This window comes from Myxine glutinosa, chromosome 6 (assembly GCF_964187855.1).
Source record: "Myxine glutinosa chromosome 6, kmMyxGlut1.1, whole genome shotgun sequence".
NCBI classification, from domain to species: Eukaryota; Metazoa; Chordata; class Myxini; order Myxiniformes; family Myxinidae; genus Myxine; species Myxine glutinosa.
The window spans coordinates 154,716,892-154,861,070 of NC_136266.1; the positions used below are offsets into that span (position 1 = coordinate 154,716,892).

Consider the following 144,179-nt stretch of genomic DNA (forward strand, 5'->3'; position numbering starts at 1 on the left):
TACCCTTCCTCCCGTCCATGGTACACGGAATCTTGTGGTGAGGCTGTTGCCCTGAAACAACTTGCTTTCGTCTCCTGGAAAGCAAATCCAATGGAAGGAAATCTCATTTCCTTTCACAAAGCCCGAAACAAGTGTGTGTCCACCCTCAGGAGAGCCAGGAAACAATATCTCACCATTCTCAAGACCGAACTCTCTTATCTGTCTCCCTCTTCCAAATCCTGGTGGCGTCTGGTCAAATCTATTTCTGGTGTTTGTTCCCCCTCCATCCCCTCCCTCACCTCAAACGGCTTAACGGCTGACTCCGCACGTGAAAAAGCTGAATGCCTCAACTCTGTGTTTGCCTCTAAATCTTGTGTCCCAAACCCATCCCTCTCTGTACCCACCGTACCCAGTCGTACCCAGCTGCTCCTGGACTCTGTGTCCTTTCCTCCTGACAAGGTGGAAAAGTTTCTGTCAACCCTCGACTCTGATTCTGCAACTGGTCCTGACGGCATCAGCCCACGGGTCCTAAAATCATGTTCTTCTGCTCTTTCACTCCCTCTTTCTGTTCTCTTCACCCTCTCTTTTGCTCAAGGTCATCTGCCATCTGCTTGGAAATCAGCCAACATCACCGCTTTGCACAAAAAAGGTGCAAAAACAGATCCCAGCAACTACAGACCAATCAGCCTTCTCCCAATTATCAGCAAAGTCATGGAATCCATCATTGCTTCAGATATTAAATCTTTCCTCTTCTCCAATGGCTTGATCTCTGATCATCAATTTGGTTTCAGACCTGGTCACTCTACTCTGGACATGCTGCTTCTGCTTTCTCAACAATGGATGGAGGTCCTCAACGCCAAACAGGAAATTAGAGCTGTCTCCCTTGACATTTCACGTGCCTTCGATACGGTCTGGCACCCTGCTCTGCTCTCCAAACTCTCCTCCTTTGGTATCCATGGAAATCTCCACGCATGGCTGGCGGACTTCCTCTCTGGTCGTAGTCAACGTGTGGCCCTGAATGGGTTTCTCTCATCTCCTCTTCCTGTTCAGGCTGGAGTTCCCCAAGGTAGTGTTCTGGGCCCTGTGCTTTTTCTGGTCTTCATCAATGATCTCTCTGACTCTCTTGAAAATCCTCTCTATCTCTTTGCTGACGACTCTACTCTCTGTCGCTCCATTCCTCATCCCTCAGATCGGCAGTCTGCAGCCTCCTCACTCTCTGCAGACCTGGACAAAATCACAGACTGGTCAAACAAGTGGAACATGTCTTTCAATCCTGACAAATCTCACACTCTTACAATGTCTCTCCGAAAGGACCGACTGGACAACCCTCCCATCTACTTTCTCAACAATCCTCTCCAAGAAGTTCTGTCGTTCAAGCTTTTGGGTCTCACTATCTGCCATGATCTTTCTTGGGAAAACCACATTTCCAAGCTGGCCTCCAAAGCCAGTCGCCGACTGGGCATCCTCCGTCATGCGAAGTCCTTCCTTGGCACACCTGAGCTCCTCACCACATACAAGGCTTTCATCCGCAGCTCAATGGAATACTGTTCCCCCCTCTGGGCTGGTGCTCCTGCCTCACACCTTGCTCGGCTTCACGCTGTTGAGGCCAAAGCTTTCAGAATCATTGGAATCTCCTGCGATGTAGTCAACGCCGAGGGCCTTTCACTCACTCACCGCAGGCAGGTTGGTGGTCTTTCTGTCTTCTACCGACTCCTCTCCGGCCTTGCTCCCCCAGCTCTCTCTGTGCTCTGTCCCCCCAATATTCCTTCAGGTCGCACAAGATCTGCCTGGAACCCTCTTATGGTTAAACTGCCAAAGTCTAGGCTCTCTGCTCACCTTCACTCTTTCATTCCCCTTTTCTCCCGCCTCTGGAACAAACTCCCCCACTCCCTTCAATCCCACTCCTCCCTCCAGGTCTTTAAAACAGCTGTTCACCACCATCACTTATCGTCCCCCATCAAAAACCTTGATCTTTTCTACCCCCGGTAATTCACCCCAGAGTCCTTGCAGTGTTCATATGTTTTAATCCTCTCCCACCTCCCCCCAAGTCCTCCCGATGTCCCTGCTCTCAAATGTTGTGTTTGTGTCCTTCCCCCTCTTCCCCCTCTCTTTTGTGTCCTTCCCCCTCTCTCCCCATCTTGTCTGCCGCTCCCCTTGTTTTTTGTGTTTTGTGTGTCGGTTTGTCTTTTTGTGTGATTAATGTTTGCTCTTTCACGAGCCTCGATCTTGTATACAAAAAAAATATATATATATGTCCACAAGAAAACATGAACAACGAGACAACAACGTCTCTTCGTACACTTTTTTTTTCTTTTTTTTTTTCGAAGACTGACACGTCTTCTGGAAGATTACTACGTTGTGTCAAAGCTGTATTTTATCCCCCTATCATTGTTTATCAATCGGTGAGAAGACACGAAACATTTTTTTTTTTTTCCCCGCAAAAAAAACATCGTTCAATACTCCATCATGGCTGCCAAACACCGACTACATTCGTATATCGACACCTTCACGACCAACAACGATTTTCACTATATTTATCACTCTAGCCAAACATGGCAAACAAAACTCGAGTAGGTGCGTGCACAAATATCCCATCTCGTGGTAATTACCCTGCACGTACGTGCGACCATGCTTCGCATCAAGACGAACGTGTCAGTCACCTGATCCTACGCTTCGATATTGTAACGAACACGTCCTTTACCGGGTTTTTCTAAAACAACCACAAGGTCGAAAGAGTTGCGAGTGGTTTCGTTATTTAGGCCTGGATCATATCTCATTCGTCTAGAATTTGTACGTGTCTGTAATAATCTCAAAACGCAAAATATTACGCAATACAAGGCACGAAATAAACAGATATGTGATAGACATAGACTGCACGGATTAGTCGATGTTGAGCGCTTGTGTTCATTGGCTGTCTATCACAGCGTGTATGTAATCGGTCGGCGACGGCGTTCGCTCGCTCGCTCGTTAAATGGACCGTGGAGCTCACGGCTCCGCCAATGAAATCCAGGTGTCTCTCTCACCACAATTTACGCGCCAAAGCGCACATTTACAGTGCGATTTAACTCCATTCTCGATCGCTGAAATGCAAAATCATGTTAGCATACAAACACACTATGTACGTATAAGTGTGTCGATCATGCATCAGGTGCAAGTGCAATTGGGTGTGCGTTGCATGCTCTCGGGTGAGCGAACATCAGAATCTATGAGCCCTGCCCTGCGTCACGCGATCGGCCGTGCGCACTATACACCGCCTAGACAGAATCATTGTTTCGCCTCGCTTTTCCAGCGGCTCGTAGTCGTGCCTCGTCATAATCTGCCTGCACGTCCGCACTGCGCGTTACCACGCTGTTGGCTCCCAAAACAATCGTTCTGATTAGAAAGGGAAGCCTCTCACCAAACTGTTTCGTTCACAAATTATGTACGCAAAGCGCTGCGAGATGACATTTCGCTAAAAGAAATCGCAAAAAAAAAAGAAATCGCAAATTAATCGCTCTAGATGTGTGTTCCTTGCGTCCAAATTCAGTCACATCAGGTTCGGTTTTGCAGACACTTTCTGAGGTTGGCAAGATAATACACAGGAAAACTCTCCATACCTTGAAAAATCACTTGGACGTATTCGAAGCGAATACGATGGGCCAACCTCCTCCAGCGTTGCAATCCCAGCGGTACTTCCACACTACAGAATGCCAGACGGAAAGAGGTTCCAATGATGATGCCACTTCGTTCCCCACCAGACTTACAGCACACTGTTGGATCCTGTGAAGGAGAGAAAGATGGCAAGCATGTGCACTAACCCAGACATGGGAATAATATTCCATAAGAGGTGTATTGTGGCCTTGTATAGAAACAACAACAACAACATGCATTTTAAGGCCATGTTCCCTGCTAGAGCGGGGGTTAGCCTTGCGGTCCCCATGACAATCTTCTCCATTTTGCCCTATTTTCTGCATCTCTCCTTGTTAACCCCCTTGCCCGCATTTCTTCTTCCACCATCTTTAGCCAAGTCTTTCTCGGTCTTCCCCGTCCTCTACTTCCTTCTACATTCATTTCCATCACTCTTCTCAACCAGTCACTTTCATCCTTCCTCAACACATGACCAAACCATCTCAACCTGTTCCTCTTCACAGCATCAATCACAGGCTCTATTCCCATCATCTTTCGCAATTCATCATTTGTCTTCCTCTCTCTCAACGACACGCTTTGTCCGACTCTGTCTTCTGTATAGATGTCAGAAAATTATTGGAGGGAGGTATCATCATGCACGGTATAGACAGCCAATGTGTTTGGAAGCACTTTTTGCCCAACCGGAAGTATACAACTGAGGTTTGGGCAGATATAAAGTCCAAGCAGATGTAACTCGTGAAGTCCCTGCAACGGAGAAAAACCCATTGACAAAATTGGAAAACATGGAAATCTTTTTTGCGACATGGACATCACCTGACTCTTCTTTAAGTTGGAGGATACAAGACAACCCATCCCCCAGTTTACCTCATCTATCTATAATTCCAGCAATCTCTGTGTGTATGTTTGTATGTTTGTATGTTTGTATGTTTGTATGTTTGTATGTATGTTTGTCTGTGACCGCTGTTTCTCGACAACTACCGGTCCGATATACTTGAAACTTGCCAGGTATATTGCTGGGGACCCGAGGATGTGCCTTTTCAAGGTTTGAAATTAATCGGACAAGCAGTTACCGAGCTATGTCCAAAAAACGATTCAACCAATCAGAGAGCAGCGAGCTATCACGTGTGCCGAACGTGGCGAACAGACTCTGCCTCGGACGGCACATTTGAGAGCGTATTCATTTATTTCACGTTTGCAAACTATGTTGGCGCTATGTTGGCGTTAAACTATGTTTTAAAACTAATAAAAACTAATTTGCGATTCATCGTAACTGCGATATACGACCTTCCGGAGCTCCCGTGAGAGCGTGCGCCATTACGGATAGTAATTCAATTAAAAACATAAAAACATTGTCCCAATTCAGTCAGAGCGAAGGGCGTTGTTTTAAGCGAAGAGCGTTTTATTTTTCCCCTTAAATTCAGTCGCCGGACGGTGAAAGCTTTTTTTGGGGGGCAGCTACTGGCAGCGACGTACGGCCAATCACAGGACACGTTGTTGTGTCGACGTGCCGTGTTGTTTTCCCTCGCGGTTTGGAATGTTTTTCCTTTTCATTTCTTTTCTCTTCCTTACGGAAGTACGGGCATTTCCTTAAATTTGCGATTCTTTCGCTTTCCTGCGCGTTTGGGGTTGGGCACGCTATGGCGATTTCTTTACCAAACTCCGCAAGCCGTTCGCTTTGGACCAAACCATTTCATGTAAATAGAGGGGGGGGGGATTGTCACCGTACTCGCAAGCCGTTCGCTTTGGACCAAACCATTTCATGTAAATAGAGGGGGGGGATATAATTTTAGATATAGATATAGTACGGGCATGCCCTCTAAATTATGACTAAGAGTGGTACTGGCTTGTACACAAGATGAAGCACATGGGGTTCCTGGATATAGTGGAGGAGCATTTGGAATCCCGTGGGCATTTAATGGTTAAAGTAAACCACCTATCTAATTATCTTTATTTGACCCCAACCAACCACAAAATACTTGGTGGCCATCTCAAATATGTGTAGAACGCCATTTGATGACGTCATCAAGATGGCCGCCATGAAAACGATGCTTGAAATCAGATTTTCAGTCATAACTTTGAAACTACTCAACCAAATTTAATGATGTTGGGCTCAAAATGCTCAGAATGATGCTGCAGAGATATCTATACTGTTTTCACATTATATTCTACCAACAAAAAATGAAATTTGTGTCAAAAAAGAGTATTTTTTGTATTTATTAAAATATAGTACTATACTGGAAAGATAACTTGAAATGATTTTGTTTTTATAACATTGAAATTTATTGCCAAAATTTATTTTAAATGCAACTACATAAGAACAGCTCTTGGCACAAGTACTATACAAGAAAATACAGTCGGTAATGTGTACCCAGTATTCCACATTGGAGGTGGGAGAAAGGGGTTCATAAACGTCGGGAGATGGAGCTTGACGTCCCACTCCCTCCATGCATTATACTAATATATTTGTCCAATCAATTGAGACATATACATATAGATGTATGAACATTTAATACACTGATATACTCTAAGACATTGCATTTCCCAAGTCAAGCCGAGCCTTCAGTCTAGACTGATAAGCACAACAGAATGTGGGCGGTGAACTAATAACTCAGAAACATGTCAGATCAGTTCATGCTCGGTGTCTTCATCATCCTCACTGGCTGCATCCACTTCCATATTTTCACAATCATCAACACAATTACAAAGTTCAGTGCATTTTAGTCTTGCATTTCTGCACTTGCAATGCCTTGTAGCACCACACTTCGTAGTAGCACAGCCACACTTTATCAAGTGAATTACTGACTCAGGTGCTGGGAGTTGTGTGGATGTTGTTTCCACCCAGTGCCCATTGACCATATCCCAACCGTAATCCTGAGGTGATGCAGTGTTGGCATGGACATTTTTGTCATTGCTCCAGATCATTGCTTGGTAATGTGCTCTCGGGATTGAATGTTTCAGTGCATCTTTTGTTGGTGGCAGTTTTTCAGACTGGGCTTGTTTCTTCTTGAATAACCACCACCTCAGGTCTTTCACCTCATCTATCTGTGTTTGAGGAAGAAACAACTGGCACACATACTGCTCCAGTGCCTTCATCGTGTCCTCTGTTGGTTTGAGAGTCTTGCCTAAATTGCTAAAGGCTGAAATGCTTTCTTCACTGGAGTTCTGAAATACCTTCCAGCATGTTCGCCTTCCCTTGCCTGCAAAGCCACCAGTAATGTCCGCTCCTGTGAAGGAGTGGAATCCAGGAAGGGCAGCAACTTTGTTACTGCCTGGAGCATCACATATTGGTCCTGGAGGAATTGATCTGTGCTTGTCATTAGCTCCTGTTATGAATGATGAATCTTTACATAATTCTGGGTAACGTCTGAGAGCAAGGATAAGAACATCAGTGTCCGGTGAATGAATGTCTATCCTAGTAGCTCCATGAGCTGTTGCATCGAGGGCGTGCAGCAGTAACTTTGTGTCAGCCTCTTCCTGTTCACTTGCCAGGTAGCTCATGTCCCTGTGCGTTGCTTCACATTTGTCTCCCCAGGCCACAACAAGCTTCATTCCATTTTTGGTGCCTTGCTGAAGAGATTTTTGTGCCAGGTATTTTGAGAGCTCCATCTTTGTGTTTGTATGAGAGAGTAGTTTCTTTAGGGGCGCTTGTGCAATGTTTGTATTGTCCATTATGTGGTAAGCAACTGGTTGAGTGCCACCTTGCCTTCTTTCTCGCTCAGTTGTTTTCAATGACCGGCAGACATCATATCTGTCAAATACCAGATGCGCTTCATCGTATTTCTGTTGGTTGAACTTGTTAAAGACAAATGTTGTGAAGTAAAGTCCAAGATCTGAACACAGCTTTATCCTTTCCGGCTTCGGCATCGATTGAACTTCTGCCATGGCATCTATAAGGGCAACCTTCATTTCTGTGATTGGGTGCTCAGCTACTTAAGCATTTACCTCTGGTAAGGCTTTGGGGGCATCTTCAACGATTTTCATTAGGTTGCTCTTCGCTGAACAGTGTAGCATTGTGACATTTGCAGCAAACAGAGGTAAGGTAAGTAAACAGACGTAAGGTAAGTAAACAGACGTAAGGTAAGTAAACAGACGTAAGGTAAGTAAACAGAGGTAAGCAATTTAGCAAAGACTCTCAAACCAACAGAGGACACGATGAAGGCACTGGAGCAGTATGTATGCCAGTTGTTTCTTCCTCAAACACAGATAGATGAGGTGAAAGACCTGAGGTGGTGGTTATTCAAGAAGAAACAAGCCCAGTCTGAAAAACTGCCACCAACAGAAGATGCACTGAAACATTCAATCCCGAGAGCACATTACCAAGCAATGATCTGGAGCAATGACAAAAATGTCCATGCCAACACTGCATCACCTCAGGATTACGGTTGGGATATGGTCAATGGGCACTGGGTGGAAACAACATCCACACAACTCCCAGCACCTGAGTCAGTAATTCACTTGATAAAGTGTGGCTGTGCAACTACGAAGTGTGGTGCTACGAGGCATTGCAAGTGCAGAAATGCAGGACTAAAATGCACTGAACTTTGTAATTGTGTTGATGATTGTGAAAATATGGAAGTGGATGCAGCCAGTGAGGATGATGAAGACACCGAGCATGAACTGATCTAACATGTTTCTGAGTTATTAGTTCACCCCCCACATTCTGTTGTGCTTATCAGTCTAGACTGAAGACTCGGCTTGACTTGGGAAATGCAATGTTTTAGAGTATATCAGTGTATTAAATGTTCATACATCTATATGTATATGTCTCAATTGATTGGACAAATATATTAGTATAATGCAGGAAGGGAGTGGGACGTCAAGCTCCATCTCCCGACGTTTATGAACCCCTTCCTCCCACCTCCAATGTGGAATACTGGGTACACATTACCTACTGTATTTTCTTGTATAGTACTTGTGCCAAGAGCTGTTCTTATGTAGTTGCATTTAAAATATATTTTGTCAATAAATTTCAATGTTATAAAAACAAAATCATTTCAAGTTATCTTTCCAGTATAGTACTGTTTAATACGTACAAAAAAATACAAAAATACTCATTTTTGACGTAAATTTTATTTTTTGTTGGTCGAATATAATGTGAAAACAGTATAGATATCTCTGCAGCATCATTCTGAGCATTTTGAGCCCAACATCATTAAATTTGGTTGAGTAGTTTCAAAGTTATGACTGAAAATCTGATTTCAAGCATCGTATTCATGGCGGCCATCTTGATGACGTCATCAAATGGTGTTCTACACATATTTGAGATGGCCACCATATATTTTGTGGTTGGTTGGGGTCTAATAAAGATAATTAGATAGGTGGTTTACTTTAACCGTTAAATGCCCACCGGACCTTTTTAACTCCCATATACAACCTGACTAATAAGTGTCGTGTAGAATCGTCAGCATGAATGTCGAGCTGTGAAAGCATGTGGTCTGGCAGGTCATTTATGTACAAGAACGAAGTAGAATCCAAAACAGAACTTTGAGGAACACCTGCAATGACGATGAACATCACCTGTCAAGTGAAAATAATGAGCAGTGGTTGAGGGTGAGGAAGAGGTGATACCAACAGCAACGGTGATGTGATGTGAGTGACCTGGTGGGACAACAACTTCAGCAGCACGATCTCTTGTTGTTGGTGGTGGTTTGTATGCAGCCTGTGGCTGCTGGTTAAATCATTGCTAAAAGCGTGGCTGTGCGGCTGATGCAATGTTGTGGTGCTGTGCACACACGACTCGATTGCCAAAAAGGTAGGCCACAACGCGTGGATACAAACGAAAGCACTTTATTACAAGCTCGCACATCAGCACTTGGCGGGCTCGACCTTAGAGCCCGCATGTATGTCCCGAGGCCACGCCTTGCCCCCGGGCGTGGCCGATCGGCCGAAAGGCGGGGCATGTATCTCAGTTCCACGCTCGCGCCACCCACTGTTGCGTGGAATTATTGACCATTGTGCCCACCACATGCGCCCCCCCAGAATTCCCGTGCACCTGAAGGGTGAGCTTGCGGGGAAGCCGGATGACCCGGCCGAAACGCCCCCTGGCGATGCGTGCATGGCTGGGGGGTGCCGGGGGCCTGACCGCCGGGGGGCGGCTTCGATGCAGAGGCAGAGCTGCTTGCGGGGGGTGGTCCAGATCGAGGTGGGCCGGCTTGAGGCGGTCCACGGAGATACGATCCGGGGCACCGCCGATGTCCACAGTGAAATGTTTGTCCCCAGTCTCCAGCACGCGGAAGGGCCCGTCGTACGGGGGCCGCAGCGGTGCCCGGTGGGTGTCGTGCCGGACGAAAACGTACTCCGCCATGCGAAGCTCCGGGGCGACGTGGGAGGACGGGCAACCGTGGTGCGCCGTCGGCACCGGGGCGGACCTCCTGGCGGTCTCCTGCAGGGTGGAGTGCTGTTGCGCCGCGGACCAAGGAGCCGTGGAGTCGGGGATAAATTCGCCCGGCACCCGCAGCGGTCGACCGAAGACCAGCTCCGCCGAGGACGCGCGCAGGTCGTCCTTGGGCACCGTCCTGAGGCCCAGCAGGACCCAAGGGAGCCTGTCAGCCCAGCTGCCGTCGCGGAGGCTGGCCTGGAGCGCGGCCTTCATCGAGCGATGAAAGCGCTCGCACAGGCCGTTGGCCTGGGGGTGGTAGGCCGTGGTGCGGTGCAGTTTGACGCCGAGCCCTTGCGCCACCGCTCCCCAGAGCTCCGAGGTGAACTGGGGGCCGCGGTCGGACGAGATGTCCGAGGGGGCACCGAACCGGGCAACCCACGTGGCGATGAAGGCTTGCGTGACGTCAGCCACAGTCGTCGCCGCCAATGGCACGGCCTCCGGCCACCGGGTGGTGCGATCCACCATGGTGAGGAGGTGGGTGAACCCCCACGAGGGGGGCAGAGGTCCCACCAAGTCAACGTGGACGTGGTCGAACCGACGCTCGGGCACCGTAAACGGGGCCAACGGGGCCTGGGTGTGGCGGTGGACCTTTGCGCTCTGGCACGCGAGGCACGTCCTTGCCCAGTCGCGGATGTTCTTCCTGAGGCCATGCCAGACGAACTTCGCCGCGACGAGCTTCTGGGAGGCCTTCGTGCCTGGGTGGGACAGGCCATGGATGGCGTCGAAAACCGGGCGCTGCCAGCCAGCGGGCACGATGGGGCGAGGCCAGCCGAGGGAGGCGGCGCACAAGAGAGCCGTGCCTGCGACGTCGAACGACACCTCGGTGACGCGGGGGCCCGTGACGGCGGTCCGCAAGGCCTGGACGTCGTGGTCGGCGGTCTGGTCCTCCACCATCCGGGCATAGTCGATCCCGAGGTGGACCGCATGTGCGACGGACCGGGAAAGGCAATCCGCCACCGGGTTGTCTTTACCCGCGACGTGACGGATGTCCGTCGTATATTCGGACACGGCAGAGAGGTGACGCTGCTGCCGGGCCGACCATGGCTCGACCACCTTGGCCATCGCGAACACAAGGGGCTTGTGATTGACGAAAGCCGTGAATGGGCGGCCCTCGAGCAGATGGCGGAAGTGCCGGACCGCCAGGTGGAGTCCGAGCAGTTCGCGGTCGAAGGTGCTGTAGCGGCGTTCGTGCGGGCGAAGCTGCCGGCTAAAAAATGCCAGCGGCTGCCAAGCACCACGCACCCACTGCTCGTGCACCACGCCCACCACGTAGTCCGACGCGTCGGTGGTGAGGGCGATCGGTGCATCGGGCGCCGGGTGCGCCAGCATGGTGGCGTTGGCCAAGGCCAGCTTTGCACCCGCAAACGCCACGTCCATCGGCTCCATCCAGGCGATGTCACCTTTGCCCGGCTTCCCCCGGAGGGCCTCGTGCAGGGGGCGCAGGAGCTGGGCGACGCTGGGCATGAAGAGGTGGTAAAAATTGACCATGCCCAGGAATTCCTGGAAACCCTTGATCGTGCGGGGGCGTGGGAAACTCTTGACGGCCTCCACCTTGGCTGGTAAAGGGATGGCCCCGTGCCTGGTGATGCGGTGCCCCCAAGAAATCGATGGCGGTGACGCCGAAACGGCACTTCGCGGGGTTGATGATCAGGCCATGCTGGCCCAGGCGTTCGAAGAGCGTGCGGAGGTGGAGCAGGTGCTCCTCCCAGGACGCGCTCACGACTAGGATGTCGTCCAGGTAGACGTAGATGAAAGGTAAGTCGCGCAAGACGCTGTCCATGAGCCGCTGGAACGCCTGGGCCGCATTCTTCAACCCAAAAGGCATCCGCAGGAACTCAAAGAGGCCGAAAGGGGTGATGACGGCCGTCTTTGGGACATCGTCGGGTTGTACGGGGACCTGGTGGTAGCCCCGGATGAGGTCCACCTTAGAGAAAACGGTCGTGTTTGCCAACCGGGCGGAAAAGTCTTGAATATGCGGGACCGGGTAGCGGTCGGGGGTGGTGGCATCGTTGAGCCGGCAGTAGTCACCGCATGGCCGCCATCCGCCGCCGGGCTTGGGCACAATGTGCAGAGGAGAGGCCCAAGCGCTGTCAGAGCGCCGTACGATGCCCAGCCGTTCCAGCGTGGCGAACTCTGCTTTCGCCACGGCGAGCTTCGTGGGGTCGAAGCAGCGCGCCCGGGCGTAGACCGGTGGGCCGACGGTGGGGATATGGTGCTCCACCCCGTGTTTGACGTCCACCGCTGAGAAGATGGGCCGCGTGAGTTCCGGGAAACTGGCGAGGAGGCCGGTAAACTCGTACGCTGCCGGAAGCGTACAAACTAATCTCGCCAGGACGGAACCACTCAGCAAGCCGCTTGGCAAGCCGCTCGGTGAGCCGCTCAGCGAGCTGTTCAACGAGCCGCTCAGCGAACAAGCGAGCGAGCTGAAGGTTTCGGCCTGGATGAGACGTCGACGCTTAATGTCCACCAACAGCCCATTCGCACAAAGGACGTCCGCACCGAGCAGGGCTATTGGCATGCTGGCGGTGACGAACGACCATTGGAAACGCTGCCCTCCGAACCGCAGTGAGAGGCAACGCTTCCCGAATGTGCGGATGGGTGTTCCGTTGGCGGCAAGCAAAGCGGGGCCCCGGCCCGCAGCTTGCTTGTCGGACGCGGAGGCAGGGAGGACGCTTACCTGCGCTCCCATGTCGCACAGAAAACGACGACCAGACGAGGTGTCCGTGATGAACAGGAGGCTGCCGGAATGGCCGACGCTTTTGGCCGCAAGTGAGCGCCGGCCCGGTCGTTTCCCGACCCGTCAAAAGAACATGGCGGGGGCGGCACGTTCTAGCCTTGCGGCCGAACCTGGCATGGTAGTAGCACCAGGTTTGCGGCGGCGTCGGCCGTGCCGGCGGTGGTGGTGGTGGTGGCGGCGGTAGTGGGCGGGGCGTAGCAGCGGCCACAAGGGAAGCAGGGGGCGCTGGAGCCTCCGCACCGGGATCCACTACGGCAGCACCGTACACCGACCGCGTGTCGCAGGCCGCGAAAAATTTGTCGGCCTCTCCGGCCAGGGCGTGGGGTTCCGTTATTTTGGAACCGGCCAGCGTGAGGCGCACCTGTACAGGTAGCTGGCGGAGGAAAAGTGCTCGGAACAAGAAATCCGGGCGCTGGTCTCCAAGCAGGGACAGCATAAAATCTATCCGGACGGATGGTCGTGTGTCGCCGAGGGCGGGAAGGTCCAGGAGACGGTCGGCGCGTTCGATCTCCGTGAGCCCGAACGTGGCAAGGAGGAGATGTTTGAGCGCCTCGTACTTGTGGTCGCCCGGCGGGCGCCGAAGGATGGACACGACGCGGGTGGCAGTGCCGGGCCCGAGGGCGGTGACCACGTGGTAGTACCTGGTCTCGTCCGCCGTGATGCCCCGGAGTTGAGATTGAGCTTCGGCCTGCACAAACCAAACGTCGGCTTGCGCTTCCCAGAACTCCGGGAGTTTGATGGCGACGGCGTTGATAGCCATGGCGCGTTCGGGGGTCAGCGACGGCTGAACCAGTCGGGGTCACCAGTGTGGTGCTGTGCACACACGACTCGATTGCCAAAAAGGTAGGCCACAACGCGTGGATACAAACGAAAGCACTTTATTACAAGCTCGCGCATCAGCACTGGGCGGGCTCGACCTTAGAGCCCGCATATATGTCTCGAGGCCACGCCTTGCCCCCGGGCGTGGCCGATCGGCCGAAAGGCGGGGCATGTATCTCAGTTCCACGCCCGGACGCTCGCGCCACCCACTGGTGCGCGGAATTATTGACCATTGTGCCTACCACAATGTCCCTGTTATTAGTAAGCTGGTACTCCTTTTGCCGACCTCGGAAGGATGGCAGGCTGAGTGAACGCACCTGGTGTTATTGAAATGGCACGACGGGGGCTCACAATCAAGGGCCTAAAACCTCAAGCTTGGCACCTTAACCGTTAAGCCAACACCAGGCTTGGTACGATCACTCAAGATAGATCACAAAAAAATAGATGAAGAACGTTCCTAGTATCAGCAACACGATTTGGAATACAGGTTGGAGATGAAATAATCTGGGAGGCCATGAGACAGGAAAGTAATACGCATTCACACCCAGGGCATCAAGGCGAAGAGAATGGCCCACCCAATCAAAGACCGCAATCATTACTATTAGATGCGGAATCGAGAACACTGCAGTTTGGTGAAAATGAAGGTCTGCAAAGGAAATGCAGGTTCAGGTTATGGAATGCAAACAAAAACAGGAATTTATGCAATTGATCTTCGCGAGCAAGTTTCTGGGCAAGTGGAAGGTGATTCACACAAGATACATACACACACACGCACGCACGCACACACACACACACACGCGCGCACACACACGCACACACACACACACACGCGCGCGCACACACACACACACACACACACGCACACACACGCGCACACACACACACACACACACACACACACACACACACACACACACACACACACACACGCGCGCACACACACACACACACACACACACGCGCGCGCACACACACACACACTGTTCTGGACGGCTCTGCCCGATGGGCTACGCCGTAAAAAATAAGTGTGTAGCCCTAAAACATGTTTTTTCCTTGGCTTGTTCCTGACATAACCGAAACACCCCTCCCGAAGGTGCTTCGCGAACGCGCTACCCAATGTTTCCACTCGGGTTTTTCGAATTTCATCAATCGGTGCCTAAATTTCAAAAAATTGAAGATTTCACCAAATGCCAAGTTTTCATTGGATATCGACTGCTAAATGATAACAAACTTGTAAATATTGTTTACGATACAAACTTTATTGACAAATGAACTGTCGAACAATCTTTTTTTTAACGAAAAGAGTTGCGTAAAGTTCGCAAAACGGCCTCATCATTTGCCGTGATGTGACGTCACCGGCCCTTCCCTCCAATCAGTGCGCAGCTTGTTGGTAGCCTTTTTCGTCCTCCGCACCGATTGGCCAAATGTTTGCGCCTCCCTCACTGATTGGCCAAGGTGTCATTGGTCGCACTTCGATTGTCGGTGGCCAATCAGTGTGGCCCGCTTCGTGTACGCCCCTCCCCCTTGTCAATCAAAGGTCCTCCTGGGCGTGGCTATTGCTTGCCTTGCACGATGTTTGCCTGTCATGGTGTTGTACTGGTGATGTGGCTGACTGCGGCCCCATCGGCGGTGCCCCGAACTGGCTTCCTGTTGGTTCTTAACTACTTAACATGCCCCGCCTTCTCGTATTGTTGATATTTCCCCAGATTTCGACCAATTTCGATTTCTTCCACCAGATCACCAGACTCGGACCGATTTCACCCAATTGGGTGAAATTTCACGAAGAGTAGCAACGAAGCGCGCTACGAGAAACTTCAGTGCTGAATACACCCCGGAACCGAGCAGCTGATTTAAAAGTACAGAGAGGACATTCAAAACTTTCCCACCTTTTAATTAGCACTTTCAATATTTTTTATGTAACTTTAAGTTTCCCTTTTAGTTTTAGCTCTGCAGGGGCGAGTCTGCGAACCCAGCCCTCCCCTAATCCTCCTCTTCTTCCTCCTCCATATCACGATGGCCCGATTCCATTATATGACATACCAGTATTAAATCTATGAATAATTTTTTTCCCTTTCGGTCAATATGGTCTTTTAATCTCGTTGGACACATATAGCGCACGTGTAATGTATTAAACAGCGGTTAAAATTAGCAAATACTGATACTCGATGAGTGAAACCGGAACTCATTAAACAATTGCGTTTTTACGTCACCTTTATGGTTTTACTCGCTCGCCGTTACTGGAACGTGCTCTGGACTCTGGTGTGTCCTTTCTTCAATCTCGCTCTTAACGGCTGTCTCCCATCTCGCCATTTTCTTGTGCCGGCATGCCGGAGCACGCAGTAGAGAGAGTCGTTGTGCATCCACTCGTCCTCCTCAGCGTTGTGGATCATTTTAACCGGTGAGGCCTTAACTATAGCCTGTAGTGCAGGCATGACTGGCATGGCGAAATCTCGGCCTCCACACTACTGTATGCATGACTGGCATGGTGAGATACATACAATATACCTCTATGGTACGCATAACAGGCCTGGTGAGGTATACTGGTGAGGTATAGTATATGCTTCTATTGCATGCATAACTGTCCTGGTGAGATATATGCCTCCACTGTACGCAAGACTGTTCTGGTGAGATTATATGCCTCGATTGTATACTATTACTATACATGACTGGTCTGGTTAGATATATGCCTCTACTGTACACACTGGTCTGGTTAGATATATGCCTCTACTGTACACATTACTGGTCTGGTTAGATATATGCCTACTGTACACATTACTGGTCTGGTTAGATATATGCCTCTACTGTACACATGACTGGTCTGGTTAGATATATGCCTCTACTGTACACATGACTGGTCTGGTGAGATTATATGCCTCGATTGTATACTATTACTATACATGACTGGTCTGGTTAGATATATGCCTCTACTGTACGCAAGACTGTTCTGGTGAGATTATATGCCTCGATTGTATACTATTACTATACATGACTGGTCTGGTTAGATATATGCCTCTACTGTATACATTACTGGTCTGGTTAGATATATGCCTCTACTGTACACATGACTGGTCTGGTTAGATATATGCCTCTACTGTATACATGACTGGTCTGGTTAGATATATGCCTCTACTGTACACATTACTGGTCTGGTTAGATATATGCCTCTACTGTACACATGACTGGTCTGGTTAGATCTATGCCTCTACTGTATGCATGACTGCTCTGGTGATATATGCCTCTACTGTATACATTACTGGTCTGGTTAGATATATGCCTCTACTGTATACATGACTGGTCTGGTTAGATATATGCCTCTACTGTACACATGACTGGTCTGGTTAGATATATGCCTCTACTGTACACATTACTGGTCTGGTTAGATATATGCCTCTACTGTACACATTACTGGTCTGGTTAGATATATGCCTCTACTGTACACATTACTGGTCTGGTTAGATATATGCCTCTACTGTACACATGACTGGTCTGGTTAGATATATGCCTCTACTGTACACATGACTGGTCTGGTTAGATATATGCCTCTACTGTACACATGACTGGTCTCGTTAGATATATGCCTCTACTGTATACATTACTGGTCTGGTTAGATATATGCCTCTACTGTATACATTACTGGTCTGGTTAGATATATGCCTCTACTGTACACATGACTGGTCTGGTTAGATATATGCCTCTACTGTATACATTACTGGTCTGGTGATATCTATGCCTCCACTGTACGCATGACTGGTCTGGTTAGATATATGCCTCTACTGTATGCAAGAATGGTCTGGTGATATCTATGCCTCCACTGTATGCATGACTGGTCTGGTGATATATATGCCTCTACTGTATGCATGACTGCTCTGGTGATATATGCCTCTACTGTACGCATTACTTCTCCTGCGAGATCTCGACCACTACTGTATGCATTATAAGATTAGTGATTATGGGGGATTTTAATTTACCAGCGAGAGGATTGGGTCCATGACCTGGGAATGGACAGAGCCGATGAAGGTTTTCTATATCTAGACCTGGATTGCTTTTTAAGCCAGTTTGTAGAAAAGTCCACAAGGGGGGAATGCATTGTTGGAATCATAACATTGTGTGTGTGAGTATTTGGAGTTCAGGATTTTGGAGTAAATCTATTAGATTTTAGGAAGGCAAACCGTGAGGATATGGGGAGAGATTTGGGTGATCTGCAGAGTGGCCACAAAGTCCCGATGCACGCAGTTAGAATTTAGTTAGAATTTATCTGTATGCTCTCCTCCATTCTCCGCACAAATTAGAATTTTTCTCCACGTTCTTCTGGACATCTTCCATGTTGAGGGTTGGAAGTCTTAAAAGCAGCCCCTGACACTGTTGTTAGGCAGAGATGAGAAATTTTCTCTTTCACAATGCCCCAAAGCGAGTTTTCACATGTTAAGTCCGGACTTCGAGGAGGCCACACTATCTCAGATTCACGTCCAATCCATCATCCACTGAATTTGTCGTCGAGATATTCTCTAACTGTGAGAGCATATCCCGGTCGATCGCTGAATTAACGCCAGGGGGGTTGACTCAGCCTGTCATCCTTCCGAGGTCGGCAAATTGAGTACCAGTTCACTGGTAATTCCCTGTTTGTCGTAAAAGGCGACAAACAGGGTTGGCGGCAGGAAGGGCATCCGGCCGTAAAACATTGCTTCAAAAAGGGGACCAACAAAAACGACAACAACCACGGTGCCCGAAAAAGGCCAACACCCGCTTTGCGGGGAAAAATGGCCTCTAAACGTGTTTTTGTTTTGTTTTGTTTTTTGTGAGAGCATAAATGTGCTGGTGCACCATCTTGTTGCAGGATAGCTGTTACCTTGAGAACTCTCTCACACAGTTGTGGAACAAACCATGTCTGAAGCATGTTCAAATAAGCAGTGTGATTGACGCTTGTATCGAAAAAATATGGCCCTAAGGAGTGATCGTCTGAAATTGCTGCCCACATCATGACATGAAGAGGATGCTGTTCAATTTCCTCTTAAAAATGAGGATTTTCTTTGCACTAAAAATAAACATACCTGGATCGATTGCTGAGGTAAATAGCACACTCATCTGAAAAAAAAAAATACACCGTCCTCATTTAATGGTGGGAAATCGCTGCAGAAGAGCCTTGCTCTAAATCAAGTCAAGTCAAGGACACTCCCTGTTGAAAAAGCCTTCTTTTCCCATGCCTGCATCGTGCCGCGCGTAGGAGCTGGCTTATCTAACCTCTGTGAAAATCTTGTCCTTGTGTCTTCAAAACTTGCTCCTCGCACGTGGTCGTGAACCCTTACCTGGAAAAACAATGAAATTGAAACAAATAAGTAACAGAGGACACACTATTGTGCATAGGGTCTTTGTGGCCACTCTGTAGGTTGGGACATAGTAACATTAATCAGCATCAGAGGAAAATTCATCGTTCAATGAGCAAATTGGTCTGGTCTGGGCGATCGGTGCGAGCGGACACATTTTCTTTCCCTGGCGCATTGGTGCTGACTGTGTGGCGGCTGGGTGTGCCTGAGAGACAGTTTGTGCTGTGTGGAGCAAACGACGAGGATGAGCTTGGTCTGCTCGCTTCGCGCTCGGCAGCTGGAGTGAACCAACTGTGCGCGAAGGCCTGTTTTCCCAAGCACAGACTCGGGGGCCCGTGCTGCGGCTGGCGGGTGAACTGACTGCGTGCCAAAGTATGTTTTCCCACGCGGGGACGGGGGCCTGTGACGATCCCGGACGGTCAAGGGGACGAGAGCCGAGTTCACACATTTATTACTTTCAGTTATTTTTCCCCTTGTGTTGTATACGGGTCCGTGATACGAGAGCGCTCCATTTAGGATTTTGCTTACCGTGCATTTCTTTGCTTCCTGGCATTATTTTTATTGAACCCTTTTGTTGTTACATTTTCATTCCGTGTCGGTTTGATTTGATCATCGTCGTTTGAGGACGTCCAGTAAAATCCGTGCAGGTAAGTTCGTCACTCTCCTTTCCCTCGCGTGTAAAGAAGATCCGCCATTGTTGGATTGAACGCCTTGGAGTGTAAAGCTCGATCGGCTATTTGTCCCCAGGGGTGTTCACCCCCGGGAACGCGACAATATATATATACTTTGAAATTTTACTTTGGTGAAGGAAAAGCGGAGTGGGTGGGGGAGGGAAGCCGAGTATTGAGATCGGCCTTAGATTTTTCGTGTTTATATCAGGGGGCCTCCAAGGGGGGTCCTCCCAAATCGGCAGAGGTCTGAACTACAACCTCCAGAGGTGACCGTCGGCACACCTGGTGCTATGTTTTAGTCTGTCTGGCAGTCAGATAAAAATGAAAATCATTCCAGGCAGGAAACTTACTGTTTTTGGGACGTTGTAAAGGACGCGCACAACAAACATGAGAACTAATCTACTGTGTTAAATAAGGTGGTGTAATAGACGGTGCATCAACGGTAAACTTCTGAAAAGTTTTTTAAAATATATTATATACGGTATATATATATTTTTTTCTACAGCCTTTAAAACTTTATTTTATTTCAAAAAGGATACTGATTATAATATACTTGATCATTGTAGCATACAAATCGCATTGTTGGCACTTTTTATTTATTTGTTTTCTTTGTATACAAAGTCGAGGCTCATGTGAGAGCTAACACTTCCAAAAACCTCCAGTTTAGCAATACCTGGACAATATATTTCGCCATTTTATGCCATCTCGACCAAACAAATTTGCCGCTCACGCTCTCAGCATTGGGGAATATTGAGTTTCAGATAAAATCGTGGCTTGTAGGAAATATAGATCGTGCTCGGAAACACAAAGCAAGAGTTTAAAAGACCCTTCCTATGTCCTTTTTCTCCAGACCATGTGGGGTGAGGTGTTCCTTTGGAGCATTTTGTAGTTTTAGCTGATATTTAAAAGTCTTTGATTTTTGTTTATGTCATGTATAGTAACCATTGTATTTAGCATACACTGGTTCTATTTTAATGAGTGGAAATGTGCATTTTTTTTTGGTCGTAGGATCGGCAAGGTGGGAAACCAGAAGCGTGTGGTGGGAGTTCTGCTTGGAGCGTGGCACAAGGGTGTTCTTGATGTATCGAACTGCTTTGCAGGTGACCATTGTGATTCATGTAGCCAAGTCCGAGTCATAAGAACTTCATTCACAGTCTGAGTTTGGCCAAGTCTGCATGCCCTCATTTTAAGTAATTACCCTGTGCTCGCAAAGTGAAAAGTGGGGTTAAGCAATCTGTTGCATCTGCACGTGCGTATGTCGAGATCAGGCATTTAGTTATGCCTTTTGACTTATCTAATTAATGTTTGCTTCACAATTAAATGTAGAATTAAGCTTTTTTACTAAAACTATGTTTCCTTACATGATTCGTACAGCCAAACAGTTAAGGCTTTGGAATGTGCCAATGGATACACTTAGAGTTTGTGCCTCGATAAAACTGCGCTTGGTGGAAAACAAATTTCGCAATCCCTGTGTCCTTGTAAAAAAAAACTTGGCTTCTGCAAAGGTCTGGTTGACATCTAATATCCTCAAGGAAGATAAGAACTAACTCAGAGAACTCGGGAATGCTCTCCTACACTTTCACTTGGCTCAGTGTGCCAAACAAGATAGGACTCGGGTGGAGGCTTTTAGTCCACTCTTTACTGTACTGCAGTTTTTTTTTTTAATTCATTTTTCGGCAACTGTTGGTCCGATTGAGAAATTTTCACCATAGGAGTGCCTTCACCTGTAGAATGTTTCAGTCATAATTATGCCGTCATAAGTCACATGGTACGGGCACCATCTTGGAAAGATTTTGCACCTCCATATCTCCGAAGCTGCTCCATGGGATAAATTGAAGCATGGCTCATTGTCAAGTACTCCCCATGGGGAATAAGGTATGTTAATGATTGTCATCAGTGCCTTCATTATGACGTCATAATTAGACTAGTGCAATGCTTGATTTGATTAATATAAAAAAAATTCTCTCTGCAACTGTTTGTCCGATGGACGAAAACTTTTCCCCATGAGAGCGCCTCCTCCTGTATAATTTTTAATGAAACTTGTGATATCATCGGTCACGTTGTACAGGTGCCATCTTGGAAAATCAAAAAACGTACCTCTATAGCTCCAAAACCACTCCTTGGAAAAGAAAAATTTTTTTGAAAGGTGGCAAAGTCATTCCCGAACCAGCTAGCCAGGCCTGATGTTTGGCTGGCAAGTATTTGTAACTAGCAGGGGCTACCCAAGGGGAAGGAGGGGTGCTCCTGGTGCTGCCTGGCTGGGTGAGCTTTCCCTGGTGTTGGTTTAGGCTGTGAAAGAGTAACAAAAAATAACCCACAAACGAAATTATTTAAAAGATTTCAACGTTTTCAATGCACAACATGTACAGTCACGTGAAAAACTAAGTACACCCCATGTAAAGTTTTGACTTTTTCAACATATTTCAACATACAGCTATTTGATCTTCATTTCAACAATATTGATAGATAAAGGTGATACAATATAACAAATATCATGAAACATTTACATTTTGAAGTCCATTGTATAATTTAAATAAACATAAATGCAAATTTTGCATGTGGAAAAAGTAAGTACACCCCTACATTTATCACGACTTCAAATACCTAAAATTAGAATCAGGTGCACCAGCTCAGGTGCAAATGATTAGAACATCGTTAGAGAGGATCTTGGAGGAACCTGTCTTATTTAAACCTCAGACATTTAGTTTGGTTTGCTCTTTGTTGTTGAAGTGTGCGGCATCACCATGCCTAGATCAAAAGAGCTCTCTGAGGCCTTCAGAAAGAAGGTTATAGATGCCTACGAATCTGGGAAGGGATTTAAAAAGATCTCCAAACAATTTCAAATCAATCATTCGACTGTCCGGAAGATCATCTACAAGTGGAGAAGATTCCAAACAACTGCCAACTTGTTCAGGCCAGGCCGCCCCAGCAAGTTCAGCCCGAGAGCAGACCGCAAGATGCTGAAAGAAGTCCCCAGTATGTCATCACAGGACCTACAGGTAGCTCTTGCCACTGTTGATGTCAAAGTGCACGAGTCTACCATTAGAAAGAGGCTGCACAAATTTGATCCACATGGGAGGTGTGCCAGGAGGAAACCTTTGCTGTCCAGAAAGAACCTCAGGGCAAGACTAAAGTTTGCCAATGAACACCGAGGCAAAGATCAGCACTTCTGGAACAATGTGCTCTGGGCAGATGAGTCAGAGGTAGAGTTATTTGACCACAGTACCAGAAGACATGTTTGGCGAAAACCAAAGACAGCATTTGACCACAAGAACCCGATACCAACTGTAAAGCATGGTGGTGGAAATATTATGGTTTGGGACAGCTTTGCTGCATCAGGGCCTGGGCAGCTCACCATCATATAATCCACTATGAATTCTTCATTGTACCAGAGGGTGCTTGAGGATAATGTGAGGCCATCTGTCGGAAAGTTGAAGCTCAACCGAAGGTGGACCTTGCAACATGACGATGACCCTAAACATACCAGTAAATCCACCAAGGAATGGCTGAAAAGAAAGAAATGGAGGGTTCTGGAATGGCCAAGTCAAAGCCCCGATCTAAACGATTGATCAGAAGCAACTCCGTTTGGAGATCGCACAGGACATGCTGGAGACTGTGAACAGCGATCCCAGCTTCCTCAACACAGTGATCACTGGCGATGAGTCCTGGGTTTATGGGTACGACCCAGAAACCAAGTTGCAGTCATCACAATGGAAGCATCGAACATCCCCGAGGCCAAAAAACACAAAATTTGATGCAGTAGCGTTGTTCAAGTTTTTCCGTCATTTTGTCAAAAACGAAACTCCGACGGCGCTCGCTTACATGTCCTCACTCATCGGCGGTCTGCCGTCGAATGACAGCTTCTGCAGGTGGGAAACAATTCACGCATGCGCATTAGGATCGCCTACATACGTGCACCAATCAACGCCTCCCTAGCTTCTTTTTTTTTACGCACGAAAAATAAAGGTCGGATACTTTTTGAACACACTACGTATACCTGGGTCAACATTCGCACCCAGGTTAGACAGCTCAAAGGTGAGTGCACATACCTCGAAGGTATCAATCCATGCACCAATCTTACGATATTGTGTTGGGGTGGTCCGTTGGCGGGGAAAGAAAAGGGTTGTTGAATTGTTTTGTGAATTTCGTTTTTTGGTTTCACAGTTCCATTTGATGAGGATGACAAAGATCTCGCAGTTTGGTTTCTGGATCACGACTACCTCGAGAACATGTACGGGATGTTTAAGAAGGTTAATGGTGAGAAACCTGGATCTACTTCTCTCATTTGTCTTTTTTTGTGCCTTCACTTTGGATCGCAATTTGTCGAAATGTAAACCCTTGTAAGACATCGGCCAAATGTGACCTTTTGACCTTGGGATTCCAGAGCAGGATAACTTGCAGGGAAGTTTTAATACAGTACAATATCCATTGGTTTTTATTTATTTACAATCTCCCTCTTTCTCCGACCCCAATTATCCCTGCTGTTGTCTGCACCATGGTGCAAAGCGAGGGAGCGCATTGTCGGATGGTACCACACTGGGCCGAAACTGCACAAGAATGACATTGCGGTGAATGAGCTCATGAAACGGTACTGCTCGAATTCTGTTCTCGTCATAATTGATGCAAAGCCCAGAGCACTGGGTCTGCCAACCGAGGCCTACATTTCCATTGAGGAGGTGCATGACGTGAGTGTTTCTCCTTCCGTTCTTCACCACGTTCCACGATTTGTGCCGAGAGCAAATCATGCTGAAAATTATGGTGATGGAGATGTCTGGAACATGACATTACCTGTGAGCTTTTGGTGATCATGGAACCGTTTCTGCCCTTTAAGGATGGCACACCCACTTCCAAAACCTTTGAGCATGTTCCCAGCGAGATTGGTGCAGAGGAGGCGGAAGAAGTTGGTGTGGAGCATCTGTTAAGGTGCTTTTGGCCTTTACTTTCAAGTATCAATGTTGAATGAACTTAATTGTTTGGGATTATATGGCAAACATATTGACCTAATACAGTACTATAAGATAGGCCGTAATAACTTGAGAAACCAGAACGGCACTCGGTAGAGAGCATACCTCCGCCAGGCTGAACAGCTTATGTGTTGTATCCCACTGAGAGGCTGGGTCTGGATTCGGACCTGAACCAAAATGTAATAGATTTGTTCTTGTCACCTAACCAACTCATCCACCAAGTTTATTCAGAACTCGTCCACAACTTTTTTAAATATCATGTTATATATCACTTTTCACCCAATCTCACAATGGTGAAGAATCACTTAATAATTAAATAATTATCGTATCTGAATCTATATTCAGATCTTCACCAAAATCTAATCGATTCTTCCTTGTCACACACACAACCGGTCCACCAAGTTTCATACAAATCCGTCCACATATTTTTGTGATATCTTGCTGTGCATCGTTTTTGGCCCGATCTCCCAATGGTGAAGAATCACTTAGAAACTTCTAGTAGCCGGATCCGAATCCGGATCTTCACCGACATCTAATCATTTCGGCCTTGTCACTGACGCGACCTCTCTGCCAGGTTTCGTCCAAATCCGTCCACAACTTTTTGAGATATCTTGTTCACAGATGGACAAACAAACAGACAGACACGGGTGAAAACATAACCTCCATCCACCTTTGGTGGCGAAGGTAATCGAGCTTGATGTCAAATAATAATCAAAATGCAGAGTCGCCGACGGTTTGTTTCCTTGCTCTCATGTACCAGGCCTACAACAAATACATGTTATAAGGTTACTGCAGTTTGTTGTGTACTTTTTACATGATCGGATTTTTTTTAAACTTGTTACATTTCAATTACAGTGCAGTACTATGGCTAACACCGTGTTTTTTCTCTCTTCCTACCCCCTCACCCTCCCGCCACATGTACAGGGACATAAAAGACACAACAGTGGGAACATTGTCCCAAAGAATTACCAACCAAGTTCAAGGATTGAAAGGCCTGCAAGCTCGTCTTGTGGATGTACGACGTTACCTAAAATGTGTCTCTGCTGAAGATCTTCCGATCAACCACCAAATTGTCTATCAACTGCAGGTATTAACATCCCCGAATAAGCGTTGTTTAGGACTCTGTAGTTTGCAATTTGAAATAATCCAAAGTCCCTTTCCTCATTTCATATAATGTGACGTCACAGCACCTTTACTTCCCTTTGACTTCACCACATTACAAGGGATTTCCTACAAATGATGATCAAAGGCGAGCGGCAAATTGTATGAGTGAGACATGAGATCATTTATTTTCGTTTAATTACTTACATTACATGCAAAGTACTTTTTATGCACAAACATTTAACTTTGCATTACTTTATTTAGGCCGGAATAAAATATTAACACCCCTGATTGAAAACAAACTTTATTTTAACTTTCTATAACATCAACATAATATTAGTATCTGGTAGTTTGCATTGCAGACGATATTCTGTGCGATGGCCTGATCCAGATTTTGTGAAATGTGGACCAGATTAATTTTCTTCTTTTTCAGTATCTAAGGCTCGTAGTGGAGCTGCCACGCACACACCACGCATTCGTGGACATACAGCCGAATATACGAGACAAACGCACTCGCCAAGCTTGGCGGAAGTACAGTAGGAAGTACAGTAAAACTCCGACATTCGTGGGGGATATGTTCTTGAAAACTACCGTGAATCTCGAATCCGCAAATGTCAGGGCATTGTTTCAATGGGAAAGAGAGGGTGAGGTCATGTGGGTGTTGGGGGTCTTGCACTGACCTAAGGTGAAGTCCTTCCAACTCTTTCACCGTGAACTATGTGGAAGATAAATTATTGTCAGATGTGAAACGAGGCGCTTCAAACCTGGGTTACACGAATGTCAGGGTTTTACGGTACCATCAATTATCTAGCTACCAGCGACGTCACAACAATGGCTCCATCTTTCTCGCCATACTGAGTGGGGCATTTCGTCCTCCCCTTGGATGCCAACCTATGGGGAGTGTCCATGTTCCTATCCTTTTAGAATGCTGAACGTCAAGCAAGGAAGTGGCACGTACCATATTTAAAGTCTTCGGGATGACTTGGACGGGATTTGAACCACCGACCTCCCAGACGCTCCAAACTCCCGATCCATGGTCCCAGACACGTTTGATGGTGTTCATCTCATTTTATGTTCAAATGTGTCGATTGAACCATGTCTGCTTTGGAAATTCTTGAGAACTATTTTTTTAAAAACACACACAAAAAGTTAGATTGGGGAAGGAAGAACACAATGTGGAGTTGTTGTAATATGGAACATATTTTCAGCTTCGTTGACGATCTTTTAATTTATTCACCATGATTCCCTGTTCCCTTAACGCTTCTCCATCCAGGACGTGTTTAACTTGCTTCCCGACGTTGACCTCGGCACTTTTATCAAGTCCTTCTACTTGAAGACCAACGATCAACTGTTGGTGGTGTACCTGGCAGCACTGGTACGCTCTGTCGTTGCTCTGCACAATCTCATTAACAACAAGCTGGCCAATCGTGAAGCCGAACGCAAAGAGGGTCAGGAGAACGACGGCAGCGCAAGCGGAGCACGAAAGGCTGAGCGGCGGGATGATAAGGGGGAGGGCAAGAAGGACGATAAAAAAGATAAAAAATGAACTTCCTTTTTGCCTTTATTTTGACAAAGCTCTTGTGCATGTAAATGTCTTAAACCCCCTTTCTTCTTCTTCTTCTGCGTCTTCTTCTTCTTCTTTTTAATGCGTTTATTTTGTTGAGCTGACCAGTTGTACAGAGCGAATTTGAAAAACAATCTTTGAAATTTGTTGATGATGAGAATGTCATCAATCGGCAAACTTTCCAATAAATTTTCAGCTTCTACAAATTTGGAGCTTCATCTCTCCCTATACCGCCATTGAACCATTTATCACATTATTCAGATTTGTTCTACATTACAGTAATATACTAGATTTTTAGAACTATAGGTGTTTATAAAACTGTAGTCTCGTGTCCTGAAGCTTTGAATTGTTTTGGTGTGGGACGATGGAGGTTTAATGTGGATATTAACATTATCTGTACAAGTTTATTTAATTTCAGAACGCATCCAAGACAGGTGATTAATGTCTATCTGCTTCAGTAATCACAAGAATGCAATGGCATTTCATAATGGAGTGCTTTGGAGGGGTATATAGATTACAGTAGATCTATGGATGAACGATCTATATTATAGTAGATCTGCATGTGGACTCGACACTCACCGACTGCCATATGCAGACAATTAACCATGAGTGAGGTTCATGAAATAATGGAAAGCTAGTCTTGATCATGAAGGTTAGTGCAGTTCGTTGTGCGTCTGCAGACAGGTAGAACAGTATTGTGGTCTGAGGAAAAGGAGGACAATGGGTTAACACCTCTTTTGTTTTGATGGAGGATGAACACTGGAAATATTGGCCAATCTTTGCTTCCCACGGCATTCTTTTTAAATTTTTCGTTTCCCAACTGAAGGAAAGGTTTCTTTTTGTTGTTTTTATTTTTATTTTCTTCCTTATGATCCACACTTGTAAACAGTGATGCATTTTCTGGTTTGGAATAAAGACACTCGCTTCCACATTGATTATAGCCGAGGTGGTAATTGAGAATCTCACTTTCATGAATGAGAGATCCAAATCATCTGGATCACGGATTCCAAACAGCGCAATTACAAACAAATGTGCTGGAAGGGAATGATGAAACAGCATTCGAAAGGATTATATTTAATACCTGCTGAAATAGGAACCATGACAATAAGAACTGCAGAGTTCATAGAACACCTTACCCCGTGCTGTCGTGAGGGTCTACGAGCAGCAAATTTGATTGGTCATGCTGTAATATTTTGTCCAAGTACTGCTAAACTCGTGCTTTTTGAAAGTGTTGAAAAGGCGATCCGTGTTCTGCAGTGTTCACGTATATAATTCAATTGAAATAAAATAAAGATTTTAACGGTTGTGGAAAAACAAATTCCGGAAGTTTGCCGCCGTTGATGCAGCGTCTTTTACACCAGCCAATTTAACATGTTACATTAGTTATTCGTGCCTGGTGTTTGTGTCCTTTATGACGTACTTTAAACAGTAAGTTTCCTGTTTGGAATGATTTTCAATTTTATTTGACAGACACAAAATATTACCTCACTCCTCTCTGCACATGCACAATCAGGACCAATTCAGAGACAAAGTACTAATAAACTACAGGTTCGTTTTCCAATTCGTGTTCAAAATATAACATTTAATTTAAATCAAGTTGTTCCTCGATCATAAACTGAAGGCTGTAGACAGACGGACAGAAGCGCACCACTTGCTTAGCCCGCTTTTTGCTTCACACAGTGGGATAAAGATTCTGTGGTGATTCATAGAGTTCAGAAAAATAAATTATAATCAAGGAACCATGTGGACAATCTTCAATGTTCATAAGGTGCTTTTTCAGGTGTGTTATGAATAGTTTGTGGAAAGTAATCATTTCCATCTGCTTGGAAAGCCACATCACCATTACATAATAACAAAAATAGCCCACCCTGAATGAGGTGACGGTCATCTCTTGAGGATGTATTGAAGACCTCTGTGGGTTTCGTGGGACTCTCTTGTGAGGCTCCCTGATCCCCTGGTATGATAAAAACAAACAACAACATGCATTTTAAGGCCATTTTCCCTGCTAGAGCGGGGGTTAGCCTTGCGGTCCCCATGGCATCCCCTGGTGTGATACGAAATTGAAAAATCTAAGATTAAGAATCTCATCGAAATGCGATGACCTTAAAAAAAAAAAGTGCAAAAACGGATGCCCCTCAACTACAGACCTATCAACTTGCTTCCAATCATCAGCAAGGTCATGGAATCCATCATCACAGTTAATATGAAATCCTTCCTTTTCTCCAACAACCTCATCTCAGATCACCAATTTGGTTTCAGACCTGGTCACTCCACCTTGGACATGCTGCTTCTACTCACCCAGCAGTGGATGGAGGCCCTCTACATCAGACATGACATCAGAACCATCTCTCTGGATATATCTCGTGCTTTTCATACAGTCTGGCATCCGGTCCTGCTCTCTCCGCCTATGGCATCCAAGGCCAACTCCACAAATGGTTTCCTATAGTTATAAAGTACTAGCAAGGATACCCGTCTACTACGGGTGCAAATTGGAAGGATTCTTAAAATTCATTAATTAAAGGTGAACCCTCTGACTATATCCGACAATGCCTAAGATTGGGGGTATTGATATCAGAAATTTTTCAGCTAAACAGACCTAAAACATTTAAAAAAACTGTTGTACATACATTTTCTATAAAATATATTCTATAATTTATATAAAATATAAACTAAACAGCATTATTCTCTTTCGACTGGATGGGAAGATAGTCGGCCTAGAAGCACCGATTCTGGAGATTCGCCTGTTTTGATTAAAAAGTTTTTCCAAAATAACGTTTTTTACCAACTATGAAAGAGCATCTAGTCCAATATGTGCCTTATACAAAAAATATAGTCACAACTTACAGCGTTCGTCATCTGTGCCCGAGAGTGCCTCGGGGTAAACCACATTGCGTGTCTGATTGTTGGGTGCCAGGATGGTGAGTTTTACTGCACTGCCGGTCCGAGAGGCAGCCACATACAGCTGACCGTGTGAGAAGCAGGGGACAGAGAGGTCGACCCCTATTGTCTTGTACGTCTGACCTTGAGCCTTATTGATGGTCATCGCAAAGCATGGCTTGCAGGGAAACTGGAGTCTCCGAAACTGGAACGGCAGCTCAGAGTCTGACGGAATGAGCGGGATCCTCGGCAGAAGGACGCCCTCTCCTTTGTATGGTCTACAGGAGATGGTGGCCTCGATGACATTGGCATGTAGGCGAGTTATGATGCAGCGTGTACCATTGGTGGTCTTGGGTGTTTCCATGTTTCGCAGGATCATGATGGGCACACCGAGTTTCAACTTGAGGTGTGGTGGCATTCCTGACAGCTCGAGAGAATTGAGAAGCTCAACAGGGTAAGTGACTGCCTCCTCATCACAGATGGCACTATCCGCAGACTTGTCGATCCTCTCATCGCCGGGAAACTCTCCCATGAGCCAGTTGTTGAGCTGGTTGACATTGGTGTTCAGCGGAGAAAGATTTGCACGCTCAGCCAGCCATTCGGACCGGACTCCATTTGTGGTAAAGCAAGGGTAGACTTCAGCCTTCAGCTCCTCCATTGTGGAGACGACCTTGCCTATTTCAGGAGGAATCTCGATCGTGTCTGGTTCGGCCAAAAATGGTATCAGTCCATTGCCTATTTCCAGGAGCAGCTTAGAAAAGTCAGTGGCCCCTTCATCGCCAGACAGGTGAGCTCGCATGTTGGTGGTCAGGTGCTTGACAGTCACATGGTGCCACAGGTGGGACGTCCTCAGGCTGGCGTTGACAATGTTGGATCTGGTACCACTCTTGACCACTGGGAGGATCTGTCGAAAGTCTCTGCAGAGCAGTGTGGGAATTCCTCCCATAGGTTTCTTTACTCCTGTGATGTCCTGTCGTGTGCGGTCTACAGCTTCATAGGCTGACTTGTGAGTCATCAGGGCCTCATCCACAATGATGACAACAGCATCCTTAATGACCTTGGCCAATGCTGTTCCACGCTTGATGCTGCATGTTGGCTGCTCTTTGAGGTGCGTGTCGAGTGGGATCTTGAAGGTGCTGTGCAGCGTTCGTCCTCCCTGGAGCAGTGTTGCGGCAATTCCACTGGACGCAGTAGCAAGAGCAATCTTGCCTCGTGAGCGAATTTTCTTCAGAATCGTGTTGATGACGAAGCTCTTTCCTGTGCCTCCTGGTGCATCTAGAAAGATGAGGTTGCTGCTCTTGTTGCCATTGTTGATGTTACCTTGCTGCACAAGTTCAAGGACTGCATTGTAGACCTGACGCTGTTCATCTGTCATTTGCTGTTGGAGATCATCAGTTTGGACAGCCAACTGCTCTTGGTTGTAGTCGACTTCCCTGAAGTATTCTCTCTCAAGCCTATCTTCTGTGCCCCTCTCTGGGGTAGGTAGGTCATACGAACTGAGATGACGACCGCCCATTATGATCACCTTGTCTTCGAGAGAGCAAAGCGCAAGGTTGTAGATGTGCTCGTTGTAGTCAGCAGCGGGATTATCAACATTGCGACGGTGCTGAAATAGGTAGTCTTCAGAAAGGATTTCACGGAACTTATCCCATAGCGTGCGTGGATTGCTAGGAAAACATGCGGTAAGGATGACTGCCATGAGACTCCGGAGGTTTGGTGCAGACTGGCTGTTGCTTGCCTCATCCATAGCAAGGTGGAGGTGCTGGTCGTTTTCCAGGAGTTCCAATGCGAGACAGGCTTCACGGAAGGACAACTCTTGACAATCCACTGTCCTTAGAGCAGCGAAAGAGGATGGGCCACATACTTCAGTCAGAAGAAGTCGAACGTAGTAACAGTCTCCCTGTCTCGGACTGATGCTGTAGATGCGGCCAATTGCCGGAGTCTTCCGTATTGCATGTGGTCCTTCGACCACCACTTCTCCCCACTTGCGGCGGGTCCACTTCTTGTGCGTCTTGTCCCATGTGTCGTACTCGGGCACCTCGTGGTATTTGAGCGTCTTGGCAAAATCGTCATGATTGCAGAGGTCGAAGAAGGCAGTCAGCGTAGTGGCTGGTGGTGGTCGCTCTGCCCTCTGTATGGCATTATCCATATTGAAGTAGACTCGCTGGCCATTCTCGAGGTGGACAGCTAGGCCAATGACTGGAGGGAAATGCTCGGAAATTGGGTGCTCTAGGATCCTCCAGACTGCCTCGCTGCTCCCAACGTAACGTGCATTCTGGAACTTAGCTACCTCATCCATTTGACGATTTCCAGCCTACTCATTGGCTCGCTGCAGTTCAAACACTGCCTGATCGGTCCCCTTGGTGACATACTTTGTGATATACCTGATGCTCTTGATGCTGGAGCATATCTCAATGTTGATGTGGCAGTTGAATTGGCAGAGGAGGAACGGGTTGTAGGGTACCACCCACTGATTGGTGACTACCTGCACCACCCGTTTTCTCTGCTGGTGCATCTTGATCATCCCAGTGTAACCACCATCTTCTGGCTTCAGACGTCGGTATTTGGGGTAGCTGTCATTTCCTTGCTCAGTGCTCTGGAGAAATGGCTTTGGGAAATCTTTTGAACACTTCCAGTCCTTCATGCAAGGGCTGTTCTGGTTGAGATTTCCGCATGGACCATGGATCATATGTGCCATAACCATCATGTGCAGCTCAGGATCTTGTTCCTTGGCGGGAATCTCAGCACTGATGACCATATCAATTTTTTCGGGCTTGACTTTGTCCTCTGGAGTGACCCATATGAGGATGTGGGCATGAGGAAGACCACGCTTCTGGTACTCAATGGTGTACAGGAAGGCTCTCATCGTCCCAAAAGCTCTCTTCTTTAGTAGCTCCATGAGCTTCTTGTGCTTTTGTCGAAAGACACGGGCAATTATGTCTGGCCGATCATGAGCTGCTTGTCCTGGCAAGAGGTTTTGCTGGACCTCGACCCATTTGGGATTTGTTGTCATTGTTATAAAGAAGTCCGGCCTCCTCATGCAACGCACATAGGCCAAGGCATCACTCTGCCTCTCGTGCATCCACCTCGGCCCACCTGTGTACGTCGCTGGAAGGACCACCCTTTGCCCAACATTGCGAGGGTCGCCATCGCTGGCCATGAGACTGTCATGGAGGTTGCCGTAGTTATCAGCGAGTAAGGTCTTTTGCTCCCGGCGGATAAAACCCAGTCGCTCTGCCTCGATTTTAGAATTATACATCTACCTTTTAGAATATACATCTACATCTACCAGAAACTGCTGAAAGAGTCGTCGCATCTGCAGTATGTGATTTCCCTCTTTCACCATGATGTGGTAGCTGTAGTCTGCAGCTGTGTGAGTTTTTGTCCATCTTTTCCAGTAGCAGTTCTGGCCACGAGGTGGATAGTGTAGCCATCCGTTCCATATGGGAACACAATGGGGTACTGTAGTGCATCATAAGATGCATGCAGCTCACTTATCCTTTTGAGTGCCCCATCGCGAAGTTCAAGGACAATATTTCTGGGTTCTGTTGGCTCATTGTCCATTAAGATGGCGACTTCTGGTGCAGACTGGGCGTTGTACTTGTAGCGCGTGCATGCTCACCACGTGGTCGCTTGTTTTCGCGGATGATTATCTGGCTCTCTTCCGAGTTATCTCCTTCTGCAAGCATATCTCTTGCAGTCTTCAGCTCACGGACCAGATGGTTATTCTCGTGGAACCACTTTGTGAGCATTTCAATGATGTGTGGTTTGAGGCCGCTGTGGTTCCTGGCAGTCAGCAATTTGGCATGCGAGTCCAGGAAGTAGACCTGCAAGAACTTTGGCTGACCTTCTTCAGGCGGGAGCAAGCTGCCAATGCGGTGGAACACTTGACCTTGGATACGGAGGCTCGGGTTCCAGCCCTGTACTTCAGCTTCCATATGCCCGAAGCTCGTCATCACAAAACTGCCATTATAAGTTCGAATGTTGTCAAGGAAGTGCTTGCTGAGGAGACCACGAGACCTTCGCCAGAGAGACGTTCCTTCAGGAAGGGAGGAAGGGCAGGGAAAGGCTCAAGGACGACTTTCCCATTGTTGCAGCACACACCTTTGGTCTCTCCTTCGAACTTGTAAGCAGAGCAGTGAGTGCAGACTTGGTCCATTCGGCCGATGTCTGCGTGAGTTGTTGGCTCAGCCGGGTCATACGTGAATCCCTCCCTTTAGTCCTTGAGCCAACCGGCCATTTTTTGAAGTGAATGCTCCGGGGGGGGGGGGGGGGGGGGAGTAATTCTCATTATGATTTTCCATTAGACCAATGTCTCAATTGTGAGAAACGGTGTGATGGACATCTGAGAACGGTAGCTTAGTGCCCGGATGGACGCCATCTTTGAAACCACCCAGCTCGAAAATGCCCATTTGGTGGGGTACATTGTTGCACGTGTATCTGGACTTCTATACTAGCTATCGATGTGCGGTTGACGACTAAATATACGTCCGATGTGTACCGTCTAAATAAAAAATAATATGAAGCATTTTGTTTTAGATTAATTATTATAAAAATCAATTATCGAAAAAAAATCATATATTTTTCAATATTTTATTATTAGACTTGTACTTTTTTTAGTGAAACAACACTGGTATGATTTTCCAAATTATGCATTGTGCTACACCGTTTATCTGTCTATAAAAATAACTCAAAAACTAAAACATATCATCCACCACGAGTGTACACAAAAAATATATGAAAAGGCATGCACTTTCCACAAACCGAAACTATGTCAGTTGGAATTTCCCGCCGATAATCAACCCACAGAACCCAGTGCCGAAAGTGACGTCAGTCTATTCTATATCTATATTCTATATTCTATATCTCAGTCTGAGATTTGTTGCGGTGACCTGATTAATTTCTGAGGGGGGGGGGGGGGGGGGGGTGGCTTAAGAACTAAAAGTGAACATGTTAGATGGCGCCACATACAACTCTATTATAGAGTTGTATTGTGGCGCCATCTAACATGTTCACTGACTTGGATGAGTATGTCTATGTAAGCTGGCGAGCTTTTCGGATATCGGAGTAATCTAACGTCAGTCTTTTTGTTCTTTCAGCTGAGATGGCCGGTGTCGAGGCGAAACGGGCGAAGATTGAACCTGAGTCCGGAACGTGCATCCTGTGCAGCAAGAAGTCGCCACTCTCTGAACTAAGCAAGGCAGCGGGCAACAGTTCTTGGAAGACATTGTGTGACGCAGCCGCAGTTAGAAACTTTTATCCAATTCTAAAGCTAGTCCAAGAAGGCGCAGTTGAACTTCCTAATATTCCAATATTATACCATAGGGCTTGTAGATCAGACTTCACTTACAAAAACCACCTAGCTACTTTGACCAATGCAGCTAGAAGTTCTTCAGTTGATACTGGCGATGCGGTGCGACGGCGATCATCACGGGAAGAGACAGGATCAACTTCAACGGTCTACGATGATAAATGCATTTTTTGCCAGCGTGCTTCAAAATTCATAAAAGGCAGTCGTACCCATGAAACAGTTGTCTTGGCTGTTGAACTTCGAGCAGATAAGACAATAAGAGATGCTGCGACAGCTCGCAATGATGAGAGAGTTTTGGCATTGACTACACGAGATATGGTTGCAGCTGAGGCTCACTACCACTTCTCCTGCTATAGAAACTACACACGGCCCCAAAAACCTCAAGTAGAAACTGACATTGAAGATAATATCGAGAAAAAAGAAATGATACGATGTATATTCAATTTCATTCGCACTGACTTGTTCTTGAACCCGAGGATTGTTCCAATAGTTGATGTTGCAACAGATATCCTGTCTTCAGATACATTTTCAGTTGATGTTCGTGACTCCATCAAGAAGAATCTGCAGCGCACATTACAAAGAGAGTTTGGAGAATCGCTCATCTTCTTCAATGTGAAACACCGTGTATACTTGATGCCCGATAATCTGACAAAGCGAGAGATTGCTGCAGAGTGCGTAAACCTGAAAGCAGAAGTGAAAGCATTTGAACGAACGGACGGTGAAAGTAACATTGTGCGTGCAGCTACTTCACTGCGACACCAGATCAAAGATGCTCATTACAATGAACGTTGGCCGCCTCAGCCAGCAGAACTCACTTCAGATTACGTGAAGATACCAGATTCTCTTCGTGTATTTCTGCATACTTTGATTTGCGGGAGTGGGGGTAGCTCTGCGCGTGCCGACACACTGGTATGGTCGATGGCTCAAGATATCATCAATGCTGTACCATCAGAACATCGAAGCATGTCCTACTTCCGTGGGTCATGAAAACGCTCACCGGTAATACAGAGGTCATCAGAATATTGAATCGACTCGGGCACGGATGTTCGTACACAGTTCTGGAAGAAATCGAGACAGCGCTATGCATAGACAAATTAGCAAGTGTGGAGAAAGATACAGTACCACTTCCGTCACATGTGCACCCTTCGGTCCCGACTGTATTAGCATTCGATAACATCGACAGGCTAGAGGAATCGCTGAGTGGTGGCGGAACATCGCATCGCGTCAACGGTATCATCGTCCAACCGAAGTCGCAGTCGTGTTTGCCGCCCCAACCTCCATCGGCAGTATCCAAAGCAGATAAGAAGCGATCTATCCCGTCATCCAGCGATTTAGTTCCAATATACAGCGGTGGGAAACGAGAGGGCCCACCTGCAATCAAGCCTGCAGATCTTTCTGACACTCTTGCAGGCGCAACATCCCTTGCGCAGCGCCGAAATCACGTATGGATTATGACTCGCATGCTGGAACCATGCGACCAGACAATCAGTTCGTGGACTGGTTTCAACATCATGACTAGAGATCGTGTTCAGGTGACGGAAGATGTAGTTGGCTACCTGCCGACTATAAACGCGCCTGCCACAGATATGGCAACAGTGCAAGAAATCCTCAGAGAAGCTCTGAACATCATGTCATCACTTCAGCTTGAGCGTATACCGGTGGTGCTAGACCAGGCACTATTTGCTAAGGCGACCGAAATAGCATGGAAAGATGTCGATCGATATGGAAGAATCGTGCTCATGATGGGGAACTTCCATACCATCTGTAACTTCATGTCGAGCATTGGGAAAATGTTTGGAGATGCAGGCCTTCGGGATGTAGCTGTTGAGTCAGGAGTAATCGCTGAAGGTTCCATCAACAGGGTTCTGGAAGGCAAGCAATACAACCGTGCTGTGCGACTCCACAAGTTGATGTACGAGGCACTAATGCGCATCATTTGGAAGGGCTTTCAGGTGTGGATAGAAAGCAATCATCCTGACAAGGAACCCCAGATTCGAAGCACTGACCTCAAAATTCGCAGCATCAAGGAGGATGTTTGCCACGAGACTCTCGCTGCTGCTCTCGATGATGATTCATGTGTACAGAGCTTTGACATGTTCGCGAAATACCTACATTTTCTGCGAACCAAACATGGAGACCTGGCTCGCTTCTGGATGATGTATATTGATATGGTAGAGACCCTGCTGGGGTTGATTCGTGCGGATAGAGAAGGCGACTGGATGCTTCACTTGGCTTGTGTCAGAAGAGTGATCCCTTGGTGTTTCGCAATGAACAAGGTGAACTATGCTAGATATCTACCAGTGTACTATGCACAGATGACGCAACTCCACGAAACATGCCCCGAGTTGTACAGGCATTTCAATCAAGGCTACTTCTCCGTACAGCTTAGACCAGGGAATCCATTTGCCAGAATCGCTGTTGATCAGACAACAGAAGAAACAGTAAACAAAGATACGCAAACAGCTGGAGGAACACGAGGTTTTAGTCTTCGACAAGGGGCTGTGTCACGATACTATCTAACTGCAGAAAATCGGGCTACTGCACTGAGGCAACTACGAGAAACTATCCTTGTGAATGGCAGCGACACATCTCACGCCAAGCACCCTGACTTGTCTACTTCTCGCATCAAACGTGATGAGTCTGGCGTCACAGCTATCTGTGATCTACTGGAAAATGACTGGACCAATCCATTCGCCGATGATCCGTCATGTCTTCTCAGTATATCTACCGGAGCGGCTGCGAGGGAGGACGTTTCTAATGACCTACTCAATGTCAAGTTGTAGATTTGTTATTACCTAAAGTTCAGTTATAGACGTTGGTTGCTAATGTGTTATGATTTAAATGTTGTTTAAAAATGCTATTTTCAAAAAGTTAATAAAGGGTTTTTGCTTCGTTTTAGTTTTGGATGAGGAAAGGCTCGCTTCGGTCGTGCTGGACAAATTGTATACGTGTGCTTTTTCAAGGCTAGATAAGGCCGGTCGTAAAATCACGCTCACGCGCGTGATTTTGTGTAACGCTAGTAGAATGTTTAGATTGCAGACATAAACATATATATTTTGTATTAATCACAGCGACGCATGACTCTGTATAAACATGCTTTGAATTACTCATGTAAACAAACCCATAAAATATATGGGTTTGTTTGGCCAAGCATGCACTCTTCTCTCTGTGAGTTACATTTCTGTTTTCTCGGAGCCCAGAGAAACATTTGGTCCGAATGATAAGGAAGGGCTGACTCCCCCGAATGACAGCGGATGACGGTGGGGGCTAGGGATAACGGTGGAAGGGACTCTCGCCAGTCGCTTTGTCCTCTCGGAGATTTTCTGATAATCGTATTCATATATAAGTGAATGAGAATCAATGTGTTTCCAGGAAGGCTTGACTTGGCATGAAGCTGGCTCTTGCTGTAGATGTCTTGTCTCCTCCGGATCTGTATAAGTTGGTTTTAATAAAAAGCTGCGTCATTTTTCAGGCTATTTGTGGACTTCTTTTCCAAACGAAGAGCTGCTTCTTCACAGATGGTACCAGGAGTGGGGTCAGCACCGGACGACGGGAAACGGAGCCCGAGGGACAGGAGGAAGGCTGCCTGAGGCCGGCGCCGGCACGCGGATTTGATTAAAGGTGGGAGTTGTTTTATATCAGAGGGCTATTATTCCAAATTCGTACCTTCCTCCCTCGAGCGGGTTCAGTCTCCTTGTCTTCCGCGCTGCCTGCACTCGAACAGAAATTGTAAGTAAAGGCTCATTTTAGGCCTCAGAATGACGTGGCTTTGTTAAAGCCAGGATAAACAAGTAAGGATACCAGTAAGGACTTAACAGTAAGCTTAAAGTTACAGTTAGCACCAGGAGGGGAAAATGAGGTCGGACAGCCATATAGGCTGGAGCCAGGTGGCCAAGATTTTTCCAGGAAGGAACAGCCCAGAGACAAGATGGGGTATGCCATTGCATGCCAGGGAACGAAGGGCTGTGGCTAACTTAAGAGGGCCATAGGAACATGGCCAGTAAAAGGATTTGCGCAGGATATCGGTGAAGATAACGTTCGGTACAAGGGAAGGGGGAAAAGTGAGGTCGGACAGCCGTAAAGGTTGAGCCAGGCCGAGAACTTTCCAGGAAGGATCAGCCCAGAGCAATAAGATGGGAAGCAAGCTAATGAAAGAAAGGGAACCCCTTAAGGGAACCCCGGCATCTTTCATGTTTAAGAGGCATCATTTTGCCGCGGTAAGACCATTAAAGGACTGGGCTGTGTTAACTAAAGATTTAAATAATCCCTGGCCAGAGGACAAGTAAGTAAGCAGTTAAACAAGTAAAACAGCGAGTGATGCCGCTGGACCAGATACCAGACCAAGACCCCCCAACCCCCCAAGACCTGAGCTCAGTCCCGGGGCTCTAGGCAACACCCCCCACCCCCCCAAGACCTGAGCTCAGTCCCGGGGCTCTAGGCAACACCCCAACACCCCGCCCTGCCTTCCCTTTTTTCACCTCAACCCACCCCCGTCCAACCCGTCCCAAAAATCCTTTTCCTTGAATGAGAGACGTAACATGAATGAGCAAAGATTGTTTGGGAGTGGCTGGAGAAAGGCATGATTTGAGTCGATCTGAGTTTCGCGCGAAGTCTGGGAGACTTCTATGAGTATATGAATGAGGAATGAATGTATATTGGGATGTTAATTGACGTGTGTATCTAGCCAATGTATTTGTCTGTATGACATATGCAAAGCAGAGGGTTTCGGTGTGAAGCTTTGTAAGTGATCTGCTCGACGTGCGGGAAATTCAGGCCGGGAATGTCCATTTTAGCGTCTATCCGAGAGAACAGGCGAGGTCCTGAACTGAGTCCGGATTTTCATCTGTTTGGGAGTTGTTTGGGAAGCGAATTGATATAAATCGGGTCAGGAAAGCACTCGGAGTGCCCTTGTCGACCTACTGTTGATATGAAGCGGTTTCTTGGAGATGGTTGCAGGATGGGCTGTTTTTTTTCTTTCGAGCGGCAGTCGGACGGAGATTTGGAATTTGTTGAACTAAATTCAGAATTCGAATCAATATGTGTGTTTTACTTGAATCGAAGAGTTCATTCAATGGCAGATATTGTGGATTGTATGTGTGGGATGTATCGCTGAGGCAGCTCACCTTTGGAGTTGGTGTCATATAGTGCATTTTGGGTCAGGGAGGTGGAGCGTCGGAGATCCTGTTTTTTTGCGATGTTTACGAGCTAGGGATGAGTTCTGACAGCTCAATGTTCTGACAGCTCACTACATGTCAGGTCGTAGATTTGTTATGACAGCTCTATGTTATGACAGCCGACTGCATGTCCCAACGTGAGGTAAACCCCGCCGTGAACGCGAATAGAGCGGCGTGCAGGGAGTGTTGGGATTCGTGTGGAGGCACGAGGGTGCGCGCCAAGACGGGGGGCGGCGTGGCGTCGTCGCATTGAGATGGTTGTGCCAGGTCGATCGGCGATCTCTGAATTTAAATCGGATTTTTGTCATGTGTGTTGTGAAAATTAACGTCTATCCGAGAATCCTGGCGATGTTCGTTTAATTAAAGTGTGGTACAAACCTGTGTTTCCGCCGTGCGGCTCCGTGGAAGTTTGGGTAGAGGGATATTGTGCGTTCGGGCAGGAGCCGAGCGAGCCGCGAGTCACGGGTGTGCTGTATGAGGTTGCTCGGAGGATGTGTGCCCAAATGCATTGTGGGTCATTGCGACTTTGCTGAATGTCGGACGCTGGATGTCGGACGTTCATGTCAGACGAGCCATGTCGGAATAGTGAGAACCTGCGACATACATGCCATGCAATGTCACAGAAGGAATACGTTATTTAATATGGATTTATATAAGGGGAAGAAACGATTTCTAAACTAAATTCGATTTCTAGAATGATTTTCTAAACGCTAAAATAAACGATTTCAAGACAGAGTAATTAATTTCCGGTGACAAGTTCCAACAGGAAGTCTTGTCCATACAGTAAGTAAGGTACAGTGCGGAGTGGCGGCTGGAAGATGCATCGATGCATTTGTGTTGGTCGATGCGCCGGACAAAGGGTTTGCTGGCGAGCGATGCTGGTAAGGTTAAGTTATTAAAATTCAATAATTTGAGCAGAAATGTCACGTTTTCAACAAAACGCTTATCCGAGGAAGGAGGACGATCGAGGTTTCAACTGTCGGTATGTGGTGTGCCTTGTGCCAAGGTGTGCGGTAGTCAGGTGTGTAACGAAGCCATTTGTCCAGTGTCAGGAGTGGGATGGGAGCGGAATGAGTGTACTTGGGAGGATATTGTTCCAGGTACAAGACAAGATGCTCTTGCAATGACGGGGGGCAAGGAGACACCTAGATGTGCGAATAAGGTACGTCGAATGGTTGTCGGAGGTTGTGGTTTCATTGCTGTCTGTTCTGTGGAGTTATATTTCTGAGGCATGGATTTCAAGGAGGAAGTGTGTGCCCCGAGAAGATTGTGGGTCGCAGATTGGGCACTCTGGGTGGACACGGGGGTTGCAGTTGTGTGGGCGCGAGGAGGTGTTGATGAAGCGTTGTGCGAACGAGGAGGGATGTGCGAAAGGTGTGCACCAGGTAGAGAGGTGCTGCATTGTAGAGCACGCCTGGAAGTTCCTGGGCGGATTGTGACGGTTGTTGGATTCGTAGAAGTTAGCATTATGCTATGTAGAGCCACATTAATGGTCATTTGTCCATTGTCGCCGGACTTGCATTACTTGTGGGATAATAAAGCGCTGGTTACCCCAATTTGAAGTTTGACCTTTCGAAGTTTATTTGACCTTTGTTCGAGATATGTAAGGGTAAGAGGTCAGAGGCAATTCACTAACCTTGGAAGAACGACAGGCGGAGTCAGTCTACAGGGTGTTGCTTTAACGACAGGATATAGAACTTAAATCTGGAGAGAATATCGGGACATATATTGTTGGATAAAACTGAAATCATGTACGTAATTAATGAACAGAGAATATCGAGTTCTGTTTGTCGTTGTAATTGTCGTTGAGGTCCCGATTCAGGGGTCTCAAGAAATAAACAGACTTCCGGTGCCGACCGGAAGCGTCAGGTACAGTACGCTTGAGTTTAATTTAACCGGGCCGAGCACAGTGACGTGCGTGATCGAGCAATGGGGATAGTCAGGGTCAGTGAAATGGAGGTTGAAATGCAGTGAACATGTCCGATTTTGGCTTCGCGAGGCTCCGGATAGAAATTGGCATTTCGATACTGTGGATTATATTGTGCCTGCCCGGAAAGGTGATGTCCTGTGCTGGGGCTGGCGACATGCCTCTGTTATTTGTCTGTCTGTCGGTCTGATTGTAAGTCTTTGGTACTGGGAGGGCTAATTGAGTGCTTAGGCGTCATTGTTCCATGGAGGCAGGTCCAGGGGTTTTGGTCCAGCCTGCAAGGAGTCCAGGGGCTTGTTTCAGGGCTGGGTCGCCAAAAATGGGATGCTGTGCCCATCTGGATGTAAAATTATCCATCAAGGACGGGGAATGATGTGCAGTGTGACTGATTGGAGGTAATAAGGATTTGTGTCGATTTCTTGATTCGAGTTGATCTGGAAACAAAGACAGATGGGATTAATGTGTATATCAGGAACATTTTGGAAAAGAAATATGGATATATGACATTACTAAAATATAACCAAGCAATTGAGAGTTCTTGGGTTAATGGGATATAAATAAATGCATCTACAAGTTGATGGTTTATAAAAATTTAGTTCTGGATGATACTTAAACGATGAACAATGTTGGCAATATACAAAGAATGTGACTTGTTTTTTGGGGGGAAAACATGTGGTTTAAAATTGGTTGGCTAAGTTTTAAAGATGGAGATGTTTCGCAGAACTCTTATGATTATTTATATGAGTGGTGGACTATTCCATGGCGAAGCATTTTTCAGTTTATTGAAAGTTGGATTTTGTAAAATAATGGCTTAATATAACCACAGTAGAAAATAATATACAGATTTGGGACATTTTGTAAACTTTCGAATAATGAGAAGATTCATAAAATTCATTTTATTTATTTCATGGAAAATATTTGGGTTGCAAGTGGAGAAGCATGGTATGGTATAAAAATAAAGAGGGAGTATCCAGGAAAAGGATGTTCAAGTGAACTTTGTGCTGTGAAAAGAATGTCGAGTTAATGGAAGTGTTTTGTTCGATTAATTTTGTTCAATTTGTGTTCAAATGACCATCGATGTTGGGGGCAAAGTTATGGGTGAATTTGGTGAGTGGTTTTAGGCAAACGAAGATTAATTTAGATTTATCATAGTTAAGTTCGAGGAAGTTGATTTGAAGCCAGAATTTTATTTGGATGCCAGAAAGGAGAAAGGAGATGCTGAAAGCCAGAAAGGAGATGCTGTTGTCTACTCTGAATGACAGGTGGTGGTATCCAGGGCGCTGAGGAGTTTGTTCACGTTGTAAAGTTTGTTTATTTAGTTTGTTTATTGTAGAGAAGAGTGCTTTTGGGATTCCGGAGCCAGAGTGGATAATTTGAGAGTAGTAGGTGGTCCTTGTGGGCTTGGGAGTGAACTGATTTGGGTTTAATAGGCACAAGCTGGTCTAAACAGGGTGAGGAGGATGGTGTGATTGATGATGTCAAAGGAGGCGTTGAGGTGAGGAGGATGAAAATGTTGAGGTTGCCGGCATCAGAGGAGAGAAAAGGTCGCTGGTGATTTTGAGGAGAACAGTTTCAGTACTGTGGCTGGAGCAGAATCCGGATTGGGATGTTTCATACAGGTTATTGGCAGAGTGGTGATGTTTGAGTTGAGTGGCCACAGCACGTTCCAAAACTTTTGACAGAAAGGGTAGGTTGGAGATGAGTCTGAAGTTATTTAGGGTGTCAGGGTTTAGTCCAGGGTTTTTTCCAGAATGGGGGTGAAGTTTCACGAGTTTTTGGGGAAATCGGTATGTGAAGCTGGATTAAGTTGGAACTGCTTGATGAGCCATGGAGATGGATTGGGTTTTGTTGTTGGTTGTCTGGGAGTTCGGTTGTTGCATTGCCAAAGGTTTCTGTGTGGTGGACACACTCGTTGGCTGTTGTCTTGTGTGACGTGGAGGGAGATGTATGTGGCTGCGTGTGGCTGCCTGGAATCGGGAAGGCGGCTACAGTGGTTGATATTGGTTGTGGATCGTCCGGGGTGCTTCGATTTGCATAGGGGGTGAAGATTGGGATATTACATTATTTTAAGTAAGTATTGGTATGAGTAATTACATAAGTAATTATGAGTTATTATGAGTATTAGTTATGAGTAAGTGATTATTTTAGTAAAGTTACATGTTTCGCTGTGTTGTGGATCTGCGGACAAGCTAGTTTGATGGGTACCCTAGGGTCTTCGGCGTGTCTATGTGTTTGGCTGTCCGTTACACCGGACTCTTGAATGGGTTTTCATGAGACGAATTTCAGACATAACAGTGAGAATCTATTTTGAGCGAATCACAGTGGGTGAGGAAAACATTGTGTGTGACCAGACACCAGAACTGACCAGAATTGAAATTGGAAGTAGACCAGGTTATTTCTATTATTTGTTTATTCGTGAAAATAAATAAATAATAGGGGGAGGTTAATGGAGGTTAATGGAGGTTAATGGTGGTTTGTTTGTGTTAATGGAGGTTAATGGTGGTTTGCTTGTGTTAATGGAGGTTAATGGTGGTTTGTTTGTGTTAATTCTAGTTGAAACTCTCGCTGAGGTAATTTTCGTTTATTTTATTATTTTATTGATTTTTTTATGATTTTGATTGATTTTTTGATTTGATTTGAGAGTTGAGATGATTGATTTTTTATTAATTTTATAATTTTATTTTTATTGATGTTGGAAACAGGTAATGGGATGCTGAGAGAAGGATTGAATTTAATTTGAATTGGACTGGATTAAATGGGATTGAATTTAAAAATTGAATATTGGATAAAATTGGATCCACTTGAAAAAAAGTGGATTAGGAAATTGGAGAAAAGGTGTTCTATGAAACTATGAATTGAATGAATTGAATCTATGAATTGGAGACCTGTAGACCAGGCGTTCCCAGGAGACTTGTGGACCAGGTGTTCCACCAGAGGAAAAGACCAGGTGTTCGTGGAGCACTTCACCTGCAAGAACGCCTTGGAACCAAGGTGGAAGGGACCAGTCCAGGTGTTGCTGAATACACCAACGGCAGTCTTTTGCGAGGGCAAGACCTCGTGGATCCACGCCACGCACTGTAAGTTGGCCATACAAGCACCAGACACTACACCACAGCAACCACAGTAAGGATGGGCCTAATCATAGGTACAATACTATTGATAGCGACAGCAGCTAGGGGAAACTCCGATTCCAATAGATGCGAAAACGAAACCCGACACCTCACCGTAACATGGGGACAAAGAGTATCACTACCATGTTTCGAACAGAAAGCCCTGCACACAAATTGGGTGAACATAAATTGGCTAGCACTGTCGGCAGGGCCTGGACGCGTTGGCATGGTACTACAAAAGCAACGAGAGTTCCGGGAAGACGGGCAAGCTAGCATTAAGACCTTGGCCCAACCAGGATACCAATGGGGAACCCCTGATTTTAAGCTACAAACACGCACACGCCTAGGGAAAGACATGACCATGCAGGTCCGGTGCAGCGTCTGGACCCCTGGCGCGGCCGGTGGCGAAAAGAACTACATACCATGCATCGAATACATACTCACGCCACAACCCCAGAATAAGGCCCCAAAGAAGGGTGAAAACACATATTGGAAAGTGGCCAGGGAGGTGGCAACAATTCAAAATAGGACACACTGCTGGTCGTGCATGCACTTCCCCCAAGCAGGCACCACAGGAATACACATGATAGTGCTACCTCTGTCCCTCAATGACCTCTGCTCACAACCTATCGATTCCCCATGTTTAGTCACCACGCTGGAAAGAGAAGGGGTTGACAACGGCAAGAGTTGCAATCGACAATTTAATTATCGCCCGTCAATGATTGCCCATGTGGCCGAGAGGCCTGCCCCCGTCTGGGTCAAACCACAGAAAGGGAGGGTCTGCCTCCAGGGTTCCGGCCACTTGCGTATGGGAGAATCAGAATGCGCCTACACTCTCCCCGGGAAGCTGGGACAAGGGAGCTCGGGGATTACATTACGAATAGTACTGCAAGATAAACGCAACCACAACATAACGGCTATAACATTCTCTAGGGGGGTTAGTAGGATTAATGGGGTGGTAAAGGGACTCCAGTGCTTATCCACCCACCTGGTCCCACCCCATGGGACAATGTTTATATGCGGCGACAAGGCTTACCCCTATTTACCAAATAATTGGGGGGGCACATGTTATCTGGGTTCAGTCCTTCCTGACGTTGAGATACTGGATGAGCTAGACCCAAAGTCCTTGGACAGGCGTTATAAGAGGTCAGTCATGAACGAAGATGGAACCACTAAACTACACGGGAGTCTATGGGAAAAGGTGTTTGGTTTCTTCTTCCCAGGAGCGGGCACAGTCATGGATAGTTTCCGGATAGACAAATTGGCTTTGACCCTAGAAAAGGTGGCAAACGACACCGCTACGGCTCATGACATACTATTGGACACGGTAATTCACATGCGTACAATGGTGATGCAGAATCGGGTGGCTTTGGACATGCTCCTGGCAGAGAAAGGAGGGGTATGCGGAATTATAGAGGGAAAATGTTGCACTTACATACCCGATCCATCTGAAGGAGTGTCAGCCGCAATAGTGAGACTAAGGGAAACTAGCCACGCCCTGACGATCGATCGGATCGCGCGCGAAAATTCTTATACATTTAGCTGGCTCACTGACTGGTTCCAGGGATGGACGGGCACCATAGTGAAGTGGTTATTGACCGCACTGGCTGTGATAATCGGGGTAGTAATTTGGGGGGCACTAATGAAATCTCTAGTCCTCCTCTGTATGAGAAAGTATTTTACAGGATGGAAAGTGAAGAAGCCGCCGACAACGACTATGGCTCTGACCACAGAGGCCGTCGACCTGAACGGGTCCTTCAACAAGGCAGTTGCGACCAACGCTCCAGAAAATTGCATTGAATTTTGTAATGACTGTGATACTTGTGCGGATCCCATGTGGGAACTGGCTGCTGCCTGTAACGGTGTATGTGATGACTGTGATACTTGTGCTATAAACCCCTTGCGTGTACTGGCTAACGCTGCTTATGTATTACAAGCTGACAGCTGCACGCCCCCTTTCAACCCAACTATGGATCTGATTGCGACGCTGGGTCTGGCGGTCGAGGGACCCGACGTGGATATCCTAGACCCGCAAGCCGACCAGGCGCCCAAGGGAGACTTTGACATAAAGGAAGTCCCTCTCTTTGCTCCATATGTATTAAGTTCAAATGCTTCAAGTGAATCGGATTTTTACGCTCTGTACCCTGACCAGGAAATTGAGACACAAGATACTGACAATATTATGTATTCCCCAGAACAGCAGCACGTGAGGGACCTCATGGGCATGATCGTTGATTAACTTCGAAGATCTGCAAGGACTGGGTCTGCAAAGGGTGGGGGGAGCAAGTTCCGCAGGGGAGGTGGTGGCCCTCTGGCGGAGCAGAACCTCATCTGGACCAGACACCTTCGTTGTGGATCCGAAACGTTAATGGACTTTCATGTTCTGAGCCCTCAGGCTCCGAGCACGCACCACACGACACGTTCGCCAAATGCACGGGCGAGGCGCTTTGGGCGCACGATATGCCCTTGGGAGATACCCGCATTACACAATTATTTTTTCAATACCCGCATTACACAATTATTTTTCAATAAAGCCCGATGTGGCACGTTGTCTCTTAAGATACTTTGTCTCGACGAGACAAGAGGAAGGAATGTCAAGTTGTAGATTTGTTATTACCTAAAGTTCAGTTATAGACGTTGGTTGCTAATGTGTTATGATTTAAATGTTGTTTAAAAATGCTATTTTCAAAAAGTTAATAAAGGGTTTTTGCTTCGTTTTAGTTTTGGATGAGGAAAGGCTCGCTTCGGTCGTGCTGGACAAATTGTATACGTGTGCTTTTTCAAGGCTAGATAAGGCCGGTCGTAAAATCACGCTCACGCGCGTGATTTTGTGTAACGCTAGTAGAATGTTTAGATTGCAGACATAAACATATATATTTTGTATTAATCACAGCGACGCATGACTCTGTATAAACATGCTTTGAATTACTCATGTAAACAAACCCATAAAATATATGGGTTTGTTTGGCCAAGCATGCACTCTTCTCTCTGTGAGTTACATTTCTGTTTTCTCGGAGCCCAGAGAAACATTTGGTCCGAATGATAAGGAAGGGCTGACTCCCCCGAATGACAGCGGATGACGGTGGGGGCTAGGGATAACGGTGGAAGGGACTCTCGCCAGTCGCTTTGTCCTCTCGGAGATTTTCTGATAATCGTATTCATATATAAGTGAATGAGAATCAATGTGTTTCCAGGAAGGCTTGACTTGGCATGAAGCTGGCTCTTGCTGTAGATGTCTTGTCTCCTCCGGATCTGTATAAGTTGGTTTTAATAAAAAGCTGCGTCATTTTTCAGGCTATTTGTGGACTTCTTTTCCAAACGAAGAGCTGCTTCTTCACACTCAACACCCTGCAAAAGGGGGAAGCGGCGTATCAAAGCTTCCAGAAACGTCTTGAAGAGGGAACAGGCTTTCATGACACATTGAACAAGCTAAACTTGAAGACCTTTGGTAAGATCAAGCAGAAAGTTGTGAAGGGCACAAACAAGGAGATCGTCCTGAGAGCTGACAGACAACTGTTTGCCACCATGATACTCATCGCCAAGACAAGGAACCTCGACATGCAACTTGTCCTTTGTCACCCACTAGGGCCGTTACCATGGTCTTTGGCAAACGTTGATGGGTCAATGAAAAAAACGAACAAAGCTGCACTTGCGAAACACATGGAAGGTCTTGTGGAACCAGCCGAGAGCGTTGACAAGCGAAGTGCAACAATAATTGATGCGATGGCTCTCATACAAAAGATGCATGGCGAGAACGACACGTTCGAAGAACTATCTGACCGCATCCTTGCTGCAGCGCTTCACGCTGGTCAAGGCAGTGAGCGCATCGATGTTGTCTTTGACACATACACAGAAGAATCCATCAAAGCAGCTGAGCGTGTGAACCGCGGTTCAAATGAAGGCATCAGTTTCAGCGAGATCAGACCCGCACACAAAATCATGAACTGGCGGCGTCTCCTTGCTTGCAGCCAGACAAAGGAGAAACTGGTTGTGTTTCTGGCGGAGTCGTGGAAACATGAAACAAATCGCGAAAAGCTAGGCAACAGAACACTGTATGTCACCTGTGGTGAAAAATGTGTGGTACTGACCCGCGATAGGTGGAAGTTGGTGCAAGCACTCAAATGTAGCCACGAGGAAGCAGACACGCATATGTTTCTCCACGCAAAGCACGCCGCTACCCACTACAAGACGATCATCTTAGTGGCAGATGACACCGACGTTCTGATCATCAGTCTTCATCTCAGCAGAACCATCGATAGTCAGCTCTTCATCAGACGAGGAACAAAGGTTCGAGTCAGAATGATCGACGTTGGAAAGTTGGCTGCGGTATTGGGGTCTGGAGTTTGCAGTGCATTGCCAGGGCTTCATGCATGGAGCGGGTGTGACACTGTGAGTGCTCTGGCTAGCCAAGGAAAGATAAAGGCTTTGAAGCTTGTGCAAGCGAATGAGCTGTATCTTCAAGCATTCACAGATCTGGGATCTTCGTGGAATGTACCAACAGACGTCTTCAATAGCATTCAGGCCTTCACGTGTCAGCTGTACGCCAAGAACACGAAGATCGTCGGTGTTAATTCGCTCCGTTATCACATGTTCTGTGCAAAGAAGGGCCAGATCGAATCTGGACAATTGCCGCCTTGTGAAGACTCCTTGATGCAGCATACGCTTAGGGCCAACTATCAGGCGGCTATCTGGCGACGCAGCCTTGAAAACCTACCAGACGTCCCAACACCATCAGCAGGACATGGTTGGGAACTCGATGATGGCGGTTCGCTCACAATCCGATGGATGGCGGGTCTACCAGCTCCAGATGTCGTCTTGAATCTCATCTCATGCACATGCAGAAGGACGTGTCGACCGTCAGATTGCTCCTGCATACTGAATGGGTTGAAGTGCACTGTTGTGTGTAAGCTGCAGGGATGCTCCAACATGGTGCAGGATGATGCTATCGTGGCTCAGGATGCCAATGACTCTGATGGCGACTCTGATGATTAACTTTGTGTGCACTGTATATTGTATAGCATATGTTGTTCTCTATTATAATGCAGGCCAAATTGCCTGAAAATCTTTATAGACAGATAAACGGTTTAGCAAAATGTATAATTTGGAAGATCATACCGGTGTTATTTGACTAAAACATGACATGTTCAATGATACCTCCGCTTGCTTATTAGGAATATACATCGTATGGTGTTAAAATCAGCTCCATACGTCTTTCCAAACTCTAGTAATGAATAATTAATATAATTGGCGGCCATTTTGAAATCCAAGATGGCCACCAAAGTGCAGATTTCCTATGTAACAATTTCCGCCTGCTTATTAGATATCGTATGGTGTTAAAATCCTCTCCGTACGACATTCCTAACTTGCGTTATCGTCAGAATAGATAATGCCAGCGGCGGCCTAAGTCATTTTATGCCTCTTTACATTTATTTGTTGTAAACTCGTGGTGGATGATATGTTTTAGTTTTTGAGTTATTTTTATAGACAGATAAACGGTGTAGCACAATGCATAATTTGGAAAACCATACCAGTGTTGTTTCACTAAAAAAAGTACAAGTCTAATAATAAAATATTGAAAAATATATGATTTTTTTTCGATAATTGATTTTTATAATAATTAATCTAAAACAAAATGCTTCATATTATTTTTTATTTAGACGGTACACATCGGACGTATATTTAGTCGTCAACCGCACATCGATAGCTAGTATAGAAGTCCAGATACACGTGCAACAATGTACCCCACCAAATGGGCATTTTCGAGCTGGGTGGTTTCAAAGATGGCGTCCATCCGGGCACTAAGCTACCGTTCTCAGATGTCCATCACACCTTTTCTGACACTTGAGACATTGGTCTAATGGAAAATCATAATGAGAATTACTCCCCCCCCCCCCCCCCCCGGAGCATTACTTTTGGTCTGGCTCAAGGACTACTTTTGTTACTTGGTGTCCGGGCCTGAGCTCGTGCTTCTGCAGTGCGGTGACGGTTTGCCTCGTGTCTTGCATCACACTCTTCCTCAGTCGCGTTTACTCGCAGTTGTTGTTGCCGATGAGCCTGTTCATTAAACCTGGTCGATCGCTCATCTTGTGTCTCATTTACTCGCTGTTGTTGTTGCCGATGAGCCTGTTCATTAAGCCTGGTTGATCGCTCATCTTGCGTCTCATTTACTCGCTGTTGTTGTTGCCGATGAGCCTGTTCATTAAGCCTGGTTGATCGCTCATCTTGTGTCTCATTTACTCGCTGTTGTTGTTTCCGATGAGCCTGTTCATTAAGCCTGGTTGATCGCTCATCTTGCGTCTCATTTACTCGCTGTTGTTGTTGCCGATGAGCCTGTTCATTAAGCCTGGTTGATCGCTCATCTTGTGTCTCATTTACTCACTGTTGTTGTTGCCGATGAGCCTGTTCATTAAGCCTGGTCGATCGCTCATCTTGTGTCTCATTTACTCGCTGTTGTTGTTGCCGATGAGCCTGTTCATTAAGCCTGGTCGATCGCTCATCTTGTGTCTCATTTACTCGCTGTTGTTGTTTCCGATGAGCCTGTTCATTAAGCCTAGTTGATCGCTCATCTTGTGTCTCATTTACTCGCTGTTGTTGTTGCCGATGAGCCTGTTCATTAAGCCTGGTTGATCGCTCATCTTGTGTCTCATTTACTCGCTGTTGTTGTTGCCGATGAGCCTGTTCATTGAGCCTGGTCGATCGCTCATCTTGTGTCTCATTTGCTCGCTGATGTTGTTGCCGATGAGCCTGTTCATTGAGCCTGGTTGATCGCTCATCTTGTGTCTCATTTACTCGCTGTTGTTGTTTCCGATGAGCCTGTTCATTGAGCCTGGTTGATCGCTCATCTTGTGTCTCATTTACTCGCTGTTGTTGCCGATGAGCCTGTTCATTAAACCTGGTTGATCGCTCATCTTGTCTCATTTACTCGCTGTTGTTGTTGCCGATGAGCCTGTTCATTAAGCCTGGTCGATCGCTCATCTTGTGTCATTTACTCGCTGTTGTTGCCGATGAGCCTGTTCATTGAGCCTGGTTGATCGCTCATCTTGTGTCTCATTTACTCGCTGTTGTTGTTACCGATGAGCCTGTTCATGGAACCTGGTTGATCGCTCATCTTGTGTCTCATTTACTCGCTGTTGTTTCCGATGAGCCTGTTCATTAAACCTGGTCGATCGCCTATCTTGTGTCTCATTTACTCGCTGTTGTTGTTGCCGATGAGCCTGTTCATTGAGCCTGGTTGATCGCTCATCTTGTGTCTCATTTACTCGCTGTTGTTGTTGCCGATGAGCCTGTTCATTAAGCCTGGTCGATCGCTCATCTTGTCTCGTTTACTCGGTTGTTTCCGATGAGCCTGTTCATTAAGCCTGGTCGATCGCTCATCTTGTGTCTCATTTACTCGCTGTTGTTGTTGCCGATAAGCCTGTTCATTGAGCCTGGTTGATCGCTCATCTTGTGTCTCATTTACTCGCTGTTGTTGTTACCGATGAGCCTGTTCATTAAACCTGGTTGATCGCTCATCTTGTCTCATTTACTCGCTGTTGTTTCCGATGAGCCTGTTCATTAAACCTGGTTGATCGCCTATCTTGTGTCTCATTTGCTCGCTGTTGTTGTTGCCGATGAGCCTGTTCATTGAGCCTGGTTGATCGCTCATCTTGTCTCATTTACTCGCTGTTGTTGTTGCCGATGAGCCTGTTCATTAAGCCTGGTTGATCGCTCATCTTGTGTCTCATTTACTCGCTGTTGTTGTTACCGATGAGCCTGTTCATTAAGCCTGGTCGATCGCTCATCTTGTGTCTCGTTTACTCGCTGTTGTTGTTGCCGATGAGCCTGTTCCTTAAGCCTGGTTGATCGCTCATCTTGTGTCTCGTTTACTCGCTGTTGTTGTTTCCGATGAGCCTGTTCATTGAGCCTGGTTGATCGCTCATCTTGTGTCTCATTTACTCACTGTTGTTGTTGCCGATGAGCCTGTTCATTAAGCCTGGGTGATCGCTCATCTTGTGTCTCATTTACTCGCTGTTGCCGATGAGCCTGTTCATTGAGCCTGGTGGATCGCCTATCTTGTGTCTCGTTTACTCGCTGTTGTTGTTGCCGATGAGCCTGTTCATTAAGCCTGGTTGATCGCTCATCTTGTGTCTCGTTTACTCGCTGTTGTTTTTTCCGATGAGCCTGTTCATTGAGCCTGGTTGATCGCTCATCTTGTGTCTCATTTACTCACTGTTGTTGTTGCCGATGAGCCTGTTCATTAAGCCTGGTTGATCGCTCATCTTGTGTCTCATTTACTCGCTGTTGTTGTTGCCGATGAGCCTGGTTGCTGATGAGCCTGTTGCCGATGAGCCATCGGCAACTCGCTGTTGCCGATGAGCCGAACAGCCGATGAGCTGTTTATAACACTAAGTGAAGAAATTTGGAGGAATCCCGACATGCATGAGGTAGGTTTTACTTACAGAACTGAGCCAAGATCTACTGTACTCTAGGTACCCCATAAGTGTTGGGTTAATAACATGACCCTTCCTGGCGCTAACGTGGCGTTTTCCGTAGTGAACTTTTAAAACTCGCTCCTTCTGTTTAACATGAAACTGAAAGGGAGGAAGCCCGGGGTGTGCTCATTTACCAAGCAGCTAGCTTGCGCTTGCCAAGCCAGCCGTTCCTTAACGGTTTTGAATGGAATGCTTGCTCAAATGCTTAAACCACTTGGCGACCTCTCCACAAGAAGCTTGGTAAATGAACACACACCCAATGTTCTTGAGACCGGACCATAGATCAACTGTAATCTATGTACCCCAAAGAGGAATGACCCTTTCTGCCCCTCCCGTAGTTAGCGGGTGTACTAGTTGTAAAAACATAGGGAAAAACAACCGAGGTCAATCACATACTGGGGGATAACTAATCTTAACCCCTATCTAATTACCATAGCTTCACCCCTCGTGTGAAGACACGTAAACAACTTAAGCTCCAGTTTCCCTGCTTAAACACATCGAGATGTCTCATAAGCGTCAACGGTCCATGCTATCCCTATACAATCCTGCTTCCACTATGGTATTCCATCCTCTACCCCCACAAACGTAACAGGTCCTCCAATTCTGCTACGTTTTCATTGAGGTTCCTAACTTAGGGAATAGTTATGCACTTCAAATAACGCCTTTAAATGAATTAATAATAAATACACCATTCCTTTCATGCTGTGAGACGCATATAAGAAGTGCCGAAGGAGTTCCATTGTCTACAAGGAGTACAGTCCTGGATAGATCGCCATGTCGACGCAGGATACTCAAATGGCTTATTACCCCAGTAAGCTAGTATAGTACTCATTTTTCCAACCTCAGAAGGATGACAGGCTGAGTCAACCCATCTGGTGTTATTTCAACAGAATGATAGGTGCTCAAACTCAAGTCCCTAAGATCTTAAACAGCCACCTTAACCCACAAGCTAACCCCATGCTAATTTGCATGGTTTAATTGTTTATTTTTAGTTTTCATCCTTGCATAATTTTCCAGACATGGTACATACCATATTACGTTAAGGACACCATTCTTCCTCCTTTTCTTCAAATAATTTAGTTCTGTACTTTGTGTTTTCCTCCTTTGGGGCACTTATGTTGGGTGGAAGTACCGGCATTCCTCTATTTACACACATTCATTTTACGCATTTTCGGTTTAACACCATGGAAAAATGAAGGAACACTTTTTGATTGATGCCTGCGATATTCGGTTTAACGCCTTTTAACACCTTTAATATTTACATTTAAATTAATGGGAAAAACCACATTCGGCTTATGCCTTTTCAATTTACACCCTGCTTTCCAGGAACGCATCCTGGACTTAAATAGAGGAATACCTACCTGCACCATGTTAGCCACAGCTTGAAGAACAGTCACAGGCTTCATTCTGCTTTAAAAAACATTTAAAATTTATTATTTAAAAAAAACAAAAAACACGCACAATTCAATGTCGTAGACAAAACAAGCTTTGGAGGGTGAGTGGGTATTTTCCAGTGCATCACAGAACGTGGCAGGGCCGAGGGAGTGAAGTGGGTGGCGGTGTCAAAAAGAGTCAATTATTTTGTGTACGACCCCTAGATGACCATGATCTGCCTATAATGTATTTGCATTAGTCTTGAACTAAAATAAGTTAGGATTGGAGGGGAAACAGGATGCTGGCAAAGAGTTCCAAAGTGAGGCAGTGTGAGGAAAGAAACGAGAAGAGTACCTCATTGTCATGGTTTTAATCACCAAAGCTATCTGAAACAAACACGACCGACCGCCATGTTGTTGATCTCGGAATTAACTTGCATTCTCGGCTCTCGCTTTCACGATGATAAATATGCACACCAGGTGTCAGACTATTTGATCAGCTGATGTGGATTAGAATAACGACAATAACCCAGAGTAACGAGCTTTATTCAGATTTATGAAAATATATTACATTTTAATATGAGAATTGAAAAAAAGGACATTCAAAGAGAGAGAAAAAACAAAACAATCATTCAAAGAAAAAATGAACTCTGCATTAAATTTAAAAGTCTGAGTCCTCAGAAAAAACATCTTTAGGGAAGGCACGAAGGGCTAAATCGATAATTTCAGCATCATTGAAGGCATCAACGATACTTTCATTATTGATGGCATCAGCGACAATTTCAACATCGATAATTTCAGCCTCGGCACCTGTAATGGTATGATAAGCGGAAAAAAAATATTTAAAAAATTCTTTTTTTGTATACATAATCGAGGCTCGTGAAAGAGCTAACATTTATCACACAAACAAATCAAACAGACAAACAAACAAAGTGTATAAAAAGGGGAGGGGTAGACAAGATGGGGAGAGAAGGGGAAGCACATAAACACAACATTTGTGAGGGACATCGGGAATGTGTGGGAGGGAGAGGGCTTGGGGGGAGGCGGCGTGGGAAGGGGGGGGGGGGGTGGAAGAAGTATAAACACAAGGACACCAAGGACTTTCAGGAAAGAAGTTGGTATTTCAAAAAAGAGGATTTGGGGTGACATTAGCGGGGGTAGAAGAGATCAAGGTTTTGGATGGGGGAAGATAAGAGATGGTGGTGAACAGCTGTTTTAAAGACCTGGAGGGAGGGGTGGGATTGAATGGAGTGGGGGAGTTTGTTCCAGAGGTGGGAGAAAAGAGGAATGAAAGAGTGAAGGTGAGCAGAGAGTCTTGATTTTGGCAGTTTAACCATAAGAGGGTTGCAGGCAGATCTTGTGCGACCTTTAGGAATATTTGGGGGACAGAGCCCAGAGAGAGCTGGAGGAGCAAGGCCGGAGAGGAGTCGGTAGAAGACAGAAAGACCACCAACCTGCCTGCGGTGAGTAAGTGAAAGGCCCTCGGAGGTAGCTTCATCACGGGAGATTCCAATGATTCTGAACGCTTTGGTTTCAACAGCGTGAAGATGAGCTAGGTGTGAGGCAGGAGCACCAGCCCAGAGGGGAGAGCAGTATTCCATTGAGCTGCCGATGAAAGCCTTGTATGTGGTGAAAGTGAAATTAATAACTTTTAATGAAAAATTGTGTATTTCTCTCTCCATATATTGCACAATTTCTGGTGAAATTAATACCATATATTGCACAATTCCCCCTTCCTCACCACTCCTCTCTCCCATTGTGTATGCAGGTGTCATGTCAAGTGTGGTGTCACCACACCGGGCACCAAAGGTGCTCAGTGATGTCACGTGCCGAAGGATACAATTTAAGAAAAGGGGGTACACGTTACTCAGTTTTTACTGCGTTTGCTTTCTTGTTCGTTAATAAGTCTGGGTGACATCTCAGGCACTTTTTGAGCTGTGAAGCTGATATTTGGATACAATGGTGACCAAGTGCTTTGGCAAGTTCACACAAACTTCAGGCACATCCATTATTAAGATTGGCAGAGACAAAATTATCAACTTTTGTAATTACCTTTCATGCATGCGTCCCTACTCTTGCGCCCGCCATCTCTGTCAGCACTGTATTTCAGCCACGATTTGATTATGTCCTCACACTGAGCTTCAGTAACTGAAGCTTTGCTTGCTGCAACTGAGGAAAAAATTGAAATACTTAAGTTTACACACATAAACTTGTACAGGAGAATAAACCTGTATTTTAGAATAATTATAAAATAGATGAAAAACAAACGGTTTGAAGCGTACCAGTGCCTTTTCAGTTGCATTGTCTGCCAGCATTTCCTCTGCCATTCGAACGTCCTCCATCGTTTTCAAGGGAAAATCGAACTTGTCCATGATGGACCATTTGACCTCCTGTGTCTGCGGTCGCTCAAGTACGGTTTTGAGCATTGCCGTTTGTCGTTTCATGTGTTGTTTTATTTCTTCAAGTATTGTGAATATTCTCTTGTGCTCGTCTATAAAAAAAGAAAATAATTTTGTGTCAAAAAGGAAAAGCAATGACTTATTGCACCTTAAATACTTACATGCATGAAGTTGCGTGTCAACCTTGTGTAGGAAATATAACCTTTACTATGCATTTATGCACAATAGGGTGGTCCTTATTTGGGGTAAAAAAAAAATTCACAAAAGTTTAAGGTCTGATCAAGCCAAGAGGCCCCATTTGCCACAAAAACACTGTGTAAAATCTTCAATGAAAAATATCAATATTTAGAGGTCGCCCAAGGCCCTTGAAGTTTTACCATGTACGTGTATAGGGGAAGCTGCACAGAACAACAGTTTATCGTTCATATTGGTTCACAAGTTATCAAGTGACCACTATATTCGTCATGTGTGTGTGTCTGTCTGTGTGTGTCTGTCTGTCTGTCTGCAGCATAACTACCCGGTGATATCATCCGATCTTGATGAAACTTGGGTGGGAGGTTGATATCATGATCTAGTTGTGTCCTGCCTAGAGTGGGAGTATTGCGTCCATTGTGGGCGGAGCCACGCCCGAAAAAGATGTCTTTTTGGGGGGTAATCGATTTCAAGCTACATCTTCTCCGAGGGAGTTGGCGGAGTCTGACAGGGGTTTCGGTATTTGGTTAGGCCAATGTCATGTGTCTAGCCCCACTGAGCTCGATTTTTCATTTTCGCCCCAAGGTCAAGGTCACATGGTCACGAAATTTATAGAAAAGTCGATTTTTGATGGTTTTATTACATTGTTCGCTTCCTGATAGGGTGAAATGTCGTACATGATCTTATATTATCACATACATAATGAAATACAAGTTTTCCAACAAATTTCAGAATCCTCGACCTTTGACCTTTGAAGGTCACAAAGGTCAAAGTTTCAAAGTTGTCGGAATCGAACCAAATTTTCGGTATTGTGTAGCTAACTAACCTCATAACTGATTATACATTATTTTCTATCTCATTTCAAGGTCAGTAACCTTCGTTTTGACATTTCAAGGTCACAAAAGTCAAATTTGCAAAGTTATCGGAATCGAACCAAATTTTCGGTATTGTGTAGCTAACTAGTCTCATAACAGATAATACATTCCTATTTATATATTTTCAGTCGGTTTTGACCTTTGTCATTGAATACCGCTCGCTCATGAACCATCGTCGTCTCCTGACTTGTCTTTCCTATTTTTAATGAAGATAAGCCATACTAATACCAAGTGAAAGCATTAAGTGTTGCAAATTAAATTCTGTACATTTTTGATACACTCAATTCTAGATTAACTGTATCCAAAGATATGCGTTGCATGTTCAAGAATCCTCTGCACACTCATCCTGGGTCCCCGGTGGATGTTATCTGTTTAAAACAGGACAAACTGTTTTTTGCTTTTGCAACAGGACCCTATCAACTTTATCCATACATCCATGGCGTCCCTTTTCCCGCTGCACCATGAGTAACTGCTCATCTTCTTCAATCGTCATCACGCTCGGGGCTTGTGCATGCGTAATGTCAAACAAGTCATCAAAACAGTCTTTGAAATCTTCCTCATTCTTTTCCTGAGTGGCTCCCTCGAAGCATGCTTCTTCAGACCCTGCCATCGGAGAAACAGGGATTCCAGCTTCTTGATCGAGTCTTGCTTGTGTCGAACTGGAATATTCGCCTTTTGCCAAAATGTGAGGATTTTCTCAATTGTTAGTGTTGCTGCCCTTCTGACAGGATGCTTGTTTTCACAGTGGAAAAACAGGGAGTATCCCAGAGCTTGTCTGTTGGATGGAAGTTTAGACCCTCTGATGTCCTTAATGTACAAATCTAGAAGGTACACTTTCACGTGATTTATAGTAGCAACTGCCATCATTTGATGTCACAAAATAATCTGTGGAAAAAGAAGTATTTGAACAAGACAAATAAGAAAGATGGGAACGAAAAACTGTTGCAATGGGTAATGTTGCACTATCTGTGTATGTCATATACTCATCAAAACTTGGTATAGTAAAAGCATAATTCAACAAAAAAAAACCCTAATACATCAAATAATCTGTCAAACATATGTTATGTTACTTGACATACACAAATAGTGCAACATTACCGTTGCACTGTACAGCTTCCCCCTATACATGTATTATACACGTAGTCGTACATGGTAAAGCTTTCAAGGCCTTGGGCAACCTCTAAATATTGATTTTTTGCAAAAATATTTTAGTGTTTTTGTGGCAAATGGGTCAGACCTTAAACTTTTAAAAGTAAAAAAAAAAAAAGGATCACCCTAATGCACAAGTAATCTTTTTCTACAGGTAAACACTCAAACATACAAAATCAATCACATTAAAGCCATTTTGTTTAGATCCCAACTGGTAAAAATCACCAAAAACAACATTATTTTAATGTAATTATCCGAGCTACAAGAAAAGTAAAATGTACATGAACACACAGACTCCTCAAGCAAACACAAACCAGACATATTTGAAAGGCTGCCCTGCACTGGATCACAGGTTGTCACGCTTGCTGGACTTGACAAATTGATTCCATCCGCAGTGAAGCTTGTGTTCCGGCCACGCAACTTCTCTCAGCTGTGTTAAAATGACACGATACGTGAAGAGCCTAACACGGACGTTGCGTTGCTGCAAAAAGAGATTATTTTCTTTCACACAAATATGAACTGTTACCAGTAACAAATGACAATTGTCCTGATCCAAATTATTCCATAAAATAATTTCGGTCACATTTTTATGTTCATAATTTGTTTTCAGCATTTTAATTGCTTACCCTTTCCAGATGCGACTGACATTCCATCATTGGTTGAGAACAGTGATGGAAAGGCAGGTAATGATTTTTGTGGAGGAGTTCTAACAGCCTTTTGAGGTTTCATTGATTTCATAGGCCGCCTGTAATCATCAGCGTCCGACACATACCCTGCTGGAAACCAATTCAAACGTTGGACAATTAAATAACATAACATCTTATCATAAATGTATACATTATAGAAAATATTATCATGCATGACAATAAAGCCTACAAAGATCTGCAACAGTGTAGTATGTACGTACGTGTAAAAAAAATCACACACAGACACACATTTTTAAATTGTAATTTAGATTTTTAGTATCCATAAAACATATTGATTTGTTAGTGTATTAACTTACTTCCTTTTTCGGTCGTTGTCTGTATATTTCATCTCTGTATACAGTACAGCCTTTTAGAATTTCAATCTTCCTCTTCTGTAAGTTTCTGAAATTAAACAAATGGAAAGTTTGCACAAGCAACAAAAACAAAAAAAAACAAAAAAACAAGGCATTACAGAAACAAGAAAGTAATCAAGTGTTTGACAAGTTGTTAGAAAACCATCTGACCAAATGAAATGATATAACCAAACAAAATTAAACAATACCCAAAAGATGCAGTCCAACTGAAAAAAATAGTCCTCTAGTATATTATTGTCATGTCCCCAGGGTCAAGACCCCAAGAGGATGAATGACCGAAACGAGCTTAACTCCGAGGCGTATACCCAACTTGGCGGTAATGACACATTCAGGAAGGTTCTTACCTGATCGGGATCACACGCAGGGGTTAATCAGGGAGGCTCCCAGGGGGTCTGCAGTGGTCTGAACTACAACGTCAACCGTCCACTCACTCACAACCGTCATAATGACCCACTCAGGGCCATTTTATTGGTTCATGAGTTATCAAGTGACCACTACATTCGTCATGTGTGTGCGTCTGTCTGTGTGTCTGTCTGTCCGCAGCATAACTACCCGATGATATCATCCGATCTTGATGAAACTTGGGTGGGAGGATGAAATCATGATCTAGTTGTGTCCTGCCTAGAGTGGACGTATTGCGCCCATTGTGGGCGGAGCCACGCCCAAAAAAGATGTATTTTTAGGCGGTAATCGATTTCAAGCTACATCTTCTCCGAGGGGTTTGGTGGAATCTGACAGGGGTTTCGATATTTGGTTAGGCCAATGTCATGTGTCTAGCCCCACGGAGTTCGATTTTTCATTTATTTATTTTTCATTTTTTTCCTCTTTTTTTTTTCATTTCATTTTTCACCGAATTTTCGGTATTGTGTAGCTAACTAACCCCACAACTGATTATACATTATTTTCTATCTCATTTCAAGGTCAGTAACCTTCTTTTTGACATTTCCAAGGCCTGGCCTGTCCGGGCCTGTTTCGGTTATAGTCTGTCCTTTGTCATTGAATACCGCTCACTCGTGAACCATCGTCGTCTCCTGACTTGTTTTTATTATGTTTACACTAGGGAGCACTTATTTTTAAATGAGCACAGGGTGGACTAGAACAGTACGCAGTATAGAGCATACCTACACCTGGTTGACCATATCACTCAATGGTGAAGAATCACTTAAAAAATTCTACTAGCTGCATCCGGATCCGGATCTTCAACAAAATCGAATCTATTTGTCCTTGTCAGACACCAAACCGGTCCATGAAGTTTCGTCCAATTCCGTCCACAACTTTTTGAGTTATCCTGCTATGTATCGTTTTTGGCCCTATCTATGTTTGGCCCTAATAGTGAAGAATCACTTAAAAAATTAAATAATTTTCATATCTCCCGCGATGAAGCTAACTCCGAGGGCCTTTCACTCACTCACCGCAGGCAGGTTGGTGGTCTTTCTGTCTTCGACTGGCTCCTCTCCGGCCTTGCTCCCCCAGGTCTGTCCCCCAAATATTCCTACGGGTCGCACAAGATCTGCCAGCAACCCTCTTCTGGTGAAATTGCCAAAATCAAGACTGTCGATTCACCTCCACTCTTTCAATTCCTCTTTTCTGCCGCCTCTGGAACAAAGTCCTTCACTCGCTTCCATCCCTCGCCTCCTTCCAGGTCTTTAAAACAGTTGTTCACCACCATCTCTTATCTTCTCCCATCCAAAACCTTGATTTTTTTTCTACCCCCGTTAATTCACCCCAGATCCACTTTTTTGAAATACCGACTTCTTTCCTGGAAGTCCTAGCAGTGTCCATGTGATGTGTTTTATACCTCTCCCACTACCCACTTCCCTTCCTATGCCTCCTCCCCCCAAGCCCTCTCCCTCCCACAGATCTGCCGATGTCCCTGCTCTCAAATGTTGTACTTGTGTACAACTGATATTTTGTTTACAAACGGACAAACAGACAGACAAACAGATAGGGGTGAAAACAACCTCCATCCACATTTGGTGGTGGAGGTAACAAATTTTTTAATCATAAGGACGGACAGACAGACAAGACCCAATCCTTGGCCCCCTCTCCTCCCCCACCACCCCTGTTTCGGACCAAGTCCGACGGGGGTTAATAAAGTCAATAATAATAGAGATTTTAGTATCAGGAAGATAAGTCCCACGGATGTGGGGTCAGAGGTCATACGATCATGCACGGCGACTCGGTAACAAGTTACCACGTGTTGCTTTTGAACAAAATGTGTTGCCACAAAATGTTCCAGTCTCGCTCGGACACACGTTACAAAGTGTGATTATTAAATGGATGATCAAATGTCTAGTTGTAGTTACAACATTAATGTTTAGGGAGCAGCAAGAACTCGTGTATATTAACCAGGCCTAACGAAAGTCAAAGGCCTCATTGTCATTTGTTTCCCGAGCAAACGCGTGTACCTGCATAGTAATTGTACTATACCCGTGAAGCAGGTGATAATAAAGGATTATCAGACAGACTTTAACAATCTTGCAGAAGAAAATGAAAATAACTCCGCCGGATAATGTTGTGGATTTTCGGATAACGCGAGTGGACTTTACCTTCGTGTAACGGAGCAAACAATCCAAAACAAACGATTGTTGTCTTCTTCGTCTCTTTTCTTCTTCTTCTTCTTCTTCTTCATATTTTGGGTTAATGTCGTTTTCAGAGCCGCGAGGCTCTATATACGCCATGCATAAACACCTCGGCTAAGGGGAAAAAGATATACTGGGGATTTTACATTGTTAAAATTTTATATTGTGAAAACCCCGTTTGTTTTGTAAATTTTAAAACCGATTTACAGAGTTCAGGGTGTTTCTGGATCAGTCTGCAAAGTGTTTCCGGTACGCCTGACCACTACACTACACTACACGTGATGAACCCGATTTCTCGGGTGGAGCGTAAAAGGCGCGATCTGGGTTCTCCGTACCGAGAGCATTGTGTGAAGATGTGTAGGACACAACGTCAGCCGAACGTCGGAAAATAGACGTCGCATTTGCAACCAATATACAACGTCGTTCACTGGTAATTCCTGTCTGTTGCTGATAAGACTGGCAATGGTTGCAAAGTTCACTGGTAATTCCCTGTTTGTCGTTGAAGGCGGCAAAAAGGGTTGGCGTCAGGAAGGGCATCCGGCCGTAAAACATTGCTTCAAAAAGGGGACCAAAAAACAACAACTACCACGGTCCCCAAAAAGGCCAACCCCCGCTTTGCGGGGAAAAATGGCCTCTAAACGGTGGTTTTATACAACGTCGGACCGACGTCACCAATTCGATTGCAACCAATCAACCAAATGCCGACGTCGGCACAACGTTGTTGTGTTACCTGGGGCGCTAGGTCACCATATCATATATATAGACCGGGAGCCCAGGGGGGTCAGCCTAGCTGGAAAGTTAACTAATTTTCATGTATATAGCAATGGTCCATGTGCATGTCCATATAAGGAAATGGACGTCTGCCGGACACATTATGGTGGGTGTGGTCAAAAGGGCCATTAGAAAGGGACCCCAAAATTGACCTAGATCAGCTCTGTGAGTTAACCTGGTGAAACCTACTGGAAAATGTTCGGCATAGTCCCAGATATCATGAATGACCACTGCCAGACAGTTTCAGTGGTGGGTTGTGCCTAACAGACTTACATAACCGGTACTCCAAAATTGAGCTAGATCAGCTCGTGAGTTAACCCGGTGAAACGTACTGGAAAATGTTCGGCATCGTCCCAGATATCATGAATGGCCACTGCCAGACAGTTTCAGTGGTGGGTTGTGCCTAACAGACTTACTTACATAACCGGTACTCCAAAATTGAGCTAGATCAGCTCGTGAGTTAACCCGGTGAAACCTACTGGAAAATGTTCGGCATAGTCCCAGATATCATGAATGACCAATGCCAGACATTTTCAGTGGTGGGTTGTGCCCGCCAGACCCCCCCGAATGCCTCCACCCCCAAAATTGAGCTCGATCAGCTAGTAAGTTAACCCGGTGAAACCTACATGAAATAGTTCGGCATAGTCCCAGATATCATGAATGGCCACTGCCAGACATTTTCAATGGTGGGGTGCGCCCGCCAGACTTACATAACCGGTACTCCAAAATTGAGCTAGATCAGCTAGTAAGTTAACCCGGTGAAACCTACATGAAATAGTTCGGCATAGTCCCAGATATCATGAATGGCCACTGCCAGACATTTTCAATGGTGGGGTGCGCCCGCCAGACTTACATAACCGGTACTCCAAAATTGAGCTAGATCAGCTCGTGAGTCAACCTGGTGAAACTTACTGGAAAATGTTCGGCATAGTCCCAGATATCATGAATGACCACTGCCAGACAGTTTCAGTGGTGGGTTATGCCCGCCAGACACCCAAGAATGCCACCACCTCAAAATTAAGCTAGACGGCTAGATTGAGCTGAGAAAAAGCCCAATTTATCTCTTGATTCTGTGGCTTTGTAATTTACTCACAATTATCAATACTAGGGCATGCCCGTACTATATCTATATCTAAAATTATATCCCCCCCCTCTATTTACATGAAATGGTTTGGTCCAAAGCGAACGGCTTGCGAGTGGTGACAATCCCCCCCCTCTATTTACATGCAATGGTTTGGTCCAAAGCGAACGGCTTCCGGAGTTTGGTAAAGAAATCGCCATCGCGTGCACAAACGCGCAGGAAAGCGAATGAATCGCAAATTCGTTTTTATTAGTTGTAAAACATAGTTTAACGCCAACATAGTTTGCAAACGTGAAATAAATGAATACGCTGTCAAATGTGCCATCCGAGGCAGAGTGTGCCCGCCACGTTCGGCACACGCGATCGTTCGCTGCTCTCTGATTGGTTGAATCGTTTTTTGGACATAGCTCGGTAAGTAATTGTCCGATTAATATGAAACCTTGAAAAGGCACATCCTCGGGTCCCCAGCAATATACCTGGCAAGTTTCAAGTATATCGGACCGGTAGTTGTCGAGAAACAGCGGTCACAGACAAACAAACAAACGTACAGACAGACAGACAGAGATTACTGGAATTATAGATAGATAGCATGTATTTGACGAAGCCTGAACCTGGACAACAAGGTGCCAGGCGTGTTACTTTGCATGTATTACTTTTTGTGACACCTTTACCGGTATATGTGTGGGAAATAGTCAGTTTAAAATAGGAATCAAGTAGTCAAGTTCTCTTTTCACTGCAACCCAACTCATTTTATTAATGATCAGTCATCAACACATCCAAGAAGATATTAGAAGCAGTACGAGAGGTAAGTTTTGTTACTTAAATTGCTCCCCATAGATAGCATGCTGCCACCTATTATCTCATTAATCAAGCTTTAAAACTTAAAGATTTAAGAGAAGTCTCTCCTTTGTAACTATACTCAAAATCAGTGTGTTTATGATGATGCAAAACATGTACATCTACATCCCTTTGAATCCATCAGGTACGTGTATGTTACCAGAATAGCGCTGAGGCCTAATCACAAAATGCATAGAATTCACCTAACCTTCACCCTCCTGCTGATGCTGTCCATCCATCATATGGAGGGCCACTTATCCATTAATTAGGCCTACCTTATCCACTGACATAGACATGTCAATGAACCTTATGCAGCCAAGGTTACTCACACTATATACTACAAGTGGAGCCTATATGCTTAGCTGTACGGTCATTAACTTTAAAGCGAAACAATGTGAATTTATGCTCTTTTCTTGATTGAGGGAACAACAACAACAACATGCATTTTAAAGGCCATTTTCCCGACTAGAGCGGGGGTTAGCCTTGCGGTCCCCATGACAATCTTCTCCATTTTGCCCTATTTTCTGCATCTCTCCTTGTTAACCCCCTTGCCCGCATTTCTTCTTCCACCATCTTTAGCCAAGTCTTTCTCGGTCTTCCCCATCCTCTACTTCCTTCTACATTCATTTCCATCACTCTTCTCAACCAGTCACTTTCATCCTTCCTCAACAGATGACCAAACCATCTCAACCTGTTCCTCTTCAAAGCATCCATCACAGGCTCTATTCCCATCATCTTTCGCAATTCATCATTTGTCTTCTTCTCTCTCAACGATACTCCGCACATCCGTCGAACCATTCGCATTTCCACCCTTTCCAACCTTCGTTGCTGCTCTATGTTCATTACCCATGTCTCACTCCCATAAATCATAACACTTCTCACACATGCAGCATACACCTTTCCCTTCAGCTTCAATGACACTCCCCTCATCATCAGCACACCACTCAGTTGCCGCAACTTCTTCCATGCACATCTCACTCTAGCAACCGTTGCCGAGTCTGATCCACCCTCTCCATTCAGCATATCTCCGAGGTAGCAAAATGTTTTCACACCTTCCAGCTTCACGCCGTCTCCAAGATCCAACTCAACATTTCCTCCATCTGCAGCTCCCTCTGTGCACACCTTACATTTGAATGTAGCTGCCACACTGGTTAATGACCCTCTCAGACCACTACATTTTTGATGAACCCACTCAGCGCACATTGTACATTGAATGGAATTCACTCCGACACCCTTCCGGCACACAGCACATGGCCACTTCCCAGTTCTTCCACCTCACCACATGCTTTACCACTTGCAATCACCTTCGTCTTTCCGATATTCACCTTCAGACCTTTTGTCTCCATACATTCCTTCCACTTGTTCATCTTTTCCTTCAGTCCATTCATACTTTCTGCAATCAACACCAGATCATCTGCACACAACAACTCCCACAGTAAACCCTCCTTTACGTTCCGAGCCAGCACCTCCATCACAGCTACAAATAGTAGTGGACTTGGTACCGACCCCTGATGCACTCCCACCTTCACCTCAAACTCACCACTGTTCCCATCCTTCGTCCTTACAGCTGTGCGTGCTCTTTTGTACATTGCCATCACTACTCTGATCAACCATTCCTCCACTCCTAACTTCCTCAATGCCCATGTCACTACTTCACGTGGAACCCTATCAAATGCTTTCTCCAGATCAACAAACCCAAGAAACAACTTCTTCCTCTTCTCCATATACTTTTCTTTTTTTTTGTATACAGAGTCGAGGCTCGTGAAAGAGCTAACATTTATCAAACAAACAAATCAAACAAACAAGCAAACAAAGTACATAAAAAGGGGAGCGGTCGACAAGATGGGGAGAGAAGGGGAGGAAGCACACAAACACAACATTTGAGAGCAGGGACATCGGGAGATGTGTGGGAGGGAGAGGGCCTGAGGGGAGGCAGGATAGGTATAAAACGCAAGGACACCAAGGACTTCCAGGAAAGAAGTCAGCACCTCAAAAAGTGGATTTGGGGTGAAATTAGCGGGGGTATAAAAGATCAAGGTTTTGGATTGGGGAAGATAAGAGATGGTGGTGAACAGCCGTTTTAAAGACCTGGAGGGAGGAGTGGGATTGAAGAGAGTGAGGGAGTTTGTTCCAGAGGCGGGAGAAAAGAGGAGTGAAGGTGAGCAGAGAGTCTTGATTTTGGCAGTTTAACCATAAGAGGGTTGCAGGCAGATCTTGTGCGACCTGTAGGAATATTTGGGGGACAGAGCCCAGAGAGAGCTGGGGGGGGGGGGGGGGGGCAAGGCCGGAGAGGAGTCGGTAGAAGACAAAAAGACCACCAACCTGCCTGCGGTGAGTAAGTGAAAGGCCCTCGGAGATAGCGTCATCGCGGGAGATTCCAATGATTCTGAATGCTTTGGTTTCAACAGCGTGAAGACGAGCTAGGTGTGAGGCAGGAGCACCAGCCCAGAGGGGAGAGCAGTACTCCATTGAGCTGCGGATGAAAGCCTTGTATGTGGTGAGGAGCTCAGGTGTGCCAAGGAAGGACTTCGCACGACGGAGGATGACCAGTCGGCGACTGGCTTTGGAGGCCAGCTTGGAAATGTGGTTTTCCCAGGAAAGATCATGGCAGATAGTGAGACCCAAAAGCTTGAGTGACAGAACTTCTTGGAGAGGATTATTCAGAAAGTGGATGGGAGGGTTGTCCATTCGGTCTTTTCGGAGAGACATCGCAAGAGTGTGAGATTTGTCAGGATTGAAAGACATGTTCCACTTGTTTGACCAGTCTGTGATTTTGTCCAGGTCTTCAGAGAGTGAGGAGGCTGCAGACTGCTGATCTGAGGGATGAGGAATGGAGCGGCAGAGAGTAGAGTCATCAGCAAAGAGATAGAGAGGATTTTCAAGAGAGTCAGAGAGATCATTGATGAAGACCAGAAAAAGCACAGGGCCCAGAACACTGCCTTGGGGAACTCCAGCCTGAACAGGAAGAGGAGATGAGAGAAACCCATTCAGGGCCACACGTTGACTACGACTAGAGAGGAAGTCCGCCAGCCATGCGTGGCTGGTTGCGTCGATTCAGCGTATTTTACACCACCTATTTAACACGGTTTTCATGCCGGTTGTTTGTGTCCTTTATGACATCCCTAAAAACAGTAAGCTCCCTGTTTGGAATGATTTTCAATTTTGTTTGACTGGCAGGTCATAAAAATTATCTCACTCCTTTCTGCGCATGTGTGTTCGGGACAAATTTAGAGCCAAAGTGCTGTTAAACTACAGGTTTGTTTTCCAATTCATGATCCGATTCGTGTTCAAAAAACAAAATTCAATCAAAATTACGTTGTTCCTTGATTATAATCTGACATTTGCAGACAGACAGACAAAGTGAACCAATTGCTTAACTCCACTTTTCGCTTCACTCGTTGTAACAACTAGAACGAGCAAAGATTGCAATCCCTTGCAAGACTTTGTGTGCTTTATAGTACGTACTTTATAGACATAATCGCTTTCACATTCCAGGAGTACATACTTTGTAGATACAGCACACGGTTGAAAAAGAGAACGCTACCATTAGCTACCACGAGATGACGTTTGTGGCACACGTCAGCACAATCTGTGTGGACAAATAAAACCAAACAAACGGACCGAAAGGCAATATTGCGAGAAGAAGAAGAATAAAAAGAGGTGTGTCGAAGAAGAAGAACGTACTAACTTGCGCACATCACTCAGCAAAAGACGAAATCAAAGCGAAAAGCATAGGGATTTATAAAGTATATATACATTTAGGTTTTGTTGTGATTACATGTTTTCTATTGATTTTGTGAATCAGATTGCTTGATTAAAGGAATGAAAAAGAAAACAATAATTCAGTGCCCCGTGTGAGGATCGAACTCACGACCTTCAGATTATGAGACTGACGCGCTGCCTACTGCGCTAACGAGGCGCCATGACTCTTCATGCTACGTTATGGCAATAGAACACACAGTAACCTTTACCTGAGATCACATCGATAATAAAAATGTTGGAGAACATACAAAACTTGACTTCACAAAAGGAAATTCCGAATTTCAAAGAATACATTGATAAAAAGGTACTTTTAATTTTTTATTACATTAATATTTCTCCACAGAACGCTGTGGACCTTTCCGATGATTCGCCACGGGAAGCACAAGTCGGTGGAGGTCTCATCGAGGAGTTCAGGATGTATTTATTTATATAGATGGCGGGTTTATCACATCTAACCGATGTTGCTTTTAAGCCCGGCACCGTAGCCTGCCTTTTTTATAATAAAAAAAGGTAAAAAAATCAAACATTTGAACAGTCTTCGACGTGCACCTTGACCCCACGGCCAAGGCACACCGTCTGTCAAGACTGTCCCATTACATTAGCATACACATACACATGCACCTCAACCCAAAGGCTGAAGCACATGGTTATTCAAAACACATGCATCCTGACCCCGAAGGGCCACAATGCATGGTCATGCAATTGGACCCCTCCTCCATTGGAGTGAGTCCACCACACCACTCCACCTGACCATTTGATGTGAGCCAAAAGTATCCGTGCAGGCCCGCTCCCACGCACATCCTGAAGCACGTACCCACAGGCTCGGCACATATTGCGAGACTGTCCATGTGCGACGAGCACGGATGACGAGCGTTTGTCCGTGCTGGAAGTCCGTCGGATGGATGCGGTGGACAAGGAGGGACTCGTTGAGACGGAATTCTCTCCTGGGTTCGAGCCAAGATCCCCGCCTCGCCCTGTGGGCCTCATCCAACGGGCCCGATCGCCGGACGACGGTGAGACCGGTTAAAGGAAGACCCAGTAATCTCACTTTGGCCGGTTACACGGTCCTTGTACAGAGTTTAAATGTCGCCGTTGCGCTTCGGACACCTGGGCGCGTGGTTACCTGGTTATGGGCTGAATGCGGCGTCACAACGTCGACCAGGTGAGTCCGCTTGGCTGGTTTTGCTGCTTAATCAGTCGATTGGAAAGTTCACTTCATTTATATCACAATCACATCGTGTCGTTTACTCCGGAGATGCTGTGGTCATTTACTCCGGCCACATTATGGTTGTTTACTCCCGAGACTGTGGTCGTTTACTCCGGAGATGCTGTGGTCGTTTACTCCGGAGATGCTGTGGTCATTTACTCCGGCCACATTATGGTTGTTTACTCCTGAGACTGGTCGTTTACTCCCGAGACTGATCGTTTACTCCGGGCACGTTGTGGTCGTTTTCTCCGGGCACGTTGTGGTCGTTTTCTCCGGGCACGTTGTGGTCGTTTTCTCCGGGCACGTTGTGGTCGTTTTCTCCGGGCACGTTGTGGTCGTTTTCTCCGGGCACGTTGTGGTCGTTTTCTCCGGGCACGTTGTGGTCGTTTTCTCCGGGCACTTTGTGGTCGTTTTCTCCGGGCACGTTGTGGTCGTTTTCTCCGGGCACGTTGTGGTCGTTTTCTCCGGGCACGTTGTGGTCGTTTTCTCCGGGCACGTTGTGGTCGTTTTCTCCGGGCACGTTGTGGTCGTTTTCTCCGGGCACGTTGTGGTCGTTTTCTCCGGGCACGTTGTGGTCGTTTTCTCCGGGCACGTTGTGGTCGTTTTCTCCGGGCACGTTGTGGTCGTTTTCTCCGGGCACGTTGTGGTCGTTTTCTCCGGGCACGTTGTGGTCGTTTTCTCCGGGCACGTTGTGGTCGTTTTCTCCGGGCACGTTGTGGTCGTTTTCTCCGGGCACGTTGTGGTCGTTTTCTCCGGGCACGTTGTGGTCGTTTTCTCCGGGCACGTTGTGGTCGTTTTCTCCGGGCACGTTGTGGTCGTTTTCTCCGGGCACGTTGTGGTCGTTTTCTCCGGGCACGTTGTGGTCGTTTTCTCCGGGCACGTTGTGGTCGTTTTCTCCGGGCACGTTGTGGTCGTTTTCTCCGGGCACGTTGTGGTCGTTTTCTCCGGGCACGTTGTGGTCGTTTTCTCCGGGCACGTTGTGGTCGTTTTCTCCGGGCACGTTGTGGTCGTTTACTCCGGGCACGTTGTGGTTGTTTACTCCTGAGACTGGTCGTTTTCTCCGGGCACGTTGTGGTCGTTTTCTCCGGGCATGTTGTGGTCGTTTTCTCCGGGCATGTTGTGGTCGCTTTCTCCGGGCATGTTGTGGTCGTTTTCTCCGGGCACGTTGTGGTCGTTTACTCTGGGCACATTATGGTTGTTTACTCCTGAGACTGGTCGTTTTCTCCGGGCACGTTGTGGTCGTTTTCTCCGGGCACGTTGTGGTCGTTTACTCCGGGCACATTATGGTTGTTTACTCCTGAGACTGGTCGTTTTCTCCGGGCACGTTGTGGTCGTTTTCTCCGGGCATGTTGTGGTCGTTTTCTCCGGGCATGTTGTGGTCGTTTTCTCCGGGCACGTTGTGGTCGTTTACTCCGGGCACGTTATGGTCGTTTACTCCGGGCACGTTGTGGTCGTTTTCTCCGGGCACGTTGTGGTCGTTTTCTCCGGGCACGTTGTGGTCGTTTTCTCCGGGCACGTTGTGGTCGTTTTCTCCGGGCACGTTGTGGTCGTTTTCTCCGGGCACGTTGTGGTCGTTTTCTCCGGGCACGTTGTGGTCGTTTTCTCCGGGCACGTTGACGTCGTTTTCTCCGGGCACGTTGACGTCGTTTTCTCCGGGCACGTTGACGTCGTTTTCTCCGGGCACGTTGTCGTCGTTTTCTCCGGGCACGTTGTCGTCGTTTTCTCCGGGCACGTTGTGGTCGTTGACTCCGGGCACGTTGTGGTCGTTGACTCCGGGCACGTTGTGGTCGTTGACTCCGGGCACGTTGTGGTCGTTGACACCGGGCACGTTGTGGTCGTTGACTCCGGGCACGTTGTGGTCGTTGACTCCGGGCACGTTGTGGTCGTTGACTCCGGGCACGTTGTGGTCGTTGACTCTGGCACGTTGTGGTCGTTGACTCAGGGCACGTTGTGGTCGTTGACTCCGGGCACGTTGTGGTCGTTGACTCCGGGCACGTTGTGGTCGTTGACTCCGGGCACGTTGTGGTCGTTGACTCCGGGCACGTTGTGGTCGTTGACTCCGGGCACGTTGTGGTCGTTGACTCCGGGCACGTTGTGGTCGTTGACTCCGGGCACGTTGTGGTCGTTTACTTTTCTTCTTTGTCACACACCCAACCTGCCCACATCCGAATCTGTCCATAACTTTTTGAGATATCCTGCTCACAGACAAACAAACAGAAAAGGGTATTCACCTTTGTTGGTGCAGGTAGTAAAATCTCAGTTGTAAAACAACAAAATATCATTGAAGTAACATTAAATTCTTTCTGCAACTCGGTTTTACGGACGTAATAAGATATGGACGTTGGTTTCTCCCACAACATGGTGATCGTGATTCGTGACCCTGGACCCACGGCTTGACCTCTGTATGAATGATTCCTCGGCCTGCTGGTCTACTTCCAGCACAGACACCTCCCTATCGCTACTGCGATGCCCCCTGGTTTCTGGGGCATCCTGGTTTTGCCCCTATACTTTAGAGAAATTATGTTGTATCCCCAGTATCCACCTCTGCCTGCTCTTACGATTCTTCTGATCCACCATGCTGATCGGCAGTGCTGAGTGCACGCACTGAAAAATCTCAACACTGAATTTATAAAGGACAAAGCCACTTTGTGCTGAATGATCTTCTCATAATCCGCCCTGGATCAATTAACATCGGTGTGATCGCTTTTGTTAAACTTATCTCGCAGAATTATGTTTTTGTCACGCTACTCCTCCGACAGTTCTGGGCTGATTACATCCAGACCTGCTACATAAGATCAGCCCAACCCCAATTTGTGCATAGGAGTGTTTTTATCTTTTCCGGTGGTTTTGTGAGAGGAGGAGAAGGGGGACGCAAATTCTCTATGTAAATGTGTATAGTGTAGCGCCGCCTCCAGGTAGGAAACGGTATTAAAAGTTCCACCCTTTACAGTACAATATTCCTGTCCCCACGTTTTCTCGTGTCGTAAGGTGTTTTGAATTATAACCAGTAGGCATGTTTTTGCTTCATGCACTTAACCGGGTTATTTTTATTTTATTTTGGTAGTGATTAAGGCAGCTGTCAGTTGGCTATACACCACCAAAAATGAAGGTATGTGTCAGAAGAACATGCCGCATGCTTGCAACAAGATCACTCGTGGGGCGGGTACTCTGTTAGTAGATTGAAAACGTTGTGATACAGTATGCTGGAACCTGCATATGGCAATGACAACCCAACACCCAAGTCTCGTTTTTTCATTTCTGACACACACACACACACACACACACACACACACACACACACACACACACACACACACACACACACACACACACACACACACACACACACACACACATCTTGTTTTTCATTTTTGTTTCTCACAATTCTATCTCTTATGATTTTCAATTATTATTTCACTTTTTCAATTCTTATTTAAAAATGCATTTAATTAATTGTACAGTATCGGTTGTTCCTAAACTTAAACATAAATAATTTAAAGGATTGTTGTAAATGATGTTAATTTCACAACATCCCATATTCAACTTTATTTAAATTGTAAACCTCAAACATAGTTTCTCCACCTAAAGTAAGAACCTTAACCCGTAAGCAATTGACTCGTTTCCCGACTGCATGGATCATCAGCTGGGCACCATTCTTCCTCGAGGTTTCGATCCTTTGAGCCCAGGACCTCTCCAATCGGTAGATCCACAACCTCAGTTGCGTCCAGGCAGTCAGTCAACCCATCAATGCAACATCACTTATTCCAACTTTACTCGCAATAGGATTTAATGTATTATCATATATTTATAACTTTCCTTACACACTCGATAACATGATAATATCATTAAATCATGCACATCTTACCTTAAATACATCAATTTACTAACGAGCACGACCACACCACTTACCTCTGGATCAAACTGTCACTTATAACGGTTTTTTGCATGCTGCCGTATCCGAGCAACCACCGATTCCTAGCAACATTGATTTGTAGTATATTTAATTATTATATTGTACTGTATTTACATAAAGATCTCATGAATAATATTTTTAATATTCGTATTGTATTTTACTAATTCGATTTGGTGTCGTTTTGTGATTTTAAAGAAAACTTGTTTTAATCTGCCAACTGCAGCCCCCTGCGCTAACATACGTCTGACTAGTTGTTGTAATTTATTGACCAGTTCAGAGCTGTGTGTGGTTGCTCTCAGTCCTAATTATTTCACCTGCAACGTACCATAAAATAGCTTTTTGGGAATGTTGCTGTCTAAGAATTTCCGCATCTTTGTGCAGTTGTTAATTTATTCCTGTACATGTTCTGAACCAATCAAACTCGTACATGTGCAGAAACAAATTTGCAAAGAAAGGGGCCGGATCTGAACCCATGGGTATGCCCACTGTCTGCTGGAGTATCTTGGGATCCGAACCCATGGGTACGCCCACTGTCTGCTGGAGTATCTTGTTGCCAAATGTAAAGAAACTGTTGTTTAGCAGAAATCGAATACTTTCTTTTAGTTTACTTTTTGAAAAACTGCATGAATATTGATTATCCTTTACAGACCAGTGTGCTGCTTTGATATACATTAATGTATACTCTATTACCTCCTGCAAATGCTTTATCTATTGCTCTGTCCAATGCGGTTACCAGCTTGTCATGTGGAATGTTTGTGTACAATGTGGAAAAATCAAAAGTTGAAAGATATTTTGCTTTACCCTTGTTGTTAATGTTATGGATACTGTCGATTACCGGTTTGGAATTGTCAATGATCCAGAATTTCTTAATACCAGAATAAAACTTCACTTTTTCATGGTAGTTTTTTAAGCATTTATAGATTAGTTTCATTGCCGCTGTCACACACACACACACACACACACACACACACACACACACACACACATACACACACACACACACACACACTCACACTCCGTGGACGCCACGATCTCCTGAAACCCATGCATGTGTGGAGAAAACCATCTCCTGAAACCCATGCATGTGTGGAGATCACGGTCAACAACAGCAATTTGACATATACTGCACATGCACACACTCTATTTATATTATAATAGTGTATTATATTACAAGCAAAGGTACCCGGTGTTTCCGTGTTTCCGGGCAATGCAGAGTGACTTCAGAGAGAGAGAGAGAGAGAGAGAGAGAGAGAGAGGAAGAAGAAGAAGAGAGAACGGGGAGGGGCGAGCAGCAGAACGGGGAGGGCAAACAGGAGGACCTGGGAGGGGTGAGCAGGAGGATGGGGAGGGGTGAGCAAAAGGGCGGGAATGGGGAGAGCAGGAGGCAGCAGAGGGATATGGAATGGGGGAGAGTCGGAGGACGGTGAGATGAAGTGGGGGAATGGCAAATGGAAATCGGGAGGAGGGGTGAGCATAGAGCAGGAGTAGGGTGAGTGGGGAGCAGGAGCAGGAGGAGGGTGAGTGGGGAACACGAGGAGAGTGTATCATGTGATTACTTTTGCCTGCAGAGAGCACAGAATGATTTGATTTCATTTTCAAACATCGATATTTTAGGGTTCCACGCAAAGTAGGGTTCCACGCAAAGTATTGACATGGGCATTGAGGAAGTTAGGAGTGGAGGAATGGTTGATCAGAGTAGTGATGGCAATGTACAAAAGAACGCGCACAGCTGGAAGGACGAAGGACGGGAACAGTGGTGAGTTTGAGGTGAAGGTGGGAGTGCATCAGGGGTCGGTACTAAGTCCACTACTATTTGTAGCTGTGATGGAGGTGCTGGCTCAGAACGTAAAGGAGGGTTTACCGTGGGAGTTGTTGTATGCAGATGATCTGGTGTTGATTGCGGAAAGTATGGATGGACTGAAGGAAAAGATGAACAAGTGGAAGGAATGTATGGAGACAAAAGGTCTGAAGGTGAATACTGAATATCGGAAAGACGAAGGTGATGGCAAGTGGTAAAGCATGTGGTGAGGTGGAAAGAACTGGGAAGTGGCCGTGTGCTGTGTGCAGGAAGGGTGTCGGAGTGAACTCCATTCAATATACAATGTGTGCTGAGTGGGTTCATCAAAAATGTAGTGGTCTGAGAGGGTCATTTACCAGTGTGGCAGCTACATTCAAATGTAAGGTGTGCACAGAGGGAGCTGCAGATGGAGGAAATGTTGAGTTGGATCTTGGAGACGGCGTGAAGCTGGAAGGTGTGAAAACATTTTGCTACCTCGGAGACATGCTGAATGGAGAAGGTGGATCAGACTCGGCAACGGTTGCTCGAGTGAGATGTGCATGGAAGAAGTTTCGGGAACTGAGTGGCGTGCTGATGAGGAGGAGAGTGTCGCTGAAGCTGAAGGGAAAGGTGTATGCTGCATGTGTGAGAAGTGTTGTGATTTATGGGAGCGAGACATGGGTAATGAACGTAGAGCAGCAACGAAGGCTGGAAAGGGTGGAAATGCGAATGGTTCGATGGATGTGCGGAGTATCGTTGAGAGAGAGGAAGACAAATGATGAATTGCGAAAGATGATGGGAATATTGCCTGTGATTGATGCTGTGAAGAAGAACAGGTTGAGATGGTTTGGTCATGTGTTGAGGAAGGATGAAAGTGACTGGTTGAGAAGAGTGATGGAAATTAATGTAGAAGGAAGTAGAGGACGGGGAAGACCGAGAAAGACTTGGCTAAAGATGGTGGAAGAAGAAATGCGGGCAAGGGGGTTAACAAGGAGAGATGCAGAAAATAGGGCAAAATGGAGAAGATTGTCATGGAGATTGGAGACCGCAAGGCTAACCCCCGCTCTAGCAGGGAAAATGGCCTTAAAATGCATGTTGTTGTGTTGTTGTTCAAACATCAGTTTTTCAACAGGTGTGCTTGTTTCAACAAGTTTCAGTTTCAGTTTCAAAGTTTCAACAGTTTGGCCTTAAAACGATCATTCATTCATTCATTTTCATTCAGTTTTCCAACAGGTGTGCTTTAATTTAGTGAGCACCTTGGGGGAACTTTAAAAAAATGTAAATACAAGTCGAGTAGACCCATTAATAAGCAGTCTCCTAAGGAGAACAGGACAGAAGTCCAACTGGTAGAACGCATAGCATATATTACCCCATTAAAAGTGATGCACAGCCTCACAGCAGTTATTTTAAAAATATATTCGAATTGTTCACAAATTTCACAGAATTTGTTTTCACCGAATCTTGGTGTACTTTAGCGACTACCAGAAATGAAAACATAAATCAGAGTTAAAATGAGGGTGTGAGGCCATCAGGAAGTGTACGTTACCATATGGGCAATACCTCTGGTGCTTACCTGGTAGAATAAACAGTATACAGCACTGGCTTAAGATCTACAGGTATTTTAAACCAATTTCAATGGTTGCTAGAAGACAGGGCAGCATGTAGAATCATACTAACATAATCATAAAACTTTAAACAAACAAACAAAAAATACCTATTTTGGAGGGCAACCCCCACCCACCCCGCACCCCTCCCATCCTGTTTTTCCTCCACAGACCCCAATTTTTATAATGCCTTGAACAAACTTTGGTACATCACGGGTGATGAAAGTTGTGGTCAAGTTTCATTGAAATTGTGTGTGTAGTTTCAGAGAATAAAGCAAATATCTATTTAGGGGGGTCAAACCTGGACCCACTTTGACCCCACATAGACCTCTTTCAAGTTCGATTTTCTTCGTACTGTAAACAAACTTCGGTACATCATGGGTGATGAAGGTTGTGGTCAAGTTTCATCGAAATATTGTGTGTAGTTTCAGAGAAAAAAGCAAATTCCTTTTTTTGGGGGTCAAACTTGGATCCACTTTGACCCCTGGTAAACCCCCTTAGACCACAATATTTTTTTAATGCCATGAACAAACAGTCACAACAAAGCAAATAACATTTGTGCCAAATTTGGTCGCAATCTCATCAGCGGTTTCGGAGAAGAAGTTTCAAGTGTTTATTGACGGACTGACGGACGACGCGTCATCGCATAAGCTCCCCTGAACTTCGTTCCAGGTGAGCTAAAAATGGGTGTTTGCATTTACCCCAATATCCAGAGGTCCATAAATATGCATGCAAAGTTTAGGGCTGCGAGATTTCATGGTTTTGGAGTTATGGAGGACACACACACACACACACACACACACACACACACAGTCTTTTATTATATATAATATATATATATATATATATATTGTTATGTCGGTAGGGTAGTGATACGTAGAGCAGATAGATCTGAATAGGTAGCGTGCTTCGCTTGTCGCGGTAAGGAAACCACCCTGTAATAAGTTTCATGTGTAGGTGTTTTGTCGGTTAAGAGTGTACCTGTGAACATACCAGGATGTTCGAGTGATAAGTGGAATAGGGATTAAAGAGTAGCGCCCCTGTGTGTCACACCTGGTAGCTAAACCTTTGTCCCTTATGGCAATGCACACCTGTAGACACGTAGTTAGGTCCATAGCGCAACATTAAATAATTCCCTTCCCTGACATGACTTTGGAAGACGAACAGGCAAGGGTGGGGGGGGGGGGGGGCTCGGGGCACCGCCGCCAGTTACACCTCCGACAGGCCCAGCCACCTCGGGTAGCACGCGCTATGACCATGCTACACAGGGAACGAGTGTTGGGGTGGCGCGCCAGGGCTGACGTCATCACCGCAGGAAGGTTATTTAAGGGAGCGCCGAACGCCATTTCTCTCTTGCGGTTCGTGCTCTTGGAGATCCAGCAGTTCGTAGCACGTCAGGTTTTTCTTGCTTGGTCAAGAGGTAAAGGGGGGGGGGGGGGGGTTGTTGACTGGACGTTGGTGTGGTCAAGTGTGGGTGAGCACTGGGGGGGCTGCGGTTCTGTGGACTGGGGGACGAGGGCAGCATAGGTGAAGTGAAGGGAATGCCACGCACTGCGACCGTCTCCCCCAGGGCCGAGGTTGTGCGTGCGGTAGGGTTTGTTGTGGCAGCAGGTGCTCACCACATTGGCCAGCTGGGGCTGGTGCAACTGTGTTCCTCGCAGTGGGGCCGAAGGATGGATGATGGGTCGCATCCTTGTGGGCACTCATGGGCCATGTTGGCGTTTTGACTGCTCACCATGTCCCGATGACCCTTGCACGGAAGAGGTGCAGTGTTGTCGTGGCCACAGGTAGTTGTGTAGTGATAATCACCGTTGGATGCAGATCCACATACCTGCCAGTATAGTGGGGACAAAAATGAAATTTGGTGAAATTTGGTAGGCCCAATGAGAAATTTTGGGATTGTATGGGTGGATGGTACCATTGGACTTGACCAACCGGAAGTTACCTGTACATCAAGGTAGAGGGTAAGGCCTTGATGGTTACTGTCCCAGGCTTCAGGACTTGCTATGTAAATTGGGGACATGTAGTTTGGAGTTGGGGGCGGGTGAGAGTGATGACATGGCCGGTAAGGGGATTGGAATGTGTGCCATACAGAGTCTTGTGGGTGGCGTTTGTGTTAGTGTTGTGGTTATGTGTTTCCATGTGGTCGTGAGAGTGGAGATAATGGAGAGATGAGTGACGATTATTGTGTGATTATTGTGTTTGAAAATGTGATTTGAAATGTGAACTGGGGATTTCACATGTGGCAGACCATGGCAAAACTCTTGTAACATCTTTTTGTAACATCTGCTTGGAATTGTGCTGAGTTGTGTTGGAAATGGAATGGCAGCGGGGGAGGAAATGTGTTTTGGGATCTTGTGGGTGGGGAAGGTGTGTGTGTCCGCAGGTACGGATCAGGCTCTGAGGAGCGATGCCTGCGGCCCACCTCTGCGGCAATTACCCCTGGCAGCCAGTGGTATCTGGAAATTGGAGCTCGTCGGTGGAGGGTCTGGTTGGTCGCCGTGGGGTAAAGGAGACCCCCGGTGACCCGTGTTGCTGCGCTGAAGCAGGAGGCCACGGAGGAGCCTGGTGTGTGGAGACCCACACCGGCGAGGTAACGGTGGAAAGGGGGCTGTTGGGCTGTCACGGGGCCAAGTGGTAAAGGGGGTTGGGGGGCAATGAACTTGTGAGTCGGTTGACTTGTGTTTTGGGACTGCGGGCACCACAGCCTGAAGCGCCCCCACCATCTTACTTGTGCGGTACCTCCCCGCTGCCTAGTTGAGGAATGCACACACATGAATATGACATCAATGCCATGGTTCTGCAGGGGGTTGTAGTGAAGTAAGTGCTTTGTTGATTTTTGAAATGCGGTAGTGAGGAGTTTTGGAATGAGAATGAGTGGTTAAGGGGTTTGTGTTGCATGAATGTGGGTGAAATCCACCTAGCCATGTCACTCACCTGCAACATCTGGACAGGGCCCGTGGAAATTTAGGTGTGCATTGGGGATGGCCCCGCCGGTAAGGTTGTGTCTTGTGGCATCCACCGGGGGACGTGGTCTGTGGACCGGGGTATGTAAAAATGTTTTTTAGAGTTTTTGAATTTTGCAAGTTGGTAAGTTTTGTGGATAAGGTAGGAGTTTTGAGTGTTGTTTGTTTCCTCCCTCCACAGCAACAACGGATCGAAATCAATGTACCTACTTGCATGGCTGGCTGTTAAGGGGTTTAGCATGTTAAAGAAGTGTAGGTAGATAGTCTGACTCACTTCCCACAGCCCTTCCTGATTTGTTTCAAAGGTTAATTAAGTGTATGACAGTAAGTGTTAAGGCTGGAATGGTAGTGCCTGCAGTGAACCTTGCAGGAGCTACGGTTCCAAGGGGGGGAGGGGGGGGGGCTGTGTTATGAATTTGGGTAGTGATATGTGGAGCAGAATAGAGCTGAATAGGTAACATGCTTTGAGATGTCGCGGTAAGGAACACTACCTGTAATAAGTCCATGTGTAGGTGTTTTGGTCGGTTAAGGTGTATAATTGTGAATCTACCAGGAGATTCGTGTGTTAAGTAATGTAGGGAATAATGAGTAGAGCCCTTATATGTCTCACCTGGATAGCCAAACCTCTGTCCATTTTGGCACTGCACACCACATAGACACTTAGTTAGGATCCCTTAGTACAACACTAATAACGCCCTTCCCCCCCCGACATGACCTCGGAAGAAAGCAGGCCAGGACACCGCCGATAATGGCCGCCATCATTTACACCTCCGAGAGGCCTATCCACCTCGCATAGCACATGCTATGACCACGGAATAGGGGATGGGAGTGAGAGTGACGCAGTGGGCGTGCACCGGGGTGAGCTGGCGAGTCGGTGGAGGCTCTGATTGGTTGGGAGTGCGCCAATGCGGACGTCACCGGCCGGGGATATTAACGGGGCCGGACGCCATTTTGGGGCAGTCGAGAGCAGTTGAGAGTTCGTGTGCACGAGTGGGCAGTGCGGAGTTCGAGCAGTTCAGATCTGATCCCGAGTTCGGTTGAGGTGCGCACAAGTTGAGTAACGAGGACTGAGCGCCATTTTCGGCAGTTGAGAGACGAGGTGCGCACGAGTTGCAGTTGAGATCGGGGATCCTACGCGGAGTTGAGTGATGAGCGCCATAACCAGAGTTCAGGCAGTTCAGATCGGAGATCCTGAGACGAGTTCAGAGCCCGACTGGAGCTTCCTGTCCTGCTTTGGGGCCTCGTGTGCGAACGGAGTGGGCGTTGGCTCGGGCCTTTGCGTTGCTGTGGTGCTCGGAGGCGGTCGGAGAAGGCCTGGTGGCGGCCGAGCAGGGCCGTGAAGACGATAAAGACAGATAAGCCGAGCTCCGCGTATACATTTTACATGACGTGTTCTTTTCTTTAATTCAGATCCCCTCGTCTTGTATTCGATATCTGTGTGTGTGGGATCCCAAATTAGGCATTAGATTACCGGCACGTGCTTTTCCTGTCCTTGCTTTTCCCAACAAACCCTTATATTATTTTCTGTACATATTCCTGAACACAGTTTTCCGGGTGGTTGATTTTCACAGTCAAGGCTGCAGGGCTCTCGTCGTTCCCCTCCATCCTGCGCGCTTGGGGCTTTTGGTTTTGGAATCCGCCATTGAGTTTTCGCCTCGGGAGTTAAAGCCTTCGTGATCGGCATCCGCGACCGCCAGATATTAATTTTGGCGGTTGCGTGACAATATATATATGTACTCGTCGTGTGCAAAGAAGGGTGTGTACACGGTGGGGGTATGTACGCATCCTGGTGTAGTTGCTGCATGTGGATGTGTATGTGCCCCTGCTGGCCCACCTTAGCTCATCGTATCGAGGTTGAAGGGCCGAAACGGGATGACGCTGAGGACCTCGACTGAGGACCCGGTCAGTGCGGCACACTTGTGACCAGGTGTGTTTTGAACTTACATATATACATATATATATATATATATATATATATATATATATATATATATATATATATATATATATATAAAACACAGTTTGTGTGTGTGTGTGTGTGTGTGTAATGTTACCGATAGACTCCTAAACGGAGAGGCTTACGTGCTTGATATTTGGCATAGACATGGCCATTGAGCCTGGGACGAACATGGCTGAACTCAAAATATTTGACGATCCATATTTTTTATTCATATTTACCTCAGCGCACGGAATCAACGGAATCAGAGCAGGTGGGCGCTAGAGCGATCACGTGATGACGCTATGAACGCTATGACGCTATGACGCTATGAAAAAAGAAAATCGCGATGACGCTATGAAACGCAATGAACACTATGACGCTATGAAACGCTATGAACGCTATGATGCTATGAACGATATGACACTATGATGCTATGACGCTATGAAAAAAAAAATTGCTGTGACGCTATGAAACGCTATGAACGCTATGACGCTATGAACGCAATGACGCTATGAACGATATGAACGCTATGACGCTATGACGCTATGAAAAAAAAAATCGCTATGACGCTATGAAACGCTATGAACGCTATGACGCAATGAAAAAAAAAATCGCTCATTTTACCAAGGGGCTCGCTCTCCCCCCGTTCCCCTCCCCCTCCCCTCCCCTCCCCCGCCCGGCAATGCCGGGTACTTCTGCTAGTATATATATATATATATATATATATATACACACACAGACTTGGCATTTAATATGGAATATTTTTTTTGTGGGGGTGAACTTACTTTTTAAGATGACTTAGAACCAAAAGTTCATTGGAATTATGTTGAAATTATTTTAGATTTTGTTAATGTGATGTTTAAAAGAAACAAAAACCACATTTGACATTTCGAAGCAAATAAATTGATCCTCGAAAGTGATGTAAACTGATATCGAACTCAATTCACGGACAGTACTGTGTTAAACTTCTGTACGTTTTCCAGAAGTATCTCTTTATTTTGCACATTAGCCAAAAATTTTTTCCAACAAAAACAAACGCTAAATTATGACTGGGATTACGGACAGTAAAATTACAGTTCAGTACTTCGTGTAACCCCCACGAGCATTCAGGAGAGCACATACACGTTGAGGCATGCTGTTCACGAGATTTGCCAAGGTTTGGACAGGAATCGCTTGCCATGCAGTGACAATAGTCTGCTGCAATTCACGCACAGAGGTCGGCTGCTGGTCCAAGTTGTCGATTTGATGCGTTAATTCTGCCCACAAGTTCTCTATCGGATTCATATCCGGGGACATGGCAGGCCACTCCATATGCTCTACACCACGTTCAGCAAGAAAGTGTTGGATCATGCGAGCACGATGAGGCCGTGCATTGTCATCTTGGAAGACAAAGTTTCCTCGAAAGGCTGCACGAGCAAATGGAAGCAATGTTTCTTCCAGAATAACCCTGTACCTGAACTGGTTCAGGTTTCCATTCAGAACAACCAGGTCAGTTTTGCCCCGTGCATGAAAAGCAGCCCAAATGGTCACCCCACCACCTCCAGCTTGGACTCTTGGCACTATACAATAATAATAGTATACATAATAGTGTACAATCTTGTACATAATCTTGTACATAATAGTGTACAACATAATAGTGTACAAGTCATAATACAATCTTCGTTGTGGGCTTCATGCACTTGTCTGCGCACTCGGACGCGGCCATCTTGACAATAGACCAGAAATCTAGACTCGTCACTGAAGGTCACATGATTCCAGTGTCCTGGCTGCCATTGACGGTGCTCTCTGGCCCACTGCAATCGGCGCTGGCTGTGTTGTCTGGTCAGGCGTGGCTTTCTCAGGGGACGCCTGGCACGATAGCCTGCTTGAACCAGTCGTTGGTTGACTAGCCTTCTGGATACAGGCACATTTGTCAGTTGCTGCCACTCAGCCCGAAGCCGATTAGCTGACTTGGTACGGCCATTGCGAACTAACCGGTGCAGCTGGCGATCATCCCTTCTTGTGGTTCTGCGGGGACGTCCTGGCCTCGGTATTGGAGTAGGGACACCCCTCTGAGCATTTCGTTTCAAGATCTTTGACACCTGACCTTGAGTGATGCCATACTGCCAAGCAATAGCACACCGTTTCATGCCAGAATTTCGTAAAGCCACCACTCCATGACAAACAGCATTGTCAAGTTGACGGACCATCTCCAGAGGAAGCGGCAATAACTTTTGTAGATGTGCAGCAGTTGTTTTCCACTAATACAGAACGCAACCACCCTTGTATACCCGATTGTGAAGCCAATCGTCAAATGTACCTGTCCTTACATTTTGTCACGCCACCTGTGATATAATCCTGTTATTGACTTCTTGCTGCGAAAGACATTCAGTTACATGGTTCTTTCAACAAAGACATCACCGAAGGGTAAAAAAAAACTCACCAGATTGATATACTGAGTTCAGAAAGTAAACCCAAGTCAAGACAAAAAAATAATCCATATTAAATGCCAAGTCTGTATATATATATATATATATATACATATATATATATATACACATGTCACAAGTGCAGGAATAAATTTAAAACAGTGTAGTTATCTTGAGGAGATAAAAATACAAGCATGACTTGTCGACATACCAGAGTGGCTGCAGTTGGGTTTGAACCAACAACCTTGTTGTAGTTGTTCTGGCAGCTTTCCACTCTCTAACTGGACTGGCCCCACAAAGGCTGAATGTGTTCTTACATTGTTATCACATGTCTGAATATAGATTGTTAGAATCTGTTTTCATCAAGACATGCATTTTGACATTTTTTAACATGTCACCCGCTTCTTGTAAACCAAAGCATGCTGAAACCAAAGCGGTGAAGCCGGCTCCAATATGGTTCCATGAATGCCATTGGCTAGCCAGAAACTGGTTACTTTGGCTACCGAGGATTTTTTTTTTTTATCCTTCTCGAGGTTGTGCAAGCTCCACGGGTTCGCAGGGTTTGAGCTTTTTGTCTACACTTGCTGCGAACAATACTATGTACTGGAGGCTATGCATAGGGTTGGATTCCCAATCGAATATGCCGGACTGTCATCCGTGCTCGTCGTGTGCAAAGAAGGGGAAAATGGCTTTGGCTGAATTATTCATTTTCTCTAAAATATCAGTTGCTGCACCTTCCCGTATTTCAAGCCTACTCGCTGGGCAGAATTAATTTTCTTGCGTGCACATTGACGTCAGCCTAATGCACTCTGCCGCCGCCTTGCGGGGTGGCTCCTGGCCCGGACGCCAGCTGTCTACTCTCGATAGCCTCGTCGTCTCGCACGACCACACCGGAGAAATCTTCAAGGCCGCTCCCATCTCGAATCCGCTCTGAGGCGGTAAGTCCTACACCGGCAATGACATAAGAGATTAACCTTTAAAAAAATGTTTCCACTATTTATTTTTTCATGCTTAAATTTTTTTTGTTTGAAATATTGAACGAGAGATTGTTGGTTCAGTTTGATTTCCATGTTGTCAAGATTTCTGGTAGCGGGTTAGAAATTATTGGTAAACAGGTTTGACTCTTCCACGAAGTAACATTTGCACATCCTTGGGGGTGCTCAGGCTGTTCATATCTATCTCGATGATTCCTATTTTGCTCCTAGATTTCCTTGGAAACACTTTCTCAATAACACGTTTTAGGGTGCAAAATCCCACATGTTGAATATTTTGTTATTAATTGACATGACGGGGAATAATGCGGTTTGAAAATAATTGTACTTGTTGTTTTTTTTGTTTTGTTTTTGTAATAATAGTAATAACCTTGTGATTGGGGATGACACATGACCATGTCCTATGTTTGCATTGACTTTTATTGTCTCCAACAGCAGTTCTGGTATCGTGTAGGTAGAATATGTTTTATTATGGGAGCCTTTGGGAGGAGATTACACTGCCCTTCTTGTGTAACTGCACTCAGATGAAGATGTGACTCGGCCTTGCTTGTATGTAATTAATAACCAGTTTGAAATGCCACGTGCTTGCCCTGCTTTTGGTATGTTGGACGGTTACATGTCACGCATGATACAGTGTTATGTGGGACGTGGCACGGGACGCTGTGGATCAAATGACCGTTGTGTCGACTATGCCTTGCAATTGATTCTTTTTGATAAGTATGTTTGTGATACAGAGTTTAGTTAGGTCATTCTTTCATTGAGGATACTATTTTTGAGCAATATATTTTTGAGGGTTCGGTGATCTATATGATATTGCGGTATTGCTCGAATTGTGACAAAAATAAATTGAGAAGGAAATGGAAACTGTAACTACAAGGAAGTCAAATACCCAGTGATATTATAACATTTTTAAGGAATACTTTCTTTTTTTTCCATGAGAAGTCAAGGTTCAGGGAAGAGCTTTGGCAGCAGAGGGGGGAGGTGGGGACTTGTTAACAGACTGACAAGGGGGAAGATGGAACCAGGTGGACAAAATCACACAAGATAGTGTGTGAAGGAGAGTGCAAATGAGGAAATGAAAAGTCGGTCAGGGAGTGTGGAATAAAACCGGAAGTGGGTATGGGAGACGCCATGAGGTGGCCATGGGTTCCATTATGCGAGAACTAGAGGGAAGAGAGCACACGGTCATTGGAACAAACAGCCAGTGTTTGTTCCAATGACGAGAGAAACTTGAGATTGAGACATCAAGATTGGGCTTCGGAGGATAACTACGTGTGCACTTCTGGAAGAAAACTGTGTGCGCACTGCTGGGCTGTGGGTGAGCAAAAAGGTGAGAGGTCAGATGGATCGAGACAATAAGAGAGGCAGTGCAGTAATGAAAGGCCAGCAACATGCCTGCATTGAGTGAGAAGTAGACCAGATCTCCGGATGGGGATGCGGCTGCAGTCCACTTGTCATATTTGTGGGGCATCATCATCATCGATGGAATGGTACTGTGGATTGTCCAAGGAATCATTGATGTAGACCAAAAGTAAGATTGGTTCCTATAAACTGCCTCGTGGCAAGCTCTCCTCAAGCGATAGAGCACAGGAGAAATATACCATCTTAATTGACCAATTTGTTTGAATCCAAGGGCCAAATACATGTTATGCATGGAAATCAAGTTAACAACTATGGGGTGATCATAAAAAAGGTTTTAATTTTTCAGTTCTGTGATCCCGCTCAGAGAACCACTTGAAATGTTTGCACAAATGTAGTTAACCTGTGCTCGCGAAGCAAAAAGCAGGGTTCAGGCAATCGGTTGTACACGTGAGCGTCTGCATTTTAAAAATTCATTGAGGATGAGGAAGTTGTTGTGGTAGGAGGAAACCTAAATGGACATGTGGGAAGGAGTATAGACGGTTTTGAGGGAGTTAATGGGGGTTACGGATAAGGTGTGAGAAATGGAGAAGGTGAAAGGATTTTGGAGTTTGCTGATGGAGCTGATTTGTTGATTTGTAATACTCAGTTCCAGAAAGAGGATAATAAGCTTGTTACATACACATCAGGTGGGTCGACGATAACCGTTGACTACCTGATGGTGCGTAGGCGAGATAGGGGGCACCTCCGGGACACAAAGGTGATCCCGGGGGAGGAGGCTGTTTCACAGCACCACTTGGTTGTCTGCGACATAAGGGTGAAAGGTGCAAGGAGAGCTCGGCTGGTGAAGTACCAACCGACAATGAAGGTGTGGAGATTGAAAGAGGTGCCATTAAGGGAGGCATTAAAAGAGAGGTTGAGTAGGGTAGAGGATGATATGGTTGAGCTTGAACGTGGTTGGATGTCAATGAAAGATAGTCTGTTGGGAGCCATTGGTGAGGTATGTGGATGGAAAAAAGGACCACCGAGGCACTCGGAAACATGGTGGTGGGATGATGAAGTTGGAAAGAGGATTGACGAGAAGAGGAAGAGGTTCAAGGAGTGGCAGAAGGCGAAGGGTACGGGAGCAGAAAAAGCAGAGCATGAAAGTTATAAGGCAGCCAAGAAGGCTGCAAAGAAAGAGGTAGCAAAGGCGCAGGAGGCATGTAGGAAAATGTTCGGAGAACGCTTGGATTCGGAAGAGGGTCAGAGAGCGGTATTCAGGATTGCAAATCAGATAGCGAAAGAGAGGTGTGATGTGATGGGGGTGAGTTGCTTGAAGGATGAAGTGGGACAAATCGTTGTGGACACAGATGGAATTAAAGGAAGATGGAAAAGATATATGGAAATGCTGTTGAATACAGAGAATTAATGGGATGGCAAGATAGAGAGTAACCCAGTTTTAGGACCGGCAGAAAAGATAACTGAGAAGGAAGTTGAGGAAGCGAGATAAAAGCAATGAAAAGAGTAGAAAAGCGGGAAGGCCGACGGGAGTTGTGGGAGATATGTTGAAGGCAGCAGGAAGTTGGGGTGTGAAGAGAATGACAGAGATCTGTAATCTGGTGGTGAAAGAAGGCCGCATTCCAGTGGATTGGGAACTGAGTACCCTCGTCCCTCTATACAAGGGGAAAGGTGACCCTCTAGTCTAGAGTGTGGCTCGTACCGAGCGATAAAGTTATTGGAGCATGGAATGAAGGTATTGGAAAGGGTGTTGGAGAAGAGGATAAGGAATAAAGTGAAGATCGACGAAATGCAGTTTGGATTTATGCCAGGAAGAGGAACGACAGACGCGCTTTTTATTGTGAGGCAGTTGCAGGAGAAGTACATGGAGAAGAGGAAGAAGTTGTTTCTTGGGTTTGTTGATCTGGAGAAAGCATTCGATAGGGTTCCACGTGAAGTATTGACATGGGCATTGAGGAAGTTAGGAGTGGAGGAATGGTTGATCAGAGTAGTGATGGCAATGTACAAAAGAGCACGCACAGCTGTAAGGACGAAGGACGGGAACAGTGGTGAGTTTGAGGTGAAGGTGGGAGTGCATCAGTGGTCGGTACTAAGTCCACTACTATTTGTAGCTTGATGGAGGTGCTGGCTCAGAACATAAAGGAGGGTTTACCGTGGGAGTTGTTGTATGCAGATGATCTGGTGTTGATTGCAGAAAGTATGGATGGACTGAAGGAAAAGATGAACAAGTGGAAGGAATGTATGGAGACAAAAGGTCTGAAGGTGAATATCGGCAAGACGGAGGTGATGGCAAGTGGTAAAGCATGTGGTGAGGTGGAAAGAACTGGGAAGTGGCCATGTGCTGTGTGCAGGAAGGGTGTCGGAGTGAACTCCATTCAATGTACAATGTGCGCAGAGTGGGTTCATCAAAAATGTAGTGGTCTGAGAGGGTCATTAACCAGTGTGGCAGCTGCATTCAAATGTGAGGTGTGCACAGAGGGAGCTGCAGATGGAGGAAATGTTGAGTTGCATCTTGGAGATGGCGTGAAGCTGGAAGGTGTGAAAACGTTTTGCTACCTCGGAGACATGCTGAATGGAGAAGGTGGTTCAGACTCGGCAACGGTTGCTGGAGTGAGATGTGCATGGAAGAAGTTTCGGGAACTGAGTGGTGTGCTGATGAGGCGGGGAGTGTCGTTGAAGCTGAAGGGAAAGGTGTATGCTGCATGTGTGAGAAGTGCTATGATTTATGGGAGCGAGACATGGGTAATGAACGTAGAGCAGCAACGAAGGCTGGAAAGGGTGGAAATGCGAATGGTGCGGTGGATGTGCGGAGTATCGTTGAGAGAGAGGAAGACAAATGATGAATTGCGAAAGATGATGGGAATAGAGCCTGTGATTGATGCTGTGAAGAGGAACAGGTTGAGATGGTTTGGTCATGTGTTGAGGAAGGATGAAAGTGACTGGTTGAGAAGAGTGATGGAAATGAATGTAGAAGGAAGTAGAGGACGGGGAAGACCGAGAAAGACTTGGCTAAAGATGGTGGAAGAAGAAATGCGGGCAAGGGGGTTAACAAGGAGAGATGCAGAAAATAGGGCAAAATGGAGAAGATTGTCATGGGGACCACAAGGCAGGGAAAACCACTCCGTTCTGGCAGGAAGACCGCTCTGGCAGGGAAAATGGCCTTAAAATGCATGTTGTTGTTGTTGATAAATGTAGGGGTGTACTTACTTTTTCGACATGCGAAATTTGCATTTATGATTATTTAAATTATACAATGGACTACAAAATGTGAATGTTTCATGATATTTGTTATATTATATCACCTTTATCTTTCAATATTGTTGAAATGAAGATCAAATAGCTGTATGTTGAAATATGTTGAAAAAGTCAAAACTTTACATGGGGTGTACTTACTTTTTCGCGTGACTGTATGTTAATGATGATGTTATTGGTGCGTTCGTTATGATATCATAATTTGACAAGTATAATGCTTCATCCGATCGGTATTAAATTTTTTTCTCTGCAACTGTTGATCTGATGGACACAAAAATTTCACCAGAGGAGCGCCTCCTCCCATAGAATATTTTAATGATAATTATGATGTCTTAGGTCACGTGATACAGGCACCATCTTGGAAAAAAAAGAAAAAACGTTGCACCTCTATATCTCCGAAACCGCTCCAAGGTAAAAAAATGGAAACGTGGCTCATTGTGAAGAACTGCACATGAGGAATAAGTGTTGTTGATGATGACGTCATTAGTGGCTTAATTATGACATCATAATTCAACTGGGACAACGCTTAGTTTGAAATTTATTGAGCATGAGCTACGCAACAATTATATTAGAGAATATAAATTTATGATGTCATCACTCATGGGTTCTGGCAGCCATATTGGATCACCAAGTTGACAGCGCGGGGTAAGCATTCTATGAATACCATCTATTTCCTATTGCTTTGAAGGAAAACCAAATGTTGCACAATACTTATTCAGAACTATTTTTAAAATACTGTTGCAGTTTTGGAAGACCCTGTGGAGACCCATTCAACACATAAGGGAACCCTGGAGTTTAGATACAGTATTGTAGCGGTTACCGCTGGATGCACACAATCGCCTTGCACCGGCCAGAACACGGCCAGACGCGCCTCTCCCGGGCATGCCCGGACTCACTGTTCCCGGGCACGCCCGAACCTCCCGGGCACGCCCGGTCTCGTCTTTCCCGGGCATGCCCGCTCTCGCCTTTCCAGGGCTCGCCCAGAGCGTCCGGGCATGCCCGCTATCGCCTTTCCAGGGCTCGCCCAGAGCGTCCGGGCATGCCCGCTATCGCCTTTCCAGGGCTCGCCCAGAGCGTCCGGGCATGCCCGCTATCGCCTTTCCAGGGCTCACCCAGAGCGTCCGGGCATGCCCGCTCTCGCCTTTCCAGTTGTGTATATATATTCCCGACATAAATGTGTATATATATTGCTGCCCGATAAACGGGCTTTTGTCAGAATACCTGAGCTGTTTTGTTTCAATAAAGCAACTCGGACGAATTCCGTCTTTGGTCGCGTCACTTCTTTCGACTCGCGTTGGAGCGCAGCTCCTTCACTGGTGACCTACCGACATGGACACGGCAGTGACTCTTAAACTGCCTACCTTCTGGGAGGCTCACGCGGCTGTTTGGTTCGCCCAGGCGGACTCCCAGTTCGCCCTGCGAGGCATCACCGCGGACGACACCCGCTTCCACCACGTCGTGGCAGCGCTCGGTTCCGCCACCGCGGCCCGCGCCCTGAGCCTCCTCGAGCACCCGCCGGCTGCCGACAAGTATGACGCGCTGAAGACGCTCCTCCTCGATGCTTTCGCCCTCTCACCGGCGGCACGCGCACGGCGCCTGCTCGACCTGCCCGAGCTCGGCGACACGCGCCCGTCCGAGCGCATGGACTATATGCTCTCGTTGCTCGGTGAGCACTCTCCGGATTTTCTGTTCCGCGAGTTGTTCCTTCGCCAGCTGCCTCACCCGGTACGCCTCGCCCTGGCTGGCACGTCGATCACCGATCCCCGCGCCCTCGCCAGGGAAGCCGATAAGATCTCCTCGGCGGGCCAACACATCGGCGTGGCTACCTGGAGCCTGCCGCCATCCGAGGTGACGCCCACGACGCCCGAGCGCCCTGCGCGGTTGGAGGCCGAACTGCCGGTGAAACTGGCGGCCGCCACGCCGCACCGACCGCTTCCGACACGACGGCCGGGGCCTCCACCTGACCAGGCGTGGTGTTATTACCACGCCAGGTTCGGACACAAGGCTCGGACGTGCCGACCCCCGTGCACTTTCGGCAAGTCGGGAAACGGCCGGGCCGGCGTTCATTCCCAGCCATGAGCGCCGGCCACTCGGGCAACTTGCTTTTTATTCGGGACAAAGCATCCGGGCGGCGTTTCCTTTGTGACACCGGCGCCCAACTGAGCGTCATACCCGCCTCCGAGCAGGACAAGCGGGACGCCGTTTGCGGCCCCTCTTTGGTCGCTGCTAATGGCTTGGCCATACGCACTTTCGGCCCGCGCAACGTCACCCTCTGCTTCGGCAGCCAGCGTTTTCAGTGGACCTTTGTGACCGCCTGCGTCCCCATGGCTTTGCTGGGCGCCGACTTCCTCTGCGCGCACGGGCTGCTGGTCGACGTCAAACGTCGTCGCCTTGTCAACGCCGAGACCTTCAGCTCCCTGGCGTGCACGATGAGCAGCTCCGCGCCGACCGAACTGGCGTGGGCCCTCCCGACGGCGAACGAGTTCGCTCGCCTGCTCGCGGAATTCCCGGCCCTCACACGGCCGACGTTTTCGGCCGTCGCAGTGCGGCATGGGATCGAGCACCACATACCCACTACGGGCCCGCCGGTCTATGCCAGGGCCCGCCGCCTCGACCCGGCCAAGCTCGCCGTGGCAAAGGCCGAGTTCGACGCGTTGGAGCACCTCGGCATCGTGCGGCGCTCCAATAGCGCGTGGGCCTCACCACTGCACATCGTGCCAAAGCCGGGGGGCGGATGGCGCCCGTGTGGCGACTACCGCCGCCTCAACAACGCTACCACCCCCAACAGGTACCCGATCCCGCACATCCAGGACTTTTCCGCCCGTTTGGCGGGACGGGTCATATTTCCCAAAATTGAACTGATACGGGGATACCACCAGGTACCTGTCCGGGCGGCCGACGTCCCGAAGACGGCCGTCATCACACCGTTCGGCCTGTTCGAATTTTTGAGGATGCCGTTTGGCCTCAAGAACGCGGCCCAGGCGTTCCAGCGCTTAATGGACGGCGTGCTGCGCGACCTGCCATTTCTTTTCGTCTATCTGGACGACATCCTCGTCGCCAGCACGTCCCGCGCCGAGCACCTCCTCCACCTCCGAACACTGTTCGGTCGCCTCAGCGAGCACGGCTTAATTGTCAACCCGGCCAAATGCCACTTCGGCACGACGACCGTTGACTTTTTGGGCCACCGCATCACCAAGACCGGGGCCATGCCGCTGCCGACCAAGGTCGAGGCCATCACCACGTTCCCGCGTCCCCGTTCCATCAAGGCCCTACAAGAGTTCCTCGGCATGGTGAATTTTTATCACCGATTCGTGCCACGCGCTGCTCAGCTCATGCGGCCCCTTTACGAGGCCCTCCGGGGCAAGCCGGCCAAGCATGACATCGTTTGGTCCGCGGCCATGGACGCGGCCTTCGCAAGCACAAAACGGGCCCTCGCCGACGCAACGCTGCTGGCTCACCCGGTGCTCAACGCGCCCATCGCCCTCACTACGGACGCCTCCAACTACGCGGTGGGCGCCGTCCATGAACAATGGGTGGACGGGGCTTGGCAGCCACTCACTTTTTTCAGCCGGCAGCTCCGGCCGAACGAGTTAAAATACAGCACGTTCGACCGCGAGCTGCCCGGTCTATTCCTGGCCGTTCGCCATTTCCGACACCTCCTGGAGGACCGCCCGTTCACGGCTTTCGTCGACCACAAGCCGTTGGTCTACGCAATGGCCAAAGTCACGGAGCCGTGGTCGGCCCGCCAGCAGCGCCACCTCTCCGCCGTGTCGGAATTCACCACGGACATCCGGCACGTCGCCGGCAAAGACAACGCTGTGGCCGACTGTCTTTCTCGGGCCAGCGCGAATGCGGTCCACCTCGGCGTGGACTTCGCGCTCATGGCGGCCGACCAGACCACCGACACCTCGGTGCAGGCCCTCCGGGCGGCGGACACGGCCCTCCGCCTGGCCGACATCCCCTTCGCGGGCACCGTCCTGCTCTGCGACGTCTCCCAGGGCCAGCCTCGCCCCATCGTGCCCGTTTCCTGGCAGCGCCGCATCTTCGCCTCCATCCACGGCCTTTCTCACCCGGGCCGGAAAGCCTCTCAGAAGCTGGTGTCGGCGCGTTTCGTCTGGCACGGCCTTCGACGGAACGTCCGCGACTGGGCCAACGCCTGCACGGCCTGCCAGCGGGCCAAGGTCCACCGCCACACCCAGGCCCCGCTGGCACCTTTCACCGTGCCTGCACGGCGTTTCGACCACGTCCATGTGGACCTGGTGGGTCCCCTGCCCCCATCGCGGGGGTTCACCCACCTGCTCACCATGGTGGACAGGACCACCAGGTGGCCGGAGGCCGTGCCCCTCACCTCCACCACCACCGCCGACGTGGCGCAGGCGTTCATCGCCACCTGGGTCGCGCGCTTCGGCGCACCGGCGGACATCTTGTCCGACCGCGGCCCACAGTTCACGTCCGAACTTTGGGGCGCGGTCGCCCGCTCGTTGGGGGTCACGCTGCACCGCACCACGGCCTACCACCCCCAAGCCAACGGGTTGTGCGAGCGGTTTCACCGCTCCATGAAGGCCGCACTCATGGCCGGCCTTCAGGACGACGGTTGGACCGACCGGCTGCCGTGGGTCCTTTTGGGCCTCCGCACGGCCCCCAAGGAGGACCTCCGGGCATCCGCCGCCGAGCTCGTCTACAGCCAGCCGCTCCGCGTCACGGGCGAGTTCGTGCCCGACGCTACCAGTCCCTGGTCCGCCGCACACCAGCGCTCGGACCTCCAGGAGGCCGCCCGCCGATTTGCCCCCGTGCCAACGTCCCGCCACGGTGGCCCTCAGTCCTACGTCCCCCCGGCGCTTCGCACAGCGGAGTACGTCTTTGTGCGTCATGACGTGCACCGGGGGCCACTCCGGCCGCCGTACGACGGGCCCTTCCGGGTCCTGCGACGGGGCGACAAGTCCTTTGTCGTCGACGTTGGCGGCCGGTCGGACCGGATCTCTGTGGACCGCCTCAAACCGGCGCACATGGACGTCGACCGACCACCACGGTTGGCTCTTGCTCCGCAGCGAGGCCGCCCCCCGTCCACATTTCCCCCCGCTCGACCACCCACCACCACGTCGGACCCTTCCCCACGACCCTCCAGGGGTCGCTTCGGCCGGGTCATCCGGACCCCCCTTAAATTGACCCTGCCGGTGCAGGTCGATTCTGGAGGGGCGTGTGTCGCGGTTACCGCTGGATGCACACAATCGCCTTGCACCGGCCAGAACACGGCCAGACGCGCCTCTCCCGGGCATGCCCGGACTCACTGTTCCCGGGCACGCCCGAACCTCCCGGGCACGCCCGGTCTCGTCTTTCCCGGGCATGTCCGCTCTCGCCTTTCCAGGGCTCGCCCAGAGCGTCCGGGCATGCCCGCTATCGCCTTTCCAGGGCTCGCCCAGAGCGTCCGGGCATGCCCGCTATCGCCTTTCCAGGGCTCACCCAGAGCGTCCGGGCATGCCCGCTCTCGCCTTTCCAGTGCTCGTCCAGAGCGCCCGGGCACGCCCAGCCTCGACTTGCCAGGCCGCAGCCAAACACGCCCGGGCAGGTCCAGACTCGCCTTTCCAAGGCTCGCCCTTGACACCCGGGCATGCCCGGTATAGCTTTTGCCGGGCAAACTTCCCGACATAAATGTGTATATATATTGCTGCCCGATAAACGGGCTTTTGTCAGAATACCTGAGCTGTTTTGTTTCAATAAAGCAACTCGGACGAATTCCGTCTTTGGTCGCGTCACTTCTTTCGACTCGCGTTGGAGCGCAGCTCCTTCAGTATATCCGTCATATCTTGTTTCATTAGATTACCTCTCCCCTCATATCGGTGAACAGGGAAATGCGTTGTGTTTGTGTAACAAGATTTGACCCCCCCTTCAAAATTCTTCTTTTTCTAAATCTCCTCCCTTCTTATCTTTCTCCCCATCTGTCTCGCTCTCTCTCTCTCTCCGCATTTCTTTGCAATGCATAACATTGCATTTCACAAAACCCACAATACAATTCATTACAAATCCAACAGCCATCGGCATAAAGTGGTGCGGACCAGGGGATGCGAACCTCCTCAATGGCGAGAAGTGGCGGAACAAAGCACCACATGTGGGCGGGGTTGGCCATCGACCCCGGTGCAGGATCACAGGTTCCACCAATGAGCGCCACATTGCAACTAGACACACCACCCAGGAAGCTGCACCAGTAGCTACTCCGTTCCTGAACCCTGAACCATGCCTATCCCAAGAGTTTTATAAGCCGGAGACTTCCAGGACTCAGGGCTGGTATGTGTCCAGGGTTCATCCCTGAGTCGAGCTGAACCTGCGAGAGTAAGCTGTTACGAGAACAAGCCACTGTGGGAACGAACTGGCTGGTTCCACCGAGCATAAACAGACAAGCCGCGGAGTTTTTCCCTCAACACACTGATTCACACTCTTTGTCTTTCTAATCCTTTTTCTAATTCGTTCACTTGGAACACACGAGAGCAATCAACAATTACACGACCTGTTCAAGGCCGAGTTACTGACTCGTATTCACGATTTCCTCTGTCACACCACGAGCATTCACACGCACTTCTTCCCACACAGTGTACTTCTCCCCACACCAACAAGCCAGCCTTCTTCATCTCTGTCTATCCCTCCTGCTTGTCTTGATTCCCAGAGTCACTGAGGCACTTACAGTCACGTGAAAAAGTAAGTACATCCCACGTAAAGTTTTGACTTTTTCAACATATTTCAACATACAGCTATTTGATCTTCATTTCAACAATATTGATAGATAAAGGTGATATAATATAACAAATATCATGAAACATTTACATTTTGTAGTCCATTGTATAATTTAAATAAACATAAATGCAAATTTCGCATGTGGAAAAAGTAAGTACACCCCTACCCCTACATTTATCACTACTTCAAATACCTAAAATTAGAATCAGGTGCACCATCTCAGGTGCAAATAATTATAACATCGTTAGAGAGGATCTTGGAGGAACCTGTCTTATTTAAACCTCAGACATTTAGTTTGGTTTGCTCTTTGTTGTTGAAGTGTGCGGCATCACCATGCAACCTACGTCAAGCATGTGTGGGTGTGGGTGTGGTTATGTGTGGGTGCAACCCACGTCAAAATCCAAGATGGTCGCCGCCATGTATGTCTGAACCTTGTGAGCGGAATATCTTGAAAAATAAGCGAAGTACCAACTTCTAATCTGGTGTGTGGGTGTATCTGGGCATAAGGAAAAAGGCTATTGAAAATTGGGTCGCCACGTCAAAATCCAAGATGGCCGCCACCATATATATATATATGTCTGAACCTTGTGAGCGAAATATCTTGAAAAATAAACGAACTACTAACTTCTAATGTGGTGTGTGGGTGTATCTACACATAAGGAAGAACGCTATTGAAAATTGGGTCGCCACGTCAAAATCCATGATGGCCACCGCCATGTATGTCTGAACCTTGTGAGCGGAATATCTTGAAAAATAAGCGAAGTACCAACTTCTAATCTGGTGTGTGGGTGTATCTAGGCATAAGAAAGAACGCTATTGAAAATTGGGTCGCCACGTCAAAATCCAAGATGGCCGCCTTGCGTCTTCCACTTTGTCAACTCACATCACTTCACCGACGGGGGACCTAGGCGTAACGCTTGTTTCCATTAGAAGGGAAGCAAGTGACGAGGGCAAATTGATTCGATTTTGGTGAAGCTCCAGATCCAGATACGAGAATTTTTTAAATGATCCTTCACCATTGAGAGATGGGGCAAAAAACTATTATATTTCACCCTGTATTGTATTGACCCTGTATTGCCAGGCAAATCAAAGCCCAATAGATTGTGTGGGCTACTGTCTTGTATGCATGTCGGGTTTCAGAACAATCAGCTGGATGATGAGGGAGGAGTAGCAAAAATAGCAAAAAGTTACTGGACGAACAGACGAACAGACGTCCGGACATCACGACCCATCACGACATCACGAAACGTTTATCTCTAGGAGTTTCGAGATAGAGATACGTAAAAATGGATCAATCATAAAAACCCTTACCCGCTACCGAATATATGCCCTTGATTATAAAACAAGCTTCCATGGCACGACTTAGCGGCTCACCATCCACACAGCTTTCATCCTCAGTTTGATGGAATACTGCTCTCCCCTCTGGGCTGGTGCTCTTGCCTCACACCCAGCGCGGCTTCACGCTGTAGAAACCAAGGCTTTTAGGATCATTGGTATCTCCCACGTTGAAGTTGATTCTGAGGGCCTTTTCACTCTCTCCATGCAGGCAGGTTGGTTGTCTTTCTGTCTTCTAACGACTCCTCTCCGGCCCTGCACCTCCTCCTCCGTCTGTGCTCTGTCCCCCCAATATTCCTGTAGGATGCACAAGGTCTGCCAGTAACCCCCTTCTGGTGAAACTGCCAAAATCAAGACTCTCTGCTCACCTTCACTCTTTCATTCCTCTTTTTTCCTGCCTCTGGAACAAACTCCCACACTCTCTTCAATCCCACTCCTCGCTCCAGGGCTTCAAAACAGCTGTTCACCACCATCTCATATCCTCCCCCATCTAAAACCTTGATGTTTTCTACCCCCGTTAATCCACCCCAAACCCACCTCCTTCAATTTCCATTTTCTTTCCTGTAAGTCCTTGTAGTGTCCATCTTGTTTATCCCATGTACCCTGCCCCAGCCCTCTCTCTTCCACAAATCTCCTGATGTCCCTGTTCTCTACTGTTGTGCTTCCTTCTCTCTCCCCCTCTTGTTTCCCTGCTACCTTTATTATATTGTCATGTACCTGCCCTCTGGTGAACACCGCAGGGCGACATAGATGACCAAACGAGCTTTAACTCCGAGGCGTTCAATTCAATGGCGGACCTTCGTTATACGCGTGGGGAGGGAGGCCGAAGAGCTTACCTTCACGGGCCTCACTGGCAGTCTTCAAACCTGCAATAATTAACTCGGACGACACGGAATTAAACTGCACAAACACACCGGCTTTATTAAAGAAAATGCTGGTCACAAAGAATGCACGATAAAATTAAATTCCTAATTGGAGCACCCCGATACAGACCCGAATACACACAAAGGGAAATATAACTGTAAAATAAATGTGTGATTTGTGGCGTTTAGCTCTAAGCTGCTCTTGAATCTCGTCAGGAATCGTCAAAGATTGTCGCGGCCTTGGTGGGAACTGCACGCTTTGCCGCGCACCTCGTGGATGGGAAAACCAGGCCTCAGTGCACAGTTCGCTCTTCCAGCCATGCTTATCCTCACAATCTTGTTCACCAACACCAACACCACAGCCAGACGATGCAAGGAAGTCCAGAGCCTCGACTGTTCGTTGTCAAAAGCCAGGATTCGAGAAACAAAGAAGAAGAGCGATGTTGGGACACGACCGTTCACCACCAGATCCAGAACCTGAGAGATCAAATGTCCGCCGTTCTAATTGTTTTATACGCGAGGCTCTGACGTCTCCATGTCCACTCCTATCAGCGACTTCCATCTTCCCAGTCCTTGTGCCAATCAAATCCTGGACCAATCACTGCTCTTCGGGGCGTGGCTTCACGGACCTTTTGTGCCTCTCTGCTCACCAGGTTGATGTTATCCGCGGTGGTGCTCATTGTCCTGTTTCTGGTTGGTTTTTATTTAGTGCGGTTAATGGGTGATTTTTTAGCTATTTGTGTGTGCTGCTGGTGTCATAAGGAACAGAGGAAAAAATAACAGAGGCCATTAAATACTGGGGATTAATTACCCAAGATCCCTAGCTAATTAACAAATCCCACCCCTCTCATGGGCACACAGACACACTCTTCCACGACATACGGTCTACACAAATTTCTTAATTATTAATGGGGTTTCTTCTTCTTCACGACAGTCGGAGCACACTACCAACACTATTCTACCTGGACTAAGGTATTGCCTACCCCCCACAAACGTAACAATATGTTCTTTGTGTTAGCTTTTATAAGAGCCTCGACCAAGTATACAAAAAAAGTGAAAGCGAACGAATGGGAGGTCTTGTATAACTAGCTTATAAAGACCTTCATGCACACCACAGGAGACATACATTGGGGTTGACAAGACAATAAAGAGGGTTGGCCATGCCAACCTGGAGGTAAAGCCGTGCAGATGTCTGGTGTCAGTTCAATCCCCTTTCAGGGTAATCGTTCCGGGACCAGAGAGAAAATGTTGCTCATCTGCGTGGTTCAACTCTGCTCATTGGCATTTCAACCCCACAACACAGCAAGTTCTGGGCTGTGGCTCTGATTGCTTGCGTTTTCCTCTTTTATCCCTTCTGGCTCATGCCTTCCTCCCTCCTTTTCCACTAATGGGTGGGATTATTTGGCCAAATCTGCTACGTCATGTGCTCAAACCCTCCGTCCTAGAGTTCTCCGAGGTAAACCGAATGCCTTGAAATGGCACCCATCTCAATTTCACGCCAGACTTGCGCTGCAATGTGTGTGCACTGTAACACGTTGACTGCTGACTCTTGCTGGCAGTCAAATGCCCTGGTTCATGTAGAATAAGGTTATTACCCTGACCACGTGAAGCCAAAAGTGGGGTTAAGCAATTGGTTCACTTCTGTCTGTCCGTCCGTCCATCCCCAAACGTCAGTTTATGATCGAGGAACAACTTCATTTCAATTGAATGTTATATTTTGAACACAAATCGGAACATGAATAGGAAGACAAGTTTGCAAATTGGCAATTGCAACACAAATCGGAAGGCAAGTTTGCCGTTTTACAGTAATTTGTCACTGAATTTGCCTCGATCGCTCACTCAAGGAGTGAGATATTTTAGAAAGTCATTCCAAACAGGAAACTTACTGTTTTTAAGGACGTCATAAAGGACACAAACACCAGGCATGAATAACTAATGTAACGTGTTAGATTGGGGTGGTGTAATAGCCATTGCATCAACGGCGTTTAACTTCTGCATTTTTTTTTTAATACGACCTTTAGCATCCTTATTTTATTACAATAACACTATTTGGGATAAGTATTCTATTAACTCTCTACTTTCAGTTATAATCATTTATTTTCTCATTACAGCCATTTCTTGGTTAGTCCTGGATGAGCTCAAATGAGCTTTGTGCCGATATCATATTAGCTCACTTTAGTGATTTTCAATATCGCATATCATGGTACAACATAAATTTGATCATGATTGTTACATAGATTTATGTTCACCGATCTGTCAGCAAATCGTTTCTTGCGTTATCTGGCGTGGCAGCATATTCTGGTTAAAATACAATGGCGTAATATTTTCTACAAGCCTAGTGTTGGCTTAATAGTTAGGGTGCTGGCTTGGGATTCTAGGGTCCTGAGTTCAAATCCCGGCCGGTCATTGAATTAACATCAGGTGGTGTTGACTAAGCCTGTCATCTTTCTGAGGTCGGCGAATGAGTACCAGCTTACCCGAGTGAGCCATTCGAGTGCCCTGCGTAGGAGTGACGCCTTGACTAGGATTGTGCCCAATTGTCAAGAAACTGCTTCGGCAGCCATATGCATCTGAAGATACAGGAGTGGTCATTATCAACAATCTTTTCTCCGAGAATATTCGTAGTGACAGAATCTGATCCACCCAGCACAATGAGTATACTACACATATGCTCATAGTCCGCAGTCGACGTGTTAAAAGAGTACGTAAAGGGCAGAGTTATGGAAAAGAACATCTAACCAATGCAAACTATTTGGTAGGGGTAAAAACAATAAAGGACGGCAGGGAAAACGATCTATTACATATGCAGCGCCTGTCTATTGCACGAATAGTATGTCATGCTTTTACTAAACAAATACAAACAAGAAAGAGCAAGCAGAGATTGCAGACCCTTACGAGGATGTGTTTTTGGTTGGATTTTAAGGCTTTTGTGTGAAAACAAAACAAAGGCGGCTGAACCACGTGACGATGACGTCATCATTTTTTTTTCTCCCCCAATTTATCCCGAGATGATGCTTAACAAATTTAATCTTGATCAGATGAAGTTTTGTACTTGTCGAATTATGACATCATTATGGAGGTACCTTTGGCATCATCATTAACATATGTTATTCCCTATGTAGAGTTCTTTACAATGAGCCATGTCTCATTGTTTTCCATGCAGCGCTTACGGAGATATAGAGGAGCAAAGTTTTTCCAAGATGGCACCCATACCACGTGACATATGACGTCATAATTATCATTCAAAAATTATACTATGGTCTTTCTGTCTTCTACCGACTCCTCTCCGGCCTTGCTCCCCCAGCTCTCTCTGTGCTCTGTCCCCCAAATATTCCTACAGGTCGCACAAGATCTGCCAGCCACCCTCTGATGGTTAAACTGCCGAAATCTCGGCTTTCTGCTCACCTTCACTCTTTCATTCCTCTTTTCTCCCGCCTCTGGAACAAACTCCCACACTCACTTCAATCACACTCCTCCCTCCAGGTCTTCAAAACAGCTGTTCACCACCATCTCTTATCTTCCCCCATCCAAAACCTTGATCTTTTCTACCCCCACTAATTCACCCCAGATCCACCTTGTTTGAAATTTCAACTTCTTTCCTGGAAGTCTTGGCAGTGTCCATATGTTTTATACCTCTCCCACCCCCCCGCCCCTTCCCATGCCTCCCCCCCAAAGCCCTCTCCCTCCCACAGTTCTCTCGATGTCTCCATGTCTCTCGGTCCCTGCTCTCAAATGTTGTGTTTGTGTCCTTCCCCCTCTCTCCCCATCTTGTCTACCGCTCCCGATGTTATTTGTTTTGTGTGTCTGTTTGTCTTTCTGTGTGATTAATGTTCGCTCTTTCACGAGCCTCGATCTTGTATACAAAACAAAAAAAATAAAAAAAAATATATATATATACAGGAGGAGATGCACCTATGGTGAAAATTTCCTGTCAATCAGACCAACGGTTGCAGAGAAAACCATGTTCATTCTGTGCGGACAAACAAACAGACAAATGAAAAATCGGTCAGAGACCGAGGACTTGCCGGAATGTACTTTCTTATCATCCATTTTGGACAAATATGGCGGCCGAACCACGTGACCGATGACATCATCATTATTTGTTTTCTAAACGAATTTATTCCTTTATGATGCTCAAGAAATTGCATCTTGATTGGATGAAGTTTTGTATTTGTCGAATTATGACGTCATAATGGAGGCACCTATGACATCATCATCAACATATTTTATTCCCCATGGAGAGTTCTTTACAATGAGCCATGTCTCAATTTTTTCTATTCAGGACTTTTGGAGATGTGGAGGTGCAAAGTTTTTCGGTTTTTCCAAGATGGCGACCGAACCACGTGACCGATGACGTCATCATTAACATATTTTATTCCCCATGGAGAGTTCTTTACAATGAGCCATGTCTCAATTTTTTCTATTCAGCACTTTTGGAGATATGGAGGTGCTACGTTTTTCGGTTTTTCCAAGATGGCGGCCGACCACGTGACTGATGACGTCATCATTCACATATTTTATTCCCCATGGAGAGTTCTTTACAATGAGCCATGTCTCAATTTTTTCTATTCAGTACTTTCAGAGATATGGAGGCGCAAAGTTTTGCCGTTTTTCCAAGATGGCGGCCGACCACGTGACTGATGACGTCATCATTAACACATTTTATTCCCCATGGAGAGTTCTTCACAATGAGCCATGTCTCAATTTTTTCTGTTCAGTACTTTCGGAGATATAGCGGTGCAAATTATTTCGGTTTTTACAAGATGGCCGCCGAAACACGTGACCGATGACGTCATAAATTGGGCACAGTCTATTCCAGGGCAAGACGAATATGTGTGCAAAGTTTGGCGATTCTCCGTGCAACGGTGTAGACGCAGTGCTGCAAAGAGACAGACAGACAGACAGACAGACAGACAAACAGACAGACAGACAGACAGACAAACGAACAGATCAACATACTTGCCGGAAAATTTTTTCCGGCAAGTAACAAACAGACAGAGAAACAGACAAACCAACCGATCAACATACTTGCCGGAATCTTTTCCGGCAAGTAACAAACAGACTCAAATGCAATACTCTCTGGCGAGGGTAATAAATAACTAACGTTAACAGTTTTACCCCATTTACCTTCGAGAAATTTTGTCGCGTGAAATGGGTATGACATTAATATGCAGGCATGTTTCGGCAAGAATCCACTCGCCTTGGTCATGGCAGATGTTGCTCTTCGTTTGGATTCTCGCCGAAACGTCGGCTTTACCGACAAGCAAGTCCAGCCTTTTTCAATTATAGACTTTTGCTGTTTTTTATATTCGACTGGATGAACAATAACAACCTGGATCGATTTGAACACGACAATGTTTCATGAAATCCTGAGTGGCAGAAAGATCTCAGGACCCCAAAAAGAAACAACCGTATTGTTTTTATTTATTTATTTATTTTAGTGTTGAAGGCTCCTGTCATGGACTATATAGTGCTCATCCAGGCCAGGCCTTAAATAAAAGAGCTGCATTGATAGAAAAGTGAAGAAAGAGAGAATAATCTAAGTTTTTGAGGCAGTAAAAAGTCTGCTTTTTTTATAAGGGGAAGGTCATAAGTGTTTGGAAATACATGGGAAGCTCATTTTATTAAACACCGATGTAAAGTTGTGTAAAATCACAGCGATTTGAAGAATTGCTCACTTATTGCACAAATATCTGAAGCACCTCCACCTTTGGATGTTGCATTCCTATCAGCCGAAATAATTCAGAGTTTGGCTGGAACTACTTCTGTGCACAATGTTGCAGAACTGTCGTTGAAGAGGCAACGCAAGTGTTGTGGCTGCGTGGTATTTGCGTGCTTGTTGGTTTTCTTTGTGCATGATCAGCCTTGATAATACAGCCAGGGATGAATCACAAGAGTGCACAAACTCGGGTTTCCATTGCAGTTGGCAGTGAGGCGAGGCACTCTGTACTTGCCGGGAAAGGTGGTTGTACGGCCGACGAGGCACAATAAATGCCCATGCCAAGTGAGTCATGTGGCTGCTTTGAGCTGCCTGCTCCTCCAACCTCCCGTGGCCAAAGTACAGCCTTTCTCAATTCGTTTTACCCTCTTTCATTGCACTCTTTTCTTTTTGAAAGTCTCCATGGTGTAGTCTAATCTTCCATTATTTAAAGGCTCTATTTCTTTATTTGAAGTGTTCACGGACACACAAGATTGTCTCTCGTACCTCTTGAAAAGATCTAATGTCCAGGTCAGCTGACTTGCCAAATGGAACCTGCTTTTTTCCAAACTTTTTCATGTTATCACATTGCTCCCAGAGAAGCAGGGCAGGTGACTTTGAGTTACAAGATCCAACGCAGTTCAGTATAGGCAGTCATCTCAAGGTTAGCCCTGCGGGTTTTTTGACTTTTGTGTAATTTTGTGATCCAGGGATGAGGTATTCAAGTAAACCTTTGACACATCATTGATGCAGAAGTAGTGCTTGTCTCGTATCGTATGTTTCGGCGATGCCATATGACAAGACTTCATCTTAACAATAAGTGTTACAGAACGTAATTGTTGTTATGAAAGAGAGTAATCAAGCCTATAATATTGCGGTGTCAGTTGCAAGATGAAAAAAAAAAATACGTATTGTGCTTTCTGTATTCTCAGCGCGCTTCTGCAAACGCCACTGCGTGCCAAGGGGAAGTGGCCCTGGCTGACGCTCGCTGTGCCGTGACATTGTTAGGGGAAGAGCAGAGCATGCCGTGGTGAGCTCATCCTTTGTTCCGTCGTCTGTCGTCTCACTTGCTGAAAGGACAGGAATGAAAACTGAGCAAGGAGACGCACGGGATCTACCATCGAGAAAATGCACAGCCTGGAAGGCCGAGGTTCTTCGGGTTATCAATGGCGTTTTCGACACAAGGCCTGTATGTGATTTTACTGTATTTGACTTTATTGTGCTGCCTTTCATTGCATGCTCTGTACCTTCTAGTGCTGTGTTTTTGGAATTTGCAAAGAGATTAGAGGGTTCTCGTTTGATTGAAGTCGCTGTCCATCATAACGACGTAACTGCTTAATGCATGGGAGTTCCCAGCACATCACATTAGCAGCCAGCTTTCTCAGGAATGAATTATGAATATTATTTATTATTATTATTTATTGTTGTTTTTAACTTGTTTGGATTATTTTCTACTTTTGCCTGTTTAAAACACATGCAGCCACTTAAAAGGCAATCTTTGGTTTTCATTTAACTTTTCTTCCTTTGTTGTCAATTTATTATGACTTTTCCTCTTGACCAGGTTGTATAGAGGCCTTGTAGCTGCCTTGTCTTTCCTGAATCTCAGGCAATGTGCCACAACCTATAGGTAGTGACACTTTGAGCTCAGACACTTTTACATAGGCCTAGACAGATCTTTGTACCGTAAAATGGCAGCAATAAACGTCTGCTAAGATGAACACATTTTTGTCATAGTCATAACAATGTTTATGAAGCAATAGTTTATTTTCAGTTCACAGCTTCGACAACAAAAAGCTAAATTTATGTGTTGCAGATAAAACTACTGTAATCTTAGAAAGTAACTTCTTCAAAAACTACTGGATTCCATTCATTGACATCAGCCATTTCACACACTTTCCCCCACCATATCTGTTTTATCTTCCCTACAGGCAATCCAGAAATGGTTCACTTGTGTATCTGCTCACAAACCTAAACGCAGCCACCACTTATCATTAGAATTGGCCTAACAACACTGCATCTCCCACCAATTTCTGTGACACCTGCTGCACCGACTAATCTAGCCCTTGCTGCTGCTGCTGCTACTGCTGCATTTTAGATTCATTTGCCATCCCCCGATGTCCAGCAAAAAATGGCTAGTGACTATCGCCTGCTGCTCTCATTTACAGGCTTGCCAACCGAGGGAAAGCCCCAAGCAGATAACAGTGATGGACATTCGCATCCATCAGGACAGGGTCCTGGCCAACAGCATCCTAGCGTCATCACAGCAACTTCTCCTGAAGACCTGAGTGTCCGACATACATCCACAGGCCGCTATGAATGCACCCATTGCGGCCTATCCACGCATGACTTTGCTCTTTTCACTGGCCACGTAGACGCAGCCCATCCCGATGTGATGCTGAACCCCATGTATGTTTGCACAGCATGTGGAGTTCGCACACCTCAACAAGCAGTGTTTGCTGAACACAATGCTCAACATCATCCATCGCTGCACGGCATGCGATTGCGTGTCATCAAGCGTCATGATCGGACATTACTGGAACAGAGTCCTGTTACACCTCTGTCTTCTTCATCTTCATCCACTTCTTCTCATTCCATCTCCAGCTCAACTATTAGCTGGCTTTCCAGTCAGCCAAAATACAAATCAGCCCGCCATGATCTGTTACAACTAGCTGCCAATTCTTCCTCCAATCCCTTGCAGTATCAAAACCTCCAGGAACTTCACCACCAAAGATCTACTTCTGACCGTCGGCTTTTCCATGGCCTGATTCTCAAGAAAGAGTCTAATATTTCAAGTGCCGAGTCACTTCCTGGTGTGACCAGTCAGATGCCGACATCCCCGCATGAATGTCCACCAGTTTCTTCTCCAGATGTGGAGGCAGCAACCATGGCAGGAATGGATGGTAATGGCCATCTTGCAACAGCATTTGCTCGCTTCCCCTATCCTTCTCCTGGCGATGTGGCGTTTCTAGCATCTGTGACACCATACTCCGAAGAACGAATCCGAGCCTGGTTTGGAATGCAGCGTCTCCGTGCTGGAATCAGCTGGTCACCAGATGAGATTGAGGCTGCAAGACGTCAGCTCATTGCCAGCGCCATTGCTGCGCTTCGTGATGGTCTTTGCAGCAATGCTGTGACAGCAACAGGTGCGGTTGTGGGGGCTGGTAGTGGCATGGTTTCTGTTCATCCCTCAGTTGCCCCTCCTCCACCACCTGTTATAACAGTTCTTCCTAGCCCACTGCTGCTCCCACCCCAAACTCCACAGGCACCACCAGCCAGTGTGACATACCAGATCATCAATCAGATAATAAACAATAACACTAGCCGAGAAGGTTGCACTGATGGGAACAAGGTGGGTGTTAGTGGCATTTCAGGGTCTGGTGGAGGAACAGGAATAGGTGGAATATCAGTTTCCGAGGTCCCTTTGTGCTCTGAACCTGAAGCTGGCTGGCGAGGAGTGACAGACAATTATGGGACGAAAAGACCATCCTCCAGCTGTCTCGGGAGTCTTAGTCCAAAAAGGTCACACAGTGAAATATCAGGAGGCATAACATCACCATTGTGTTCTCGCTCTACCGTTACACCTCGACTCATGACTGTAGCATCACATCTCGCTGCTCTGCATTCTCCCTTACCTCCCATCTCCACAAACCAATCATCTCCGACTGCATCTACACAGTGCCAATCTCCCTCTCTCACAGCATCGCCCCTTAATCTATCCAGATCTCCAATGGTCCCACCATCACAACAACATCCACCTGTATCTTTTCCTTCGCTATCACATCCTTCTACCAGTTCAACACTACTCACAAGCTCCTCAGATACTACAACAACCAAACGCCATCGAAAGCACAAGAAGAGCAAAGAACAACTAGCTGCTCTTAAAGCCAGTTTTGTACGATCTCAGCACCCTGATGATGGAGAACTACGTTGGTTAATGGAGAGAACTGGCCTTGGCCGATCTGAGATAAAGAAGTGGTTCAGTGATAGCCGCTACCACCAGCGAAGCGTACAGACTGGAGGTGTAGCAGGCCGATTGGCTGCCCGCCCACTCCCTACCATGTGCCCTGCAAACCTGTTTGGGCCAACACGCCTGCCTTACTTCCCAAATCTCAGTATCGTTGATGCAATCAACTGGACAGCATCTGCACATCGTCGTAGGCTTGAAGCAATGGGTCTGAGTGGTGCCAACAGTTTGCCAGGCATAGCTAGTACTGGCCACATGGCTCCTAGCCCTCCAACAGACTCTGGAAGCAGTACGGCAGCAGTTGTATCACTGCTGCCATCTTGCCGAGATGAGGAACAGTCGTGTAATCGTGACACAGGGACTAGTGAAATAATTGATCATACCCAAGGTAGTGACATGGCAACAGAAACGGAGAGTGCAAAGCAACGTAACATTTTTGTAGGGAGCGTACAGACCTCGCCATCATTGTTGATGTCCACCCCTCAGACACAGGAAGCTAATTGGAGTTGGGAAGAAAGGGAATCCATTCTTCACCATTCCAGTGGTGCAGAACAAGGAAAAGAAACAATAGGCCTGCAAGAGAGGAAGGAAGATAGGGTATTTTTGGATAATCCTGGCCTTTCTGTCAGTGTTGCTGGAACAGGTGGTGTGATTGCAAACAGCGCAGTTGAGCCTGTTACTTCAACGACACGACGCTCGCGTCTCAGCCGCCGAGGTAAACTTTGCACTGGCACAATTGGACGTGGCAGGGGACGTGGAGGTAGAGGTGGGCGTGGGCGCAGAGGATCAGGGAGTGTGGGCTTTGCTGGGGCAAGACCCCGTGGGGGTGGTGCTGGAAGAGGGCGGGGCAAAGGAACCAATGTTGGTGCCCGGCCCAAAAAAACTGCTGAACAGCTATTTATACTAAAGTCAGTTTTCCGCCGAACACAGTGGCCATCAGCAGAGGAATACGCTGGCCTGCAAGGGCGCACTGGCCTGCCTCGGTCGGCGATAGTGCGCTGGTTTGGAGATACTCGGTTCGCATTTAAGCATGGGCAGTTGAGGTGGATGCGGGATGAGCAAAGATGTGCAACTGTACCAGGCCCATCTGGCAGAGGTGGAGGTGTGTCGGTGGCCCGTCGAGGCCGCCCGAAAGGATATAAACGACGGGGTGCACGTGCAAGAGCATGGCGGGCCGAATTGCATAAAAAGCACATGGTTGGTGAAGATGAGTATTCAAGTGATACATTGGCAACGGGGAGTCAGATGTTGGAGCTATCTGGACAGGTCAATGAAATCATCATTGGAGAGATTCCATTTGAAGGCCACTTTGAAGACACAGACATCGTGGAATGGAATACAGTGAGAGGTGGATCAGAAGAACAGAGAACCACCGAGAAACAGGAAAGGGTGGTGGTGAACGAAGAAAGCGAGGTATGCTTTTGCTACATCTGGCCTAGAAAATTAGGATAAAGTTTGCCTTTTGGAGTTTTATTTTCATTTGCAGAGAATGTTGTTTTTTGAAGAACATGTTTAAATATCAGCTGATTTTGTAAAAGTTATGTGATGCTATTATAATGTAGCAATTTTCAACTTGTTTAAAACATGTACACACACATAGTTTTTTTTCTGGCAATCCACCCAGGATTGATTTCACCTTGAAATGTTTCTCAACTTGCCATGAATGGCCAGAAGCTCTGTCAAGAGTATAAGTTCTCCGTTACTGTTACCTCCACCACCAAAAGTGGACTGAGGTTATGGTTTCATCTCTGTCTGTCTGCCTTTCGGTTTCGGGAACTGAGTGGCGTGCTGATGAGGAGAGGAGTGTCGTTGAAGCTGAAGGGAAAGGTGTATGCTGCATGTGTGAGAAGTGATATGATTTATGGGAGCGAGACATGGGTAATGAACGTAGAGCAGAAACGAAGGCTGGAAACGGTGGCAATGCGAATGGTTCGGTGGATGTGTGGAGTATCGTTGAGAGAGAGGAAGACAAATGATGAATTGCGAAAGATGATGGGAATAGAGCCTGTGATTGATGCTGTGAAGAGGAACAGGTTGAGATGGTTTGGTCATGTGTTGAGGAAGGATGAACGTGACTGTTGAGAAGAGTGATGGAAATGAATGTAGAAGGAAGTAGAGGACGGGGAAGACTGAGAAAGACTTGGCTAAAGATGGTGGAAGAAGAAATGTGGGCAAGGGGGTTAACAAGGAGAGATGCAGAAAATAGGGCAAAATGGAGAAGATTGTCATGGGGACCGCAAGGCTAACCCCCGCTCTTGCAGGGAAAATGGCCTTAAAATGCCTGTTGTTGTTGTTGTCTGTCTGTCTGTCTGCCTGTGAGCAGGCGATCACAAAGTTATAGACCGATTCAAAAGGACATCTCAACAAGTTATCGATGGATTTGGACGAAATTTGATGCAGGTTGGGTGTGTGACAAGGACGAAATGATTAGATTTTGGTTAAGGTCCGGATGCAGATTCGGCCTATCAGTGGGATCCAAAAAGTAAACTGTTCAGCCTGGCAGAGGTATGTAGGCTGTCACTTGCTTTTTACCATCCTCCAAGTAAATAAATCTGTAATCACTTTGAGGGCTATCCTTTAGATATAAGATAACATTTCTTAAGGGAAACGTTTTTATTGGATGATAAGATTAAACTTTTTTACGAATAATTGGGCATCTCCAAAGACTTTTGCTTGATTTGACAAAGTAGTAACACCCAAGATGACAGCTGTACTTTGCTTCCCACAGCGGCTAGGATACCTTTGTCAACATTCAGTTGATAAAAACTACTGTTTGAATTGTCCACTGATGCAGGCCCGTACTAGCCTTGACAAAGTCAAAGATTCCTCTCTTTTAAAAGGTCATATTTTCAAAGCATGTCTTGATGCAATATTTGACAAGTGGATGACAATGCAGAAAAGGCATCATAATATGGTTAATGCTTTGGATGGGAATATCCCCTTCTTATTCAGCAGTCAAGAGGAGGGCTAATCAGAAAAACGAAAGGGTAAAAGTAATTCCAGGACTAGGAACCACACAGATCAACATATACTTAGTGTTGCCAGCATGTAAAAGAGGAATTTGAAGAAACACTTATCTTCCGCCATCTCTTATCTTCCCCCATCCAAAACCTTGATCTTTTCTACCCCCGCTAATTCACCCCAGATACACGTTTTTTGAAATTCCAACTTCTTTCCTTGAAGTCCTTGCAGTGGTCATATGTTTTATACCTCTGCCACCTCCCCCCAAGCCCTCCCCCTCACACATTTCTCCCAATGTCCCTGCTCTCAAATGTTGTGTTTGTGTCCTTCCCCCTCTCTCCCCATCTTGTCTACCGCTCCCCTTATTTTTGTGTTTTATGTGTCGGTTTGACTTTTTGCGTGATTAATGTTAGCTCTTTCACGAGCCTCGATCTTGTGTACAAAAAAACAAAAAAAAACACGTTATCTACGAATTATTTTGTTCATACATTGCCCATATCACATATATCATTTAAATATCCTTCCTTCGAGGAAAACTAGAAATCATCTCAAAATGCAAAGCCTGTCTTGAGCATCCGTTTCGCATCCGAAAGCGCATCCGCTTTTTACTCAGACGAAATTTGATGAAAACAATACATAAGAAAAAATATATATACTTGCACATGCTATTCATTAGTCTTCTCCATGTTCTCAAAATAAAGCTTTGTTGAAAATTTGATGACAAAAGCTCAAATGGCAAAAAATAAGTTGTGCCCTAGACAGATAGATACTATTGGCATACACACACACACACACACACACACACACACACACACACACACACACACACACACACACACACACACACACACACACACACACACACACACATATATATATATATATATATATATATATATATATATACTGTATATATATATATATATATATATATATATATTGTCCTGTGGATGGCTCTATTAAGATAGAGCGTCCATGGATGGCTAATCGAGCTTACTTTGAGGAGTTTCCAATTGATGGCGGACGATACGTGAGCAGGGGGAGTTTGGGGGAGAATGCCGACTTACCTTCACGTGCGCAGGCGTCTTCAACCTGAAAATCAATTCAACCCGAGACGGATGTCAAATGTACAAAAGGAATATTTATTAAACGGAACCCGAGAACAAAGAAACGTGCCGGTAAATAAATAATGCTTCTAAATCGGGACGTCCCCACACCTCACTTCAAATACAAGCACGGAAAGAATTAATTAAAGCAATCGTTGTGTTTGCGTTTATGCTGGCTTAGCTCTGTCTGTAGTGTGTCCGGGGTCGTCAAGGATGGTCAGCTCCAAGCGCAAAAGCCCGCCGCGGCTCAGATGTTGGTGGTAAGAAATGCCTCGATGCGCCCCCGTTCACCAGGCCTCGATACAACCTCTCGCGCCAAGCAAGCGACCGGGCGTGCAACCCGCCTCCACAACCGGGCAATCTCCTCCCGGATTCGGCACGAAGCTGCGATGCACTCAACGTTCGGGTTGCAAAGGAGAGAGTCGAGGTGAAGGAAGGCGTGAGGGCAAGAACGAGCGAGGTCCAGGCACCAACGTCTATCTCAACGAGCAGGGACAAGAGAGAGAGAGAGAGAGAAAAACGTCGGTCTCTTCTTCTTTTTATCAAACCCTCGTTACCTCACCGGCTGTTCTCCTCCCATCAGCACATCGCTCCTTGCTCTGCCAATCGGTGGCCCTCGTCCTGTGGTGTCTTCCTTCTACCAATCCTTCGCATGGTGGGCGTGGCCTCAGCTTGCCTGAGCAATGAGTGTTGCCATGCAGGTTGGTGTTGTAGCTCACTGCGGCTCCGTCGGCAGTGCCCCAAACTGGCTTCTGGTGAGTTTTATTATAAGGGGGGAATTAATTAGTGTTTGTGTGTGCAACTAGTGGGCCTAACTAATGTCTATGGTGGGTTGCCATACGGGACACAGGTATGATTACAGAGGGAATGACATACAATGGAATTAACATAGTCCCTATGCTAGTTAACAAGCCCCGCCCCCTCGTGGCAGGGACGAAGACACAAGCTTAATCCGACATTCGCGCTACAGAACTTATTACGTCAAGATTCCCCATCACGACAGCCGGACACCTACCGATGCAGATCTACCTAAATCTATACGTGCCCCTATCCCAAAATTCATAACAATATATATATATATATATATATATATATATATATATATATATATATATATATATACTAGGGCATTGCCCGTACGTGGGTGCCCGTTCCTTGCCAATGCCCGTACTATATATATATCTAAAATTATATCCCCCCCCCCTCTATTTACATGAAATGGTTTGGTCCATTCGCAACGACCACAGAACCCCCCCCTCTATTTACATGCAATGGTTTGGTCCAAAGCGAACGGTTTGGTCCATTCGATGTGATTCGATGATTCGATGTGAATGGTTTGGTCCATTCGCAACGACCACAGAACCCCCCCCTCTATTTACATGAATGGTTTGGTCCATTCGCAAAGCCAAAGCGAACGACCACAGAACCCCCCCCCTCTATTTACATGAATGGTTTGGTCCATTCGCAAAGCCAAAGCGAACGACCACAGAACCCCCCCCCCCCCTCTATTTACATGAATGGTTTGGTCCATTCGCAACGGCAAAGCGAACGGCGAACGGCTAAATCGCCATAGCTCGGTAAGTACTTGTCCGATTAATTTCAAACCTTGAAAAGGCACATCCTCGGGTCCCCAGCAATATACCTGGCAAGTTTCAAGTATATCGGACCGGTAGTTGTCGAGAAACAGCGGTCACAGACAAACGTACAGACGTACAGACGTACAGAGATTACTGGAATTATAGATAGATACACATACATACAAGCACACACAGATGCGATTGCAAATACACGCCTCCCGCTGTGCAGGGGATGGGCTAACAAGACACCGCTCTTCATAGTTATCTCAATTTGTAGGTTTCAGGAGGTGGAACAGAGTCCTCCCAGGACCCAAAGTATCCATCTTCGCTTCGGTAAGGAATCACGGTTCATGGACCAAACTGTTCAACTTCAGAGTTTTGTTCCAAGGGCTCTTTGCAGGATCGTCACCGAACCCCGGATTACCTCCAGTTGTAGTTCATTTGTGGCAATATTCCTAGGGATGGTTTTTAAAATCACAATGAGGTTCTTCTTTATCATTCCTGTTGCTCTAATTATCACTGGTACAATTTCGGTGCTCCTCAGCTTCCAAGATCTCTTGACCTCATTTTTGAGGTCCTGGTATTTGGTCATTTTCTTGAGTTCTGCATTGTTTAGGGCAAAATCGCTGGGTACTGATATCTCATTCAGCAATGCTGTCTTTTCCTTTTGTTCCTGAGTACAATGTCCAGATGCAATGCTTTTCACCCCTCAGCCCACATTGGGCTAAGGGGTATTGTCGTCACAGGCGTCCAGGCGTCCGTCAACTTTTGGTTTCCGTCAATTTCAAGGAGAACGGCTTGTCCGATTAAATCCATTTTTGCAGTGTGTGTTGGAGTTGAGTAGAGGAAGGTTCCTTTTGAAAATGGGTGCGCTGCGATTTTCAATATGGCGCCACAGCGGCCATCCAGGCGTCCGTCAACTTTTGGTTTCCGTCCATTTCTAGCAGAACGGCTTGTCCGATTAAATCCATTTTTGCAGTGTGTGTTGGGGTTGAGTAGAGGAAGGTTCCAATCGAAAATGGGCGAGCTGCAATTTTCAATATGGCCGCCACGGCAGCCATCTTGAAATTGGTTTCCGTCGATTTCGAGCAGAATGGCTTGTCCGATTAAATCCATGTTTGCAGTGTGTGTTGCGGTTGAGTAGAGGAAGGTGCCCTTCGAAAATGGGCGCACTGCGATTTTCAATATGGCCGCCACGGCCGCCATCTTGAAATTGGTTTCCGTCAATTTTGAGCAGACCGGCTTGTCCGATTAAAACGGTTTTTGCAGTGTGTGTTGGGGTTGAGTAGAGGAAGGTTCCTTTCGAAAATGGGCGCGCTGCGATTTTCAATATGGCCATCATGGCAGCCATCTTGAAATTGGTTTCCACCATGCATGGGCTGAGGGGTTACACCCGCTTTGCGGTGCTATTTATTTTCTATGTTCACACTCGACGGAACCATCAGGTCGTACATGAGCATGACGTCCTTATTTTCATCTTCCAACTGCAGTTCATTTGTATTAATCTTCCCAGCGTTTGTTTGTAAGGTTCTTCTTTATCATTTCTGTTGCTCCAATTGTGTGTGTGCGTGCGTGTGTGCGCACGCATGTAGCGCTGCAGTGTTGTGACTGCATTTGGAATGAGTCGGTGGTAAAGGTTGATGAGGCACAAAAGCTCTCGCGGTTTGCGTTAAGATGAAGGTAACGGGAAATCCCGAATAATCTGCACCATCTCTTTGAGGGGACGGATGCCTGAGCGGTTAACACAGTGGCCGAGAAAATTCAACTCCGAATGCCGAATATGCACTTTGTGGGATTGATGACGATGCCGAAGTCCTGTGGAGAGGTGATCCTGATGTTCTTCTGGGGTTGTGCTGGCGATTAGAATATCATCTATATACAGATAGTGGAAGTGTAATCCCCAGAGCACCTGATAGATAAAACATTGAAAGATTTCTGCGACATTGCATAGGCTGAGCGGCATCCAAAGGAATTTTAACACGTTAAAAGGCATGGTGAATGCTGCCTTCGGGATGTCATCTGGATCCAAGTGAATCTGATGGTGCACGTGAACGGAACAAGTGTGTCTACCCTCAGGAGAGCCAGGAAGCACTATCTCTCTACTCTCAAGACCTAACTCTCAAATCTGTCTCCCTCCTCCAAATCCTGGTGGCATCTGATCAAATCTGTTTCTGGTGTTTGTTCCCCTTCCATTCCCTGCCTTACCTCAAACGGCTACACAGCTGACACCGCACGTGAAAAAGCCGAATGCCTCAAGTCTGTGTTTGCCTCAAAATATTGTGTCCCAAACCCATCTCTTTCTGTACCCACCTTTCCCAGTCGAACCCATGTTGACCTTGGTTGACGTGGTCGACCTTGGAGAAGATTGTAGCTCCCTGGAGTGTTGAGGTAAAATCCTGAATATGTGGAATGGGGTAACAGTCTGGAACAATCCCGTTATGGGCCAGTAATCCCCACAAGGACACCAATTCCCAGGTGTCTTTTTGGCTGCCATGTGTAGTGGTGAAGACCAACTCCTGGACGATGGTCTGATGATCCCTTGTTGTAACACATATTCAAACTCCTGGCAGACGATACATAATTTATTGGGTGCTAGTTGGTGAGCACGCACAAAAACAGGTCTAGAAGTGATGTGTGATCTCATGTTTGATGGGCTGGATTGTTGCAGATGGGAGCATTATGGACGGCAAGTCATAGTGCTTTCTGAAAAGGGTACGTGGGCATGGATGGAAGACCCATGATATTCAGCAACGCAACGGTGGATTCTTTAACGAGAACACTAAACTGTGTCAAGATATCCCATAGACGGCGATGTTTGACATCGACGAGTATATTGAAATGACGCAAAAAAATCCGCACTTCGGATAGAGTATCTGGTGTCAGCAATAGTAAACACCCACGGAAATGAGAGCCATAAACCAAAATCAAGTTGGAGGAGACATTATCCAAAAGAATCAATAGCAATGATGTTAGCGGCATGTACCTAATGAATATTCCTGTTGATTTTTTGTTCAGCATCCGAAGGTGGCACAATGCCCACCTCTGCCCCTGTATACAACAACAACAACAACAACAACAGGCATTTTAAGGCCATTTTCCCTGCAAGAGCGGGGGTTAGCCTTGCGGTCCCCATGACAATCTTCTTCATTTTTCCCTATTTTCTGCATCTCCCCTTGTTAACCCCCTTGCCCGCATTTCTTCTTCGACCACATTTAGCCAAGTCTTTCTCGGTCTTCCCCGTCCTCTACTTCCTTCTACATTCATTTCCATCACTCTTCTCAACCAGTCACTTTCATCCTTCCTCAACACATGACCAAACCATCTCAACCCGTTCCTCTTCACAGCATAAATCACAGGCTCTATTCCCATCATTTTTCACAATTCATCATTTGTCTTCCTCTCTCTCAACGATACTCCGCACATCCATCGAACCATTCGCATTTCCACCCTTTCCAACCTTCGTTGCTGCTCTACGTTCATTACCCATGTCTCGCTCCCATAAATCATAACACTTCTCACACATGCAGCATACACTTCTCACACATCTCACACATGCAGTGCCATAACTTTGTCAAAAATGATCGAAACGTCGTGAAGTTCGAACTTGACCTGTAACATATCATGAGGAAACCATGAGCAAAGTTTGAAATCATTAGCGTTAAGCGTTTAGAAAAAAAGTCCGGAAAACTGTTCTTTGCGTGACGAACTGACAGACTGACGGACTGATGGACGGCGTGCAAACCTATAGTCCCCTCCGGTGTACACCGGTAGGGGACTAACAAGCATTTCATTGTCGTAGATATGTCATGGTGATGGTAAAGTGTATCTAAATACACAAGCATTCTGAGTATTGTGCTGCAATACATGTCCCCTACCGGCAGTCTGTCGTCCGGAAAACTCTTGCGGAAATTACCAAGGGTTATTTACCCACAGGTTCCGAATCGTTCCCAATCGCTAATTACCTCAGGACGGTATCACCTGTGATTCGCACTCGGGACTTCGATTTATACACCTTGCAGACAGGTCAGCAGAAGCACGAGAATATAAGTTGTCGATAAAGAACCTTTCGAGTCGCTAAATATCAGTAATTTATTATATTTTCCGGTTCACGATCAAAGATCGATGTGTGTGTATATATATATATATATATGTTGCTCGGCTTGGATCCGCCCCTCCCGAAAGAGCGCGCTGTGTCGCGCTTTTGACGTGCGCAGACGAGGCTGAGGGCGGCTTGAGGAGACAACACAACACAACATGCATTTTAAGGCCATTTTCCCTGCTAGAGCGGGGGTTAGCCTTGCGGTCCCCATGACAATCTTCTCCATTTTGCCCTATTTTCTGCATCTCTCCTTGTTAACCCCCTTGCCCACATTTCTTCTTCCACCATCTTTAGCCAAGTCTTTCTCGGTCTTCCCCGTCTTCTACTTCCTTCTACATTCATTTCCATCACTAATCCCAACCAGTCACTTTCATCCTTCCTCAACACATGACCAAACCATCTCAAATTGTTTCTCTTCGCAGCATCCATCACAGGCTCTATTCCCATCATCTTTTGCAATTCATCATTTGTCTTCCTCTCTCTCTCAACGATACTCCACACATCCACCGAACCATTCGCATTTCCAACCTTTCCAGCCTTCGTTGCTGCTCTACGTTCATTACCCATGTCTCGCTCCCATGAATCTTAACACTTCTCACACATGCAGCATACACCTTTCCCTTCAGCTTCAACGACACTCCCCTCCTCATCAGCACGCCACTCAGTTCCTGAAACTTCTTCCATGCACATCTCACTCTAGCAACCGTTGCCGAGTCTGATCCACCTTCTCCATTCAGCATGTCTCCTAGGTAACAAAATGTTTTCACACCTTCCAGCTTCATGCCATCTCCAAGATCCAACTCAACATTTCCTCCATCTGCAGCTCCCTCTGTGCACACCTTACACTTGAATGTAGCTGCCACACTGGTTAATGACCCTCTCAAACCACTACATTTTTGATGAACCCACTCAGCGCACATTGTACATTGAATGGAATTCACTCCGACACCCTTCATGCACACAGCACACGGCCACTTCCCAGTTCTTTCCACCTCACCACATGCTTTACCACTTGCCATCACCTTCGTTTTTCCGATATTCACCTTCAGAGCTTTTGTCTCCATACATTCCTTCCACTTGTTCATCTTCTCCTCAGTCCATCCATACTTTCTGCAATAAACACCAGATCATCTGCATACAACAACTCCCACGGGTAAACCTTCCTTTACGGTCCGAGCCAGCACCGCCATCATAACTACAAATAGTGGTGGACTTAGTACCGACCCCTGATGCACTCCCACCTTCACCTCAAACTCACCACTGTTCCCGTCCTTCGTCCTTACAGCTGTGCGTGCTCTTTTGTACATTGCCATCACTACTCTGATCAACCAGTCCTCCACTCCTAACTTACTCAATGCCCACGTCACTAATTCACGTGGAACCCTATCAAATGCTTTCTGCAGATCAACAAACCCAGGAAACAACTTCTTCCTCTTCTCCATGTACTTCTCCTGCAACTGCCTCACAATAAAAAGCACGTCTTTCGTTCCTCTTCCTGGCATACTGCATTTCGTCAATCTTCACTTTCTTCCTTGTCCTCCTCTCTGTCACCCTTTCCAATACCTTCATTCCATGCTCCAATAACTTTATCGCTCGATACGAGCCACAGTCCAGAGGGTCACCTTCCCCCTTGTATAGAGGGACGAGGGTACTCAGTTCCCAATCCACTGGAATGCGGCCTTCTTTCACCACCAGATTGCAGATCTCTGTCATTCTCTTCACACCCAAATTTCCCGCTGCCTTCAACATATCTCCCACAACTCCCGTCGGCCCTCCCGCTTTTCTACTCTTCATTGCTTTTATCGCTTCCTCAACTTCCTTCTCGGTTATCTTCTCTGCCAGGCCTAAAACTGGGTTACTCTCGATGTTGCCATGCCATTCATTCTCTGCATTCAACAGTATTTCCATATATCTCTTCCACCTTCCTTTCATTCCATCTGGGTCCACAACGATTTGTCCCACTTCATCCTTCAAGCAACTCATCCCCATCACATCACACCTCTCTTTCGCTATCTGCTTTGCAATCCTGAATACCGCTCTCTGACCCTCTTCCAAATCCAAGCGTTCTCCGAACATTTTCCTGCATGCCTCCTGCGCCTTTGCTACCTCTTTCTTTGCAGCCTTCTTGGCTGCCTTATAATTTTCATGCTCTGCCTTTTCTGCCCCCATACCCTTCGCCTTCTGCCACTCCTTGAACTTCTTCCTCCTCTCATCAAGCTTCTTTCCAACTTCATCATCCCACCACCATGTTTCCGAGTACCTCGGTGGTCCTTTTGTCCATCCAGATACCTCACCAACGGCTCCCAACAGACTATCTTTCATTGACATCCAACCACTTTCAAGCTCAACCACATCATCCTCTACCATACTCTTTTAATGCCTCTCTTTTAATGCCTCCCTCACTGTCACCTCTTTCAACCTCCACACCTTCATTCTCGGTTGGTACTTCACCCGCCGAGCTCTCCTTGCACCTTTCACCCTTATGTCGCAGACAACCAAGTGGTGCTGTGAAACGGCCTCCTCCCCCGGGATCACCTTTGTGTCCCGGAGGTGCCCCCTATCTCGCCTATGCACCAGCAGGTAGTCAACGGTTGTCGTCGACCCACCTGACGTGTATGTAACAAGCTTATTATCCTCTTTCTGGAACTGAGTATTACAAATCAACACATCAGCTCCATCAGCAAACTCCAAAATCCTTTCTACAAGGAACCCTGTATCTTCAAGAAAATTAATTCCGCTGGTACCATGCACAAGGAAAATAAGTTGATTGGTGTATGGCTCAGGTGAACTCGTCGCCATTAGTTGTGGGCCTAGTCGTTTCCCTATTGTTACGTGTTCCTCCTGGTAACTACCTGGTCTCGGTGACCCCCGGACTCTGCCAGAAAGATCTATGATTTATACGCTTTCGTAACGCAATCAATAGGAAAGACACAACAATTCAAGTCAATAAGAAACCCCACACCAAGGATCCGGATTAATCAATAATATATTCCCCAATCAATCAACAACCATCAACAATCAATCACCAATATTACTAAGATGGCCATCTCATATATTTCCCCCCTTTCCCCACTCACGACCCCTCAATGATCACTGTCCCTCACAATGTCTCTGGGCCCCTCCAGACCAAGGTGAAGGTCGACTTCTCCGCACACGGGCGGTTGAACGAACCCCTGGCTGACGTGTTCCAAACGTGCACGTCGCGTACCGGGAACAGCTGCTGCAGCGCACACCTCCTTGCAAAGCAAAGCGGGCAAAGCAAAGCGCGGCTTGCAAAGCACGCGAGGCCCAAGGTGCGACCCGTACGCGTCCTTGTAGACGTTGAGGCGAACTGTGCCGGACACTTGGTTCCGTGCACGAACCCACGGCAACTTGACGTGTAATCGGTAATTACCCCGCGCAGGTAACTCCTTTCGCCAGACGGGCTTTCAAACGCAGCGTCCCCCACGCTGCTCAATATCGACACCGCTCGCGTCGGAGCTGGGCGAGGAAGAAGATGGCCGCTTTCTCTCCGACCTCGTGTCTTTTTCCTCTTCCGGGTCACCATCCCGTTTCCGGTCTCCTGTTATCCGGAGCCTCTCTAACCATTTAACCACAGCAACCTTTAATAGAATAAACATTAATAAGCAATGACATCTATCTATAATTCCAGTAATCTCTGTGTGTTTGTTTGTTTGTACGTTTGTACGTTTGTTTGTCTGTGACCGCTGTTTCTCGACAACCACGGGTCCGATATACTTTAAACTTGCCAGGTATATTGCTGGGGACCCGAGGATGTGCCTTTTCAAGGTTTCATATTAATCGGACAATTACTTACCGAGCTATGTCCAAAAAACGATTCAACCAATCAGAGAGCAGCGAGCTATCGCGTGTGCCGAACGTGGCGAACACACTCTGCCTCGGATGGCACATTTGAGAGCGTATTCATTTATTTCCCGTCGGCAAACTATGTTGGCGCTATGTTGGCGTTAAACGATGTTTTAAAACTAATTAAAACCCCGGGGGGATTGTCACTGTACTCGCAAGCCGTTCGCCGTTCGCTTTGGCGTTGCGAATGGACCAAAACATTTCATGAACCAAACCATTTCATGTAAAGCGTTCGCCGTTCGCTTTGGCGTTGCGAATGGACCAAAACATTTCATGGACCAAACCATTTCATGTAAATAGAGGGGGGGATATAATTTTAGATATAGATATAGTACGGGCATGCCCTAGTGAATAGTAATTCACCTAAACCCGGAATCCGTAACACTATGCTGATGAGCATTAGCACCAAACGTCACGTGGTACCAACACCCATCTGGAATGTTCACGGAATGTGAAGGTGAACGTTAGCTCGAGGCATGGCGTTTCTCACTGTTCCTACAAGAGGTACACAAAGGTGCTGGACAGCATGGAGCTCCAGGATGAGTTTTTTAACATCTGCCATTTCAGATTCTAGCTGTGTGACTTCCTGTGGTGGAGGTGTCCTTTTAGCCATGGTTGGTGTGAAGGTGTCAATGACATGATCAGCCAGATCCACAGCGATGGGTTGTGCCAGCTCTGCGTTAGCTGCAAGTATCATGTGGCTATGTGGTGGTAAATGTTGCAAAAACAACACACGAAGGAGTGACTGGTCAAAGGTGGAATGAATGGCGGTCAGCGAAAAGCTGCTGCATATGATGCAGTAGTTGTGTGAGTCTTCAATCTCACAAGTCCTCGGTTGTAAGGAGTTTTTGAAAGTGCCTGTGCTTAGAGGGTTTGTACACTTTATGAGTGCGGCCTTTAAAATCATGTACGGGTTGTTTGTTGGAGGTTGTTCTGAAATCTCTCGCCTCCGTCCCATATTCTGGTGCCAAGGAGCCAACAATGCATTTGAACTGCATCAACTCGTAGTAATGATCCGGGTGTCGAATTGCGCTTCGACTTGCGTAAACCACAGCTTCGGGTCATTAGGCCAGAATGGCGGAAACTTTAATGAAACCGTTACCACGGATGAATCTGGTTGAGCGACCAAGAAAAGCGCAGCCGCTTGGTTGTTCCTGGCGAATGGTTGGTCGTTTGTCACGACTTGTCCGCCCATTTGTGTCACATCTGGGTCACCGATTTAGCATGAAGGAAAAATGTCGGAGGCGTTCGGAATCCGAGTCGATCCTTTATTCAAACCACGACCAACCAAACCAGCTCATATCACTTCCGGTTGCACCTGGTACTGGAAAACCCTCGACCAACCCCTGGCTACGGCTTCCCCTTCGCTCCCACCTCTTGTTCATATGTGTGTTGTACCGTCCACCAAACAGTGATGACTCCATCTACATCTCGCTGTCTGATAATATGGACCAACTTCCATCTACTCATCCCAACTCTCTCTTCCTCATATGTGGTGATTTCAATTGTCACCATGCCTGTTGGCTGGGTGTGGGTACCACTCTCACCAGCCATGGCTCCTCAGCAAAGGACTTCTGCGACTCACTGGGACTGACACAAGCTGTCAATTTCCCGACCCGGATTTCAGTCAACGGAGCATCTTCTCTTCTGGACTTGGTTATGACTAACTTCCCTGAAAATGTCTGCTGCTCTTCTTCTGCTCCAATCGGCTCATCTGATCATGTGCTTTTAAAGTGGACATCTCTATGACCATTCGCAGGGAGCCTCCTCAGCGTCGACGAGTCTGGCATTTCACTCAGGCCAACTGGCACGGTCTTCAAGCAGCCATCAATCATCTGAACTGGTCTCCCATCTCTACCGCCTCTGACATCAACTCATCCTGGGAATTCTTCCAAAGTAAATTGCTCTCCCTCATGCACAGATTTATCCCATCTCGTCTTCAGTTGTCATACCCTTCCTCCCGTCCATGGTACACGGAATCTTGTGGTGAGGCTGTTGCCCAGAAACAACTTGCCTTCGTCTCCTGGAAAGCAAATCCAACGGAAGGAAATCTCATTTCCTTTCACAAAGCCTGAAACAAGTGTGTGTCCACCCTCAGGAGAGCCAGGAAACAATATCTCTCCGTTCTCAAGACCGAACTCTCTTATCTGTTCTGTCAAGTTCTGTCACTCAAGCTCATGGGTCTCACAATCTGCCATGATCTTTCCTGGGAAAACCACATTTCAAATCTGGCCTCCAAAGCCAGTCGCCGACTGGGCATCCTCCGTCGTGCGAAGTCCATCCTAGGCACACCTGAGCTCCTCACCACAAACAAGGCTTTCATCCGCAGCTCAATGGAATACTGCTCTCCCCTCTGGGCTGGTGCTCCTGCCTCACACCTAGCTCGTCTTCACGCTGTTGAAACCAAAGCGTTCAGAATCATTGGAATCTCCCGTGATGAAGCTACCTCCGAGGGCCTTTCACTTACTCACCGCAGGCAGGTTGGTGGTCTTTCTGTCTTCTACCGACTCCTCTCCGGCCTTGCTCCTCCAGCTCTCTCTGGGCTCTGTCCCCCAAATATTCCTAAAGGTCGCACAAGATCTGCCTGCAACCCTCTTATGGTTAAACTACCAAAATCAAGACTCTCTGCTCACCTTCACTCTTTCATTCCTCTTTTCTCCCGCCTCTGGAACAAACTCCCTCACTCCCTTCAATCCCACTCCTCCCTCCAGGTCTTTAAAACAGCTGTTCACCACCAACTCTTATGTGACAGGAATCACATAAGTCTCTTATGTGACCTTGCTTATGTGACCTTGCAGTTCCCCCATCCAAAACCTTGATCTTTTCTACCCCCGCTAGTTTCACCCCAAATCCTCTTTTTTGAAATACCAACTTCTTTCCTGGAAGTCCTTGGTGTCCTTGTGTTTATACTTCTCCCACCCCCCCCCCCCCCTTCCCACGCCACCTCCCCCCAAGCCCCTCGCTCCCACACATTCCCGATGTCCCTCACAAATATTGTGTTTATGTGCTTCCCCTTCTCTCCCCATCTTGTCTACAGCTCCCCTTTTTATATACTTTGTTTGTTTGTCTGTTTGATTTGTTTGTGTGATAAATGTTAGCTCTTTCACGAGCCTCGATTATGTATACAAAAAAAAAAAAAACCCCCAAGCTCAAGCATATTTACATATTATAACATGAAAGGCAAAATGATGCCACTGCAGCATATATATATATATATATATATATATATATATATATATATATATATATATATATATATATATATATATATATATATATCTATCTATAATTCCAGTAATCTCTGTGTGTGTGTATGTGTGTATGTCTGTGTGTTTGTCTGTGACCGCTGTTTCTCGACAACCACGGGTCCGATATACTTTAAACTTGCCAGGTATATTGCTGGGGACCCGAGGATGTGCCTTTTCAAGGTTTCATATTAATCGGAGAAGTAGTTACCGAGCTATGTCCAAAAAACGATTCAACCAATCAGAGAGCAGCGAGCTATCACGTGTGCCGAACGTGGCGAACAGACTCTGCCTCGGACGGCACATTTGAGAGCGTATTCATTTATTTCACGTTGGCAAACTATGTTGCCGCTATGTTGGCGTTAAACGATGTTTTAAAACTAATTAAAACTAATTTGCGATTCTTTCGCTTTCCTGCGCGTTTGTGCATGCTATGGCGATTTCTTTATCAAACTCCGCAAGCCGTTCGCTTTGGACCAAACCATTTCATGTAAATAGAGGGGGGGGATTGTCACCGTACTCGCAAGCCGTTCGCTTTGGACCAAACCATTTCATGTAAATAGAGGGGGGGGGGGGATATAATTTTAGATATAGATATAGTACGGGCATGCCCTAGTATCTATAATTCCAGTAATCTCTGTATGTCTGTGACCGCTGTTTCTCGACAACCACGGGTCCGATATACTTTAAACTTGCCAGGTATATTGCTGGGGACCCGAGGATGTGCCTTTTCAAGGTTTCATATTAATCGGAGAAGTAGTTACCGAGCTATGTCCAAAAAACGATTCAACCAATCAGAGAGCAGCGAGCTATCACGTGTGCCGAACGTGGCGAACAGACTCTGCCTCGGACGGCACATTTGAGAGCGTATTCATTTATTTCACGTTGGCAAACTATGTTGGCGTTAAACTATGTTTTAAAACTAATTAAAACTACTTTGCGATTCTTTCGCTTTCCTGCGCGTTTGTGCACGCTATGGCGATTTCTTTACCAAACTCCGCAAGCCGTTCGCTTTGGACCAAACCATTTCATGTAAATAGAGGGGGGGGATTGTCACCGTACTCGCAAGCCGTTCGCTTTGGACCAAACCATTTCATGTAAATAGAGGGGGGGGATTGTCACCGTACTCGCAAGCCGTTCGCTTTGGACCAAACCATTTCATGTAAATAGAGGGGGGGGATATAATTTTAGATATATATATAGTACGGGCATGCCCTAGTATATATAATGGAAATACACCTCCCGGCAGGTGCAATTAAGAACTAGAAAGTGCACTGGTAAATAAATAAATAAACACAGAAGCGATTAAAAAAGAAAAAAGAAAAAAAAGGGTCGTCTCATGCTTGACGCTTTGCGATGGGGCTAATGAGGGCTATTTATGGTCACTACGGCTTTGCGCTTTCACATTTTGACCTAAATATATATTTTTTGTCCTTATTCTTTTAATAAATGAGAAGACAAATGATCAAATCGGTGGTAAAGGTTGACCTGGACAGACGGACACACACACATGCTATTGCAAAACCCCGTCTCCCGCTGAGCGGGGGGATATGGACTGATAAAACGAAAATACAAGACAATTTGAATGGTATTCTTATCTTATGAGGTCAATCGCTTGGACTTCCTCCTCCTCTTCCCCCCTCCCCCCCATTCCCTCCTCCACACAACCTCACTACATCCCCACCCCCACCCCCACCCCCACCCCCATTTTTCGAACCTTTAAAAGTCACCTTGCAGTTCTTTTTTCTGCAGTTGTAATGATCATTTTCTGTGCATTTACAAATAATGTGGACAGGTATCAAGTAGGTTAATGGGTACCTGATTTAAAATGATGTGAATCTTCCAGGTGTACTGATGAATTTGTGTATGCTTGTTTATAATGCCAATCTTATGATTGTGCCTGTGATGTCAAATGTGGTTTGTGTGTGTGTATGTGTGTGTGTGTGGGGGGGGGGGGGGGGGAGGGGGAGGGGAAGGAGTGGGTGGATTGTTGCATTGTCTCTATCATCACCAACATCATCTGGTTTATAACTCATTTCTCTTCATCCTCAGGTTGCTCCTGGTGGCACTTTAGTGCATTCAAGACACGGGGAGCCCAATAAGTTATTGGAGCTTGCAGAAGCTGCTGCCATAAAAGAAATGCTTGGTTGTTCAGCTTTTCCTATATCTGCTTCTATTACCCATTCAACTGTATCGAACATGTGCCACTCTCCATCATCTCCCACGTGATGCAGTGCACAGTTTGTTACGTGCACTGGAGGCTTCGACTGACTGGCTCTTGCACTGTGCAAGTAACGTGACAACTCAAAGATGCAGTCTTCCAGTGTGACCTGAAAGGAAAGGCCACAAGGCTGTCATCACGTCTTGTGTTTGTCATTTTTCCAGTTATTTTGTGATGATGATTTGAGGTGATTCCTGTTCAATTACAGGACTTAACACTCTTGGTATGATTTGGAATGTGATAAACAAAAGGTAGCCAGAAGAATCTGGGAAAGCCTGTGCAGGTATGGACTGCCTGTGCAGGTATGCAGGTATACATGCACAGGCACTTGCCTGTGCAGGTATGGACTCTATGTGTATGTATCTGTATATCTATATGTATTTGTATATACAGTATATATGTATATATGTATGTATATGTATGTATATATATATGTGTATATATATGTATATATATATATATATATATGTATATATATATATATATATATATATATATATATATATATATATATATATATATATATATATATATATATATATATATATATATATACTACATGGCCAAAGGTATGTGGACACCTGAACATCTATGCTAAAACAGCCTCCACTCTTCGGGGAATGCTTTCCACTAGATGTTGGAACATTGCTGTGGGGATTTGCTTCCATTCAGCCACAAGAGCATTAGTGAGGTCGGGTACGGATGTTGGGCGATTCGGCCTGGCTCGCAGTCGGCGTTCCAATTCATCTCAAAGGTCTTCGATGGGGTTGAGGTCAGGGCTCTGTGCAGGCCAGTCAGGTTCTTCCACACCAATCTCAACAAACTATTGCTGTATGGACTTTGCTTTGTGCATGGTGGCATTGCCATGCTGAAACAGGAAAGGGCCTTCCCCAAACTGTTGCCACATTGTTGGAAGCACACAATCGTCTAGAATGTCATTGCATGCTGTAGCATTAAGATTTCCCTTCACTAGAACTAAGGGGCCCAGCCGGAACCATGGAAAACAGCCCCAGACCATTATTCCTCCTCCACCAAACTTTACAGTTGGCACTATGCATTCGGGCAGGTGGCGTTCTCCTGGCATCTGCCAAACCCAGATTCGTCCGTCGGACTGCCAGATGGTGAAGCGTAATTCATCACTCCAGAGAACATGTTTCCACTGCTCCAGAGTCCAATGGCCGCGAGCTTTACACCACTCCAGCCGACTCCTGGCATTGCACATGGTGATCTTAGGCTTGTGTGCAGCTGCTCGGCCATGGAAACCCATTTCATGAAGCTCCTGATGAACAGTTGTTGTGCTGACGTTGCTTCCAGAGGCAGTTTGGAACTCAGTAGTGAGTGTTGCAACCAAGGACAGACGACTTTTATGTGCTATGTGCTTCAGCACTCGACGTTCCTTTTCTGTGAGCTTGTGTGGACTACCACTTCACGGCTGAGCTGTTGTTGCTCCTAGACGTTAAAACTTCACAATAACAGGACTTACAGTTGACCGGGGCAGCTCTGGCAGGGCAGAAATTTGATGAACTGACTTGTTGGAAAGGTGGCATCCCATAACGGTGCTATGTTGAAAGTCACTGAGCTCTTCAGTACTGCCCATTCTACTGCCAATGTTTGTCTATGGAGATTGCTTGGCTGTGTGCTGGATGATATATATACCTGTCAGCAATAGGTGTGGCTGAAAAAGCCGAATCCACTAATTAGAAGGGGTGTCCGCATACTTTTGGCCATGTAGTGTATGTATGTATATATATATATAATGCTGCTTCAGAGTTATTGATGTGCCAATTTTGCTTGGAGCCAAGTTAGGAAAAGCGAATTTAGAAGATTCCAGTAATAATAGTAATAGAAGTCGAATGCTCGTGCACTTTGTTCTTTTACGCGCCTTTCCCGCGACGTGACAGACTCGTAATGTCCATGTGCGTCGTCCTTGTGGGGGAAAAGGCATCCAAGCTGGAAGATGCCATTCTTTAAAGAGCGAGAAACAGAATTGTGCAGTAATGGTTTGTAAATATAAGCACAAGCAGCAAAATACGATCAAAATCAAAATTAATTCTCGCATATTATCATGGAGATTCTGAGTTTTAAAAATCATTTTTTTACTTACTGTATTGCCTTTTGAATGTAAACTTGTTTCAATCAGTTGTGCCGTTTTATTTTCTACTTTTATACTTCAGCTAAATTTCTCTTTTCTCAATTTTGACTTGGTTGTGCTGCTGTGAATTGGTTGTTGCCTAGCGTTTCACTGGTTATACTGCTCTGTGCCCCCAACAACCCTTTGTTTGCTTACTTGCACAGGGTCCTTTAATTTGCGTGGGAAGATTATTACAATGGTATATATGACTGACTGTTATTACTTTGTTTCTGGCCTCAGAAAATGTGCACAGGAAAATAAAAATTCAGAAGTAAGGATGTGATTAATATATGAGATTGCAATAACTCTCTCTACTAATTTTCACAGCTCGATGTATTGCAGGAAGAGGGTGTAAACATTGAGAACTGTGGATGGGTTTTTTAAAATAATGAATGAAGAAAGATGTTGGTAACTTAAGGGTTTCAGAATGAAAAAGGTTTGGACATATTTTTGAAAATTAAGAGGAAGGACTGAAGAAAAAAGGAGAAATCTCATAATCTCATAAATTTTTGCTTTACTTATTTATTTTTGTTTTCCAATCCCATTTCCTTTCCTTTGTCAATCTCTTCTTACATCTCCCTCCTCTCTTCTCTCTCCCTCACTTCAAAGAAATCTTCACGTTCTTCTTTTTATTATTATTAATTAGCATCACCGAATCCAGTTCACTTTGTGTATTCATATATGGCAAAACACTATATTTTGCAATGTTTGATTTCGAAACAAAAGTTGTGTCAAGGTTTCGTCATTGTTACTAAAGTACCTCACACTAATTCCGACCGAGGCATAATATAACAATTAATCAGTTGTGTTGATAAATATGATACAAAAATTATATATTTTTGACTTTTCAATTGAAAGATTTATGGATATTGTCATATAAAGTCTCAATTATTCGGTGTGTTGTTTTCAGTGATGGTGTGTACCATGGAGTTTCAATGGTTTGTCACATTTCCTGGGGGATGTATTGCTCTGAGATGTATTGTTGACATCATTTCCTGTTTTTTGGGGGGGGCTTTTTTTTTGTTACAAAAGGTTGTTTCTTTTATTTTGTTTTCGTTTTGGTGTTACCAAGGTATAACGCAACCATGATTTGATTTTTGCCTATAAATAATAACGACCGAGGGATTATAAAACTTATCCAAGGAACATTTGGGTTACAAGACCAAACGTACCTTGGAACTCACACTCCCTACACCACTGTCGTGATAATGATTGTTCAGCACTAAAATTGACATTTGTGTAGGTAAAACTGAAATGCATATATGTATATATATATATTACATATACACGTGTGTGTGTATGACTATATATATATATATATATATATATATATATATATATATATATATATATATATATATATATATATATTTGAGTATATGAGTATATGAGTGTGTGTGTGTATCTATAAACACACACACATGCACACACACACATGCAAGCTGATTCAAAATAATGTACTGTGTATTCATACTGAAAATATATATCTTGGATATTATTGCACTTAATAAAGAAAACTTTACTTTTTACACAAGAAACCATGTAAAACGAACATTTAGTCGTCATTTTATGTCAAATGTTCACTATTTACATGCAAACATGCGGTGCAATATCTGAAGACGGATCGGCACACATTTTGATGCTCATATTAACAGAGATGTCGCGAACTTTCTGAACAATCACTTCATGTAAGCCGTGTACATTTTGAGGATTAGTACCATAGACTTTCTCTTTCAGAAATCCTCACAGATGGAAGTCCAGAGGTGTAAGATCAGGTGACCGTGGAGGATATTGAGCAGCAGGTCCACCTAGAGCTATCCAGAACCCAGGAGGCTATCCAGAACCCAAGAAGCTTGAATATCTTCTTTGAAAATATGGTGGCACTCCATCTTGCTGAAAGTGAACCTCAGTGTCCCTATATACATGTCGTATTGTGAGAATGAAATAATTGTGCAGTGTTTCAAGACAAGTTTGACTTGTCACAGTAACATTAAAAATGAAGGGTCCAACAATGCAATAAGAAGAAAATCCAATCCGCATCATAAGTCCTGCCAGGTTAACATGCTTCTCAACATACATGTTTGGGTTTTGTATTGCCAAGACACACAATTGTGACGATTTAATGGCCAGCCAGTTTGAAAGTTCCTTCATCAGAACAAATGATCCTATCCTTGTGTTCATAATTAACAAAACCTGACCACCATGTTCATTACTCCGAGCAGTGAACAATTTACAGAACTGTAAGGTGTTATCAGGATTATCCTCATGAAGAACATGCCAAAGCCTAGGTATATATTTGTAGATGATTTCCACTTAAATTCCTTTGAATACGATGAACATTAGGTTGACCGATCCTTGATTCACGTGCACAGTGCCTTGTTGACATTTTTGGAGAACGCTTGTACACCATTTTTAGAGTTTCCACATTTTATTTTCTTGGTGATGTTCATTTTCTGCCGCAGTTGATTTTATACACATTATAAACAGTTCCAAGTTCTTCAAACTCATCAGGTATGTGACTAATTCTTAAACAGGTGGTACCTGATCCAGACATGCAGCTCTTCCTTTACATTTTCATACTTTCAGTACCATGTTACAAAGTTTTTCTTTTGTTCAAAGTTCAGACATGTATCCGTGGTTGGAGAAACTGAAATCGGAAAAAGTAAGTTTCAATGCATGCTCAGTAATGTGCCAACATCAGTTGCCATGACATTTAAGATTAAACATGAGAAATATAGAGAGATTCAAAGTGTGTGTGTTGGCGAAGGGACTTTTATTCTGACGCTCTTTGGCCCCTATGGGACAAAAGACTGCCTCATCTCGGACTCCAGCGCAACAGGTAAATTAGAGCACGCACTTGGAAGGTGTGCTTTTGAGCCTGTATGCACTACAAGCGAATTATTCCCTTATGAGTGGAGGGCCTCTCTTTCCATCCCCAACGCATGACATACTAACCCGTATTAGGGGAAGGGAGGGACTATGATAATGTTCCGCTATGACATAACTATTCTAAGGGACCTGTATGGTGGTTGCCATTACTTATTAGTGGGTTCCTAAAACCGCAACAATATTAACAGGTTACCCCGTGACCAGACCTTGACCATCTGGAGGCCAAAATATATATAAAAAACCGAAGTTTAAAAAAAATCAAATGTTTTCATATAATATTTACGTGACTGAAAAAAAAATTGTACAAGACAAAAACAAAATGCTGAAAGCACGACAAAGATTTTTGCACTTTATCTTAATCAACTTACCGTAATGATACTGTTGCGGTTTTGTGTTTTTATAATAAAGGTTAATTTCCCCTCCTAGTTTAGTTACACTACAACCTGGTGTAGAGTTTAGCCTGGTGTTGGCATAGCGGTTAGGGTGCCGGCTTGGGATCCCAGGATCCTGGGTTCGAATCCTGGTCAATTGCTAAATTAACACCAGGGGGGTTGACTCAGCCTGTCATCCTTCCGAGGTCGGCAAATTGAGTACCAGCCTGTTGGGATGAATGATCCCGTTGTGTACCCCGGTTTAGAATAGGTACATCGTATCCCTGCGCATCGTAAGAGGCGACTAAGGGTTGGCGCCAGGAAGGGCATCCGGCCATAAAAACATTGCCTCAAACAGGGAACCATGATTGTCATGGGGCCCGCAAGGCTAACCCCTGCTCTAGCGGGGATAATGGCCTTAAAACAATCATTCATTCATTCATTCATGTAGCCTCGTTTTAAGCTCAGTTATTTCTTAGTAAATGTAAGCGTAGACCTTTCCTGTGTTCGTTTTGCGTTGAGTAGTATAATGAGAATTAGGTCCTTTACGATGCCTCGATGCTTTGGGTTTTGGCGCGAAATACCACGAGGCCAGCCTGAACAAGTCGATCAAGGCCGAAGGAAGGCGGAGGAGGAGCCGACGGTAAGCGCGAGCCGCCAATCAGGGCTCGAGGGGAGTGACTTACCACTGCGGCAAAAGGCGGGGTTTGGAACATTTGATGCGGGCTAGGGCGTGGCATATAACCCTGTGCCCGGAGCCCCCACCTCAGTTGAGTTCTCAGTTGAGCTTGAGTCAGATCCCCGAGGAGTGCAGATGAGTTGCGCAGCCCAAGAGTTGAGTTACGGAGCAAATGAGTTGAGTTATAAGGCAGACGAGTTATCAGTCGGGGCTATATACGAGAGTTCTCAGTTGGTACGAACGTTGGTATACGAACTTTGCCCTCCGCGCAGTTGTATTAATCACGCTGTGAAAGACAGCCGTGCCGGGCCACAGACGCGCGCATATTGCCTTCTGCCTGCCTTCGCCGAGATACGCGCCGCGAGGATTTTCCCGCCTGCCTGCCTGCCTTCGCCGGGATACGTGTGGTGACCGCCAGAGGGCCACGCCGGGTGAGCCGTTCCTGGAGGACCAAAGCCGGCGCGGTTGGTCGCGTGAACATTCTTCCTTCATCTCCCTGTGCGTGTGAGTTGGCCCATTGTCTGGGAAAAATAAGTTAAGACTGCTTACGACTGCCCTGTGTCTCTTCTTCTTCTTCTTCTTCTACCATTGTACATTGTGGAAATAATAATTAAATCTGTTCTTCCTCTGGTTCGACCGTTTCGTCCCTTCCATCGTTGACTTAGCATGGTACGAATTATATTGCTCTGATCAGGTTCCAATAGCAAGGTAACAGCACGGGTCACGTGGTATGCCATCTGCTCGGGTGTACTCCATTACGCGTGATTCGTGCGAGACTCGATCCCCGCTTTCACTGCGGCGTGGGTACTTAAGGTACGTGCGAAATTGTCCCGAGACCCTTTTCCACGTCTGCCCGGAAGTGGCAACTCAGTCTCGCGGTTCGAAGACCCAGAGAGAAAAAGGGGCTTAATCTCCCCTTTGTAACGGGAACGGGCTTCACAAAACTGCAACAATATGCTGGAGCATCATCATCCAGTTTAATTTATGCCATATGGTGAAACCAAACCATCCGTACCGAACAAATGTTGTCCAATAATGGAAAAAATGAACATAAGCAGAATCAGGAGGACCCAAATGCAACAAACGCGTTTGCTTCTTCTTGAAAGAGAGTCCGTCTGGCGATCTGCAATGGAACACACCACGAGGCACACCATCAGTTCGGTGAAACACAAAGCTCTTTAGCAATCAAGTTATTCACACAATTCGGGTTCTTTTGAGATAACTTAAAAACCTAATTGCTTGCTCTTTGAGATTATTAATTGTTTCTTGAGACGGATTGGAAAACATGAACAAATCGTAATTATGGTTCAGGGAGGTATTCGGTGGTAGTTAGTCTTGGTGTCCATGCTTTCCCGATTTATGAATAATAACTTTTCCGTTATTACAATTTTCATTTATTTCATTTTTTCCATTTTACAATTGTTTAAAAAATTTCCCCATTTTTTTGCAATTTTTAATTATTCAAATATTTTCAAATTTTAATTATTTCGTTTTTTTATTATTAGCCCATCCCCTGCGCAGACAGGATTTTGCAATCACTTCTGCGTGTGTGTGTGTGTGTGTGTGTGTGTGTGTGTGTGTGTCTGTGTGTGTGAGAGCCGTAACCTTTTTACCATTTGAGCTACTGTCATCAATTTTTGACGAAAGCTTTATCATAATATGTAAAAAGCAAATTCATAATTTTGTCAAAATGTTAAAGGTCAGCATCACATAAAATCATCAATTTTAATCCAATTGAACTAAAATTTAAATTTACCATTTGAGTTTCATCATCAAATTTTCAACAAAGCTTTATTATGAAAATATGGAGAAGACAAATTAATAATTTTGTCAAAAGGTTCAAGGTCATCGTCACCTAAAATCATCAAATCACCAGGAGGAGGCAAAGAGATCACGCGAGGTCACGTCTTTTCGAAGCTGTTCCATGCGCTCACGCTTTCGAAGCTAAGTGATCTTTCTCAATTGTGTTTTTGTCGAGACTGTATCTATCTTTCAGTGTATGTACCTATAGCGTATCTTTTGGAAAATTTTCGGTGCTAATTTTTCGTACATGTATACACAATCGTCGGTTAATACGTATCGAGTATTCTGCGGCCTAGTACTCGTAGGCTTAGGCTACCGTACCATCTCCGACCTTGTGGTTTTGTTTTTCTCTCAGCGATTCGTCGAATGCGCTGCAATTATTTTCGTTCTCTGTTTCGTCCCAGTCGTTCACCCCATACCTCCTTGTTTAATATCTCTACTCAAAAAAAAAAAAAACCCAAAAAAATATTTCCTTCCCAGGTCTTATTCGTTTATTTGTTGTTTTTATTTGTTCGTTCGTTCTTCGTTCGCGATCACGTGGTTAGAAATGTATAATCTCTCCCCTGAACAACTATTTTCTCTCATATATTATAACACCCTTTTCTTCTTTTCCTACAAAAGGATGCTTTCGTCTTGCTCACCAAATCTATTCATTCCAAAAAATATATATAATACCATCTCTTACAGTTCCTCCTTTCTACATTCCTTAAACTATCCAGAACTCCACCCCTCCTTCAGGGTCCTCAAACGTATTTTTGACTCGGAGGTCTCAAACTCATTTTGCAAAAAATGTTCGTTTCCCATGAATCGGACACTTTTCAAAATCCAATCTCACCCCTCCCCTCCAAATCCTCCCCATCACCCATCCCTTTCAAATCTCCCCCCTTGCCCCTTCCCTCCCCTCCCTCCTAAACTCCCCCCACACCCCTCCCCTCCGAGACTCTCCCTCGCTCCTCCCCTCCTAGACTCCCCTCTCACCCCTCCTCCTCAAAGCATCCTCCCTGCTTCTTCCCCCTTCCAACTTTCACCTTCATCTCCCCCAACCTTCTGCCTCGCTCTTCCCCCTCCTCAAATAACACCTCACTGTGCCTCACCCAATCTCCATCAAACCTTTTGTCCGCCCCATTCTTCCCTTTCTCCAAGCTATTCTGAAATCTCTGAAATCTCTGACACACCTTCAACAGCTCTCCCTACCTCTTCCTCCTCTTCCACATCTTACCCTACCCCTCCCCCCCCCCTGTTCTGGACCCGATGCTCCCCCTTCCTCTTCATTAACGGTATGGACCTCAAACATCCGGGGCCTTCGCTCAAACTTGACTGATCTCTCCATACAGGTTGCTTCTGACAAACCAGATGTGATCTGCTTAACAGAAACTTTCCTCCTTCATGATGTCTCTGATGCCTTGGTATCTCTCCCAGGTTACTCCCTCCTCCGGTATGATAGACCTGAGCCTCGTCCTGGAGGTGGGGTTGCTATCTTTATAAAAAAACTCTCTTCCTCACTCGCCCTCCACTGCCCTCTCTCCACCTCACCCCCAGGAATACCTTTGGCTACGGCTTCCCCTTCGCTCCCACCTTTTGTTCATATGTGTGTTGTACCGTCCACCAAACAGCGATGACTCCATCTACATCTCGCTGTCTGATAATATGGACCAACTTCTATCTACCCATCCCAACTCTCTCTTCCTCATATGTGGTGATTTCAATTGTCACCATGCCAGTTGGCTGGGTGTGGGTAACTCTCTCACCAGCCATGGCTCTTCAGCAAAGGACTTCTGCGACTCACTGGGACTGACACAATCTGTCAATTTCCCGATCCGGATCTCAGTCAACGGAGCATCTTCTCTTCTGGATTTGGTTATGACAAACTTCCCTGAAAATGTCTGCTGCTCTTCTTCTGCTCCAATCGGCTCATCTGATCATGTGCTTGTCAAAGTGGACATCTCTCTGACCATTCTCAGAGAGCCTCCTCAGCGTCGACGAGTCTGGCATTTCACTCAGGCCAACTGGCACGGTCTTCAAGCAGCCATCAATCATCTGGACTGGTCTCCCATCTCTACCGCCTCTGACATCAACTCATCCTGGGAATTCTTTCAAAGTAAATTGCTCTCTCTCATGCATAGATTTATCCCATCTCGTCTTCAGTTGTCATACCCTTCCTCCCGTCCATGGTACACGGAATCTTGTGGTGAGGCTGTTGCCCTGAAACAACTTGCTTTCGTCTCCTGGAAAGCAAATCCAACGGAAGGAAATCTCATTTCCTTTCACAAAGCCCGAAACAAGTGTGTGTCCACCCTCAGGAGAGCCAGGAAACAATACCTCACCGTTCTCAAGACCGAACTCTCTTATCTGTCTCCCTCTTCCAAATCCTGGTGGCGTCTGGTCAAATCTGTTTCTGGTGTTTGTTCCCCCTCCATCCCCTCCCTCACCTCAAACGGCTTAACGACTGACTCCGCACGTGAAAAAGCTGAATGCCTCAACTCTGTGTTTGCCTCTAAATCTTGTGTCCCAAACCCATCCCTCTCTGTACCCACCGTACCCAGTCATACCCAGCTGCTCCTGGACTCTGTGTCCTTTCCTCCTGACAAGGTGGAAAAGTTTCTGTCAACCCTCGACTCTGATTCTGCAACTGGTCCTGACGGCATCAGCCCACGGGTCCTAAAATCATGTTCTTCCGCTCTTTCACTCCCTCTTTCTGTTCTCTTCACCCTCTCTTTTGCTCAAGGTCATCTGCCATCTGCTTGGAAATCAGCCAACATCACCGCTTTGCACAAAAAGGTGCAAAAACAGATCCCAGCAACTACAGACCAATCAGCCTTCTCCCAATTATCAGCAAAGTCATGGAATCCATCATTGCTTCAGATATGAAATCTTTCCTCTTCTCCAATGGCTTGATCTCGGATCATCAATTTGGTTTCAGACCTGGTCACTCTACTCTGGACATGCTGCTTCTGCTTTCTCAACAATGGATGGAGGTCCTCAACGCCAAACAGGAAATTAGAGCTGTCTCCCTTGACATTTCACGTGCCTTCGATACGGTCTGGCACCCTGCTCTGCTCACCAAACCCTCCTCCTTTGGTATCCATGGAAATCTCCACGCATGGCTGGCGGACTTCCTCTCTGGTCGTAGTCAACGTGTGGCCTTGAATGGGTTTCTCTCATCTCCTCTTCCTGTTCAGGCTGGAGTTCCCCAAGGTAGTGTTCTGGGCCATGTGCTTTTTCTGGTCTTCATCAATGATCTCTCTGACTATCTTGAAAATCCTCTCTATCTCTTTGCTGACGACTCTACTCTCTGTCACTCCATTCCTCATCCCTCAGATCGGCAGTCTGCAGCCTCCTCACTCTCTGCAGACCTGGACAAAATCACAGACTGGGCAAACAAATGGAACATGTCTTTCAATCCTGATAAATCTCACACTCTTACGATGTCTCTCCGAAAAGACCGACTGGAAAACCCTCCCATCCACTTTCTGAATAATCCTCTCCAAGAAGTTCTGTCACTCAAGCTTTTGGGTCTCACTATTTGCCATGATCTTTCCTGGGAAAACCACATTTCAAATCTGGCCTCCAAAGCCAGTCGCCGACTGGGCATCCTCCGTCGTGCGAAGTCCTTCCTTGGCACACCTGAGCTCCTCACCACATACAAGGCTTTCATCCGCAGCTCTATGGAATACTGCTCTCCCCTCTGGTCTGGTGCTCCTGCCTCACACCTAGCCCGTCTTCACGCTGTTGAAACCAAAGCGTTCAGAATCATTGGAATCTCACGCGATGAAGCTAACTCCAAGGGCCTTTCACTCACTCACCGCAGGCAGGTTGGTGGTCTTTCCGTCTTCTACCGACTCCTCTCTGGCCTTGCCCCCCCAGCCCTCTCTGGGCTCTGTCCCCCAAATATTCCTCCAGGTCGCACAAGATCTGCCTGGTTAAACTGCCAAAATCAAGACTTTCTGCTCACCTTCACTCCTTCATTCCTCTTTTCTCCCACTGGAACAAACTCCCTCACTCTCTTCAATCCCACTCCACCCTCCAGGTCTTTAAAACAGCTGTTCACCACCATCTCTTATCCTCCCCCATCCAAAACCTTGATCTTTTCTACCCCCGCTAATTTCGGTCCCCTTGTGTTTTATACCTTCCCCCCCCCCCTCCCCTTCCCACGCCTCCTGCCCCCAAGCCCTCTCCCTCCCACACTTCTCCCTGCTCTCAAATGTTGTGGTTGTGTGCTTCCCCTTCTCTCCCCATCTTGTCTTCCGCTCCCTCTTTTTGTATATTTTGTTTGTCTGGTTGATTTGTTTGTGAAATAAATGTTATCTCTTTCACGAGCCTCGATTCAGTATACAAAACAAAAAAAAAAAAAAAGTCATCCAATTGACCTGAAATTTGAATTTACCACTTCAGGTTTGTCATAAAAAATTTTGCAAAGCTTTATTATGACATTCATAACTAGCTCAAATGGTCAAAGGTCAATGTCATATAAAATTGTACATTTTCATCTGATTGAGCTTAAATTTTACGAATTTGCATGTTGAGTCAATGAATTGGTTCACCAATGAAAAACTAGAAGGTGATTGTAGTGAAATTATACTGAAGGTGAACCCGGGAGTGCTCGCTTATCCCACTAAAGGGGCGTCTATAAGACCCGGGACAACCGCGACGCAAGGACACTCCAGCGACACTTACTGTGACATATAGTCCTGTAGTTTGAATGGTGTGTACGCACCTATATGCTGGACTTGCTTGCTTTGCCTATTGATATCGGTCATTTCCCATGTAATACTCCGATTCTGATGTCTATTGCATGAATGTATTTTACAGGATGTTACCACAGATCTAAATGATATTAAACCTACCCAAGGTACAAGTCGTGTCTGTGGTTGATTTTCACGACAGTGATTGTTTTTTTTAGATCAAAAGGACAAAGGTCAAGGTTGCATAAAATTGGCAACTTTCGTCCAATTGACCTAAAATTTTCAGAATTTGCATATTGGGTCACAGAATTGGTTCACCAATCAAAAGCTAGAAGCTGATTATGTTTTTAGATCTAAAGAATCTAAAGGCTGCATAAAATCATCAATTTTCATTTTGTATTTTTGGATGTAGTCCCATGGTGCAAACCAATCTTCAATTTTCCCGTCGCCGTAGTCCCCGGCGTCCACATCACCAAGAATGCCAACTTTGCTCCTCGGGGGGGGGGGGGGGGGGGGAGGGGAGTGTGACTGTATTCAAATTATCCATGCTGCACCAACTGTTCGGATCATTCAATCTACACGCTTCGTTAGTGTGCTGAGCAACAGCGTGGAATTTCATCGACAACTTTCTAAATAATAATACGATGAGGCTTTTCTTTCGTGGTATTTTTACCATAGGCTTCTGCTAGAATATGTATATTTTCATTGAGAGTTAGAATTTAACTTGCTGCCAATAATTGGAAAATATTACAAGTTGTCTTTACAGGCAGTCCCCGGTTTACGAATATCCCATCCCTTGATACAACCATTATACTTTACAACCATGTTTGGTCTTTCAAACGTTCGATCCATTCACATAAACAAGGCTTTTTTGAACATGCAGTGCTGAGCGCTGAATGTAGGAAATCGGACCTCGAGATTAATTTCCGATTCACATCATAATTCATACCTCATTCACATGTAAGTTTGTTCTTTCCCTTTCTGCATGTGCCCATGATTGTTGCCTCGCTACCACACTTTCAGTTCCAACTCCCTTCCTTGAGCCTCAACTCTCATCGCAAAAAAAATGCCAATCATGTTGTAAAACATACCAAGACTCATTCATAATCATAAACAGCCTTTTTTCAAGCCTCATAACAATTACAACCAACATTTAATACAAGCCATGTTAAACAAACAATGTACCTTCAGGGACTCATTTCATGAAGTTATACGCAGCAATCGTACGCAGTGCAGGCCATGCATGGATTCATCCAGATATCTGCAGATAGTCAAAACATCCACAACGGAAACGATCCAACATACAGACTTGGCATTTAATATGGAATATTTTTTTTGTAGGGGTGAACTTACTTTTCAAGATGTCTTAGAACCAAAAGTTCATTGGAATTATGTTGAAATTATTCTAGATTTTGTTAATGTGACCTTTAAAAGAAACAAAAACCACATTTGACATTTTGAAACAAATAAATTGATCCTTGAAAGTGATGTTTACTGATATCGAACTCAATTCATGGACAGTACTGTGTTAAACTTCTGTACGTTTTCCAGAAGTATCTCTTTATTTTGCACATTAGCCAATTTTTTTTTTAACAAAAACAAAAGTTAAATTACGACTGGGATTACGGACAGTAAAATTACAGTTCAGTACTTCATGTAACCCCCACGAGCATTCAGGAGAGCATGTACACATTGAGGCATGCTGTTCACGAGATTTGCCAAGGTTTGGACAGGAATCGCTTGCCATGCAGTGACAATAGCCTGCTGCAATTCATGCACAGAGGTCGGCTGCTGGTCCAAGTGGTCGATTTGATGAGTTAATTCTGCCCACAAGTTCTCTATCGGATTCATATCCGGGGACATGGCAGGCCACTCCATATGCTCTACACCACGGTCAGCAAGAAAGTGTTGGATCATGCGAGCACGATGAGGCCGTATATTGTCATCTTGGAAGACAAAGTTTCCTCGAAAGGCTGCACGAGCAAATGGAAGCAATGTTTCTTCCAGAATGGCCCTGTACTTGAACTGGTTCAGGTTTCCATTCAGAACAACCAGGTCAGTTTTGCCCCCTGCATGAAAAGCAGCCCAAACGGTCACCCCACCACCTCCAGCTTGGACTCTTGGCACTATACAATCTTTGTTGTAGGCTTCATGCACTTGTCTGCACACTCGGACGTGGCCATCTTGACGATAGACCAGAAATCTAGACTCGTCACTGAAGATCACGTGATTCCAGTGTCCTGGCTGCCATTGACGGTGCTCTCTGGCCCACTGCAATCGGCGCTGGCGGTGTTGTCTGGTCAGGCGTGGCTTTCTCAGGGGACGCCTGGCATGATAGCCTGCTTGAACCAGTCGTTGGTTGACTAGCCTTCTGGATACAGGCACATTTGTCAGTTGCTGCCACTCAGCCCTAAGCCGATTAGCTGACTTGG

General features: G+C 46.2%; 3 protein-coding genes, 2 long non-coding RNA genes and 1 other non-coding gene across 13 annotated transcripts; 2 read left to right on the plus strand and 4 right to left on the minus strand.

Moving 5' to 3' along the window:
* The first annotated feature begins 15,134 nt into the window (after positions 1-15,134).
* Positions 15,135-28,091, plus strand: PSMD7 (proteasome 26S subunit, non-ATPase 7). Its single transcript, XM_068118768.2, has 7 exons — positions 15,135-15,939; positions 20,542-20,633; positions 23,698-23,790; positions 24,040-24,218; positions 24,365-24,456; positions 25,422-25,584; positions 26,872-28,091. Exons 1-7 carry the CDS (start codon positions 15,866-15,868, stop codon positions 27,142-27,144), a joined length of 966 nt encoding a protein of 321 aa, XP_067974869.1. The 5' UTR covers positions 15,135-15,865; the 3' UTR covers positions 27,145-28,091.
* Positions 28,092-29,995: 1,904 nt separating this feature from the next.
* On the minus strand, positions 29,996-33,298 carry LOC144892751 (uncharacterized). The gene is given in 1 exon segment (XM_078781095.1): positions 29,996-33,298. A coding segment is annotated over 1 exon segment (3,303 nt).
* Positions 33,299-55,934: 22,636 nt separating this feature from the next.
* On the minus strand, positions 55,935-63,710 carry LOC137428908 (uncharacterized). Of its 4 annotated transcripts, none has more exons than XR_013623893.1 (7): positions 63,630-63,710; positions 61,024-61,108; positions 60,647-60,796; positions 60,335-60,501; positions 57,688-57,896; positions 57,458-57,574; positions 55,935-56,215 (listed from the first exon to the last, which is right to left on the minus strand). It is a non-coding gene; the product is annotated as an uncharacterized LOC137428908 (long non-coding RNA). The 4 variants fall into 4 exon arrangements; XR_013623895.1 differs by having other exon boundaries at positions 60,335-60,450; positions 63,630-63,695; XR_013623894.1 differs by lacking the exon at positions 55,935-56,215 and adding an exon at positions 56,864-57,010.
* Positions 63,711-70,197: 6,487 nt separating this feature from the next.
* TRNAM-CAU (transfer RNA methionine (anticodon CAU)) lies at positions 70,198-70,270 on the minus strand. Its single transcript has one exon. It is a non-coding gene; the product is annotated as a tRNA-Met (tRNA).
* Positions 70,271-70,854: 584 nt separating this feature from the next.
* On the plus strand, positions 70,855-129,571 carry LOC137428907 (zinc fingers and homeoboxes protein 2). Of its 5 annotated transcripts, none has more exons than XM_068118774.2 (4): positions 70,855-71,275; positions 107,085-107,341; positions 108,081-111,529; positions 129,024-129,571. In XM_068118774.2, exons 3-4 carry the CDS (start codon positions 108,281-108,283, stop codon positions 129,198-129,200), a joined length of 3,426 nt encoding a protein of 1,141 aa, XP_067974875.1. In that variant the 5' UTR covers positions 70,855-71,275; positions 107,085-107,341; positions 108,081-108,280; the 3' UTR covers positions 129,201-129,571. The 5 variants fall into 5 exon arrangements, with proteins under 5 accessions (XP_067974875.1, XP_067974870.1, XP_067974871.1 ...); XM_068118769.2 differs by having other exon boundaries at positions 108,318-111,529; XM_068118770.2 differs by having other exon boundaries at positions 70,855-71,126; positions 108,318-111,529.
* Positions 129,572-133,737: 4,166 nt separating this feature from the next.
* On the minus strand, positions 133,738-143,028 carry LOC137429282 (uncharacterized). Its single transcript, XR_013623896.1, has 3 exons — positions 142,933-143,028; positions 136,278-136,385; positions 133,738-133,970 (listed from the first exon to the last, which is right to left on the minus strand). It is a non-coding gene; the product is annotated as an uncharacterized LOC137429282 (long non-coding RNA).
* Between the last annotated feature and the right edge of the window lie 1,151 nt (positions 143,029-144,179).

What these genes read in the sequence shown, in the direction of transcription:
- LOC137428907 (XM_068118769.2), top strand. Translation starts at nt 107,281, where the DNA reads ATGCACAGCCTGGAAGGCCGAGGTTCTTCGGGTTATCAATGGCGTTTT. An exon ending in GCGTTTTCGACACAAGGCCT is followed by an intron (nt 107,342 to 108,317) that starts GTATGTGATTTT and finishes TCTCATTTACAG; the next exon opens with GCTTGCCAACCGAGGGAAAG. An exon ending in TGGTGAACGAAGAAAGCGAG is followed by an intron (nt 111,530 to 129,023) that starts GTATGCTTTTGC and finishes CTTCATCCTCAG; the next exon opens with GTTGCTCCTGGTGGCACTTT.
- PSMD7 (XM_068118768.2), top strand. Translation starts at nt 15,866, where the DNA reads ATGCCGGAGCACGCAGTAGAGAGAGTCGTTGTGCATCCACTCGTCCTC. An exon ending in TGTATCGAACTGCTTTGCAG is followed by an intron (nt 20,634 to 23,697) that starts GTGACCATTGTG and finishes TTGGTTTCACAG; the next exon opens with TTCCATTTGATGAGGATGAC. An exon ending in CCATTGAGGAGGTGCATGAC is followed by an intron (nt 24,219 to 24,364) that starts GTGAGTGTTTCT and finishes CTGCCCTTTAAG; the next exon opens with GATGGCACACCCACTTCCAA.